Raw genomic sequence first — 131854 nt, 5'->3', positions numbered from 1 at the left:
ATTTTGAGACGGAGTCTCGCTCTGTCGCCCAGGCTGGAGTGCAGTGGCCGGATCTCAGCTCACTGCAAGCTCCGCCTCCCGGTTTACGCCATTCTCCTGCCTGAGCCTCCCGAGTAGCTGGGACTACAGGCGCCCGCCACCTCGCCCGGCTAGTTTTTTGTATTTTTTAGTAGAGACGGGGTTTCACCGTGTTAGCCAGGATGGTCTCCATCTCCTGACCTCGTGATCCGCCCGTCTCGGCCTCCCAAAGTACTGGGATTACAGGCTTGAGCCACCGCGCCCGGCCGAGGGTGGTTTTAAAAATCTTCACCCTCTATCCTCAGAGGCTCATCAGTCATCATTATCTTCCAAGACAGAACAGTCTTTAATCCTATGGGCCAATAGATACAGGGAATTTCAGCCCCACTCCAACCTTAAATCAGTAACCCATACATACATAGTAAAGTACTTAGCATATAGTAGGCGTTTAAAAAAGTTACTTCCCTGTTCCCTCTGGATTGAATGCCTCTCCTCCTCACCTCCATCTCATCTTCCCAGGCTCTTTGTATGATGTGAAAGGCTACCCTTAGCATCTCCTTCTTCCTCAGTCTGGGGGCGCAGGCACTGAGGGCAATCGCTCCTGGTGAACTGACCTCCCAAGCAGGCATGGCCTGCCACATCCCCAATCCTCTCGGAGCATCAGAAGGCCAGATTCTCAGCATCTCTGTCAGCTCAGGGTTCAGATCCCAGGTCTGACTGTGGAGAGATGAACAGAAAGGCCATGGCAGGTAATCCAGAAAAACAAAACGATGAAAGAAATTTAAGGGACGCACCAGTGAGTGTGGAATAGAGGCAAAAAAGATCGAGAGGTTGGGAAGTAGACGTCTGGAGGGAAGATATGTCCAAAACAGTTAATCCCTAAAGTCACTCCTTTCACTCACTGTCAGGAACCTCACCTCACAACCCCGGAAACGCCTTGCCCTAGGGGTGGAAGAGGCTGTCTGAGGGCCCAGGAGGATCACAGGCTCTTGGAGAACCCAGGCAAGGGCAGCAGTTCTGCTTGCTGCTTAGCAACGGCCTGTGTCGGTCACCTAACAGGCTGGCTGGGATTCTTGACTGTCCTGGATGTAATGCGCTATAGAGGGAAGGTGCCCCAGCTGCTCTCCAGAAGTCCCAAGGGGACACCTGCACACATGCTGAGTTCATCAGCTGCTCAGGTTATCAAGGGTTAGCGGGGCATTGTCTTTGCTTCTGCAAAGCCCCGTTGGTCCTTTCCTCTGCATGGGTGGGCACTGTCTCTGGGCACCTTCATTCAGAAAACTCCATTCTGGAGAGTTGGTGCCACATTTTAAGATAAGGATGGTGGCCGGGAGCGATGGCTCACACCTGTAATCCCAGCACTTTGGGAGGCCGAGGTGGGTGGATCACTTGAGGCCATGAATTTGAGACCAGCCTGGCCAACACGGTGAAACCTCATCTCTACTAAAAATACAAAAATTAGCCAGGCATGGTGGCAGGTGCCTGTAATCCCAGCTACTCAGGAGGCTGAGGCAGAAGAATTGCTTGAAGCCAGGAGGCAGAAGTTACAGTGAGCCCAGATCGTGCCACTGCACTCCAGCCTGGGGGACAGAATGAGACTCCATCTCAAAAAAAAAAAAAAAAAAAAAAGCAAGTTCTTAGGCCCCACGTCACATCTACTGAGTCAGAAACTTTGGTGTGGGGCTTAGCAAGCTGGGCTTAAACAAGTCCTCCCGGTGATTTTGACGCATGCTAAACTCTGAGAACAACCCAGAAAGCATGAGTGTAGTGGGCAGAAGTAAAGACTGCAATAATGTGTGAAATTGGAAGAGCTGTTTATGAATAAGATTGTTCTGTGTGCCTTCATAGGGAAGAGTTAGCACAAAGGGACACAAGCTGAAGACAGACAATTTAGTTTCAGTTCAGGAAATGATACTGAATAAATAGAGATTTTGGGGAGTGTGATAGTATGCCTGCTGAAGGCACGCTGTTACGGGGCTAAACATCCTGCATCCTGAGTTAGATGATTGGTTAGGGATGTGGTAGAAATTTCTGCAGAGGTTTAATTAGATGTGTGCAAGAAATCTGCAAGCTCAGAGAAGCCATGATTTCATTCTTCTTGCAAATCCTCTTTTCTTCTTCAGTTGTCGTTTATCAAGAGCCAGGGCAAACTTTTGGTTGTTCTGCCATTCCCGAGAACCTCTTTCAGCTGAGCATTTACAGCTTTTTGTTACAAACAGGCAAATACTGAGGGCAGGTGGCTGTTCTAGCCTGCTGGGCAGGATTTTCTCAGGACTGTTCCATTCTGGACCAGCTGTGCAGCAGCTTAGAGAACAACTTCCTCTACCACCATTCTGGAACTTTCCTTATTTTCTTGCTTATGCTGAATGTCCTATTTCCTTCATCCCATGTCTTTTTTTTTTTTTTTTTGAGACAGGATCTCACTCTGTCACCCAGGCTGGAGTGAGTGGCACAATCTTAGCTCACTGCAGCCTTCATCTCCCAAGCTCAAGTGATCCTCGTGCCTCAGCCTCCCAAGTAGTTGGGACTACAGCCACATGCCACCACTTCCAGCTAATTTTTGTATTTTTAGTAGAGACAGGGTTTTACCATGTTGGCCAGGCTGGTCTTAAACTCCTGACCTCAAGTGACCCGCCTGCCTTAGCCTCCCAAAGTGCTGGGATTATAGGCATGAGCCACTGTGCCCGGCCCATGTCTTTTTATTATTCATTTTGGTGGAGCGCACCCTCAAAGGGACTCTCTAATAGGTTCCGTGGAAGGTCAATCTTTTCAATCTTGCATGTCTGAAAATGACTTTCTTCTATAATACCTTAACAGTTGGTTGAAAGTTTGGCTGGGTACAGAATTCTAGGTTAGACATTATTTTTCTCAGAATTTAGAAAACCTGCTCCATGATCTTCCATCCTCTAGTAGTTCTGTTGACAAATTGAGTGACATTCAATTTCCAATTCTTGTATGCAGCTAGTATTTTTGTCTCTTGCTGGCTCTTGAAGCATTATCTCTGCTGTTCAGAAATTTCATGATGATGTCTCTTCACGCTGGAAATGCATATTTTTTAGTTTGGGAAATTTTCTTGTATTATTTCTTTGATAAACTCCCTTGCTTTGTTTTTTCTGTGTTCTTATTTCTGGAATTCCTGTTAGACTAATCATCTAATTTTCTTGTCTTTCCTGTTTTCCTTTTATCTTTTAATGAATCTATTCTCTTTATCTTTGGACTTTTCATTTACTCCTTGAGTCATGTCAGTTTTCTCTGAGATACTTTGTTCTTATGTTTGTGTTGGTCTATCTCTTCTTTTTTTGAGACAGGGTCTCACTCTTGTTGCTTGGAGTGCGGTGATATGATCATGGCTCACTGCAACCTCCGTCTCCCAGGCTTCGGTGATCTCCCACCCCAGCCTCCTGAGTAGCGTGGATTATAGGCGCGGGACACCACACTTGGGTGATTTTAAATATTTTATTTATTTATTTATTTTTGGAGACAGTATTTTTCCATGTTGCCCAGGCTGGTATCAAACTCCTGGACTCACAAAATCCACCTACCTCAGCTTCCCAAAGTGCTGGGATTACAGGCGTGAGTGATTGTGCCTGGGTGGCCAGACTGTCTATCTTTTTGGAGGTTTTCCTCATCTTTCAGAGTAAGATGCAAACCGGTTAACTGAAAGATTGGAGCTCATGCATGGGGCATATGGGTTGAGGTGTCTCACCATAGAGGGATTGCATGGGAACTGGTCAAATTACTACCGGACCCCTCAAATATCACAATGTAAGTATTTTTTCCTCAAGCCAGTCAGCTTGCCTAGAGAGGGATCCTCAGATTTCTTGCCTGGGGGAATACAGTTCTCTGTATTGGTTATGGTAGACGGCATGGGAAAGAGGCTGGGAATATGCTGATGTCACTGTTCAGTGTTCTGTCCTTCTCTAAATCCACCTAAGTTCATCCTCTCCCCTTGGCAACCTGAAAGAGAGTGGGATAGTTGCTTGCAGGAGCTGGAGGATCTATGGGTCTAACTGCTCCTCTTAGAGAATTTTAGCCAATCATCCTGATGTCACTCTCTGGCCTTTGGAGATCCCAGGAGCTGCTACTGGGGATTCTTTATTGGGCTCTGGGGTGCTAAATGGCATCTCATTGGTTGCCTTCATGGCAGGCAGACATTTCAGCTTTCTCCACACTGTACCTGCTCATCCATTTATTTTACACCTTCCAAGTTTTGTTGATATCCATCATAAGCCATCATCTCATTTCCCATTATCTTTTCCCATATGGCTTAACCCTTCTTTTCAAATGTCACTTTGGTGAGGATTTGAGAGGGAATATAGAGAAATAGTTGTGTTAATTTGCCACATATAACCATTAATCTACTCATTGATTTTACATTTGTTTTGTTTGAAAAGAGAATAAAGCTCTAAGTTGAACTCTAAATGACATTAGCTAGATACCACACATTTTATATTTTGTACGAAAATATTTCTATTTTGTATAAATGCTCACAATTTACTTGCATTTTTCCTTAATAGTTTCTTGATGTTGTAGTTTATTTATGTCTAATTTCATTGCAATGCGAGCAGAGAACAAAGCCTGAAACACTAATACTTTGGAATTTTTTGAAACCTGTTTTGTGGGTTAGTAAATGGTCAATTTTTATAATATAATTCTTTTGTTGTGGTAAAAGACGTGTATCGGTGGGGGGTGGTGGCTCATGCCTCTAATCCTAGCATTTTGGGAGGCCGAGGCGGGTGGATTGCTTGAGATCAGGAGTTCGAGACCAGCCTGGTTAATTTGGTGAAACCCCATCTCTACTGAAATACAAAAATTAGCCAGGTGTGGTGGTGCGTGCCTCTAATCCCACCTACCAGGGAGGCTGAGGCAGGAGAATTGCTTGAACCCAGGAGGCAGAGGTTGCAGTGAGCCGAGATCATGCGACTGCACTCCAGTCTGGGTGACAGAGCCAGACTTCATCTCAAAAAACAAAAACAAGAAAAAAACACATGTATTGCTGGGTGTGGTGGCTTATGCCTGTCATCACAGCACTTCGGGAGGCCGAGGCGGGAACATCACTTCAGGCCAGGAGTTTGAGATCAGCTTGGGCAACATAGCGAGAATCCATCTCTACTAAAAAAAAAAAAAAAAAAAAAAAAAAGGCCGGGCATGGTGGCTCACGCCTGTAATCCCAGCACTTTGGGATGCTGAGGCGGGCGGATCACGAGGTCAGGAGATAGAGACCATCCTGGCTAACACAGTGAAACTCTGTCTCTGCTAAAAATGCAAAAAAATTAGCCGGGTGTGGTGGCACCTGTAGTCCCAGCTACTCGGGAGGCTGAGGCAGGAGAATGGCGTTAACCCGGGAGGCGGAGCTTGCAGTGAGCCGAGATCCGGCCACTGCACTCCAGCCTGGGCGACAGAGCAAGACTCTGTCTCAAAAAAAAAAAAAAAAAAAAAAAAAAAAAAAAATTCGCCAGGCATGGTGAGTGTGCCTGTGTGCCTGTTGTCCCAGCTCCTTGAGAGGCGGAGGAAGGATCGCCTGAGCCCAAGAGACCGAGGCTGCAGTGGGCTGTGATTGCACCACTGCACTCCAGGCTGGGTGACAGGGTGGGACCCTGTCTCAAACAAACAAACAAACAAACAAACAAACAAACAAAACACGTGTCATAAAACTTACCGTCTTAATCATTTTTAAGCGTACAATAGCGCTAAGTGTATTTACATTGTTGTGAAGATCTCCGAAGCGTTTTTTCATCCTGCAGAACTGAAACTCTCTACCCACTAAACGACAACTTCCTGCTTCCCCCTCCCTGCAGTCCCTCCTAACCACCATTCTACCTTCTGTTTCTGTGAAGCTGACGTTAGATACCTTGTCCTATAAGTGGAATAAACAAATACTGTATCTTTTTGTGGCTGTCTTATTTCATTCAGCATGTCCTCAAGGTTCATTCATGTTGTGGCATGTGATAGGATTTCTTTTTCTTCCTTTTTCTTTTCAATACTATTCCATTATCTCTATCTATCTAGCGATCTAGATAATTCTGTTGTATATATATATCACATTTTGCTGTCCATTCATCTGTCAATGGACAGTTGGGTTGTTTCCAGGTTTTAGCTATTATGATTAATGCTGCTATAAACATGAGTGTGCAAATGTTTTTTTGAGCTTCTGCTTTCAACTCTTCTGGATGTTTACCCAGAAGTGGGACTGTTGGATCAAATGGATCAGTCATTTTTTGAGCACGCCCTTAATTTTTGGTCCTCTTCCGTGTACAAAGTGCTGTTGAGCCTCACTGCCCAAAATGTATAGCCCTCCTCTCCAGGTCACTCTTTTGCTCAAAGAGCAGAAAACCTGTGGTCCTTGTGGCATCCACTCTCCTTTGGGCCGTGTGTTTCATTTTGTTTATAGTCCACAGAGGTGTTTTTATTATTTTTAATGGACGTTGTCTTTTAAAAGTTGTGCTAAGTATGCTCTCTGTCTGCTTTGTGTTTGGAGTTGGGACATAGAGAATTTTTATTTGAACCCACCTGGCTATCTTGACTGGAAGACCTTCCTAGAGATCACGATTAAGGTGATTGAATTGCACAAGCCTCACTCTCCATCAGTGGAAAAAGTACTGTGCACTTGTACATCACATGTGTACACGCCTTGACCTCATACTTTATGTGTAGGTGCACATTGATGACAAAGTCAGCTATTCCATCTTAAACAATGCTGCACATAAGAAAATTTAGACAAGAAGAAAGTATGTCCTTTAAATTATACAAACCTAATTGGAACAAAAAAAAAAAAACCGGAACATACCAGGCACGGTGGCTCACGCCTGTAATCACAGCACTTTGGGAGGCCAAGGCAGGTGGATTACTTGAGGTCAGGAGTTCGAGACCAGCCCAGCCAACATGGTGAAACTCTGTCTCTACTAAAAATACAAAAAATTAGCTGGGCGTGGTGGCACATGCCTGTAATCCCATCTACTTGGGAGGCTGAGGCAGGAGAATCGCTTGAACCCAGGAGACAGAGGTTGCAGTGAGTCAAGATTGTGCCATTGCACTCCAATCTGGGCGATAGAGTGAGATTCTGTCTAAAAAAAAAAAAAAAAAAAAAGGAAGCCAAAACAAAGAACATGTGTTGTACGATTCTATTTACATGGAGTTCAAAACCAGGCAATACTAGTATATGGTGTTAGAAGTCAGAAGAATAATTATCCTAGTGGGGGATTGTGAGAGGAAGGGACACACAGCAGGCTTCTTAGGCCCTGGTAATGTTCTATCTCCATCTAGGTGTTCAGTTTATATAATTTTTTTTTTTTTTTTTTGAGACAGAGTCTCACTCTATCACACAGGCTGGAGTGCAGTGGCGCGATCTCGGCTCATTGCAAGCTCCGCCTCCCAGGTTCACGCCATTCTCTTGCCTCAGCCTCCCAAGTAGCTGGGACTACAGGCACCTGCCACCATGCCAGGCTAATTTTTTCGTATTTTTAGTAGAGACGGGGTTTCACCGTGTTAGCCAGGATGGTCTCGATCTCCTGACCTTGTGATCCACCCGCCTCAGCCTCTCAAAGTGCTGGGATTACAGGCGTGAACCATCGCGCCCAGTCCCAGTTTATACACATTTATCGAGCTGTGTACTTAGATCGTGTGCACTTTTTTCTATACCCATTACACTTGAAGTAAAACATTGGAATTAAGAAAAAAGATACATCCCTAATGTCTTACTGAACAAGCAACATGACTCCTTCCTGATACATAGCTTGTCATCCCTTCAAATAGCCTTTTTGGATGTTGCTGATAACCATAATGTTTACCCTCCCTTCCCCGCTAATTATCATGAGGTTTTCTTTCCCTTTCCTCAGTTTTGAGAAGCGCCTTCTCCTCTCATGGCCACAAGGCAATTCTCGGAGAGGGTCTTAGTTTACACCCAGGCGTAAAAGAAGGTCTGTGCTTTTGAAAGTTAAGGAATTAAGATGTAACAGTCAAAATGCCATTTGGTGAGTGCTTAACCTTGCTCTGCATGTGGTCTCAGTACATGACGAAAGCTAATATTAAATTCTGCATCCGTGGTCTTTTGTTTCCTGCCACATTGTAATGTGGTCGTGGCAGGATCTGACACAACACAGCCCCTGAGAGTGGTGGTGGAGGGATGAGGCCCCGGGCGAAACACAAGGTAAGACCTGTTGGAGTCCTACCCTCCAGCTTCCTCACCCCCTCTCTGCTGCCTGGGATGCTGTGGTTCAGCTCCATCCTTGGCACGTTTCAGTTCAGAGCGCTTTACTACATAAAATAGGCATCATAGACTGAGCTACCTCTTTCCCCCTCTTACATTTTTCCTATCCAGTTTTCTAAAGTGATTGAATATCCTGTTTCACCCTAAGGCTAGATCAGGGTTTCTCAAGCTTGCTGCCACGGACATTTTAGGTTGGATAATTCTTTGATGTGGTGGCTGTCCTGTGTATTGGGGGATGTTTGACAGCATTCCTGACCTCTAGATTCCTATAGCACCACGCCACCTGCAAGTTGTAACAACCAAAAATTGTGTCCAAACATTGCCAAATGTCTCCTGGGGGAAGAAATTGCCCCTACTTGAGAACCACTGGGCTGGCTTGACTTGCGGGTTACTTCAGCCCAAGGGTTTGGAAGGGAGGCCTATCCCTGCTCAGATCATAGTAAACCATTATGATGCCCAATCTACTGAATTTATTTAAAGAAGGGATGTCCAAATTGCATCTTGAGTTCCTGTAACCATGATGCCAGATGAAAGCAAGGTCTCTGTGAACAAGTGAGAGTTACAAAAGAAAGGCAAAATCTTTCACTGGTTCCCATGCAGATATTTGGGAGGAGTTACAAAACCATATTTACAGACATAAAGTAAAAACTATAAAGTGCTTCTCAAAGAACAAGCTTGAATCCTCACAACTTAGAAAAGATACCTCCACCAGGCCGGACGCATTGGCTCATGCCTATAATCCCAGCACTTTTGGAGGCCAAGGCGGACGGATCATGAGGTCAGGAGATCAAGAGCATCCTGGCTAACACGGTGAAACCCTGTCTTTACTAAAAATACAAAAAATTAGCTGGATGTGGTGGCGGGTGCCTGTAGTCCCAGCTACTTGGGAGGCTGAGGCAGGGAAATGGTGTGAACCCGGTAAGTGGAACTTGTAGTGAGCCGAGATCGCGCCACTGCACTCCAGCCTGGGTGACAGAGCGAGACTCTGTCTCCAAACAAACAAACAAACAAACAAAAAGATACCTCCACCAGGCCACCACACTGGAGAACATAGAAAGCCTGGCTGCTGTAGATCAGGTGCGGTGGCTCACACCTGTAATCCCAGTACTTCAGGAGGCCAAGGCAGGTGGATCACGAGGTCAGGTGATCGAGACCATCCTGGCTAACATGGGGAAACCCCATCTCTACTAAAAATACAAAAAATTAGCTGGGCAAGGTGGCACGTGCCTGTAGTCCCAGCTACTCAGGAGGCTGAGGAAGGAGAATTGCTTGAACCTGGGAGGTGGAGGTTGCAGTGAGCCGAGATTGTACCACTGCATTCCAGTCTGAGTAACAGAGTGAGACTCCGTCTCAAAAAAAAGAAAGAAAGACAGAAAGAAAGCCTGGATGCTGGAATATTGTAGTTTGAAGAAGTCTCAGCAAGTCCCACATGTGGTGGCTAGTCCTAAAATACCCGTGAAGGAGCCTCCAGATTTCCTCTTCTGTGCACGCTGGGAACCCTTCTGTCAGATGAGTGCAAGATGGGAAGGGGCCGTCAAAGCACTGCCACTGAAGTTTCCTTCCCTTTAGGGCTCAAAATACCCATGGTCCTCCTCAAGAGAAGTTGTTCTCCAGAGGCTCTGATTCCTCAGCAGTAAAGGGATCAAAGACTATCTCCAAGGGAAGTCTATTTTACTGAAATTAACCCCTGCAGTGTCTTGAAACTTGGCATCACTGGGGACTGATTAAAAGACAATAACTCCCTTCAGGGTAAACTTAGACTGCAAAACTTCAGAGGATTTTTTTTTTTTTTTTTTTTTTTTTTTTTTGAGATGGAGTATCACTCTGTCACTAGGCTGGAGTGCAATGGCATGGTCTCAGCTCACTGCAACCTCCGCCTCCCGGGTTCCATCAATTCTCCTGCCTCAGCCTCCTGAGTAGCTGGGACTACAGGCGTGTGCCACCATACCTGGCTAATTTTTGTATTTTTAGTAGAAATGGGATTTCACTATGTTGGGCAGGCTGGTCTTGAACTCCTGACCTCATGATCCGCCCACCTCAGCCTCCCAAAGTGCTGAGATTACAGGCATGCGCCCAGCCCAGAGGATAGTTTAAAAGCAAGAATTCCAATAAAACGAGGCACAGTGGCTCATGCCTGTAATCCCAACACTTTGGGAGGCCAAAGCGGGAGGATCGCTCGAGCACAGGAGTTCTAGACCAGCTTGGGCAACATAGGGAGACCCTGTCTCTACTATAAAATTGAAAAATTAGCTGGGCGTGATAGCGCATGCCTGTGGTCCCAGCTACTCTGGAAACTGAGGCGGGAGGATCGACTGAGCCCAGAAGGTCGGGGCTGTAGTGAGTGGTGATTGCGCCACTGCACTCCAGCCTGGGTAACAGTGGCAGACCTTGTATCCAAAAGAAAAAATTCCAATAAAGCAAGAGGCACTGAGCAGATGATGAAATTTAAATATGCATAATTGTAAGCAACTGTTTTCTGTGTGAAGTGATCTTTTTTTCCCCCTTGAGATGATAAATTAATGCAGAATGTGAAATCAGGAATTTTGGATATTGCATACATGATTTCAATGAGAACTTGAGTTTCATGGCTAGAAATACTCCAAAAGGAAAAAAAGTATTTTGAGTTTCTGCACTAAAGCTAATAGCTAAAGGTTTTTGTAAATGTGATATAAAATGCGGGTTTTGGTAGCAGTATAGGCTATTGCTAAGTTGGAAAAATGTGTGCTTTATCAATCCGTTAATAAAACTCACATAATCTGAAATTACATCAATCAATAGAGAAGTTTCAACAGCTTTCTGGGTGCCATTAAAATAATAAATTATACTTTCTTAACAGTTCCTTATTAATTTTACCTGGTTAGTCTCTGTTTTTTTTTCCTAGGATTTCAGATTGGATTTGGAAGTTTGAACTTAAATAGCTTTAAGGTAATGGATACTTGTTATTCAAAGCCTTCATAAAGTTGGTTATGTAGTTAAAATGAGCCTCTTTGTGTGTTTGCATGTAAATGCGTGTATGTGTGTGTGTGTGTAAAGAGCTCGTATTTATGTGAATATGTTTTGTTACTGCTATCTTTGTGCCCCCCTTAAATAGTCTTTTTTTTTTTTTAGACGGAGTCTCGCTCTGCTACCCAGGCTGGAGTGCAGTGGTGCAATCTCAGCTCATTGCAGCCTCTGCCTCCTGGGTTCAAGTGATCCTCCCACCTCAGCCTCCCAGGTAGCTGGGATTATAGGGTTGCACCACCATGCCCAGGTAATTTTTTTGTATTTTTAGTAGAGACAGGGTTTCACCATGTTGGCCAGGCTGGTCTCGAACTCCTGACCTCAAGTGATCTGCCCACCTTGGCCTCCCAAAGTGCTGGGATTACAGGTGTGAGCCACCATGTGTGGCCAAAAGTCTTACAACTGATACTGAATTTCAAAAAATTCCTAACTAGGAGAATCATCTAACAAACACCTGAAAAACTTAGTGTAGCAATACAAACCATACTTAGTTGCTTAAAGAAGTCACATACTGTAAAAAGAGAAGCTTTTAGGTCATAAAAGGGAACCACATAAATTTTAAAAGGTAGATCAGACTTTAGCCAGGGTGATCAAAGTCAACATCATGAGTAATAGGTCATTTTGATAGTATATACCCTTGATGTGACGTGAGGAAAATGGCAACTGACTTTTATGGTCTTCCTTCTAAAAACTCCTAACACCAACCTAACCACTTAGAAAAACAGCAGATAAATTCCAGTAGAGAGTATTCTATAAAATCTCTGAACAATACTTCTCAAAACTTGTCAAGGTCATCAAAAACAAGGGAAGTCTGAGAGACTGTCACAGTCCACCGGGCCTCAGCAGACATGACGGGTAAATGTAATGTGGTGTCCTGGAGGAGATCCTGGATCAGAAAAGGGACATTACGTAAAAGCTTAGGAAATCTGAATAGGCATGGACTTTAATTAATGATAATGTATCAATATTGGCTCAGATTGTAACAAACGGGCCATGCTAATGTAGGATGTTAATAATAGGGGAGGCCAGGTGTGGAGTAGGTGGAAACTCTGCACTATCTGTGCTACTGTAAATCAGACTTTTCTAAAAAATAGTCAATTTAAAAAAAGCTATACAAGGATAGAATGTGTTGCTTTAAATGTAAGGAAACCTTAAAATATGAAGGATCTAATTTATTCAAACATTTTTAAAGGAGGCAGAACTCCCTTGGCTAGAACTGATATACACACACATTACACTAATAACTGTGCATTCAGTTATTGTAGATGACCAGGTAGTGGTAAAGTGAAAATCAGGTGCACTGGAAATTTGAGATTGGAGTGGAGCTGTAAGCAGACCTTCCTTGCACCCTCTAGGAGTTGACTTGTCATCAAGAAAAGACTTGAGGCCAGGTGCAGTGGGTCATGCCTGTAATCCTAGCACTTTGGGAGGCTGGTGGATCGCCTGAGCCCAGGAGTTTGAGACCAGCCTGGGCAACAAAGGGAAACCCAGTCTCTACACAAAAATACAAAAATTAGCCAGGCGCAGTGGTGTACACCTGTGATCCCAGGTACTCTGGAGGCTGAGGTGGTAGGATCACCTGACCCCGTAGGTCGAGGCCACAGTGAGCTGTAATCGCACCACTGCATTCCAGCCTGGGTGACAGAGCAAGACTCTGTCTCAAAAAATAAATAAATAAAATAAAAAAGAAAAGACTCAAAGCTAAAGCCCAGTGAGAGCTTACAAATGGCAGGAGGTATAGAATTAAGAAAATAAAAGTTTTTAAAGAACTAAGTCCATAGTGTTGAAATTTTTGTATTAAGAGGAAATCTGGGCATAGTTGGTATTTTATTTATTTCTATGAGAAATTTTTGGTCTATTAGAGTGAGCATCTCATAATTAACTTAAAATGTGTAACTTGGCCGGGCGCAGTGGCGCACACCTGTAATCCCAGCACTTTGGGAGGCTGAGGAGGGCAGATCACGAGGTCAGGAGTTCGAGACCAGCCTGGCCAACATGGTGACACCTCATCTCGACTAAAAATTCAAAAACTACCCGGGCGTGGTGGTGGGTGCCTGTAATCCCAGCTACTTGGGAGGTTGAGTCAGGAGAATTGCTTGAACCCAGGAGGCAGAGGTTGCAGTGAGCCAAGATGGCGCCCCTGCACTCCAGGCCGGGTGACAGAGTAAGACTCCGTCTCGAAAAAAGAAAAAATGTGCAACTTAAAACTTATAATTTTAAGTTGAAATATTGTTTATTCTTGGCATCAAAACAACTAATAAAGTGTTAAACTTAGTATATTTATAAGTTTAATTTATTAGATTGGTAATAATTATTTGGTACTCAGGAAAGGTATTTAAAAGGGAAATAGAATTTTAAATGTAGTTGAAAATGTTGCAAGCTGTTTAAGTGGCACCTTAAAAGCAAGTGATAGAGTTTGGTAGGCTTATAGCTTTTAATGGAACAATGAGGTCTACGAGGCAAACTGAAAAAGCTTAGAAAAGCATTCCCAGACCTTCCCCACCCTATGGCATCACCAGGTACTGAGACTCATCAAGCCTCCAAGAGCTGTGTGAAGACACAGGGCTTGTCATGCAAACCCCTAAGTCACCATCCACTGTGGAAGGACCCATCTTCCGCATCTCCTATGATGCCACATCTTGTCTTGCAGCAATGGAAACATTTTTAACTCCTGGACAGGCACAGTAATAGCCCAATGAATGTATAGGTATACAGAAAGTGACCATGTCATTTATTATATAAACCAGGACATGTTTGACAGTGAAAGTGGACACTGTTAATAATTATTCTGGGGCAAGGGACTTAAACCAGGATTGCCCTGAGCAAACCAGGACATCTGGTCCCTCTAGATCTAAATGTATGGTTGTAAATCCACAAGGAAAAGTACATAACTCCGTTTCCATCACAAGACAGTACCCAGTGTCAGCAAAATGCCAGATCCTTTACTGTTCTACTGGGAAAGCACTAAGAGCCCTTTCAAATGTGTGTTGTTACAACACTGTCAAATAGCCTGTTACTAACTTAGGACTCTAAGGTCTACCAGCCCCTACGTATCATGAGGTTTCTTCTTCACACCTGGATGTCATGAGACCCTATGTCCTCCACTGACTACAAAGCAAGTTTTTTTTTTGTTTTTTTTTTTTTGAGACAAAGTCTCACTCTGTCGCCCAGGCTGGAGTGCAGTGGAGCGATCTCACTGCGACACTTGGCTAATTTTGTGTATTTTAGTAGAGATGGGGTTTCACTATGTTGCCCAGGCTGGTCTTGAACTCCTGAGCTCAGGCAATCCTGCCCCTCGGCCTCCCAAAGTGCTAGGATTACAGGCGTGAGCCACTGCGCCTGGCTGACTACAAAGCAATTCTTACTGTTAGTCTATACCAGTATATAGAGGTCAGTCTGTAATTCTGAGTTAGAAAATAGAGGCTGGTGGCTGCCTAGCTGCTGACTGGTGTGGTTTCTCCAAATCCAGATTCTCATAAATGATCAAGGCTTATTTTAAAGTCTGAGTCTGTGGTCTTTTATTTTTCTACAACTACATATGTAAAAAGGCACCCCATGTCCTCCTGGGTATCTTTTATTTTTTCCCTGTAGACTGCCTGATAGATGCCATGTGCCAAATGTGTGGTGATGTTATTTTTTCATCCAAACCCAATGCATTTTTGGCAGTTAATCCAATTCTGGTGTGCTCTCCTGTTGTGGGAAAACAGGGTAACAGACACTTTGCAATACATTGCAGGGACTCAGCATCCATCTCAAGCTGGCAAATCCATCTCAACCTTCAAATTTTAAGGTTAAGAAATAAGTACAGTGACCCCACAGTACTAGAAGCCACAATTTTTTTTTTTTTTTTTAAAGACAGAATTTTGCTCTTGTTGCCCAGGCTGGAGTGCAATGGTGTGATCTCAGCTCACAGCAACCTCCGCCTCCCGGGTTCAAGTGATTCTCCTGCCTCAGCCTCCCGAGTAGTTGGGATTACAGGCGTGCGCTACCATGCCCGGCTAATTCTGTATTTTTTAGTAGAAATGGGGTTTCTCCACGTTGGTCAGGCTGGTCTCAAACTCCTGACCTCAGGTGATCCACCTGCCTTGGCCTCCCAGAGTTCTGGGATTACAGGCATGAGCCACCACGCCCGGCCTTAGAAGCCACAATTTTACCCTTTAGTGAGAAAGAGTTTAATCAGATAATCCTCCCAACATCTGGCGGAGTTCTAGAGAGAAGGTAGAGGGTCTCAACACAATGGATGGGGTTGAGAGTACAGAGGGCCAACCCCAAAGGCGGGGTTCTGGACAGACAGAGAGCAGCTGGAAGGTCTTTCAAAGGCACATTGGCCTTGTGATTTTTTTATGAAGCCATCGTTCCATCAGCCAAGGGTTCTGCCGAGTGGAGAGGTGGCTATGGGCTTCCAAAATGGTAGCCAAAAGAACAGGTAACTACAGGTAGATGGAGCGAGTCTAGTTTTTTCCCTTTTGCATCTAATTCTTCCTCCTAATTATTTCAGATAATTTGGCAACCTTGTCCCTGGAAATCTGGCACCACTGGGGCTTCTGTCTTTCAGAATTAAAAAAAAAATCCAGTCTCTGCACAGGCCACCCACTAGGAGAGACAGATCAAAGCTGCCTTTTCTTAGCAATGGAAGCCTTGCCCAGTCACCGTACAAGAGATCTCTGCCAAACTCCCTCCTCTGAAGAAACACAACAGAGTCCAAGTGAGAAGTAGCTACAGTTTAATACAAACCTGCACCAGAACACAACGTGTCGGGCTGTTTAGTTTTTGCCTCAAACGGTGGCCAAAGCACAGGACCGTGTGTCATCTTGGGGTTGACACAGTCTTAGCACCATGACATTTACAGGGGAGTGGGGAAGTCACCTGGGTGCTGGGGTGCTGGAGGCTCCATCCCGACCCCAGGCTGTGCCTGCGCCTCAGCAGCTGGAGGGGGTTTGGGTTTCCTTGTGGTTCTGTGGCTTCTGGATACTGGAAAAGCCCTCATCACGACATCGGCTCGACAGAGACCTACTGTGGACTCCTAGCACTACACACACGCACGCACACACACACACAGTAGCACAATTTTCTGGCAACTTAACCCCACAAACCTAGAGAGCAGCTAAGGCAAGAACAACAGTATTTATTCAGCAAGTACAAGACCAGTTTGAGCGCTGCATTCAGTGCAACCAGAGACCCTGTCATTCCAACCAGGAGCCAGTGGGGCTGGTGACGAAGCTGGCTGGAGCTCTGCACGGGGCAAGGAGTGCATGGTGGGGGCTGACCGCTTATTCGGCTCCTTGAATCTCTTTCTGATTTCCATCTAGAAGCTCCCGGGCAAAGGGTAGGGCCTATGTAAGGACTGGGGGTGGATGAAGCGGATGGCCTACAGTGGACCACTCCAAGATGTGGTTCCCCGGTACCACGGGTCACGCATCTCTTGGGCAGAGGCACTCAGAGAAGGTAAAGCTTTCCTAGCCCAAGCAAGGATGCTTTGCCCAGCTGGCCACCACCACTGCTGCTGGGCTCTTCAGCATCTGCCCAAGGCCCATGACCCAGTGAGGGCTGACAGGGATACACATGGTGTGCACTGCACCAGGAGGCGGTGCCATGGTTTCCCCCATCCCTGGTGGCTTTCCCAGGCCTGAGTCCTCACCCCTGTTCCAATGGCTGCCACTTGCCATGAGCCCCTTCGACACTTCTGCTCCCTGACTGACCACCTCTGTCCTCTCAGCCCCTGAGTGAGGAAAGGGGGAGTGAAGGGAGAAGTGAGGGTGTGGATGCAGCTCACACTGCACAGTTAGCCCCCAAAGGGTGACTAGTCCTAGCTCAAACACAGAATGTGCATGAGATTGTTTATAAGAAAGATGAGGAAAAAAAAAAAATCTATCTACCTGTGCAAAACAAAGCAGGCTGCCTACCAGGAAAGAAAGTCTTCTTGTTGGTTAAACTCTCAGGTGGGATCTACAATAGATGTCACCCTAGACCTCCTCTCCACAGCTGGGGTAGATAGCCAAGGTTGGAAGGGTGGTCACAGACACTTCTGGAGTCAGAGGGCCTGAACTTTCTGGGCCTCAATTTCCTCATCTGTAAAATGGGAAGAATAGTAAGTGCTCCATTGCCATGAGGACCGACTGAGAGGTCATATATGGAAGTGGTTTGAATACACGAACAGCACTACAGAGATGTGCAGGGGCTGACTTTTTTTTTTTTGAGATGGAGTCTGGCTCTGTCGCCCAGGCTAGAGTGCAGTGGCGTGATCTCAGCTCACCGCAAGCTCCGCCTCCCAGGTTCAAGCCATTCTCCTGCCTCAGCCTCCCGAGTAGCTGGGACTACAGGTGTCCACCACCTTGCCCGGCTAATTTTTATATTTTTAGTAGAGACGGGGTTTCACCATGTTAGCCAGGATGGTCTTGATTTCCTGACCTCGTGATCCACCCGCCTCGGCCTCCCAAAGTGCTGGGATTACAGGCGTGAGCCACCGCGCCCGGCCAGGGACTGACCTTTAACTGAGGGTCCAGAAGCCTCACACAAGCCTCAGGGGCTGAAATCACATGTGCAACATGAAGTCACTTCCCACGGGGCAGACAAGGCTTAATAAGGGCAGGCGGCCGGGTCACTTCCCAGATCACTGGAGGTGGCAGGAGACACTCGGCCTCTAGTGTTTCCATGGGAACTTCTGTAGGGCTTCAGAAGCAGGGAGGGCCCACCTGGACAGACAGGGGAGAAGATGAGGCCATGAGCCGGCGAGGGCCTGGTGCCAACCACGGGAGATCACAGCACCTGAGCAGCAATGTGGGTTCGACAGCCAGGTCCTGTGTGCCTGGGGTCTCCCTCCCTGGTGTCTGGCCAGCCCCTCTCCCACTCCTCCTCTCTCAGCAGGCATGAGGCCTCTTGCCAGTCACACAGGAGGAGCACTGGGTCTCTGTCCAGCAGGAAGAAGTTACAGGAAGCCGTGTTGTGTGTGTGTGTGTGTGTGTGTGGTGGGCGGAGACGGGGGGAAGGCAGGGGGAGTGCCGGGAGTGACCGGGGCAGAGGGGGAAAGGACACCTGCTTCCTGAAGGGCTGGATCTCCGGGGCTAGCATCCCAGGCCCCCTCTTGGAATGTGGGAAACTAGACAAGGAGGGGAGGTGAGGGGGAAAGGGCCTGGGTCTCCGGCAGCCCGGAAGGCCCCAGGCGGGGAGAAGAGAGGCCTGTGAGCCCAGCCCCTCCACCGCCCCCGCCCTGTGCTGTCTGGTTGGTGTCGAGTGCAGCGTCTCCTAAGGACCACATCTATTCCTGTTGCTATTCTATGCTAGTGACACAAGCACCGTTATTTTTCACAGGATGCACAAACAAGTCAAACCAAACTACTGCGCAAACCAAACGTGCAAAACCAAACCATTTACACGCGCCGGGCACCAGCCTCGAGCCCCGCCCTGCTACCCTTCCAGACCTGTGACCCCCCCGAGGGTGTGGGCGGGGCACAAGAGAAGCTGGCGAGGGGCACCGGGTGTCCCAGCCACCCCCATCCCTGCCCCTACACAGGGCCAGAGGTGGGTTGGGGGAGATGGGACGTCCCGGGCATGGCTGGGAAGCTGACACCTGTCTGGCTTGGGAAATGTCACCACAGGGCCTAAGGGGTGAGGGAGGAGGCCTTTACTTTGAAACCACATCTGCTAAAGTGCTCTGGACAACTGGTCAGTCAGCCAGGGGGCAGGGCACTAAAGTCTGGGCTTTCCCAAAGCCAGCGGAGGCAGGAGTGAGAGGAAGGGCTGGCCAGGGCTCTATGCACTGGGCTCTGTGCATAGTGTGGGCTTCCTGGGCCCCAGAAAAGCCCACTGAGGCCAAGGCAGAAAGGACTACAGCAGGAGGAACACATCTCAAAGTGCCTGTTAGAGCTGGCTCGAAGCACAGTGAATCACTTTGCAGACATAGGGAGGGCTCCGCAGGTCCTGGGGCCCCCTTCGGGTGGTGTGCTGCCCAGCCCAGCCTCTCCTGCCCCTGAAGCTGTGGCCGGAGAGTTGCAGACTGGTGGCGGCGGTGTGTCCTCACTCGGGGGGCTGGGCAGTGCCTTTACCAAATGCCACTCGACCTGCCTCCAGGAGGAGCGAGGATCCGAGCTGAAGCTCGCTTTGGAACATGGTCGTCGATCTGAGAGCCTGCAGGGAAGGAAGCACAAAGGGTGAGCTGGGCTCTTGTGCCTGCTAACAAACCACAGTCACCCTCTCCTGGAGGCTCACCGTGTGCAGGGCCTGAATGAATCCTCACAGCCACTCCATCCCATTTTACAGACGAGAAGACCGAGGCTCAGGGAAGTTAAGTGACTTGCCTCGTGTTGCAGTGTGTAGCTGGCAGAGCCTGGACTTGGACCCAGGTTTTCCTGATTCAGAGCCTACATTATTAACTGCCCACTGTGCCAACCTCACTGCCTCACGTCTGGGCATACAGTCTCTTGTGCGTGCAGGCCATCGGCCAGCCTGTTGGCACATGGGCCTTTGTACATATGCCTCAGTGAGTAAGCAAGAGAGAAAAATGAGGGTATGCCATTGTTTCTGGAAAATGAAAGAACCACAGCCCAAAGGCCCTGCATCTTGAAATCCCATGACTTAGTTACAAAGGGAGGGTCTATACAGAAGGAGAAGGATTGAAAAAAAACAAAAACAAACAAAACACAAAGGGAGGGAAAAGGAGGGTCTAGTGCCCCGGAGAGCCCAGTGGGACATTCTTCAGCCTGGCCTGCTTAGAACAGACAAGATTTGGGGTGGAGAGGAGGGGACAGGCTGCCTGATGTTTGCTGTCTGAGCAGGGGTTCTGGCCAGTCTTGGTTCTCGGGCAGAAGAAGAGGAGGCTGCTGGTCAGCAGGGGCCCTGCAGCTCTGGGGTCTTGGTGCCTCTCGGGTCTGGCTGCAGGAGAAAGGACCCTGCCCTGGCAGTGGTGGGAGTCCACGCCTCTCGGACTGGCAAGACCTAAGTGCGCATAAACAAGTCTTCCATGCCAGGGTCCCTTTCTGACTCCATTCATGGCCCATCACTGGTGGGAGTAGCAGTGGCCCTCAGGGTAGTGGAGCTATCATCTCAGCAATGAGACTGGTCCTGAGACCAGTGCCCAAAGCAGGGCACACAGGAGCCAGGGCAGGCAGGCGCTGCCCCCTTGGCATCCCTCTGGTTTAGCTCTCTGCTCTCACAGCAGGATGTTTTGTGTGCGGGGCTTATCTCCCCCAGTAAACTCCAGGCTGTGGGTGGAAGGACCAGGATCTTGCACCTCTCGCTGTGCCCATCCTAGCACAGTCCTCACAGAGTGGATGCTTGGTCTCTCTCTGGGCTTATGCTGAAGGCAGCTCAGCGGTGCTCAGGGAGACCCAGGGTCCTAGCCCCCTGCAAGTGGTGGTGACAGTTCCCACCTAAGCCACCTGGAGGCCCGGGGCATCTTACAGCCTCTGCTTGTTCTCCATTGAGGGTCATCATTTATGAGCCTGTGGCTCGCCTGGTGATGGAGGGGATGGGGAGGAACTGCAGATAGTGGCTTTAAGAACTCGGATGGGACCCCCTAAGAACCTAGAGATTCCGCAGAAGGACTGGGGCCAGGACCCAAGGGACAGAAAGACAAGAGAAAAAATTGGGCATCAAAAGTCAAGAGAAAATATTTTACTTAAAGTTAAAAAAAAAATGTATACAACACAATTCCTGGTTAAAAAAAAAAAAAAAAAAGAAGGGGAAGGTGGGGTAGAGGCGGGGACAGGTATGGGAAGGTCAGAGGAGGAAAGTGGGTAGCAGAAGGAGCAGAGAGGCTGCTGAAGAGTGGACTGGGGCAGGCCAGGGGCCAGTGGGTGCAGCCCCGTGAACCACAGACAGGGCTGACTCTTCTGAGCTCGGGGCATCTTTGGAGCACCCACTGTGTGCAGAGCCCTCAAGATGTTTCAGGGGACAAAAATATCTGAACTTAGAAACCCTAAGGAGAGCCCCAGGTGGGCCATGGCCTATTAGATCGGCTGTGCCCAGGGACCAGGACAGCCCTCCTGTCCCCACTAATGTCTGTGTGAGTCTAATATCCAAACCAGCACTTATCTCTGGAAATAGGCAACGGGAGGGAGGACAGGACACAAAAGAAAAGCAGGTGTAAGTCCCACTGCCTGGGTGGGCCACTCCTCCCAGCCCCCCGCCCTCCTCCCATGGCCCCCTGACTCTTACCAGAGAGGCTGAAGCTGGATTCATGAAGGTCCCGCATGCCCCCATGCCGGGTGACAGGCCGGGTAGGAGTGTCTGCGAGTGGGGTTCCCATCTCTTTTTTCCCAGGGTGCACGACAACAGCGACATCCCCTAGGTAGGGAGTGCGGTCCACTCCTCTAACCTTTAAAGTCTAGGGAAGGATGAGAGAAGAGCAGAAGCACAGGACAACACCATCAGAACTGACACAACCATGGCCTCCCTGGGGGCCGGTGGGACATTTGACACTGCCACTCTGCCCAAGACCCAAATCACTGCAAGCGACCAAGGCTTCTTAAACCTTGAGTCCAGGGGCTGGAGTTTTCTCGTAAACTAAAGAGCATGTGCATATGTGTATGTGTGTGCATGTGTGCATATGTGTGAATGCACATGTGTGTGTGCGTACATGTGTACGGGAGAGATACTGGCTTCCCCCCAACACTGGTGGAAGCCTTACAAAGGTAGCAGGTAGACATCTGAGGAAGTCAACTTTAACCACATTTCTTTTCTTTTCTTTTTTTTGAGACAGAGTCTCACTCTGTCACCCAGGCTGGAGTGTGGTGGCGCGATCTTGGCTCACTGAAACCTCTGCTCCTCTAAAGCGATTCTCCTGCCTCAGCCTCCCGAGTAGCTGGGATTACAGGCGCCTGCCACCGTGTGTGACTTTTTATATTTTTAGTAGAAACGGGGTTTCACCATCTTAGCCAGCTGGTCTTGAACTCCTGACCTCGTGATCCACCCGCCTCGGTCTCCCAAAGTGCTGGGAGTACAGGCGTGAACCACGCGCCCAATCGGAAATCAACTTTAGAGAGTTCCCTCCCACACAGCACGACATTACCCACCACCTTAGGCTCCCACAAAACCACACCCTTTACCAGTCTGACAACTCTGAGAGAACAGAAGCTAAACACAACCCCATCTGGAGACGAGAGGCCCCCAGTAGCAACACTAGCTCATTCTGTACTCACAAAGGCAGTAGAGTTAGGAGTCTATATTCTACAACCAGACTGCCTAGGTTCCAGTCCCAACTCTGTCACTTGTAAACTGTGTGGCTTTGTGCAACTTACTTTTCTGTGCCCACAATACTAGTACCTACATCAGAGAGTTGCAGGACAGCAGATGAATTAGTATGTGTAAAGCTGTTCCAACTGCTTTGGCACATGAGAGGCAACATAGAAGTAGGAGCAGTTATTACTACGAAAGTCATTTATGGTCTTACATCGTATTAAAAAGTGCTATTGGGCCAGGCGCAGTGGCTCACGCCTGTAATCCCAGCACTTTAGGAAGCCGAGGCGGGCAGATTACTTGAGCCCAGGAATTTGAAAGCAACCTGAGCAACACGGTTAAACCCTGTCCGTCTCTACAAAAAAATAAACATTAGCTGAGTGTGATGAGTGAGAGACCCCGAGTTTGCTTTCGGATTTAGCCCTGTGATCACGAAACTCATGCTTTCTTCATTCAGGCAGCCCAAGCCTGCGCCCCCACGGCAGACCTGGCAGTGGATTTCTTCCCTCATTGGCCTCTGGGAGAGAAGGGTCCTTAGTTTCTCTGAAAGCTCTGAGCCCTCTCGTGTGGTCTGTGTGCCAGCAGTGTGGGCCTCCCGTGTTCAGGTGCCTGTTCCTCCTGTGCTTCAGACAATGCTTTGCAAATGCCAGCTCTACCCCCATTTGCTTAATCAAGAGTGGGAGGTGGCCAAACCAAAGCAGTATCTCCAGCCCCCAGCACCTCCTCCAACCCAAGCCTGCTTATCCGGAGGAGCTCAGCGGTCGCACACACTCACATTTCCCATTTGTGCCCTTAGCAACTCAGGACCCCTGCTGCCTGACCACTTAAAATGCCACTTGGTAATCAAAGACGGGGAACAGAAATCAGCATTTTCTGACTCTAGCGTTCCCTGGCCCTGCCACACACTCCCTTCTCAACGCTGGAGAGAGGGCAATGGAATTGGGTCGAAAACTGGAGTGAACATCTCTGAGATTTAAAAGTTATGGAGGATGTTCCCCGGCAGGGGGCGCCAACACCCCTGCATCTTCCCCCTCCCACCTCACCTTCTCTCTCTGGACCAGCTTCTTGTAGACAGTGTCTGGGAAGGACCTCAGGGGACAGAACTTGCCGGTGCCCTCGGCGCACATGAAGACGCCGTTCTCATACACGACGCGCCCCCGGCTGATGGTGACCAGTGGCACGCCGTGGCAGCGCATGTTCTCGTACAGGTTGAAGTCTCCTCCCTGGACCTGCGTGCTGGCTGAGATGGTCCTGGTGGGGAGGCAATGTCGGAAGAGAAAGCACTGAGGACAGGTCAAAATGTCACAGCTCCATGGGAGGGGTGAACCCCAAAGGCTGGTTGTTATGGCTGAATTGGCTCCCTTCAAAATTCTTCCACTGAAGTCCTAACACCCAGAACTTCAGAACATGGCCCTATTTAGGGCCTTTAATGTGATCATTAAGGTAAAGTGAGGTCATATAGGTGGGCCCTAATCCAATCTGACCAGTGTTCTTATAAGAAGAGGAGACACACACACCAGACATGTGTGACACAGAAGAAAGACTGTGTGAAGATGGAGGGAGAAGAGGGCCAACTGCAAGCCAGGGCCATATTTTGTGCTAGAAATAGTGCAAAGTTATATGCTTTTGGAGATCGGTAATGCAAGTCCTCTTCAGCACCCCAAATCCCTCTAGCCCTGGAGATGAGCAACAAACTTTACTTTGTGGCTTCTGGGTCCCACACCACCACATCAGCATCGGCTCCGGGGATGATGCGGCCCTTGCGGGGATACAGGTTCAGAAGCTTGGCCGCGTTGGAACTGGTAACGGCCACAAAACGGTTCTCATCCATCTTTCCTCCAACCTGAAATGTTGCAGAAAGTATCAAGTCAACCAGGCTCTGGGGGTGGGCTTCAAACCCTTGGTTACCTTTGATGCTGGCCCATGGACTTTGGGCTTAGGTGGTCATGACAGTGGTCACAAGGGGACAAAGCCGTGAGCACCATCTCAGATGGGCCAGCCTGCTTGGCTGGGTCCCAGGTGCTCACTTATTCCTTTCTCCCTTCATCCAGCAACTATGTTCAGTGGCTGTGGTTCCATTCAGGCTGCCTGCCCGGGGCAAATCTGCCTCCTGTTTGTAAAACCAACTCTGCTCATGTGCCCACACGGATGAGTCAGGAATCTCCCTTCATCTACTAAGGGTGATATTTTCAAAGGGTTATATACGCTCTTGAAAAACATCTTATTGTCCCACCCATGAGAGTACTATGGAGTCTCTTCACGGGGATTTCCTGAGCCATCTCCTTGGCCTTCCATGAGCTTAGTCTTGAGAACTTCAGATCTCTTTGGGACTCATACTATTTTGAATCTAATCTGAGATAGATCAAGACCAAAAATACTTACTCTTCATGTGCAGAACAGGTGGTATTCAAATGAAGTCCCAGTTCTTATCTTTTTTGAAATCAATTAGACAAAATATATCAAATCAAGAGCCTTAAAAATGTTCATATCCCTTGGCCTAAAAATCCACTTCTAGGATGCTGTCTTAAGGAAATAATCAGAAATAATAATCAGAGGCCTGGCACGGTGGCTCATGCCTGTAATCCCAGCACTTTGGGAGGCTGAGGCGGGCGGATCGCGAGGTCAAGAGATCGAGACCATCCTGACTAACCAACATGGTGAAACCCCATCTCTACAAAAAATACAAAAATTAGCTGGGTGTAGTGGCGCAGGTCTGTAGTCCCAGCTACTCGGGAGGCTCAGGCAGGAGAACCACTTGAACCCGGGAGGCGGAGGTTGCAGTGAGCCGAGATAGCGCCATTGCACTCCAGCCTGGGCGACAGAGCGAGACTCCGTCTCAAAAAAAAAAAAAGAAATAATAATCAGAAATGCTGACACACACACTCATGAACAAAGAGGTTCTCCACAGCATTATTTGTAAGTGCAAAAATTAGAAACAGTGGAAAGTCCCAAACATCAGGGAAGGATTAAATAAAGTATGGTACTTTCATTGGAGAAAATATCATTCAGCCATGAAAAAAGATGATTTTAAAGAATTGTTACTGATATAGGGAGACACTCAGGATATAGTGTTATATGAAGAAAAAAAATCCTGGTTAGTATAGCAGTTGGTAAAAGAAAAAAAATATGAAGCTAGTTATTAAAATCATGTGTAGCTGGGTGTGGTGGCTCACACCTATAATCGCAGCACTTAGGAAGGCAGAGGCGGAAGGATAGCTTGAGCCCAGGAGTTCAAGACCTGCCTGGGCAACGTAGCAAAAAAAAAAAAAAAAAAAGGTACAGTACATGCACAGAACTAGAAAGAAATACACTACAATGTTAATAGTAGTTTAATTTTTAGGCATGGAATTAAAGGGATTTTTTTTTCTTATACTTTTCTGTGTTTTCCAAATTTCCACAATAGATCTTACTACCTTTCTAATCGGGGGAAAGACCTTCTGTGTTTTGTTTTTGAGTGAAACAAAGAGCTGGGATTGAACCAGCCCTTCTAAGAACATTCTTTGACAGGATCTGAGGAGTGAAAACTCTTACTGGGATTAGAGCGGGGATGAAGCAGGGATTAGAGCAGGGATCTGATCAGGGCAGGGCTCTAGCAAACGTACCACTCCTCTCTCCCAGATGACGCTCATGCGGTCCTGCACGCCACTCACTCCATGTGGGATCTTGGTGAAGTCTTCCTTGCCCATAGCTTTCTGTTTTGTGGTGAAAGGCCGGTGATCTGATGCCACGATGTTCAGAGTGTCACTGGGTAGAGAAAAGGAGGTGACCAGTAAGGGGAGGCGAGGGGAGGAACCTAGAGGGTGGGGATAGATATAGGGAAAATCCTCAGTGTGGGAACCAGGCAAAGCTGACTCCAAGTTCAGCTCTGCTGCTTAGGCCATGTGGCCTCTCATGAGTTACTTCATCTATGTGAACCTCAGTTTACCCATCCACAGAATGAGTGTGGCACAGTCTGTCTGTGTCACAGGTGACTTCAGTGAGATCCTTGGGATGGCAATGTTTAAGAGTGAAGAAAGCAGAGAAAAGCCGAACTTAGAGTCTAGCTGAAGTGAGATGGTGGAGGCGGTTCTGCTCTCATGGAATTGTATGCCGATTCCCTCTCATCAGCTCTCCAACCCCACCTGATGACAAGCATTCACAAGGTCAGTGTTAAGCTTTGTTGAATAACTTGGACTCATAGCCTTCCTTGGGTGTGGGGATTCTAATGGACCAGAAGGGGAAGGAGGGATGAGCTAGAAGTCTGACTTAATAGACCGAGAGTGGTATGCAAGTCACTCAGTTCTTCCTCAATGCTGTTCATGACTACGGTCCTCACACACATATTAAGGCCAGGTGCTCATGCCTGTAATCCCAGCACTTTGGGAGGCTGAGGCAGGTGGATCACTGGAGGCCACGAGTTCGAGATCAGCCTGGGCTACATGGTGAAACCCTGTCTCTACTAAAAATACAAAAAAATTAGCTGAGCGTAGTGGCGGGCGCCTGTAATCCCAGCTACTCCGGAGGCTGAGGTCAGAGAATTGCTTCAACCCGGGAGGTAGAGGCTTCAGTGAGCCAAGATCGCCCCACTGCACTCCAGCCTGGGGGACAGAGGGAGACCCTGTCCGAAAAGAAGAAAAAACAAAGCCATCCTCTATCCAAGGCTGTGGGTGGCTAAGGCACAGGCAGGCCTTCGAGGGGCTACTGGGCCAGAGAAGATGTAGGGAAAAACAGGGAGAGAGGGCTCATGGCAGCAGATCCTCTGCCCAGTGAGGGAGGCAGGCAGCTGGCCCAGATTCAGAGATCTCTGCAGGCCAAGGGCTCAGAGGCAATGAGGGGGGGAGGAGAGAGAATGTCCACGCAAACCAGGCCAGGGCAACCTCAGGAGGAAATGGCTTTGGGGGGGCAGGGAAAGGCCTGGCTGGAGCAGGGGGGTCAGGTGGGGGAGGGAGATGACTGCTGGGACCACACTGCGGGTGCCCTGAAGGTCAGGGGCACTGTTCCCATTGTACTCTGTAGGAGGCCCCAGAGCCTTGTGAGTGCCCCTGGGCCATCTAAGATGCCCACTCCAGGAGACTCCGGGGGCAGAAAGCATTATCTGACCTGGTGAGGAAGCATATTCTTAAGGCTCTCAGACAATGGCCAGTTAGCTACAGAGGGCTGTCTCCACAGGGGACTTGGCAGGGCTCATCAGTCTCAGTTCCCACCCAATGACTAATGTCTTTGGCCAAACCTGCGGTGAAGATGGCTCCCTCTTCCTGTCAGTAGGCTGGGCCTTCCCTGGGCCAAAGAGGCTGCTCTGGCCCTTGCAGAGACTCTTTGCAAGAGATTCTCCCGCAGAGCCCCAAGGCTCCCCACACTCTTTGGACCTGCAGAAGCCCCCACAGATGAATGGAATCTTTAGGGTTTCCTTTCTCCTGAGGGGCCCTCTGGATACCTGAGCAGGGCTCAGGGCAGAAGATGCCCATTGCAGTCATGAAGGGCAGGTCAGGGACCCTGAGAGCAACAGGCTCAACTCCTGCTCTTTAACCAGCAAGTCTTCCTGAGCACCCAGCTTTCTGAAAAGGCTCCTACACAAAGGTGCCCACTAGGCAGCCGTGAATGACGGTAGTTACATTCTAGGAGGCCCTCTGAGCTCTCTCAGTGCTGCCCTGAATCTGGGAGACAGGAAGCCCCCATCCAAACCATTAAAAGTTTAAAACACGACTGGCTTTGCCAAGTACTTTACAATTTTATATGATCAAATGAAAAAATTTCTTGTCCCTTTAAGAAGCCAGATTTTAAGCCAGGCACAGTGGCTCACGCCTGTAATCCTAGCATTTTGGGAGGCCGAGGTGGGTGGATCAGTTGAGGTCAGGAGTTTGAGGCCAGCCTGGGTAACATGATGAAAACATACAAAAAATACAAAAATTAGGCTGGGCGCGGTGGTGCAGGGTGGCTCACGCCTGTCATCCCAGCACTTTGGGAGGCTGCACTCCAGCCTGGGAGAAAGAGTGAGACCCTGGCAACAAACAAACAAACAAACGAAAAACTAGCCAGGCGTGGTGGTGCACGTGTAGTCCCAGCTACTCAGGAGGTTGTACCTCTCCTTTCCAGCCTGAGTGACAGAGCCAGACCCTTTCTTAAAAAAAAAAAAAAAAAAAAAAAAAAGCCAGATTTTAAATAAAGGACAAATCGTTATATCTATAGATTGAGATTTTTTTATTCCTATACGGCCTAACAAATCGCATCCTAAAGTAGATAATTATGAAATCGCTCATATTTTCTTATGGGAATAATAATTGGTGTTTGAATTTTCTATCACGTATTTTGCATCATATAAATTATAACCAATAACGTATTACAAAAGCAAAATTACAGTCATCATCAGTTTCTATAAATAATTAAAATATTAAAATTATGCTCCAAATCCTATAAAGCAGCACCCATTTACAATATGCACTGATTAAAAAGGGATTCAGACTATTCTCATAACACAAAAACTACATCTCTACTTAAATAAATAGAATCAATTTAAATAATTAAAATACAGTTGACAAAGTAGGCTAGATGTAAAAACTTAAATTATTCAATGATACTTATTCCCCCCAGTCTATTTGAATTTGTGTGGGTTTGGGCGCTGTAATTTGGGTGGGTTGAGGCACTTATTATCTTTTTTGTTCTTTCAGTAAATTTGCTTGTAGCAAGCAGGGGTGTTTCAAAAGATTCTTGACCTTGGAACCAAGCCCACATTATTATACTGGAGTCTTGGTAATTGTTTCTTTTATTGTATTGCTGCTGATGAAAAGGAGGTTGATTCGTCTCAAAACAAGCTTTTTTTTTTTTTTTAAATGAAGTCTTGCTCTTGTTGCCCACGTCGGACTGCAGTGGCACGATCTCGGCTCACTGCAACCTCCGCCTCCTGGGTTCAAGCGATTCTCCTGCCTCAGCCTCTGGAGTAGCTGGGATTACAGACATAAGCCACCATGCCCAGCTAATTTTTGTATTTTTAGTAGAGATGGGGTTTTACCATGTTGGCCAGGCTGGTCTCAAACTCCTGACCTCAGGTAATCTGCCTGCTTCCGCCTCCCAAAGTGCTGGGATTACAGGAGCGAGCCACCACGCCCAGCCAAAATAAGCATTTTTAAAGAGTAAGAGCTGATCTAGCATTTCTCTCTTCATCTTTATCCTCCGTATTTATTTACATAGTGTAAATACGTAAATATTGTAAGAGCTGCCGCCACCTGGCACCCACCAAGGCTATGGGACAGAATACAATGACCATCCCCATGCCATGGTGTGTACTGTCCTCTGCAGAGGCCACCTTCGCCCACACCCCTATCGACGGCACTCCACTCACACTGGCAAAGCCCCGCACACCCCAACTCTCTATAGGTTGTGAACATAATGGGATGGGAGTGGGAGTTTTCCAGTGGTTGGCAACCAGGACTGAAAGCTAAGGACATGGATGAGATAAGCACCTTATTACCTAAGAGAGCCACCTTCAGTGGGGCTGGTCGCTTCCCTCCACTGCCCCTGCACCATCCTAGAAGAGGCATATCCCCACCCCCCATCCCCCAGGTCTGGAAAGCGGGACCCTCGGAGGGAGACTGAGGGGTTGGCAGGATGAAGAGTCCTGGCATTCCCTCCCCTCCTCTTTCCTGGGTTGAGTGGGGTTTCCATACCCTCTCCCCAGCAGTTCACCCCGAAGACAAGGAGGGCGTACTTCAAGAGGTTCACTTGTGGAGAACAGAGCTGAGAGCAGTGGGCAACTGCCTGGGCTGTGGGCTATGGACCCGCCTCTGAGCCACAGGGAGCAGAAAGGCTGTGTGGGCTTCCTCTGGGCCTCAGATACTATAGAAGGTGGCCAGGCATAAGTTGCGGGTCCTTGTTCACAGAGGCATTGCTAGTGCTGCAAGATGGGAGAGATGCATGCCTGGGTATGGAGAAGAATCCCCTCACCTTTTGTCCTAATCCTCCTACCCCAACCCAAGCTGAGCTGGGGATCAGGAAGGGAGGAGATGGAGTCTAACACTGGATGGAACTTTAATATCCAAAAGTGAAGAGAAAGCAACGTCTTCTCCCCGAGTTGTTTTTTTTTGTTTGTTTGTTTTGTTTTGAGTTGGAGTCTTGCTCTGTCGCTGGACAGGCTGGAGTGCAGTGGCATGATCTCAGCTCGCTGCAACCTCCGCCTCCTGGATTCAAGTGATTCTCCTGCCTCAGCCTCCCAAGTAGCTGGGATTACAGGTGCCCACCACCATGCCCGGCTAATTTTTTGCATTTTCAGGAGAGACAAGGTTTCACCATCTTGGCCAGGCTGGTCTTGAACTCCTGACCTCAAGTGATCCACCCACCTCGGCCTCCCAAAGTGCTGGGATCACAGGCGTGAACCACTGTGCCTGGTCCCCAAAATGTTAATAGGAGAGAGAAAGAAGCTACAAGCAGTTATTGGATAAAACAAAAACCCTTTCATGATTGGGTCCCGCTGAATTCAGACTGTTCATCAAACCATTTCCTTTACATTGGGACTGCATGGGAAAAAGCAGTGTCAGAAAGAGAAGAGCTGGAGAAAGGAGATCTGGAGGAAGGGCGTGGGGGAGGGGGAAGGGGGAGAAAGTGCAGAAGAAAAAGGGAGAGGGGAAGGAAAGGAGGAGAAACCCACAGAAGGAGGGATGTACAGACAAGGGGCACACGGGAGCCAACGAGAAGAGGAGAGGTGAAGAAAAGAAACAGAAAGGACCCCTACATTCTAGGGTAAGTCACAGGCCACATTCTGCAGCTCCCCACTGGGCTTTAGAGTAAGAGATCAATGTCCTTTGAAATTCCGAATAACCACTGTTCACAGTTCTATATGTGCTCTTCACTCTTACACTTCAGAAGCTCTCACTCCACATCAAGCGGTCATAAAGTCTCAATAGGATGGCAATTATCTGATGGGCTCAGAGAAGGTAAGAAAAGCACAATCATCCTGTGGGCACAATGAAATCAAACCTAGCTCAGATTTGTTTCCTGGGCCCTCTATGACGTCTTCCTAAAGATGTACACATCCCTGCAATGTGCTGCTGAAACGCCTTACTTGGCCAGCAGGCTCATGAGGTAGGTGGAGGTGTTGGTGTCCAGTCTCAGCGGAGGCACCGTGACGTAGGCAGCCGCGTGGGACCAGTCCTGGTGGTAGTAGTGTAAGCCTGTCAGCGTGGCATGTGCAGTGGTGGTCTCAGCCAGCACAACCTTCCCTGGAAGAAGAAAGGTCAGAACCATAACCAGGAAGCCACCGAACCCGAGCGATTGCTGGTGTGTGCCTCTCATTTAACAGGTGAAGGAGCTGAGGTCAGAGACAGGAAGGAACCTGCCCAAGCTCACAGGGTTTTTGAGAGCACAGCTGGGTTCAAGCTCAGAGAGCTTCCCTATTCTCCTGATGACTTAGGCGAGGAGAACAGAGGGACATGGGCACCGAGGCCCGGTAGCACCAAGCCGCACTTTGAGGAGTCTGGTTTGGCCAGAGCATGGGTGTGTGCAGGGTGCTGTTGGCAGATGGAGCTTGACAGTGGGTGAACAGGCACGCAGGGCTGTGAATGCCATGCTAAGGAGCAGTCTAGACTGTTTTCTGGACAGGCAGGTGCTGTGAGCAGCTTCAAGAGAATGGTTGGGGTAGGACAGGGAGGGCCGTAGCAGGGCTGGAGGACAGGGAGAAAGGGGGTGGGAGCAGTCACCAGGCTGGGGCGACAGTCTAGGTGAGACCCTCCAAGGGGGTTCAGTGAGGGAAGAGGCAGGCAGCAGGATCTAGAGGGCAATACAGTTGAAGGCCGGGAGGCCCTTGCTTCTAATCTATTATAGTTGAAGGCCAGGAGGCCCTTGCTGCTCATCTATTATAGTTGAAGGCCAGGAGGCCCTTGCTTCTGATCTATATCCCCAGGCCTGTGACTGTGACCTTGTTTCTCCTGCTGCCAGGCCCTCACCAGCACCTGGGGCGGGGCTGGAATCTAAGCATCTGCAAGCCGTTAGGTAATGCCAGGCGATCCACAACAGAAGCCATACAAGTGCCCCTCGGACTCATACACAGGGTTCCGGAGGCTAGAAAGGGAAGCTGGGCCCACACACTGTTCTTTCTTTAGGGACTTCCCAAACAGTCTCTGAAATGCCCACTGAAACTGGTCCAGGATTTTATGTTTGTTGCCAAGGCAAATGCTAGTGAAATCTATGAGTCCAAAAAGACACTAATTAATGAGTAGGTTTAAAACTTGGAAAATTTTACCAAATCCAGAAGTGACAGACACTCCCGTAAAGCTGTTACGCATACAAATTTGCAGAAGAAAAAGCCACGTTCTAGCAGACTAAAGCCAGGCTAGCACAGGGTGGCTCCAAGGAAGACAGTGGCAGATGAAAGGGAAGGGCTGGCTCAGGTCCTGGGCGCAGGAGCCGGGGCCAAGAGTGAGCACGGCTAATGGGCCCCATCCGTCTCCAGTCCCTCCACATGACCTGCTCTGTCCAGCCAAGCCTACTGACTCACCTTGCATCTTAGCAGCTGCGATAACGTCACCAGCCGAGATACTGGACACGTTGACCAGGTAGATTGGACAGTGAGTCTAAACACAAGAAACAGTGGGAAGTAGGGAGGGTTGATCCATAAACTTCACAAACATCAGAACAACCCTAGTAAAGTCAGCCCTGGCCCCCACGCCTCCCCCTGCACCACTCAACCCCACCCTCAAGGTGATGGTCCTTAAGCGGGGAATGCAGGGCTGGCAGTCAAGGCGAGGTTGCAGGAACTGCATGATAGGGGGAGGCGGAGAACAGCCTCCAGCACCAGAGCCCACCGGGGAAGCCCAGCCTGTGAAGTTCAAGACCGTCAAGTCTGAACCTCTCATTTTCTCCCATCTGACAACCATGACTGTAATTTAAAAGAGGGGAACTCTTTTTCCTATTTTAATTTCCTGTTTATAAACGTGATGACCTAGAGTTAGTCGATGCCTGCTGTCTGAAGGCTGCTTATCAGTAGACAGAATGCACCCTGGAGATGAACAAAATACAAGGGGGTTAGGGTTCAGAGTCTAGGCAAGAGAAGGCTGAGCTTGCGAACGGACACCTGGACTGTAATATTAGTTTAGCTTTTTTTCTACTAAGCTGTGCAACCACGGTCCATGGCTTAACTCCTCTGAGCATATGCTTCAGCTGAAAGGCAAGAAACTGCCTTTTTGTTGTTCAGATCTTTCCTTATTCTGGGGTAAGTTCCATCAGGAAGTAATTGATAAAATAACTATTGTTATGACAATAAAACAACGTCCTTGTCCAGCGGCCAGAGCTCTAACGTGCAATTGGGAAATTCTGTTTCCTCAGAAGTTATTCTGATTCTGTTTGCTTATCACATTAGGGAGATGTAGAGTGTAGGAGCTGGACTGAGTTTACATGTGAGCAATGAACTGAGCTTCAGCAGGCTCGGTGGGGTGGAATGGAAAGCTGCTGGTGAGAAGGGTGAATGCAAGGACGGTGGGCATGACAGCGCTCAGTCAGCAGTTTTGGGGTCCTGTGGGCCAGACATGGTGCTGGCACCCAGAGCAGAATGGGGCTGCACTGTAGAGGTTGTTTTCTTTTCTTTTCTTTTCTTTCTTTTTTTTTTGAGACAGAGTCTTGCTCTGCCACCCAGGATGGATTGCAGTTGGTGCAATCTTGGCTCACTGCAACCTCCACCTCCTGGGTTCAAGCAATTCTCCTGCCTCAGCCTCCTGAATAGCTGGAATTACAGGTGCACGCCACCACGCCCAGCTGATTTTTGTATTTTTAGTAGAGATGGGTTTCACCATTGTTGGCCAGGCTGGTCTCAAACTCTTAACTTCAGGTGATCCACCTGCCTTGGCCTCCCAAAGTGCTGGGATTACAGGCATGAGCCACCATGCCTGGCCAAGGTTGGTTTCTAACCCCAGAGTAGAGATCGAGGGACTTACCCTGTTTGCAATGGTGATAACACGATGAGTGGCTTCAGCTTCCAGCTGTTAGAAACAAAGGACAGGAGGAAAACAAACTTCACCATCTCCTCCAAGCACACCCATACCATACTCTCCCACTTATGGAGCAATCGCACCCACAGGGGTTGGCTTGGGGCAAAGCCTGGGCAGAGACACCAACCTCCAACCACCGTGGCTCACAGCGAGGGAGAATTCTAGGTCTTAGAATACCAGGCACGTCCTTGCTGGATGCTACTTGGGGCTTAATTAAAAGACAAGGAAACAACATCTCTCCATAGCCACCTCAGAACTGCAGCAAAGGAGAAATAGTGGCTGATTTGACTCTGGAAATTAGCCTAGATTCGGGTTTCTGTGCATGGTACTATCGGCATTTGAGTTGTATAATACACACACACACACACACACACACACACACATATATATATATATTTTTTTTCTCTCTTTTTTTTGGAGATAGGGTCTCACTCTGTCTCCCAGGCTGGAGTACAGTGGCATGACCACGGCCCACTGCAGCCTTCACCTCTAGGGCTCAAAGGATCCTCCTACCTCAGACTCCTGAGTAGCTGGGACTACAGGCATGCACTACCATGCTTGGAGAATTTTTTTTTTTTTTTTGAGACGGAGTCTCACTCTGTCGCCCAGGCTGGAGTGCAGTGGTGTGATCTCGGCTTACTGCAAGCTCCGCCTCCCGGGTTCACACCATTCTCCTGCCCTAGTCTCCCAAGTAGCTGGGACTACAGGTGCCAGCCACCATGCCTGGCTATTTTTTGTATTTTTAGTAGAGATGGGGTTTCACCATGTTAGCCAGTATGGTCTCGATCTCCTGACCTCGTGATCCGCCTGTCTCGGCCTCCCAAAGTGCTGGGATTACAGGCATAAGCCACCATGCCCGCTTAGCTAATTTAAAAAAAATTTTTTACAGAGATGGGGAGTCTCCCTTTATTGCCCAGGCTGGTCATAAACTCCTGGGCTCAAGCAATCCTCCCGCCACAGACTCCCAGTGCTGGGATTACAGGTGTGAGCCACTGCAGTCAGCCGAGTTGCGTAATTCTTTATGGTGGGGGTGTCTGCGCATCGTAGGATGTTTAGCAGTATCCCTGGCTTCTACTCACTAGATGCCAGTAGCATCCGCCTTGTCCCCCAGGTTGGGACAAGCAAAAATATCTCTAGATATTGCCAAATTTCCCCTGGGGAGCAACATCTCCCCTGGCATAGATCCAGGGCCCCCCCACCTTTAACCAATAGATAGTGGTGGTGATAATTATTGGTATTATGACCACAGCCAAAGCCTTGCTCTTTCCCTTGTATTAAGTAACAAAGTCTAGTGTGTGTGTCCACCCCTTGCTCACTCCTGTTCTCACAGGCACACCACCCTCTGTGTTTCAGTCGAATCTGGTGTGTTTCTCTACCAATTCAGAAGTGCCAAACAGGACCTATATTCAAGGGCTCTGAAAGAAAGGCACAAGTCAGGGCAGTGAGGGGGACTCCTCAGCGGACCCAGTGTGGGCCAACTTGGTTTCTGGGAGTGGCAGTGCCACCACATCCTGTGTCCTGCTCCTTGTCCCTCGAGGCCTCCCCCTCAATCCCTCATGGATATCCAACCACCTATCTGCATTTTAGGCTTTGAAGAAATGAGAAGTTTCTCCCCCTCTTCTAAAATAGTAGAGAATGAGTGAACAGGGTAATAGGGCAGGAAGGCGTTATTCGTCTAATGTGGTCCCTCCAGAGCAGAATTCTCTAGCAGGGGGACTATAGGGGATTTGTGTCAATGCCACGCAAAACTGCACAGGAATAAAGCCAGAGGGCAGGCGGGAAACAGACCTTTGAATGACCATCCCAGCAGGTAACGGGGGGAGGAGCATAGACTTGTCTGTGTCTCCTGTTTCTGGTGGAAAGGGACCAAAGCGGCAGTCCCCAACCATTTTGGCACCAGGGACCGGTTTCGTGGAAGAAAATATTTCCACAGACTGGGACATGGGTGGGGCAGTGGTGGTGGGGAGTGGAGAGGTATGGTTTCAGGATGAAACTGTTCCACCTCAGGGCTGGGCACGGTGGCTCATGTCTGTAATCCCAGCACTTTGGGAGGCCGAGGCAGGTGGATCACTTGAGGTCAGGAGTTCAAAACCAGCCTGACCAACATGGTGAAACCCCATCTCTACTAAATATACAAAATTAGCTGGGCGTGGTGATGCATGCCTGTAATTCCAACTACTTGGGAGGCTGAGGCAGGAGAATCGCTTGAACCTGGGAGGCAGAGGTTGCAGTGAGCTGAGATTGTACAATTGCACTCCAGCCTGGGCAACAAGAGTGAGACTCTGTCTCAAAAAACAAAAGAAAGAAACTGTTCCACCTCAGATTATCAGGCATTAGTTAGATTCTCATAAGGAGGACGCAACCTAGATCCCTCGCATGTGCAGTTCGCAATAGGCTTCACATTTCTGAGAATCTAAGGCCACCACTGATCAGACAGGAGGCGGAGCTCAGGGGGTCTCAGCTTGCCCACTGCTCACCTCCTGCTCTGCGGTCCTCTACCACTGTCCATGACCTGGGGCTTGGTGACCCCTGGTCCAAAGTATTCCTCAGATGCTCAAAGGAATGTCATCCCCCAAAGGCAGAGTTTATAGTTTGAAATTTCTTCTAACACCTGAAGGCCTTTTCAGTCTGTCTTTTGTCTCTTGATTTAGTTTTTGGCACAGCAACCCCAGGTGTGCTGACATTGCCTCCCCCAGATCCTTGAAATCAGAATCAAATGGGAATTTCACCCATGGAGAAAATGATGCAACACATATATATATATATATACATGTATGTATGTGTGTGTGTGTATATATATATGTATGTGTGTGTGTGTGTGTATATATATATATATATATATAGACTCTATCACCTGAGCTGGACTGCAGTGGCATCATCACGGCTCACTGCAGCCTCAACCTCCCGAGCTCAGGTGATCCCCCTGCCTCAGCCTCCCAAGTAGTTAGCTGGGGCTACAGGCATGAACCACTATACCCAGCTAATTTTTTTGTATTTTTAGTAGAGATGGGGTTTCGTCATGTTCCCCAGGCTGATCTTGAATTCCTGGGCTCAAGCCATCCACCCACCTCAGCCTCCCAAATGTTGGGATTACAGACGTGAGCCCTTGTGCCAGGCTAATTTGTATGTTTGATGTCTCCTCCATCCTAGAAGATTCTGTCAATCTACATGAGAGACGCTGACAAAGGCCACAGGAAGTGTTTCTCACCTCCTCTGGACGGCTGATTTCGATCCCTTCTGGACCTGTGATCCCCAAATCTAGTGCCTCCTTAGCACCCTGGATAACAGCAAGAAAAAGAAAATGGAGAGAATCACAGAGATACTGTGTAAGAAAATACTGAACCCAAGGGACAGTGAAATATGCTAGACACAGCCTGTTTCAATAGGCTTGCTTCTTTTCTCACTTCTGCAATGTTCGTCTTCTAAAGAAGGCAGAGCATGCACAGGCCCCCCATGCAGTGGGGCTCTCCTGATTCTCACTTTATAATGACTGAACATATCTTGTTCTCTTAAAAATACAGTTAACTATTACAACTAGCAACAGGCCTGGGACACCAAAGACAAGCACTCTTTACTGATTTCAAACTCAGAATTCCCTCTCTGGAAATCGAGACAAATCTCTAGCTTCCAGCAACTCCTAGGCTAGCCCTTACCCCAAGACCTAGGAGAACGCACCAGAGGCTTGTCCTTCCTGGTGCCATGAATTGATGTCTTTAATGTCTCAGATCCTCTGAAGAGGCCAAATGGAAAGCGGATTCTTATTTATTCTGTATATCAAATCTCATTAAAAATATGTCTGAGAGGTGCTCCAAATTCTCTGCTATAATAGAATGTAAATCTCATATCATTAGAATTAAGACATCATCACCTAAGACTTAGAAGCCTTTTTGAACCATAAAAAGAGATTTGTTTTTTACAGACAGTAGTAAAGTTTGGGATTTTCTGACCAAGATCTGACAGCTGGGGTGTCCACACCTCACACTTTAACAACTGATTTTGTCTGAATCCTGTGGGATCAGTGACGGGTGGTCAGGAATCCCCTGAGAACTGTCTCCACTGGTGTCCCTCCATCCAACATTCTTGGCTGCAGACTTGCCTCGGCCACAAGCTCCCCGTTTTCAGCATGGACGCGGGCGATTGCCCCAATGTCCTTGCAAGCGTGCAACACTTGGTACAGCTCACTGTCTCGAAGCATGTACAGGTCCTTGTAGGTCATGAACATCTGGAATGAGTTGACACCCTTCTCCCTCACCAGTGTCTCCATTTCTGCTTTCACCTGGAGAATAAGTGCAAAGGCAATGCTGTGTGAGGGCAGACACGCAAGAGGCCGACTGGCAGGCACCGGCCCAGCATGGGGGAGATGCGGGGCCTGCCTCAGCTCAGTCTGTTGACCCCCGCACACCTCTCTATCTCACTTTCCTCCCACCCCACAGGCTGCCGTGAGGTCACCTGAGCAGATGGATGCAGAAGTACTGTGAAAATTGTCAACATGACACAATTTAGGAGCCACATTGTTACTACCTTATGGGCACGTTTCTCCTATCACTTAGGCCTGTCCCCTATGTCTGTCTCCAAACCAGCCTAATGGTAAACATAGGAATAATAATTTTAATTTCTGTGGGCTGTTCCCTGGTGTTACAAAGAAGGCACACTAATGCTAAAAATCCAGAGGCCCTGGGAAAACTGAATTTAGGAACCAAGCCAAACGTGAACAAAGCGATGAGAGTTAGGATATTCCTAACAACATGATTTGTATTAGGAAAAGCATGGAAGCAACCTTGGCCTGACAACAGGAAAATAAGTTCAGTTTCATCCATTTGGTAGAATATTAGGTGGCCGTTATATTGCTGGTCATGAACTTTGCAGCAAAATAGAAAATGCTCACACCTATGCAAAATAGCTACTCTGTGAAAGCATGGATGAAAAAAGACAGGAAAGAAAGAAATTTAACAACAGGTATTGTGTTGGGGGTTATTGGATTATGTGCTTCCTTTCTTTTCTATTTTTAACATCTATAATTATAAACATTTATTTGATTATTATAAAACAGAATTTTAAATTCCTGATGCATGAAAGTCACCATAAGCTCTTGGAAATTAGGGAGGGTTGGCCTGGCTTCTGTGCTGCAGGGAACCTGAGCAGACCCTCTATTCCAGGCCAGCTCCAGGGGAAGTAGAGAGTGGCTTGGAGGTAGAGGCCCCTCACCCAGGAGGGTGTCCAAAAAGTAGACCCCGTTTGAGATAAGGATTGGCTGACATCCAGCGTGATTTGCACCTCTGGCCCAGAACCAAGAGGAGGTCTTCTATAAGTGCCAGGTCAGAAATAATGAAGAAACCGGATGAGCCCCCAAATCAAGGCTAAGACCGGAGGGCAGGAATATACTGAGGCTTTAGATAATCATCTCAGTAGGGTGTTAGGCCCTTTATACCAGGGCCTACACCTGAAGAACTTTGTAAAACTTCTTTTTTTTTTTTTATGATTAAGAACAGAGTTTATTCGAGCTGAAAGCTTGAGGATGGCCACCTGGGAGCACAGATTCAAGCTGCCCTGAATATACACTCTGATTAGCAGCAGTTACAAGTGGGGTTTTAACGGAAAATGAAGAGGCAGTTCCTAAGTTGGTAAAACTAATAATGCTTATTATTTTTATGATTCTGGGGCACCCACCAAAGTACTAGTACATGGAGCTTAATAAATAATTGTGAAAGAATGACTATCCAGACTGCTACCCTGGGCAAATAAGCAGAAAAACCCCAGAAACAAAGCCAAATCCAAATGCCTGTAGATCAGGAAGAGCAAGAAAGTGGGAATCCAGGGAAAGGACACTGGACTGACACTGGGGCCTGGGCAGGGGGAGGACAGGAAAGCCAGAGGCCTGGGACACAGACACAAAGGAGGCACAGAGGCTGAAGTGAAAAAGGTTCAGGGGGTGCCAGCCTCAGTCACAGGCCAGGACAGCCTCCATGCTTCTCGGAACAGGAGCTGGGCCCCCAGTAGGAAAAAAGCGTGACACTGTCCATTCATTCCAGGCAGTGCTGAGGCAGGACGGGAGCCTCAGTTGGGAGACCTCAGCTCAGTGCTGTGGACTGTCAGTACACATGGGATATGGACTGTCAGTACACATGGGATATGGCATATGACCCTCTGCACGTGAGCCCTGCTCAGGCCACTGCTCAGCAGCACCGCCCATGACCTGTCGGTGGCGCCCTACGTTCACACGACGTAATAAGAGCCTCATGGTCTGAGCAAGGAAACTGCGTCCCCAAGGCCTGGGCTCTGGCCTTGGTCTCTCTGTGCCTGCCGGAAAACGGCTCATTAAGTTAAGCAGGACAGGCCCACCCGCTCGCCTTATGGAATCCCAAGTGTGTTTTCTTTCTTTTTTTTTTTTTTTGAGACGGAGTCTCGCTCTGTGGCCCAGGCTGGAGTGCAGTGGCCGGATCTCAGCTCACTGCAAGCTCCGCCTCCCGGGTTCACGCCATTCTCCTGCCTCAGCCTCCCAAGTGGCTGGGATTACAGGCGCCCGCTACCTCGCCCGGCTAGTTTTTTTGTATTTTTTAGTAGAGACGGGGTTTCACCGTGTTCGCCAGGATGGTCTCGATCTCCTGACCTCGTGATCCACCCGTCTCGGCCTCCCAAAGTGCTGGGATTACAGGCGTGAGCCACCGCGCCCGGCCCCAAGTGTGTTTTCTTTTGGTATTGTGGGGAGCTAGGATGGTAGTGGGAGGGGTGCCCCACACAAACAGGAGGCACTGCATCCCAACCCGCCCCGCTGCCTACAAGACCACTCGTGCCTTCTTCTGGGATCCCACCAGCACTGTTACCTTGGGTGCCCACCAGGTGATCCCCACATGGAGGGCGTAGTCACAGCAGACCTTGGGGTCGGCCAGACCCCGGCACTTCTCATAAGCGTCCACGAGGGAGGTCTCCTTGTCGGGCAGGACATGGCCGATGATCATGGTGGTGCCTCCGACGAGCGCTGCCTAGGAAGATGGGAAAAGGCAGTCTCGTCACAGCCCTGCCTGCCCCCAAGTCCATGATGTGGTGAGACATGGTCCTCATGGTCCATTCAAAGACAGGCCCTGCCTCACAAGAGGCTGTGAGGACCAAGGGCAGCGAGATTTGGGAAACTGTAAAGAGCTGTGTGGAGGCGCAGGAGCCAGTGTGACCTTCATCATGACCAGGGGTCCCCAGACCTGCTTCTTCCTCAGCCAGGGTTTCAGCTTGGTGCGCTGGAAAAACCCACGCGGTGGGTCACCAGGCCTAAGGCCTATCTTCCCAATGAGAGATTCTCTCCCTAAACGATTTTTAGCCAATTGACTCTATAGATGTCATGACCAAATGTCTGTATGTAATAGATAACATAATATAGTGCCGTATCATATAATAACATATTGATGCCATAATCAAATGCCTGTTTATATCATTTACTTAGTTGCACACGTATACTTGAACCATGATATATAAAATGCTAATTTGGATATACTGTTTTGTTTTATTCTCTCAAATTTATTTATTTTTTTTTTTGAGACGGAGTCTCGCTCTGTCGCCGGGGCTGGAGTGCAGTGACCGGATCTCAGCTCACTGCAAGCTCCACCTCCCGGGTTTATGCTATTCTCCTGCCTCAGCCTCCCGAGTAGCTGGGACTACAGGCGCCCGCCACCTCGCCTGGCTAGTTTTTTGTATTTTTTAGTAGAGACGGGGTTTCACTGTGTTAGCCAGGATGGTCTCGATCTCCTGACCTCGTGATCAGCCCGTCTCGGCCTCCCAAAGTGCTGGGATTATAGGCTTGAGCCACCGCGCCCGGCCTATTCTCTCAAATTTCATGAAGCAAGTTTGTTCAAACATTTTGTACACATCTTCAACCTCAGGGTCTTTGTCTTCAGTTTTTCTAAGCACAGGGGCTTCATTTTCATCTCTCTTGTTTGAGACAGGCAGTTTTTCGATGCAGTGTGATTTATCAGTGAAAACTGATCCTATTCACAACTCCACAAGATACCACTTTAAAAAGAAATTGTTAAAAAGCCTCACTCACAATCATAGAGTGAACCCCCAGGAAAAATGACTAAATCTGTATTAGAGATTCCTCCCTCTCAACTTTGTAAAAGTGAATTTTACCAGGGGACTTCTGTGAACTTCCAAAACTAGCATTGATCAAAAGCTATTTCAGGCTAATGTGTTGTTCCCAAACAAAACTTAAAATAAAATTAAAATAAGTGAGAGTGGGCGCGGTGGTTCACACCTGTAATCCTGGCACTTTGGGAGGCTGAGGCGGATGAATCACCCGAGGTCAAGAGTTCAAGATGAGCCTGGCCAATGTGGTGAAACTCTGTCTCTACAAAAATACAAAAATTAGCCAGGTGTGATGGTGGGTGCCTGTAATCACAGCTACTTGGGAGGCTGAGGCAGGAGAATTGCTTGAACTTGGGAGGCAGAGGTTGCAGTGAGCCAAGACTGCCTCATTGCACTCCAGCCTGGGCGACAAGTGTGAAACTCTGTCGCAAATAAATAAATAAATAAATAAATAATTGAGAGAGAGCCCCATAACATGACAGTCTTTGTGAGGGCTCCAACACAAAGTAACACAAAGTGACTCAAAATGGTTTGAGTCTTTACAGTGCTTCACAGCTCCAAGTTCAAGTCCCTGCTCTGTTCCCTTGTGGTTGGAATAACCCCAGCCAGGTTACTTAACTTCTCTGGATGCAGAGTCTTTACCTACACAAAGGGTGGCTTCCTTGTTGGGCAGTTGTGAAGGTTAAGTAAAACATCACTATGGAACAGATGTGGTAAAATGTTGTCCTAATATGTGTGTTTAGTTACTCAGAACTTCGGTTTTGGTTTTTGTTTGAGACTGGGTCTCATTCTGTTGCCCAGGCTGGAGTATAGTGGTGCAATCATAGCACACTGCAGCCTCAAACTCCTGGGCTCAAGCGATCCTCCCGCCTTGGCCTCCTGAGTAGCCAGCATCGCAGTTGTGTGCCACCTTGTCCGGCTAATTAAAAAAAAACTGTGTGTATATAGATATATATTTTGTAGAAACAGGGTTTCCCTACGTTGCCCAGGCTGGTCTTGGAACTCCTTGCCTCAAGTGATCCTCCCACCTTGGCCTCGAAAAGTGCTGGGACTGCAGGCATGAGCCCCTGCACCCAGTCGGAATTTAGGTGTTTATCCCTGTTTTCTGTAGGGGAGAAAAAGAGCTCCATGAAATTGTCTTAATGGTTTCATGCTTCTCTATTCAGTTAAATCCTTGATCACAAATCAAAAATATTGCTGGGGGATAAGGGACTGAAAAAAATTAGCTCAGCAGCCCAACAGCAATTAAAATGAAAACTCTCACAACCTTGATGTTCCATGATGCAGGCTGGGCCAGTGAGAAAGTTCCTAGTTGTCCCGTGGTTTGACTTCTTGCATAGCTTAAAGCAACCAACAGAGGGTGGTAGTTCTGTGGTACCTGCAAGAGCTGCGATGGGGGCGGCAGAGGAACCGGGAGAAAGAGGAGAGCAGTGCAGATTGTAGCTTTACTAGCAGGCTTCTATTTCTGATTTTGCTGGATCGTGCCAGGCTGATTCATCCTCACAGCAGGTGGTTGTACTCTATTTTGTCCTGAAATGCATCTCTTGCTTTTATACGTGCACATGGGGGTGTATATTGGGGTTTTACACACTAACTTGTTTCATTTTTCTGTGGCTCTAGATTGCGTTCCTTTGCACCCCCCCAGTACCTCTGCAGGCTTGGATAGGAGAAGAGGAACCTGGAAACGGCACAGTGAGATGAAAGAGCCAGGACCAGTCCTCACAGTGAAGGTCCCAGGGCAAGAGGAGAAAAGGAGGATCATGTGCTGATTCTGTAAATACTCGAAAGCTAGATCAAGCTAAAAAACCATTACATAGAATGTACTCTATCCTCCTACTCTGTCAAATATATCTTCATAAAGGCCAAAAGGGCCAGGACCTTAGAGTCCTCAAGGTCCTTAAAATTCTGAACTATACTTCAGGGATAGTTGGCCTGAGCCTCTGTGCCTGCCCCCAGCCCACACTCCCCTATCCTGAATCGATCCTGCAGCCTGCAGACCTAAGCTCTGTCCAACTCCTGCAAAATGCTGTTCTTGGGCCCGGTATGCACACAATGGTGGTCTGTCCCCCAGGAGGAGATATTCGGGGTTTTGTAGGCTCTGGAATGCTCAGGGCTGTTTCTCAGGGAATTCCAGGGACCCAGAGTGTAGTTTAGGAATGGGTGAGTGGGGTCTAGGTAGACACAATCCCCAGCCCTATGGGGCAGGGGTACAAGTTGTTGGAGGGCCCAAGCAGAACCCTGAAGTCCAGAGCCCTGGGAAGAGGCTCCTTTCGCCTGGGTCTAAGGACAGGAACTGAAAAGAGTTTGGGAAGGAGTTGGAAGCATAGGAGGTGGTCTTGACTTTCCCATATATTGGCTGTAATCTAGGAGCAGCCATGTGCCCCCTGACATGCACCTTACTTCTCAGGGGTCCCAGAGGGTCAGGTGGCAATGGATGTGAGAGCATCTACAAGCTGGGAGGGGCATGCACATAAGTGTCTGGAATAATTACTACCGTTGCTACCCCAGGCCTCAAAACAAGAGTTTCATTGGATCAGCAAACTCTCCCCCAGCTGCAGGCTCGCAAGCCCACACCACACACTGATGTTCAAGCACTTGTTTCCTCTTAGGCAAGACATACATAGAGTTGGCTTTTTGAATATGTACCATTCCGACCCAAGGATGAGTGCTGACAAGCTCTGTTTTCACAGGAAAGTGATATCACAGATGTGACAGACCTTTTTAGCGTCATCCTCCGCAAAACAGCCTTGTAGAAATCGGCAGCAGTGCCCAGCTCAGTCCTGTTCTCGAGGCTTTCAAAAGGATGATGTTTAAGAACATGTGATTGTTGAATGCTCATGACTGTTTTTATGCAAAAAATGGTGTTGGTTAAGTACGTTTCAGAAGATCTTTAATGGAAGTCAATAAAAATGATGTTCATGAAGGCTGTCATAACATGGAAAAAGTTTTATACTACAATGAGTGAAAAAGGCTTGATTCAAAATGCTTGGAACCATGTTCAAACACACATACTCCCCACACAAGGAAGAAAAATGCAAGGAAATAGACCAAAATATTAACAATGGTTTGTTTGTTTGTTTGTTTGAGACAGAGTCTTGCTCTGTGGCCCAAGCTGGAGTGCAGTGGTGCAATCTCAGCTAACTGCAACTTCCGCCTCCTGAGTTCAAGCGATTCTCCTGCCTCAGCCTCCTGAGTAGCTGAGATTACAGGCACCTGCCATAATGCCCAGCTAATTTTGTATTTTTAGTAGAGATGGTGTTTAACCATGTTAGCCAGACTGGTCTTGAGCTCTTGACCTCAAGTGATCTGCCTGCCTTGGTCTCCCCAAATGCTGCGGTTATGGATGTGAGCCACCACGCCCGGCCAACAATGGTTATTTTTGAGTGATGAGATTCTGAGGAATTTATTTTTTTCAACTTTTCCAAAATTTAACAGAATATAAGTTTTATAATGTACACTTAAAAATAAATTTGGAGGAAGTTAAAACTGCAGTATTTAAAATTTTAGTTAGCCATTCTTAATGTGTTTATTTTAAAGTTATGAAATATTTCAGAGTAAAAATATAGAAAATAACAAAACATATACTCATATATCCACTACTCAAAATTAACATATGTTAACATTTTTGCCATGTTTACCTCAGATGCTCTTTTTAAAGAAAATGAAATGAAATATTTCTGATACAACTAAAGCCCTCCATCCTATTCCCATCCCTCTCTTCCCTGAAGATGGCATACATTCCTCCCATCTGTGTTTTTATGCTTTTACTACGTAAACACATAACATTTACAAATTTATACAAAATGTATACAATAAAAAATTATACAAATAGTATCTATCGTACTGTCTATATTCTTTTGCAACTTGCTTTCATGTACTCGATATTATCTTTAAGATTTATTTATGTAGATTTATTTCATTCCTTTTAATTGATTTATTATATAAACATGCCTCCGTATATGAATGCATTTCCAAATTCATGGACATTTACAGCTTCACACAGTGCTTGAGCATTCTTGCACGCATGTGAGCAGAGACCACATTGCAGGTAGACACTGCCAGGAAGCAGAATTGCAGCTTTGTAGAACATCCTCATCTCCAATTACTCCAGACCTGATCATGGAACAGCTGATCGCACGACAGCCTCCTTGAGCCTAGTGGCTGACCAAAAGTGCCCATTTATCAACCCAAACCCTTATTTTTAAAAATATAAACGTTTAAAAAATATCTGCCCAGCCAAGCATTTCCCATTGTGTAGGTGGAAATTTGTTTTTATCCTGACATCTCTCACTATTAAATTAACAGAGACATTAGGATCATTTGTTTAACCAACAGACACTGCACCATTATATATATTTGGAAGAATACGAAACATCATTTTACTATTTCAAAGGGTCACTATTATTTTGTTTTTGACATTTATAACATACCGCTGGGTAAAGTTGGATTTATTTGATGTTCATTTGTTCCCTAAGAAAACGCAATATATTTAATGGTAATCCATTTCATGACACAGTTTCCAGGCATACACTTGACAAGGTGCAGGAACCTGTACTAGAACTCAGCCTAAACCTTTTATGAACGCCATCTTTATACTTCAGAAGTTCATCAGACCACCGCGGGGCACATGGGGGGGTCTCCATATTGACTAGGGAACTGCTCAGCAAGTTGGAAAGACATTTCAGATACTTGTGGCCCTTCAGATAAGATTCATTTGTTGACATTACAGCGTTGTAGAGAATGATGTGTTGGTCACGTCCAGCTTTATCAGGAGAAAGACGTTTTAAGAGTCACTCTCTTACCATTTTCTACAGGACTGCCCTGCCGCTCCAGTGTGTTTTGCTGAATTTCCTGCAGCAATTGCTTCCCAGCAACCCTGCCCACAAGATTTGGTCCTCTTGCTTCAAGGCCAAGAACCAGTCGGTCAAGTTACAAACTTTGTGCTCTGCTATTGAGAAGGCACTTGGGCTGCAGCCAATTCACGGAGTTTTTCATTGAGGAAAGGGGAGAGACTTCCTAGAGCATATCCTCATATGAAAATATGCATGGAAAAAGGGTGTATGTTTGAGGAGGTGACTGGAATCAGAAAAGCAGGATCTGCTACTACTGGGATGTATATAGATTAAGGCCAACTCGATCTTTATAGAGGGAACAACACTGCACTGAGAATCAGACGATGAGTGGATGTGCTCTGCAAACTGGTAAGTGCAACGCAAACATGTCTGCAGCTCTTAATGCTGCTGGAAAAGCTATCATTTGTTCAGATGGATCTGCCTCTCTTGGAATTGCTGAACCACTTCCTTTTCTTTTCACATTAAAATTATCTTCCATCTTTTATTCACATCCTCCCGAAGTACAAGAGAAACAAAAAAATAACCAGCTCAATAGTTTCTATATTGCTCATGGTAACTTCCTTCACCTTCAGCATTCTCTTGGCTACTTATTGGCCATCTGGAAAGCAAGCTTTGAACATCACCATGGGATATGAGCAACCCCATAACGGGTCCAAGCATTTCATCAAGTGAGATGATGCATGTATGGTACCTGGAACCATGCCTGGCATACAGGAAACACCTTTCCCATTCTGAATCACAAGCCCACCATCCAGGCCCAGCTCCATGGGCATGTCGCCCATGCAGCTGCACAAAGCCCTATATTTAGAAGGGCTCTGCGCTTGTTTTTTTTTTTTTTTTTTTTTGAGACAGACTCTCACTCTGTCTCCCAGGCTGCTGGAGTACAGTGGCGTGATCTTGGCTACTGAAACCTCTGCCTCTCGGGTTCAAGCGATTCTCGTGCCCCAGCCTCCCCAATAGCTGGAACTACAGGTGTGTGCCACCATTCCTGGCTAATTTTTTTGTATTTGTAGTAAAGACGAGATTTCACCATGTTGGCCAGGCTGGTCTCGAACTCCTGACCTCAGGTGATCTGCCTGCCTCGGCCTCTCAAAGTGCTGGGATTACAGGCGTGAGCCACTGAGCCCGGCCATTCTGTGCTTGTTTTAATGTTCAGCTGTCACCATCTGGAAATTCTTAACAATTCTTAAACAAGGAGTCTCATATTTTCCTTTTGCACCGGGCCCCGCAAATTATGTGGCCAGTCCAGCCATCAGCTTATCACCTACGCTGGCCCGATGTAGGGGAATCAGGCTCTTAATGGCCTTACACTGGGCTTCACTGTCAACTCAGCTAATTCACATGGGTTGGGGTTTGCTGAGGACACTTGACCACTTGACCGTTTCTCTGATGATCCCCTTCCAGGCAGCTTGCATGCTGACCACCACTCCATCCTCTTTGTGCCACTCCCCAACCCCACACCCAACCCCAGCACCTTCTGTCAGATACTCCTTAAGAAAACAGCCTCTTCCAGGGCATCTGAGAGATGCATAATTTGTTCTCTGAGGCCCCACTCTCTGTCCCTTTGGCTACACACAGCCCTCAGGCCTTATCTTGACTGATAATTTGCAGCCTGTTGAGCTCATCCTGAAGCTGACAGGTTTTCCCTAAATTGCACATTTGTAATTGATTGCACTCCTAAACTTCCTTTTACTTTCCACTCCTACCTTCTGGGTCTACAGCCTTTACCACATCATCCAGGGCATGGTCCCACTTCCTGACCTTACTTTGCTGTCACTCTAAATGTTATCGTATGTAAAACTCACACTTCGTTCTTTCAACTTTCTACAGAGGAAACAGGCAACATTCGATCCACAATATATTTTGAAAAAAAACATTCTCATACTGAATCTGCCTGCCACTTAAAGCACATTAATACTATAGTATCCTGACAAGAATCAGACATTCAGGCAGGCAGATCTAGGTTTAAATTCCAGCTCCATCACTTATTAGTCGTAAGATCTTCAGCAAGTTACTTAATCTCCTTGAGCTCCATTTCTCCCTTTGTAAAACAGAGATAGTAATACTTCTCTCATGGAGTTACTATGAGAATTAAACGACATACAGCATATAAGGCACCTAGCCCAGTGCCTGCACATAGCAGGAGCCCAGTTATTCCTGAGGAACAAGAAGCATGATTTGTAGGTAGCACTAATGTGCACACTATGTGCCCTCTATTATGTGTATCAGACGCTCCAGAAGAAGAAATGTAAGCATCTGAAGGAGCTTAGTGTCCAACTGGCAAACAGGAAAGGAGAAAAGTTCAGTTTTAATAGGAATGACTTCAAAATACTATGAGACTACAAGGCAGCAAGAGATAGTATTCCTTGATGATGATGGAGAGCAGCAAGTGCAAAAGCAGCCCAGTGGAAGGAAAGGTCATGTTAGGATAGGAAGGCTGTGAGCAGTGGGTAGGCATGATTTGACCAGGACCAGGCCAGGATGCTCCAGGGTAGCAAACGGCATAGCAAAGTCAGAGGCACAGCAGGAAGACAGAGAACAGGCTGAGGTTCCGGCTGAGGCAGGTCTGATTAGGACCAAACTGGGGACTTTGATTAAACTGATTCCATCGCGTCGGCAAAGTTTGTCACCTTGTGTGACAAGTGGAGGTGGTGGTAGTGAGGGAGTTTAGGGAGTGTGGGGTTTAGGAGCACATTTACAGAGAGGAGTCAGGCCACACTGCCATCCCTGGACATGTCTGGCCCAGGATGGGAGGCTGTCGGGGGAGCTGGGATGCACTTGATCTCTGCTGTAAGCCACGTGCAGCCACAAGCAGGCTCTGGGCAGAGGAAGAGCATGAACAGCAGACTTCGCAACATTACTCTGGCTGTAGTGTGCAAGCTCAAGGGCAGTGTTGGGATGATGGACCTGACTGGAGGCTGGGTTGGAAAAGACATATGTGATTCATGTTTCTTGGAAGAAGCAGCAAGCTTTGATGACAGACGAGGAGGTGAAAATAAATAACGGGGGAGGTTTTATGCTTGGGTGGCTGAAAAAATGGCATCAGGAGAGGGAAAATCAAATTTAGGGGGAAGGGAATTTTTAGACACATAGAGATAGAGCTGATTAAGAGACATTCAAGTGTTGATAAAAATTGCTAATAATTAACATCATGAAGCACTTCCCTTGCCAGTTTAATTCTCCCCCAAATAGGGGCCATTATTATTCTCATTGTACAGATGAGGAAACTGAGGGCTGATATTCTCATCTATTAGGCTAGAGGGACCTTCTTCCCATTCATTCAGGAGAGGGGTGGCTAAAGATGGAGGTGATCAGAGGAGACTGGGAGGAGAGCGGAGGAAGTGCAGGCCCTTTGTCCCAGACTTCTTAGTAGAACAGGAAATAAAGCCAAAATCCCAGATGGAAGGTTTTGGGGGAAATCATGAGTGTTGGTCTGAGCCAAGGTGAGGCTTAGGAAAACCATTTGGAAAATGCACTGCAGAGTCAACCAGACAGGCAGTGACAGGGCTTGGCTGAAGTTTCCATGCCGCTGTAATGGACCCACTCTGAACTGGGAGCTGGGGCAGAGAAAGCAATCTGGAAGAGCTGAGGGGCTGGGAGCCCAGGGGTTAGGGATGGTCGACAAAGGGGTCCAGGCAGAAGTCCAGCACAGTCACAAAATGGGAAGGGGTCCCAGGGCATGCTGAGTTTGGTTTGGGGCTCAGAGTGACATTTGCATTATTCAGTTGGTTAGAAATGCAGTTCAATTCTCCGATGGTGCATGGAGGCAGGGGCAATGGTGGGAGAAGCCTGAACTCTGGAGCCTGACAGACCTGGATTTGGGTTCTGGCTGTATCCCTTAGGAGTCCCTGGTCTTTAGCAAGTAGGCCTGGCTTGGGTGGATGGGTTACCTGCAGGAGGTATCCCTGGAAGAGAAGTGGGGTTGTATGGAGGACAAGGAGCATGTTAGGTTGGCCTTTTGGGGCATCCAATGCACAATGTCCAGTAGGGAGGTGCACAGAGGTGGCTGGTGGATGGGCTGCAGGTCTAAATGGGAGTCGTCAGTAACAGATTATGTAGGGGGAGAGGATGGGTAAGAGGAAGAGACACTCTGGAATAGGACCCTGAGAGGCCACAGCATAGGAGAGCATCAAGATGAAGACAAGACCAGGAAGGAGACTGGGAAGGAATTGCAAAGAAGTAGGAGGAAGCCCAGGGGGTATGGGGTTATGGAAGCCAAGCAAAGCCTCTTACCAAGGCACCGAAACTCCCTAGGGCTCACTGGCTTCAAGAAGAGGTAAGCTCCCCTTAGTGGTTAAGATGCAGGCCCTCCCTGGGAGTCCTCAATTCCTGCTCCCCATAGGTGAGTAGCCTAGGGACCTTTCTTGTCCCAGAGACAAAGAACACATCAGTTCAGGAAGCCCTGATTTCAGCCTGCCCTGGCTCCTGCTCAACAGGTGGACAGATCCCAGGCACATCCCACACTGCCAGCAACCACTGCTGAGAAGTGAGAGAAAGGTCTGTGATTCTGTGTGAAATCCCTGCTTTCCCTCCTCCCTTCAGCCCCATCAATAAAGAACAGGCCAGGCCTGATTGGTAAGCTGTAGGGAGCAGCTGGGTCATGCATGGGTCAGGAGGCCGTGCAAAAGCCCCTGCCCCTCCTTCCATTCTGTCACAAATTCCTAAGTACAAAGGGGAGCTGACTCCAGGGCTGCCCCAGCAACGCCTGGGAAGACCAGAGGACCCCCCAGGGAAAGACGATTCCAAGGTCTGCGATTCTCACCCCGGAGGGCTTCAAAGCAGCAAGGGGGTGCTCCCTCACAGAAGGCTCTCGGATGAAACTAGACCCAGAGAGAATCTACTGCAAGGGTGCAGACCAGCCCAAAGACCTGGCCCCTTTCTGCCTCCTGCATCAGCACAATGAGGTACTCTCCCATCTAATCTTCACAGCCATGTGAAACAGACATGGTCATCTTCTCAGGTTTTGGGAGACCAGCCAAGGTTGCGATCCAGGTATTTTTACTCCAAATCCCACATTCTTCTGTAATACTGAAAACTGGTCTGAGGCTGCTGCTAAAATAGTAACTCGGCACAGAACCTCCCAGCCTGGGCGATCCCACCCCAGCTTCAGGGTCTCCCAGAGGGTGTTCTTAAAATAGAACACTGATAAGTTAGTATCTATATCAGCTCTAACACTTTTTTTTTTACATTTTGGAACTAGAATTACATGAACACCCACTGGTGGGAGAAATGTAGAAGCAGGCATGGTTTTTATGGTGAGACGTGAGGCACATTTCCATGCTGAAGACATTTCCTTTAAGCCCTGGAATGAATTGGGCGAATTCCCAGACATGGCAGATCAGCGAGTCCCAGGGATACAGAAGCAGCTTGCTAGAAAAAGTGGTATCACTCTCACTGAAGTCATCAGGCCACTGTGGCATTAGCTCCTGGGTTTAACACACTTTCAGGAAAGAAATTAACATTTACTGACAGCCTACTATGTGCAATGTTCTTAATATTTATTATCTGATTTGATTCTCAAAATGACTCTGTAATGGAAAGTAGGAACTCAAACAGGTATTTGTACACCCATGTTCATAGCATTCACAACAGCCAAAAGGTGGTAGCAACCTAAGTATCCATAGACAGATGAATGGAGAAGCAAAATGTGGTATCTATGTACAATGGAGTATTATTCAGCCTTAAAAAGGAAGGACATTCGGACACCCGCTGCAACATGGATGAGTCTTGAGGACCTTATGTTAAGTGAAACAAGCCAGTCACAAAACAACAAATACAGTATGATTCCATTTATGTGAGGGACCTGGAGTAGTCAAAATCAGAGAGAGAAAATAAGATGGTGTTGCCAGGGACTAGGGGAGGGAGGAATGGGGAATCAATGTTTAATGGGAACTTCTCATTCGTTCAGCCTCATCGACAGAGAGCCAGTGGGGAAGATGAAAACGTTTTGGAGGTGGACAGTGATGATGGCTGCACAATAATGCGAATGTACTTCATGCCACAGAACTGTACACTTACAAACAGTCAAACGGTAAATTTTATGTTGCATGTAGTTTACCACAATAAATACTTTTTAAAAATGCCTCTGTAGGGTAGGGATTACTCTTCTCATTTCACAGATAAAAAAACCAGGGCCTAAGAAAATCACACAGCCAGACTCTAGAGCCCCCTGGTTTCCTTTACACAAGGCTAGAGTAGCCCTGGCCTGACACAGGGGCTCCCCAGCTCCAAGATTCCTCGAAGAATGGAGAAAAACCCAAGTGAAATCGGACCTAACTGCAGCTTAGAAACAGAGGGGTAGGTGTGACTTGGGCTTGAATTACAGGGTGAAAACTGAGAATTGTGCCAACATAAAATGATGAAATGAGGAGCTCCAGGCTTCTCTCTAATCCAGAATGATTATCTTCAGTGCCGAGCATCCAATTTAAATTCATTGTGTTTAATACAAAGCCACAGTACGGAGCCGGCTGGCTCCCGACATGCGGTTTCCATGGAGACTGGAGAGGCTCCTCAGAGGAGCTGTGTGGTACAGGGAATGTGGCTGCCAGCTTCCGGAGAGCCGCTCTGAAACAGAGCCACAGCGAGAGGCCCTTTGTCACCCACATCCTTAGCAAAGCCCCTTCTAACCCCAAAAAAGGATGTTTACAGGCCAGCAGGCCGTGATGATGTTTATTAAACATCCAGGCTACCCCGGATGCCAGAGAGCAATAAGACACATGTAACTCTGCTTTCTCCATCCCCGAGCTGCCTCAACGTGGCAAGACCCTCATTTTAGTCCCAAAGCTATGAGGGGGGACAGTGCCATAGAGCTGCCAAGAGGCCGCCCTGGAAACGTGGTTTCCAGGAACGGGGGCTGCGAGGCAATGGGTGGCAGACAGGCCTGCCCTGCCTTTATTAGCTTGGCAAGTTATTTCACCTCTCTGGGACCCTGCTTTCCGTCTGCAAAGGAAGGATAAGATCTGCCTCAGGGGGATTCAAAGATCAAAATAAGTGATGAATGGGTGTGGATGTGCTCTGATGGGTGGGCCTGAGGTCCAGGCCTGACAGCTCAGGTGCATCCCGATTGCAGAGGGGTTGGGGGATGGACGCCTAACCTCAGGTCCTGTGACAGCCATGTGCTGCCATGCGCCAGCTCAGGGTCTGAGGTCCCAGATCCCCTTGGGGGCTGAACACACCCCATTTTGAGGACTGTATTTTCCATCTGGTGGGAAAAATATACTCTTTGATGGCCACTAAGTCTAGGGCTTCTAGATTGGGGGCCAAAGTGCTCTCCTAAACCTAAGTCCTGGAGTGTGTTTTGCCTGGCAGTGTGAGAATCAAGGCAATAAACCAGAAAAGAGAAGTTCCAGCCCAGGCCTGAAGGTAACAAAGGATACTGTAAAGAACGGAAAACTGACTGAGGGAAAGGGGGGCGGGGCGGTGGCTTAGTGGTTAGATTCAGTCCAGGAAAAGTTTAATCCCAATCTAGTCCTCTCAGGAGCCCCCAGCCTACCCCTCTTCTCCACCAACTCTAAATCTGAGGCAAGAGGAAGCATGAGTTCTTCCCCATGATGTCATTGTAATTTACTTTAAATTAGACATGGGTGATATGAAGACAATACATTTACATCAATATTTATAATCATGTCATAGATTTTTCCCTCCAAATAACTTGAGAAAATTTTAAAGAAAATTCCTAACCTTTAGCCAACAGAAAGGGGCCATGTTAAGGACTGAGAATGTTTATCAAGTGCTTGGTTAACGCATTCATTTCTCTATGTTTTTGATTTGCAGCCTGCCCTAAACTATTTGCTTCCAAGGACATAAAATAGCCATACAACTTTGAAAAACAACAGAGTTGGAACACCTACACTGCCTGATTTCAAGACTTACTGTAAAGTTACAATAATTAAGAGACTGTAGTATTGGTGTAAAAATAGACAAACAGATCAAAAGAAGAGAAGAGTCCAAAAATGGGCTGGCACATGTATGGTCAATTGACTTTTGACAAGGGATAATCTTTTCAACAAATGGCTCTGGAACAATTAGATAGCCATTTGCAAAAAAAAAAAAGTAGATGTTTACCACATACCGTATATAAAAATTAACTTAAAATAGGTCACAGACTGAACTGTAAAAGCTAAAATTACAAAATTCTAAAAGAAAACATAGGTGAAAATCTTAGAGACCTTGGATTCTGCAAAAATTTATTGATTACAGCACGAAAAGCATAGAGTAGAAAAAAAAATCGATAAATTGGACTTCAGAATTAAAAACTACTGCTCTTCAAAAAACACTTAAGAAAATGAAAAAGTAAGTAACAGACTGGGAGAAAAATTTGCAAAACATATATCTAATAAATGACCTGTAATTAGACTATAAACAACTCTTGGGCTGGGTGTGGTGGCTCATGCCTGTAATCCCAGCACTTTGGGAGGCTGAAGCCAGCAGATCACCTGAGGTCAATAGTTCAAGACCAGCCTGGCCAACATGGTGAAACCCCGTCTCTACCAAAAAACAAAAAACAAACAAAAAAACCCCATCTCAAAAAAAAAAAAAAAAAAGAAGAAGAAAGAAAAAAGAAAACAACTCTTATATTCAGATATTTAAAAGTCAACAACTTATTAAAAGATGGGTAAAATGTATGAGCAGACACTTCACCAAAAACATATAGAAGGTATATAGACACATGTAAAGACATTCAACACTGGTCACGAAGGAAATGCACATTGTAACCACACTGAGATACCACTACACACCTATTAGAATGGCTAAAATTAAAAATTCTGACCACAACAAGTGGTGGGAATGATATGGAGTGATTACTGATGGGAAATTGTTACAACCACTTTGAAAACCAGGTGGCAATTTCTTAAAAAGCTAAACGTAGACCTACCATATGACAAATTCCACTTCTGGGCAAAGAAATAAAAGCCTATGTCCAGACAAATATGTGTATATGAATGTTTACAGTAGCTTTATCTGTAACAGCCAAAAACTTAATACTACTGAGGGAAAGAAGCCAGACAAAAAAAGGAATGCATATTGCATTATTTCATTTGTATAGAAATGGTAGAAAATGCAAACTATAGCGACATAAAACAATGGTAACCTGGGGTGACAGCTGGGAGAAAATTACAGGAACACAAAGAGACTTTCAGGAATGATGAATATGTTTATTATACGGTGATGGCTTCATGATGTATGTATATGTCAAAATGTATCAAACTGTGTACTTTAAAATGTGCAGCTTATCAAACATTAATTATACCTTTTTTTTTTTTTTAAAGGTGGCTTCCCAGGTTACCTAATCATCTTCTCCTTCTTTCTATACATACTCTTCCCAAGAGTAGAGTCCACTAACATTTACCAATTTTTTTTTCTGTTTTTAGACAGAGTCTTGCTCTGTCACTGGAGTGCAGTGGCATGATCATAGCTCACTGCAGCCTCAAACTCCTGAGCTCAAGTGAGCTCAAACTCCTCCTGCCTCAGCCTCCCTAGTAGCTAGGACTACAGGTACACACCATCATGCTTGGCTAATTTTTGTATTTTTTGTAGAGATGGGGTTTTACTATGTTGCCCAGGCTGATCTTAAACTCCTGGCCTCAAGTGATCCTCTTGCCTTGGCCTCCCAAAGCTTTGGGATTACAGGCGTGAGCCACCGAGCCACTGAGCACCACTTTGTTTAGTTTTATTTTAAAATATTAATTGAGAATACTGTGGATCGTTTAAGTCTAACAGGAAAATTATTTATGAATTAGGGGTGGTATTTATTAATCTCTAATGGTACTTCCAGCTCTAAAACTGTGTGTGAGAGAGCAAGTGTGAGTGTGAGATGGTGTGTGTGATGTGTGTGCAGCATGAGTGAGAAACAATTGTCAGTGAGAATGTTCTTACAATAGTTGGCCCACAGTTATATATTTATTTAGTCACCAATTAAAGATCCTTACAGGGCTTCAGTTTTAGTCAACAAGAAACAAAAAAGCATCAGAAGGAGAGAAAAATGTGGCTGGCTGCAGTGATAAGACAAGGGAACAATGAGGCTGAAACTACCCAGGGGAGAGGATCCAACACCTACGCACATTTCTACCTGTAAATGAACCAAGATATGTCCTGTATTTTCTTTCTTTCTTTTTTTTTTTTTGAGACGGAGTCTTACTCTGTCACCCAGGCTGGAGTGCAGTGGCGTGATCTCGGCTCACTGCAAGCTCTGCCTCCCAGGTTCACGCCATTCTCCTGCCTCAGCCTCCCGAGTAGCTGGGATTACTGGCGCCCACCACCACGCCTGGCTAATTTTTTGTATTTTTAGTAGAGATGGGGTTTTGCCGTGTTAGCCAGGATGGTCTCGATCTCCCGACCTCATAATCTGCCCGCCTTGGCCTCCCAAAGTGCTGGGATTACAGGTGTGAGCCACCGCGCCCGGCTGATATGTCCCTTATTTTCAACACAGGAATATGGCAACTTCAAAGGTAACCTCTGTGAGGTTTGGGAGAACAGATATTTCCAATTAAGAAAAGGCTATATTCAAATATTTCTTGAAATATTAAAAAAGATACGAGCTTAATTTAAGAAAAGTAAAAGAAGAAGAAGGGAGAAAAATGTCATTCATGTGTAATATGTATCATTGAAGTGCACATACAGTATATATTTTTCTTCTTCCTTTTTTCCTTTTATAAATTCCAGTGGATGAAAGCATAAAGCAAAGCTTCTTGTACTAAGCATGAAAGATTTCCAGGACACTTGGCCTCAATCACAGAGGGTGTATTTATTTTATTCTGAATCAAAGGTTTTAAAAATGCAATAATCTGCATTGATAAATTCTTTGCAAACACTATTCTAGAAGTTGAGGAGCTGCTTGGTCACCATAGGAGGTTTTTTTCAATGCTAGAGATACAAATTTATAAGAAACGATAGATCTCCTCATTCACATCAGTTCTAAGAAGGATCAACCTGGCCTACATTTTGGCCTACCAATTAATGTACACGTAGAATGAAAGTTGCCAGCAAGGTTTTGAAAGTAGCTGGTTTGAAGCAGGACATCTTTAAATAGCTCCTGATGCCTGCAGAGTTTATTACTGGTTATTTCTGCCTTTAAGAGAAAGAGAGAAGAGAGAAAATTATCTAGAATTTATCACTATTACTATCGGACTCCATTCAAAATCTAAAACACACACAGAAATTCTAACGGTAGGAACAAAATCCAGTTCTTTTACTTCCTATTTGATTCTTAACTGTTTAATATGTATGCTTATGAGGAAACTATAGTACAAATGGAGTTTTAAGGGGTCTGACTTTGATCAACATGATATATTTATTTATTTAACAAACACTCACACAATGCTTAATAAGCACCAAGTATTCTTTTTAAGTTCTTTACAAATAATAGCTCAACTAGCACTTATAAAGAACCATTATAATCTCCATTTTCCATATATGAAAATGAAGGAAAAGACAGATTAACTTGCCCACATTACATAGCAAGTGAATATGGAGCTGAAATCCAAACTCCAGCATTCACAGCCCCAGTCTGTGCTGATAACTCCCACTCCGTGATGACATCCATTTCTTGGATGTCGACTACACCATTAGGGCTATCTGGATTCTGTGGCGAGTCACAAGTTAAATAGTGGTCTCTCCTCCTCAAAGGGTCTCCAATCTTGTTGAGAAACAAACTTAATATGGGAAACAATTTGAAAGCCCCAGGATGACAAGTTATTTCAGCTGAGGAGAAGAAAGTGACATCCTGGAGCTGGGTTAGCTGGAGAAGGAGTGAGACGAGAGGGTGTTTGCCTTGAAGGAGGGGCTCTGTGCAGGGGTGGAGAGAGCCGGCAACAGGCAGCATAGGATGTCCATGGAGGGCATCTTCCTGATGGATGGGTGCATGTGGGGAGCAGCTGGCCATGAGGGATCGATGGGAGGGCAAGGTCAGATCAGGGGTTGCCCAGGGGGAAGATCCATACATCCAAACTTGATGTCTTAGACAACAGGGAGCCATTGCAGGGACACCACATCAGGCAGAGAGAGAGCTGTGAGGTGAAGCGGGGCTAAGGTGATTTTTGATTTAAAAAATGTAAATGTGGGCTGGGCGCAGTGGCTCACGCCTACAATCCCACCCCTTAAGAGGCTGAGGCTGGTGGATCACCTGAGATCAGGAGTTCCAGACCAGCCGGACCAACATGAAGAAACCCCATCTCTACTAAAAATACAAAAATTAACCAAGCATGGTGGTGGGTGCCTGTATTCCCAGTTACTCGGGAGGCTGAGACAGGGGAGTTGCTTGAACCCAGGAGGCGGTGGTTGTAGTGAGCTGAGATTGCACCACTACACTCCAGCCTGGGTGACAGAGCAAGACTCCATCTCAAATAAATAAATTAAATAAATATATAAATAAAAATGTAAATGTGGAGTCTTAATTTAAGTAGGCCGAGCATGATGGCTGATGCCTGTAATCCTAATACTTTGGGAGGCCGAGGTAGGAGGATTGCTTGAAGCTAAGAATTCAAGACCAGCCTGGGCAACGTAGCCAGATCCAGTCTCTACAAAAAATAAAAATAAAAAACTTAGCTGGGCACGGTGGCATGTGCCTGCAGTCCCAGCTACTCAGGAGGCTGAGGTGGGAGGATGGCTTGAGCCCAGGTGGTTGACTCTGCAGTGAGATATGATCATGCCACTACACTCCAGCCTGGGCAACAGGGCCAGACTCTATCTCTAAAATAAATAAATAATAAATAAATTATGATTTAAGTAGTTTAAGCAAGATAGTTGGAGTGGAGATGTACTAGGGCAAAATGTCTATAGGATAACCATGTTTTTGCATGTGACTCCCTGGGGTAGGCAGAATTCTAAGATAACTTCCAGTGACCTACATCCCTGTATGACTGCCTCTCACTGAGTGTGGCAAGGATCTTGTGAATAAGATGGGAAAACATACTCATGATTAGGTTATATTCCATGGCACAGCTGACTTTGAAAAAAAGGAGATTATCCTCAGTGGGTCTGGACTAATCAGGTAAGCTCATAAAAGCTATAGTTTGGCTGGGCACGGTGGCTCATGCCTGTAATCCCAGCCCTTTGGGAGGCCGAGGTGGGCGGATCACAAGGTCAAGAGATAGAGACCATTCTGGCCAACACAGCGAAACCTCGGCTCTACTAAAAATACAAAAATTAGCTGGGCATGGAGGCGGGCGCCTGTAGTTCCAGCTACTTGGGAGGCTGATGCAGGAGAATCGCTTGAACCCGCGAGGTGGAGGTTGCAGTGAGCTGAGATTGCGCCACTGCAGTCCAGCCTGGGTGACAGAGCGAGACTGTCTCGAAACAAACAAACAAACAAACAAAAAACGGTATGGAATCCTGCCTGGTCGCCTGGTGAAAGAGATTCTAGTCAGAGATCTGAAACAGGAGAGGGACCTGAGGTGAATATGTTGCTGGCTTTGAAGATGGAAGGGACAGTTGGCAAGGGGTGCTGGCAGCCTCCAGGCGCTGAGATCCGCTTGCAGGCTGAAAGCCAGCAAGGAAACAGGGACCTCAGTCCTTGAACTCCAAGAAATGGAACTCTACCACAACTACACGAGCTTGGCAGAGAACCCTGGAGTCCAGATGAGAATGCAGCTCACTGACACCTCGATGGCAGCTTGAGAGGCTCTGAGCTGAAGATTTAGTCATGCCGTGCCCAGATTTCTACCTTCAGAACTGTGAGTTAATAAATGGATGTTTTAAGTTGCTGAATTTGAGGCAATTAGTTACACAGCAGAAAACTAACATACCCTCTACAAGCAGACTAGGTACCGATGGAGGGGGTAGAGGGATGTCCTCCAGGTGGCAGGGGAGGGGAAATCACTTCATGAAGCCTTCACAGGGCTCTTTACAGCCTGTGGGTGAGTCACAGAAGAAAATGGAGAGAGGAGCCAGCTATGCTAATCCCAACTCCCACAATTAGGCCAGAGGGGTGGTGGGGCAGCAGGAAGAATGGGCATGGAAAACGAGCTGGGAGGTGAGGGCCGATTCCCAGAGAAGGCCTGCCAGGGTGCCTGCTAGCCAAGCCCAGGGACACAGGTAGCATGGGCACTCGGTGCCCAGTGGAGCAATTTCATCGTGAAGCCAAAGTGAGTGGATCTTTTCTCAAGGAACTGAAAGAAAAGAGCCTGGGGTGGAAGCAGGTAGTCCCAGTCGGGGGGCTAACATTTATTTCATGTGTATTCTGCATCAGGCGCTTCGTGAAGCATTTGTTATGCATCATCTCATCTAATCCTTACAACCACCTTTTATACATAGTAAAAACTATTCAGCTCTAAGGCACTGACATCAGTTATTCCTGCAGGGAGGAGCGGCGTTTCATAAAGCTACCATCTTGGGCAGGCAGAGAGCTCATTCAACTGCCTGCCTGATGAGTGTCCATTCTGAGATACCCTCATCTGGTCCAGGGAAATTTGGGGCCACAGAGTAGCAAGAGACATTTTGCATGCAGCCACAGGCTGAAAGGGGTTCAGTCCTCTTTGAACTGGGGTCTCAGGAGGCCCCAAATGGGGTGGTGAAAAGGCTGAGAAACCTGACTTCTGGTCCAACTGGCCCTGGGATGTGGGTTACTCATGCATCCTCAAACTTCTGTTTTTGTCTTTGTTTTGAGACAGGGTCTCACTCTGTCACCCAGGCTGGAGTGCAGTGGTACAATCACAGCTCACTGCAGCCTCAACTTTCCTGGGCTCAGGTGATCCTCCCCACTCAGCCTACTGAGTAGCTGGGACTACAAGCGCACACCACCACACCTGGCTAATTTTCTATTTTTTGTCGAGATGGTGTTTTGCCATGTTGCCCAGGCTGCTCTCAAACTCCTGGGCTCAAGCGAACTTCCCCACTTGGCCTCCCAAAGTGCTGGGATTACAGGCATGAGCCACAGCGCCTGGCAGGTTCATGCATCCTCTCTGGGTCTCCTATCAATGGGTGGGTGGGACTAGATGATTTCTAAGGTGCCATCCAACTTCTTGCAGGGATGGAGAGATAAGTAAACTTGAGAACATAAATTAATAAGCAAGACCATAGGAGTCTGGATCCCCATGAGCAGGAAGTGTCATTGCAGAGCTTAAAGACGGGAAAGAAATTTTGGCCAGAATTTAACAGAAACAGAATACTGGAGTTGAAGCAAAAGAAGAAAGGAAGTGAGGCATATTTATAGGCTTCATTCCACGAGAGCACATTTTGAAGACAAAAGTAGCAAAAGCAACCTGCCAAGCAGACAAATGGGATCCTTGGTAAGGAAGCTGGCAGGGCTGGGTACCAAAGGGAATTCATTTATGTCCTAGCAGGGCATACCTCAGGGCCCTACCAGATGGGGTCCAGTCCTCTGCAGTGGGAGGGCAGGAAGGGGCAGGATCCTCCATGGGGGTGAGGGGTGGCAGGTCACCCTAGCCTGCACTACCGGCTGTCCCCTAGGCAGATCCCATGCTGCACAAGCACTCTTGATTAGGATTTGGCTTCCCCCACAGGTTAGCATCAGATTCCCTGATGCTAATTTTGTGTTGGTGGGAAGCTGTCTTTGGGACCAGAGAGCCTCTGGCACAGACAAGAGCAAGTTTCTGGACCCTCACGGAAGAGGGCCAGCCCCAAGTGGATTTCTGTTTGATGGCATCTCTGTCACTGCCAACTTCTCTCTCACTGATGATTGCCATAGGTACAGACAGGAGGGCAGGACACCGGGTTAGGGAACTTAACAAGCACAGAAGCTCTGGGCCCCGGGGCTGGGGTTTGGGAGCCCAACTAGGAGGCATTGCAATGTGAATAGAAAGAGAGAAGCAAATAAGAAGGACCAGCAAGGTCAAAACAAGACAGGCCCAAGCTTCCCCAAGGCAGACCCAGGGGATTCGGATGTCAGCCCTGGCTCACAAGGTGAGGGTCGGAGGGGCAACAGGAGTACAGACTGTGCCACTCAACGCCCTCCCCAAAGTTCCTCAGAATTACCAGGGATGATGGGGAGAACACAGACCTGGAGTTAATTGGGCTGGGCTGGGGACTGGACACTGGATCTTTCAAAAATTCCCCAAGTGGTTCTGTTCCAGGAAAGGGGTCCTTATCCAGGCCCCAAGAGAGGGTTTTTGGATTTCGTGCAAGAAAGAATTCAGGGCCAGTTTACAGTACAAAGCAAAAGCAAGTTTATTAAGAACATAGAGGAATATTTGGGAGGCCAAAGTGGGTGGATCACAGGTCAGGAGTTTGAGACCAGTCTGGTCAACAGAGTGAAACCCCTTCTCTGCTAAAAATACAAAAATTAGCCAGGTGTGGTGGTGTGCACCTGTAATCTCAGCTACTCGGAAGGCTGAGGCATGAGAATCGTGTGAACCCAGGAGACGGAGGTTGCAGTGAGCTGAGATCTTGCCATTGCTCTCCAGCCTGGGTGACGGTGTGAGACTTTGTCTCAAAAAAGAAAAAAAAAGAAAGTAGAGGAATAAAAGAATGGCTACTCCATAGACAGAGAAGCTCCAGGGCTGCTGGTTGCCCATTTTTATGGTCATTTCTCAATGATATGCTAAACAACGGGTGGATTATTTGTGCCTCCCTTTTTTAGACCATCTAGGGTAACTTCCTGATGTTGCCATGGTATTTGTTAACTGTCGTGGCACTGGTGGGAGTGTAGCAGTGAGGACAACAAGAGGTCACTTCTTGTGGTCCTCTTGGTTTGGGTGGGACGTGGCGGCTTCTTTACTGCAAGCTATTTTATCAGCAAGGTCTTTATGACCTGTATCTCGTGACTTAGAATGCCTGAACCATCTGGGAATGCAGCCCAGTAGGTCTTAGCCTCATTTTACCCAGCCCCTGTTTAAGATGGAGCTGCTCTCACAGTTCTGATGTAATTTGCTTCGAAAGGGTGAAAATCACTGGCCTACACAGCGGTTCTTAAAATATTTTTGTGGGGAGAGGAAGACAGAAAAGGTACATAGGAAGCTTGTTCAGTTGCACGTGACTGTCCTCTCTATCAATATCTTAGTGAGGGGCTGGTACCTATATTTATTTTTATTTTGCCACATACCTGGTTTGCTTGTGAATGACTGTAGTTTTAAAAATCTGATTCTGATATTTTCACCTGATCCTGGAGAGCCATTGGTGGGTGGAGCTCAAGAGCCTGTAAGAACATTCTTTACTCTGTAATACTAGATACGTATGAAAGAGACTAAATGCAACATCTACTTAAGCAGAATAATAATACGAGACCCCGCAACCAGACTAAAATTCTGGCCCTTCTGAACGCAGTTGGTGTCACTGGCTCTCCCTCTTCACTCCCTCTCCCCCTGCCACCCCACAGAGATAACCTCTTTTTGGAATGAGGTCTGTATTGTTAGCCAGCAGGTGGTCCTGGCACCATCCGGAAACCCTAGTTCTCAGCCTGGGGAGGGCGGGGCCTGCAGGTGGTAGGGTGTTGGGGAGGTGCTGCCTGGGGCAGGGAGGAGGGTCAAGTGACCAGGCTGTGAGTAGGGGAGCCAGGCAGAGCCTGCCACAGCCTCTTTCAGAGGCTGGGGCCAGCGAGGCGTGGGCTAAAGAAGTACTGGAGAGAAATCCCTGGAGACCAAGTACAATGGAGGCCCAGATGTTCTCGGAAAGGCCAGGCTTTCAACTGTTTTGTTTTCCTAGTCCCGGCTGCTGCTGCTGCCAAATCAACAAGCAGACGCTAGCTGGGGTGGGGCGGGGCGGGGGTGGGGTGTTGTTTGCAGGGTTCAGGGCCCCACGATCTGTCTGACAAGAACAAAAAGATGCAACTTGATCTCTGCTTCTTTCTTGGCTAATCGTTCGGGTGAGATTTTCCTTGGGATTACTGTTCTATTATAAACCCAGATGCTTAAAGTGAATCAACCTTTCTTAGAGCATGCTAAGTAGGTCAGCGGCGGTCCATCAGGGTGCACAGCCTCTGCACGGGTGCCACAGGCGGTGTGAATGATTAAATCCACCCATCTCCATCAGTGTTTCAGTAGGAGAGCATTTTCTCTCCCCGGGAGATTTTCAGGAACAGGAGAAACTGGGAAGCCACACTATTCGGCTGCAGGAGCCACAACGTAAAGGGGAAATCCTGGTGTGGAGTGGAGGGGTTGGGGCAGGAATTTCAGGACTCTGGGCAGGATCTACTAATGGAGTCCAGGCAGAATGAGGCCACCACACAGAGGCTTAATGTGAGGGCTGGGTGGGGCACAAGGACAATTATGATCTTGCTTGGCACATGGATATAACGAAGTGTCAGTTTAAGTGACACCAGCTGCCAGGGTGGCTTGGAGTCTGTGGTCTCTTAAATTCCCTACAACCAGGGCCTGACATGGACTGGGGCTCCTGAGGCAGCCTAAACCTGCAGAAATGGGAGATCTAGGGCCTTTCATCACCAGAGGCCTTTAGATGTTTTTTGGAGGCAGCTACTTGCGTGAATGAGAAGCAGAAAAGATCAAGAGTTACCCACCACCTTGCATAAAGACATGTGTGCAGAGCTCTTCATCAGCTGTAAAGAGCTGATGGCTCTCAGGGGAAAACCAGTCACTCTTGGCTAATGAGGCCCTAGCAGATGACAATGTGGAAAATGAGACAAAGGAGGCCAGTCTGCCCTCCGCGAGGCTGGTAGACAGCATAGTGACAGCGTGGCATCTGACCCTGGCCTAAAGGACTCCTCGAAACAGGGACAGTAACTAGGAAGGTGCATTTTTAGTGCAAGGCCTGAGCATACTACAGAATGGACCCCAGCATGGACTGGTGATGTCAATGTTAAATGCCTCTCTTACACTACTGCTGGGAGCATAAATTGTTACAAACAGTCTGGAAAACTATTTGGCATTACTTATTAAAGCTGAACTTAAGTGCACCCTATGGGCCCTGCAATTCTATTCCTAGGAGTATGTGCCCAACAGAATGTGTACAGACATGTTTGCTGAAGATATGTACAAGAACATGTTCATAGTGACAATGTTTAGCTTCAAACAAGCAATGACCTAAATGACCACTGACAGATAATTGCTATGTGCTGTATTACACAGTGGAATAGTATTAAGCAATGAAAGTGAATGAATTTATTAATTTTTGAGCAAAAGAAGCCAATACGAAGGTACATACTGCTTCATTTCATCTACATAGACAAAACCAAGCTGTGATAAATATACCAAAACCACTGACTTACACACTTTAAATACGTGAATTGTATGATATGTGAATTACATCTCAATTAAGCTGTTATTTTAAAAAACCTATTAGAAGTCAGGATAGTGGTTATCCCTGGTGGGGACCTGTGACTGGAGGAGCTTCTGGGTGCTGTTAAAGTTTGGTGTCTTGACTTGGGAGCTGGTTACAAGTGCATTCAACGGTGGCAATTCTGTGTACTTATAATTTCTGCACTTCTCTGTATATATGCTATACTTCAGTGAAAATGACAACAATAACCGCCTGGCCTGGCTTGGTGCATGAGGGTGGTGAGCTGGATATGCTCACTTGCTTCAGAAAGGTCCCGACTGTCACCAGGCACCCTGCAAGAGGATCTTGAGTTTATGAGGATGGGGCTCCCCATTTCATAATCGAAATATCACTTGCAGGGCCTGGAGGAATTCTCAGAGGAGAAAGCAAGGAGGGTCGGCCTACTACCTCTCTTCCCTGGACTTGGCTAGAGCGAGCAGGTGTAGCTCTGGTGCCAGAGAGTTAGGCCAGGGAGCATCCTTGCGTGGGCACAGCCGGCACTGTGACTCCTCATAGCCCAGCCTTCCCAGGGTCTGGTCTGCAGCCCCTGGATTGGGAAGGGGGCCTGTCCTCAAGGAGACCTTAAAGGCCATCTGCTTGAGGTGGGGCTGGTCCATCAAGCAGTGTCCCCAGGCCTGGCCTCTGCCTGCACACTTACAGGACAGCTATTCTAGTTCCAGGTCAGTCCAGCTTCTGGGAAAGCAGAGGAAAATGGCCAGGCCTTGCCCTCAAGGAGCCCACAGTCTGATATCCGGGGAGAGGCCAGCATGAGATAGAAAATCACAAGGAAGAGGGATGATAGCAGTGACAGAGGTGTCTGGAACATATGGGAAGGATAAAAAAAAAAAAAAGCCCATTCATGACTCTTTTTGAAGAGTGTAGTTTCCTCCTAATTTTTCTTCTAAATTTTTGTTTTTGGCCTCCAGGAACTTACAGTAGCTCAGGTCCAGCTCAGTAACTGTTAAATATTGTCCATGGTAACTCACTCTGAAAAGAGAACCCACTACCAGCAATTTTCCAGTTATTTTTAAAGATAACAAGCAAGCCAGGAGAGGTAATAGAAGCTGTCTCATCATCTGGAAGAAGCAAATTTGTCTTTCAGTCTTTGGGAATTTAATTCAGTTTATAAACATAAGGAAGTCCATCAGACCAACCCACTCGCCTATGCAATAACAAACACCAGCTTATTCTCTTCTTCCTCTAGGTTTGCATTACATGACATAAAAATATAAAAATAAAATCGGTTCTCAGCCTGGGTACTTGGGTAAATGATATGATTAGTAAAACAGGCCTAAATGCCTCCTTTTCTGTAATCATGGAAACCTGTGACATTAAGCTGGAAATCCCTATTGTAGTTGCCATAGTGGCCCTGACACACCCTTCTCCTGCCAGCAATACGCTGGGAGCACCTGGCTCACCTGGGTCTAGTCTGGAGCAGCCCCAGAAGCAGAATAAAAAAGCCAAAGAAGAAGCCACCTTTGACAAACAGGAGCATTACCTTGGTCCCATGGTAGAAGTCGTCCACGCACGTGGCATTCATGAAGGTCTGGTGGAAGTGGGTGCTGGTGTCGATGCCACCAGGGATCACCAGTTTCCCTGTGGCATCAATCACCTTGGCCCCGCCAGGGATCATGAGCTCGCGGCCCACCTGCTGGATGATGCCATTCTCGATGTAGACGTCAGCCTCGTGGGTGCAGTCATCGTTCACCACTTTGCCTCCCTTGATGAGGATCCTCACGCTGGCTGAGTTGGCAAGCATGTTCCTACAAGAAGGTGAGCATGGTCAAGGTTAAAATCCCTTCTCACTGTTTCCAGGGTCCCATCCCTCCTATCAGAGCCCAAACTCCATGGTCAGGGTAAGTGAACAGAGAAGAGGAGGAAGTTTCCCCTACAGCCAGCGGGAATCACAAGCCTCCCACTGGTTTCCCAGAGGGACTTATTAGGAATCAGGACATGGTGGCAGTAAAGGAGAAGCTGAGGCCTACAGAAACATCATGTTTTACTTTCTCAAAATGCTATGTGAGTTCCAAAGCATTTTCACATCTACTATCTCATTTTCTATGTCTTATATCTCATTTCTCATATCTCTACTATCCCCAAAACAACCCAAGGCATTTTACAGATGAGAAAGCTGAAATTGCTAAGGAATTTATGGTTATCAAGTAGCCAAGTCGAACCCACATGTCTTTTTTTTTTTTTTTTTTTTTTTTTGAGATGGAGTCTCGCTCCGTCGCCCAGGCTGGAGTGCAGTGGCGTGATCTCAGCTCACTGCAAGCTCCGCCTCCCGGGTTCACGCCATTCTCCTGCCCTGCCTCAGCCTCCCGAGTAGCTGGGACTACAGGTGCTCACCACCACACCCGGCTAATTTTTGTTTTGTATTTTTAGTAGAGATGGGTTTCACCATGTTAGCCAGGATGGTCTCGATCTCCTGACTTCGTGATCTGCCTGCCTTGGCCTCCCAAAGTGCTGGGATTACAGGCGTGAGCCACTGCGCCCGGCTGCACATATCTTATACAACTAACGTCTCCCTTACACTGCACCGTATCCTGAAAACACCAGAGCCTCCGGGGGTGTGTCTCAGAGCTGAACTCTCCAAATTTCACATCCGTTTAATTCATGACATTCCTCAGATGGATTCTGCTTCCTTCATACTCCTATTGTGGCTTCAATAAGTCCACAACCAACACTGAGCTCCGCAGCTAGTTGCACATTAAGCTCACCTGAGTAGCTTTGGACAACTACGTGTGTCCAAGCCCCACCCCCTGAGATTCAGATTTATTTGGGCCAGATTGGGTCCCCAGCATCAACAGTTTTCAAAAGCTGGAGAACTTTTTCAAACATTTAAAGAAGAATTAATACCGATCTCATCCAGAAAACAGAAGAGAAGGAAACCCTTCCCAATTCATTTTATGAAGCCAGTATTAGCCTTATACTGAAAACCAGACAAAGACACTACAAAAAGAAAACTACAGAGCAATATCTCTCGTGAATATAGATAAAAAAATTCTTGACAAAATATTTGCAAACAGAATTCAGCAACACGTAAACAGAATTAGACACCACACAAATGGGGTTTATTCAAAAAATGCAAGGTTGGTTCAATATTTGAAAAAACAATCAATGTAATCCACCATCTTAATAAGCTAAGGAAGAAAAATCACAAAATCATATCAACTGATGCAGAAAAAGCATTTGACAAAATTCAACACCCATTCATGATAAAAACTCTCAGAAAAGTAGGGAGAGAGGGTAGCTTCCTCAACGTGATAAAGAATACCTACCAAAAAACCTACAGCTAGCATCAGACTTAATGGTGAAAGGCTACAATTCAGAGGCAAAGATGTCTACTTTTGCCATTGCTAGGCAACATAGGTTATTCTAGCCAGCACTATAAGGAAAGAAAAATGAAATAAATGGCATATAGATTGAAAAGGAAAAAACAAAACTGTCCCCAGTTGCAGATGACATGATGATCCACATAAAGAATTTCAAGGAATCTACCAAAAAAAATCTCCTAGAACACATAAGCAAGGCCACAAGTTAAAAGATCAGTATACAAAAGGCTACTTTTTTCTGTGCACTAGCAATGAACACACGAATACTCAGAACAATTGAAATAGGCATAAATCCAAGAAAATATGTATAGGCATAGACGACAAAAGCAAAGACAGACAAGTGATATTGCATCAAACTAAAAAGTTTCTGCACAGCAAAGGAAACAACAGAGTGAAGAGAAAACCTACAGAATGGGAGAAAATATTTGCAAACTATACATCTGACAAGAGGTTATATCCAAAATAAATAAGGAATTGAAAAAGCCCAACAGCAAGAAAACAACTCAACTTAAAAATGGGCAAAGAACCTGAATAGACATTTCTCAGAAGACACACAAATGGCCAATAGATTTATCAAAAAGTGCTCAACATCACTAGTCATCAGAAAAGTACAAGTTAAAACCACAATGAGATTATCACCACACACCTGTTAGAATGACTATTATCAAAAAGATGAAAGATAACAAGTGTTGGCAAGGATGTGGAGAAAAGGGCACTCTTGTACACTGTTGGTGGGAATGTAAATTAGAACAGTCATTATGGAAAACAGTATAGAGATTCCTTAAAAACTTAACAATAGAACTACCATATGATCCAGCTATCCCACTGCTGGGTATATATCCAAGGGAAATGAAATCAGGATGTTGAAGGGATATCTGCATTTTCTTGTTTGCTGCAGCATTATTCACAATAGCCAATATATGGAATCAACTCTAGTGTCCATCAATGGATGAATGGATGAAAAAGATGTATATATACACAATAGAATACTGCTCAGCCATAAAAAAGGGGGAAGTCCTGTCATGTGCAACAACTTGGACAAATCTAGAGAATATTAGGTTAAAATAAGCCAAGCACAGAAAGACAAATACCACATGCTCTCACTCCTGTGTGGAACCTAAAAAAGTTGATCCATAGAAATAGATAACAGAGGCCGGGTGTGGTGGCTCATGCTTGTAATCCCAGCACTTTGGGAGGCCAAGGTGGGTGGATCACGAGGTCAGGAGTTCAAGACCAGCCTGGCCAACATAGTGAAACCCCATCTCTAATAAAAATACAAAACCCAGCCAGGCGTGGTGGTGGATGCCTGTAATCCCAGCTACTTGGGAAGTTGAGGCAGAGAATTGCTTGAACCAAGGAGGTGGAGGTTGCAGTGAGCTGAGATCACGTCACTGCCATTCAGCCTGGGCGACAGAGCGAGACTCCATCTCAAAAAAAAAAAAAAAGAAAGAAATAGAGAACAGAATGGTGGTTACCAGCGGCTGGAGTGGTTGGTGTAAATGGAAGTTGGGGAACTGTTGTTCAAAGGATACAAAATTTCAGTTAAGTAAGTTCAAGAGATCAATTGTACAACATGGTGACTATAGTTAATAATAACATTGTATTCTTGAAAAATACTTTGAGCGTGGCTATTGTGTTCTAACCTGTCATTATATGAGGTAATTCATCTGTTAATTAACTGGATTTAGTAATTCCACAATGCGTATGTGCTTCAAAACATCATGTTGCACACAACAAATACATATAATTTTATCTGTCAATATAAAAAAAGAAAAAACACACATAGGACTTGTATGCTGAAAACTATGAAATGCCAACGAAAGAAATCAAAGACAATCTAAGTAAGTGGAGAGATACACCATGTTCACGGATTGGAAGACTCAACATAGTGTCAATTCTCCCCAGATTGACATACATGTTTAACGCAATTCCTGTTAAAATCTCAGCACAAATCTTTTGAATATTATTGTCAAAATGTATGTGGATTGGCAAAGGAACTGGGACAGCAAAAGCAACTTCTACAAAGAAGAATAAAGTCAGAGGAATCAGTCTACTTGATTCCAAGACATATTACATAGCTCTAGTAATCAAGACTGCGTGATCTTGACAACTGTGGTCAACTGATTTTTGACAAAGGTGCAAAAGCAATTCAGTGAAGGGAGGACAGTCTTTTCAACAAATGGTGTTGGATATCCACAGGCCAAAAACCCAGTCTCAATTTAAACCTAAAATCTTATCTAAAAATTAACTCAAAATGGATCATGCATCAGGTAGCCACATTTGACATCACTGACTACTCCCTCCTCTGTAGAGCTCCCTTCCCTTAGCATTAAATGTAGCCATGCAGTGAAGTGGGGGCAAGGACCACAGAAGATCTTGACCTCTGCTTTGGAAATCAGTGAGTCTTTGACGAACTCTGAGTGAAGGCGAGTTTGTGGAGACTGCATATACAGCCATCAAGATCTCTGTGAGTAAAGCAAGTCTAGAAACGGCTCAAGGAGCATGGCTGAGAGAAAGTATCAATTTTAGGACCAATATTTTTCAGGGCGTGAAGAAGAAGCCAAGGGAGAGATTAAAGATCTAAGAGATCAAGGAACTATTTATGATGCGAGCTCCCGAAGGAGGTAGCATAGAATAATGGTGACCATCATTAACAGAAGGCCTCAACAAAAGAGGCCCTCACTTGTCAATTTACATGGCTTGCTTGATTAGATCCCTCCAACAATCCTGCGGGGAAGGCATTATTATGCCCACCTCACCAAAGAGGAAAGAGATACAGAGAGGTTAAGGTCAAAGGCTTGTAGGAGGAGGTGATGTGCAGATGCAGAAGAGACAGGCATATAAGCGAGTTTGCATTCTCTCTGCTCTGCAAAGCTGGGGGCTGATAGCTCGTGGGAGTGGTACAGAGTGAGTGGATTTGAGGAGAGTGTGGAGATGTGGGGGAGCCACTGCAGGGACCTGAGAAGTGAAATAGGGTGCACATAGGAAATGGGGCCAGTGCTGAGGGCAGCTCAGATAGCTGTGGTCATAGTGAGTTGCAATTCCATCCAAGGGGCACACTTTGGTTAATATCCAAAATAAATAAGGAATTATCTACAATAATAAGGATTTACATTTATAATATAAATTATAATTATATAATTATAAGTATATAACATTGTTATATTTATATTTATAATATAAATTCTCATAAGGATTTATAATAATAATAAGGATATGCAACTCTCTTGACCCTTAGGTATCTGAACAGAAAATATTTACATTTAGGTTTAGAAAATATAGGACAAACTCTGACCAGCAGGAAGGAGATTACGCCATTGCAGTGTGTCCTTGAGGTAAAATAAAGCCCACTTTTATATGCAGTAAATTTCTCATTCTTTAGGGCCCAATTGTCCCCTCTTCTGAAAAAGTTTTCTCTGATTCTCTTTGTGCCTTCACTAGATCCATTGCCTTCATGGCACTAGATTCTCTCTCCACCTATGGAGTAGGGTCCTCAAAGGCAGTCCTATCAGTCATCTTTGTCTCTGCCCACTCCTCATCCTCAGCATCCAGTACAGAATACTCAAAACTGGTGAATAAACGAATAAATAGCCCCATCTACTTGTTGCACTCTAACACAATCAAAATGGTTTAAAGCACTGAGTAGTAGACCAATTCCATGTTTGTTTTCAGGTACATTTGGCAACTCTATGTCCAGGATAAGGCTCAATTTTCCTAACACAGCTAACTACGGTAAATAGAACAAAGGAAGCAACATATTTTCTCTCATCCTCATCATTTAACTTTGTCTGCCACCAGGGAAGTTCTGGGAAGGCTATGTCCCAGGATGAAAAGGCCTTGGGGATCTATTAAAGGAGTACCTCTTGTAAGGGGACATATCAGATATTTGGAGATCATAGCCTGTTCTTCTGGACAGAGTTGGTTTATTTTTTGCCAAGTTGGCCAGGCTGGAGTGCATGGAATCTCAACAACGAACAAGAAAGCTCATATGGAGCCTTAACCACCAGGTTCTGCTGTAAGGAAAGCATGGCCCCTGCTGCCTGAGGGAGTGCTGGGAAACAAGGCAGGTGGCTGGGAGTGACAACTGTACTCCAGGAACATCTGCTCCCTGCAGGGTATCATTCTGACCTCTGGGGAGAAGAGGTCCTGCTTTCCTAGAGTGGAAGATGCCAGGGCAGAGAGAGTGGGGAGCCAACTGGAGAGACTAGGGAAGAGGGGACAGTCACAGCCACAAGCCTATTGTCTGGAGCTGGGGTGAAGCCAAACACATTTCAAGGGATCTTTTGTCCTAAAATCTAAAATCTGGAGTTTTAATTTCATATGCAATAATAAGAAAATGGGTTTGGTTCTTGGGTGGTGGACAGAGCCCCTCTGGCCAAAGGAAGCCCAGAAGTCTGAGATGCAGTCTCTCCCTCTCGCACTTATTACAAAGCCAAGCCCAAGTGTGACTAGGAAAGGAGAGATCCAGGTTCTCAGTTTGCTTTAAAAGAGGGAAATGGGCCAGGTGCAGTGGTTCATGCCTGTAATCCCAGCACTTTGGGAGGTCAAGGTAGGAGGATCGCTTGAGTCCAGGAGTTTGAGACAAGCCTGGGCAACAAGGTGAAATCCCGTTTCTACAAAAAATACAAAAATTAGCCAGGCGTGGTGGCATGTGCCTGTAGTCTCAGCTACTGGGGGGTGGGTGGGAGGACGGCTTGAGCCCAGGAGGTTCAGGCTGCAGTGAGCTGAGATCACATCCCTGCATTCCAGCCTGGGTGATACAGCAAGACTGTCTCAAAAAAAAAAAAAAAAAAAAGAAAAGAAAAGAAGAGAGAAGTGATGGTGACAGTAGAGTTTTCTGGAGGAAGAAACAAACCCAATCCTCCATGCACCTGTAGTCCCAGCTACGCAGGAGGCTGAGGCAGAATGGTGTGAACCCGGAAGGCGGAGCTTGCAGTGAGCCAAGATTGCACCACTGCACTCCAGCCTGGGCGACAGAGCGAGACTCTGTCTCAAAAAAAAAAAAAAAAAAAAAAGATATAATCCTCACCTTAAATTGTTTGTTTGCCTGTTTGTTTTTTAGTTTTCTACTTCATTGCCCAGGCTGAACTTGAACTCCTGGGCTCAAGCGATCCTCCAGCTTCAGCCTCTTGAGTAGCTGAGACTACAGGTGCATGCCAGCATGTCTGGCTTAATCCTCGCCTTTTAAAGCAGCTTTAAGGTAAGAGGAAAACTAGGAATACTTATGCTGGAAAAATTGCTGCATAATCATTATGTCAATGTTGTAAATGACAAGATGGGTTTGCTTACGTGTTCATAGCACATGCCTGGAGGTTGGAGAATCTGAAAGAGCAGGGTGATAATAGCTTACTGAGAATTCTTGTCTGAGCTTTGATGCTAGAATCAAAAGCCAAGGACGTTGTCTTCAATAGAAATAAGAGCTCTCAGTAAATAAACACCCTGTGCCTGGCACTTTACCTGCATTCACACAGCAACCCCCACAAAGTGGGAACAAGGCAGGAAGTATTAGCCTCACTTTAAGAGGAATAAACAGAGGTTTTGAAAATAACAAGCAGCCCATTAAAGGTCACACAACTCCAGGGGGAGGGATGGGCTTCAGATTTAGGTCTATCTGACTTAAGGGAATTAACTCTGGGTAGAAGGTTTCCAGGTGAGTTTTATGTCCTTCATAGGTTTCTGTATTTTTCAAATTTTGTATAATAAACTGGAGGAGGAACATATAATCTGAAAATATATGTTCAAAAGGCTTTTTTTTAGGCCAGGCTCGGTGGCTCATGCCGGTAATCCCAGCACTTTGGGAGGCTGAGGCCGGCGGATCACTTGAGGTCGGGAGTTCGAGACCAGCTTGGCCAACATGATAAAACTCCGTCTCTACTAAAATTATAAAAATTAGCTGGTCGTGGTGGTGCATGCCTGAGGTTCCAGCTACTCAGGAAATTGAGGCAGGAGAATCACTTGAACCCAGGAGGCAAAGGTTGCAGTGAGCCAAGTTCATGCCACTGCACTCCAGCCTGGGCAACAGAGCGAGACTCCGTCTCAAAAAAAAAAAAAAAGTTATTTATTTATTAACTAAAAAGAAGCCAGAAAGAATCCAATGTGACCCTTCATGCAGACTCAGCTGGCTCAGTTCCTCCCTCTGCCATCCTTTTTGAAAGGAGATGGGTGAGGGAGGAGTAGATGACGCTGACTACTCCCCTTCTCTAGAACCCTTGGGCTGCCACCACCTCTCGGCCTATTTTTTTCCACTTCCTAATTGGAAGTCTGTGGAGGCTAATGAGGCTCTGAAGAGGTTTGGCTCCCTTGCAGAAACTGGGGAGCCCTGGAACCTCTCTGACCCAGGAATCTCATTCATGCAGGCCTGGGCTGGTCCTAGAAATCCAGGATAGACTGCACTCCTAGGACTACCGTCTAGGAAACTCATTCTCAGAACTTAGAGGACCCTATTAATAATACTAACTAGTAATAACTAGATAGCTACTATATACTGGGCCCTTCGCTAGGCCCATTGTGTACATCATCTGATTTAATTCTTACAATGCCTGGAGATAGGTACCATCATTGCCCCCATTTTTACCAAGAAGAACCTGAGGCTTAGAAAAGTTAAAGGAAGGCCGGGCACGGTGGCTCAAGCCTGTAATCCCAGCACTTTGGGAGGCCAAGACAGGCGGATCACGAAGTCAGGAGATCGAGACCATCCTGGCTAACACGGTGAAACCCCGTCTCTACTAAAAACTACAAAAAACTAGCTGGGTGAGGTGGCGGCGCCTGTAGTCCCAGCTACCCGGGAGGCTGAGGCAGGAGAATGGCGAGAACCCGGGAGGCGGAGCTTGCAGTGAGCTGAGATCCGGCCACAGCACTCCAGCCTGGGCGACAGAGCCAGACTCCGTCTCAAAAAAAAAAAAAAAAAAAAGAAAGAAAAGTTAAAGGAAAGTCCCCAAGGTCCCACAACTAGTTTGTAACAGAGGAGAGATTGAAAGCCAGACAGTTTGTCTCTAGAGTTATTATGGACTAGATGTACGTGTCCCCTCTAATTCATATGCTGAAGTCTTAACCCCAGCGTGGCTGTATTTGAATATGGGGCCTCTTAGAAAGTTTTAAGGGTTAAATGAGGTCATAGGGCAAGGACCTGATCTGCTAAGATTAGTGTCCTGGTTAGGAGATGCCAGAAAGCTTGCTTTCTCTCTTCAGGCACAGGAACAGAAGAAAGGCCATGTGAGGACACAGTGAGAAGGCAGCTATCGACCAACTATTGACCAGGGAGGAGAGATCTCACCACAATCCGACCCGGCTGCACCCTGATCTTGGACTTCCAGCCTCCAGAACTGTGAGAAAATAAATTTCTGTAGTTTAAGTCACCCAGTCTGTGGTATTTTGTTATGACAGCCTGAGCAGACTAATACAAGTATCTAGCCTTGAGCCATACAGAAGCGGGGGTGAGCTGGACCCCAGATCTGAAGCAGCTCAGTGGAGACACCGCAGTGTGAGTGATGGCCCAGCCTCCAGGTCCAATTGTGCCAAATTCCAGCTTTCCACATGGGTTGCTGTCAGAGTGGCCTGCAGGGCTTCAGCCTTGGGGTTTCCAAGGTCTTGGGACCTCTAGGCCCACACTGGCTTGTTTGGATAATATCGTAGCACAGTTGCCTAACACATTCCCCAACCAGGGTGCTTTTGGAGAATATCTTTTTAAATTTTTAAAATCTTAAAAGTTTAGAACATTTGTATGCACTAAAGTGTTCTGTAACTTCACTCCTTTCCACTGGAGACAACTCTGAAAAAAACCACAGGCCCTGCTCTTAAAAAACTCAGTCTATGGAGCAAAAGAGATGCAAATAATTGCTTTAATAAGTGACTGAAGTGTAAAGGGGGCACTTCTTGCCTAAAGACCTAAAAGTGAACTTGACAGATACTGGTGTAAACTGGGTATCTTTCCCCATGTTACAGAGACCAGAGCTGGAATGGGTAAGACTAGCCGCATGGTGATGGTAGGAAGCCTATTGCATCAGTATCCTCCCCACACATTCCTACCTTTCCAAGTAGCCTAAGTCCCCAGGATGCTAACCCCTTCCAATCCTGCCTCACTGTGGACTGTGGACATTCATCATGCTGCTGACCTTCCCCAGTAACCTCATTAGCACCTTATTCTTACAGTTTTCCCTGCTAGTCTTTGCTGAACTCAACAAAGGGAGGACGTTGCTGGTCTCTCTCTGCAGCACGGGCTGTCTGTGTGTGCCCACATTTATGAACATAGTGATGGAGTCAGTCAGAGGGTGGGTGAGTAGGGTGGATACTCTGGACCTCTCAGGAAAGTCCCCCTAGAAGGGAAGAGATTTGAAGGCAATTGTTGTGATGCAGGTTTTTTTTTTTTCTACACTATGCAGGCTCTTAAGCACCATAAAGGGACTCTCTTCCCTCTGCTCCAATTGAGGCAGCAAATCCAGGCAACATTCTTGTCAGAGGTTGTGGTCAGAAAGAAGTATAAGCTCTCCAGAAGGTCAGTATTAGTTTTACCAATTGATGATGCTTCAAGTCACCCAGTTTATTCCAAAACACAATAATATTGTGTAGACAGAGTCAATATCTGGCCCTCTGGTTCACTACATAACAATGAATGGAATGTTTGTGTCCCATTCATATGTTGAAGCCTAATCCCTGGTGTGATAGTATTTGGAGGTGGGGCATTTGGGAGGCCTTTGTGAGCCCTCATGAATGGGATTAGTGTCCTTAGAAGAAGAGACAGCAGAGAGATAACTCTCTCTGACATGTGAGAGCATAGCAAGAAGGCATCCGTCTGTAAGCCAGGAAGAGAGCCCTCAACAGGAACCCTCAGATTCAACTTGATCTTGGACTTCCCAGCCTTCAGAACTGTGAGGAATAAATTTCTGTTGTTTAAACCACCCAGTCAATGGTAGTTTTGTTAAAGCAGCCCAAACTCAGACATCACACTAGACAGAAATGAGCAACATAAGTAACAACTGGGCCTTAAAATAAATGTCACCTCCTTTAAAGACTTCTGGCTATATCCCATATGCCCATATGTTTCACCAAAAACTTTGATCATCCAGTTATTTTATCTATGCAAACAACAGAATTAAAAAACACATGTCTGTCATCCCAGGCAGAATGGGAAAAATTCCAGACAGTTAAATGCCATTAGAAAGAATAAATCGTGGCTGAGCATGGTGGCTCACACCTGTAATCCCAGCACTTTGGGAGGTCGAGGTGGGTGGATCACCTGAGGTCAGAAGTTCGAGACTAGCCTGGCCAAATAGCGAAACCCCCGTCTCTACTAAAAATACAAAAATTAGCCAGGCATGGTGCTGCACACCTGTAGTCCCAGCTACTCGGGAGGCTGAGGCAGGAGAATCACTTGAACCTGGGGGGCAGAGATTGCAGTGGGCCCAGATTGCGCCACTGCACTACAGCCTGTGTGACAGAGCGAGACTCCATCTCAATAAAAGAAAAAAGAATAAATCAGAAGTATGGAATTCTTGAGCTGCATAGACTATTAAGTTTACCTCCAATTTTCGCTCCAGTCCCTGGACTTTGTCAACAGTGACCTTGAACTGAAGGGAACCAGCCCAGGACTAATGGGAAGGTGTCACACTGCAAGTATAGGGATCTTATGATTTTTACAATTTATTCAGGGAAGTAATGATTCCTTCCACAGCAAGATGGTGGCTATCTTTGGATATCCAGAATCCTAGATTTATCCAGTTATACACAGCTTGTCTCCTCCAGTTTTCTGATTCTGTGGCATTATGTTTCTGAACCGTTTATGGGTTTGCATTAAGGTGATGTGCAAGCTGGGAATAGGGAACTTGGGGTGGAAGTGGGGTGGTGGGGAGGGGACAATACTGTAACTAGGGAGTGCAGTATTTCATGAGAAAGCCTCTTCATGTTTAACATAGTAACAGTTATTGCTATCCAACCACTGTCTTGTGGGAAAACAGAAAATCCTTTCTTCCATGACCCCCATTTTTACTTCTGTGGAGTAGTTCCAGTGCAGAACTGCACAGGAAGCATCTTGCTGAGTGGACAAAGTTAGAGCAGCTGCTGCTTCTTGATCGTGAAATGCACACACCCTACACTCCTAGAAGGTACACAGTTTTAGTCCTGCCAAAGAAATGCCAAGCCCAACACTGTGTTTTGGAATTGTCTGCTTCTGTCATCGCCTTCCCCAGCTCCCCTGGGCCTGCAGGGAGGTGTGAGACAAGGAGAGCCTGCACAGTCTGGCCCACATGGCTGCCCCTGCCAACAACTCAGCTGGAGAACGCTGGGGGCCTCTGGCACAGGCACTTGGGGCCAGGATGGTGCAAGGGGGACCCTTCCTGCATAAAGACCTTAAAGAGAACTTGGAAGGTATTTAAGATATGCATTTCCTGTTTTTAGAAAGCATTGGTTTAAGACTCACATTTCCTCTTTTGATAGAATCCACAGAAAAACGTATGATTTTACAGATAACTGGTCACTGTGATATCAAAAACGCACAAGACTGTTATATCAAAAACACTGTCGTGTGACATGAAGGATCTGTGGCATCTACACCAAGCCTAATGGCAACCTGGGTAGCACCTCAAGGGGCAGGTGAGCTCAGCTCAGGTCACAGAGGACACAGGTGGGCTGACATGGTTTCCCTTGCTCCAAGCAGGTAACATTTGCTAAAGGATCAAAAGGCAACACAGGACAGTTGTGTGGAAAGGAAAATGGAAACCTACAGCTATTTTTCTTCTGATCAGCACAAAGGAGAGAGAAACAGTAGGCTGGCATTTTGCAGCCTTCTCAATGGGAGAGCCATTCTTAAAATGGGGTTGTGGGGGACGCTGGCACATAAGGCACCCTGGGGTCACTCAGGGAAGGGATTCTCTTTGAGTTGAAACATGACAAATCAAAGGTTCAACAGAACACAAAAGTCAAAGGGGAGTTTGAGATGAGTGGGAAATGCTGAGGGTTTAAGTTAATAAATTTAGCTTTAAAAAAGTAAATGGCTTTCTAAGTAGTAAACAGTAAAAACTTAACTAATATTAAAGCACAGTATAATTTTATGATTAATTCATAATTGATTTATCAACTATTGAGTAGATTTAAAATAATATTTATTAGTTTGCAAAATTTTATAATAGTAGTTATTTCAGAGGCGATATTTTGTTCCTTTTCAGGTAAGTAGCTGCAGCTTAATAGCATTAAGTGCATTTTTTATAATTTATTTAGATAGAAATAAAATATTTGTGACCTACATGTAAGGTAGGTTATAATGACACAGAGACCTGTAAACTCAGCATGTCATTACTGTTTAAGTCTCCACACCTTATTCATATCCTACTTCTCGAAGGTATCCACTTTCCTAACCCATTTATATGAACTAATGACTAATAGCAATTAGGTGACAAGCAAAAAAGAAAAGGTCACAGCTGTTTCCACTCCATGACTGCCTCTCCTGACATCCAATCAAACTTCACCTGCTCAGTGACTGAGCTCTTCACAATCCCCAGTTTTCTGAAGCAAGCAGGAACCTGAAAGCCTAGCTAATGAGGGAGTGGGAGCATTTTAATACCATCCAAATGCCCACTGGACCATTCTACTGGGTTCCACAGGCAGCACACGCTCAACCTGTCCAAAACCAACTCCCCTGTCCCCAGTCACCCCCTCCAGAAATCTTCCCAGATTCCTATCCAGCCCAGGCCAGGGTCGACATCCAGGAAGACTGCTCTGAGAGGTGGTCCTGATTTGGGTCACCTGGGAGTTTTGTGCAAAATGTTTTTTTTTTTTGTGAGACGGAGTCTGGCTCTGTCCACCAGGCTGGAGTGCAGTGGTGTGATCTCGGCTCACTGCAAGCTCTGCCTCCTGGGTTCACGCCATTCTCCTGCCTCAGCCTCCCGAGTAGCTGGGAATATAGGCACCCGCCACCATGCGCAGCTAATTTTTTTTGTATTTTTAGTAGAGATGGGGTTTCACCGTGTTAGCCAGGATAGTCTCGATCTCCTGACCTTGTGCTCCACCCGCCTTGGCCTCCCAAACTGCTGGGATTACAGGCGTGAGCCACTGCGCCCGGCGCAAAATGTTTTGAGGAATTCTGAAAGTAGAACCCAACCCTGGGGCAAGGAACTGAGGAGAGCAAAAGGGTAGGTCCCCGTCTTCCATCTGGTCCTCAGGCATCTCCAAAGACTAGTGGAGGACCTGAATGCTTGGGATTGGCACAGGAAAGGAGGACTGGTCAGGCAGAGCAGTCAGAGGCTAGAGAGAGAGTCTCTGTCTAATGTTACATCCACCATGAGACACCCTGGGTCCTTGTCCACAGCCACAAACATATTTCCATACCAGATTGGCTAGTCAGGAGGTCTCTGAATGTCCCACCAGGCCCTATTTCCATTAACCCAGGGGCGGGACAGGATCAAGCCTATGGATGGAGGTGCCATTTTTGGGGAGGGCTGGACTGGGGCGTTTGTACCTGGGGACCATCTGCACCAGATCATGAAGCATCCACATCTGGAAAACTTCTACCAACTTTGTCACTGCACTGGAGAGAAGGTAAAAGGTAGAATCGGAACAAGTAGGTCAGGGGTAGGCAAGACTATAGGTAAGAGCCCAGCACCAGAACAGCCTCTTCAGAGTGCAGGAGTGGGTAAGGGATGGGACCTACCATCCCCATTGGCCAGTGTCATGGGTGTGAATACGGTGAACAAGGGCTTGCTCCTGAGACATGTTTTTTTTTTTTTTTTTTTTTTTGAGACTGAGTCTTGCTCTGTCACCCATGGAATGCAATGGCATGATCTCAGCTCACTGAAACCTCCACCTCCCAGGTTCCAGTGATTCCCTTGCCTCAGCCTCCCGAGTAGCTGGGATTACAGGTGCCCGCCACCACGCCCAGCTAATTTTGTATTTTTAGTAGAGAGGGGGTTTCACCATGTGGGTCAGGCTGGTCTCTAACTCCTGACTTCAGGTGATCTGCCTGCCTCGGCCTCCCAAAGTGCTGGGATTACAGGTATGAGCCACCACACCTGGACTCCTGAGACAGTTTTTAAAAGGAACTGCCACAAGTACAGATCAAGAGCCACCTATCTCTTGGGCCCCAAGCAAGGAGGAGTTGAATGAAACAGATTCTGGGAAGGTGTATATAAATCCACAAGGATGATTCCTTAACAGGCTGAGATCAAGTAAGAGGTTTTAATCCCATGGGTTCATCTGAGTTGGCCCGGCCCCACGTGGCTGGACTTAATGAACAAGGACCATCAGTGTGCGGAGGGTAAAAGCTACATTGCAAAGGATTAGCTGTGAGAGGGTGGTAAGAAATGGGAGTTGCCGACCACTTGTTCAGTGAGATTAGTTCAAAGGCACAGAAGAGGAATGGGGCAGTTGTCAGAAGCCAGAGCTGAGTGAGTGAGTGTGTGTGTGTGTGTGTGTGTGTGTGTGTTTAGGGTAGGACAAGCTTAGCTGTGTGTTGATGTGTGTTCACGTGCACCTCCCAGCCCAAGTGTGCACAGCACCAGTCTTGCGTGTTTGGGGTGAAGCCTGGCTCCTTGTAAGTGTTGGCTGACTCCCTGAGGCCAGGAGTCTTCATCATTTGAGGCCTAGACAGGCTGAGGACCCTTAAAAGTAAGTGTGAGTAAATCCCACTTTCAAAAGCCCAGCTCCCACAGGTTTGCCTGGAAGAAGGGCAAACAGGTGTACACATGGGAGACAAGGGGCTGACTGGGGCTTTAGCTGGGGAAGGCCAAGTGTCTGTGACCAGAGAAGGCACCACCACCAGCACCTCGCCTGCCCGGCACCGACTCCTGGCAGATAACTCAGCCCTGCTGTGCTTCCCATGCTCTCGCCAGCTGTCTCCAGGCCCCAGAAATAATTCCATCAGCTCCCTTGAAAGGATGGCAGCTGCAGCTCAAGGGCCTCCAGCAGCTCCTGGAGTGGCTGCTTCCTAGAACAAGGGCCAAATGCTGGAAGAGGGCTCGCACCTACTGCCAGGGAACAGGGCAGGGGGCTCTTCTCAGCTGGAGACCTCAGGTGTGGGCTGGGGAAAGCTGGAGGAAAGAATGTATTTTCTTAACCATGAAAGGACCACAAACCCAGGCTACCCGATGAAACCTAGATTCAGGGTAGAAATTGAATGAGAATATAAAACTACTTTATTCTCTTTTAAGCTGAAGATTAGTATGAACTGACTACAGCCATATACAGCATCTTGCAAACAACAGTTGAGGGAAAGGAGCAGACATAAGAGTAAATATGAGGTCAGGCGCAGTGGCTCACGCCTGTAATCCCAGCACTTTGGAAGGCTAAAGTGGGTGGATCACTTGAGGTTAGGAGTTCAAGACCAGCCTGGCCAACATGGTGAAACCCCATCTCTACTAAAAATACAAAAATTAGCTGGGCATGGTGGCTCATGCCTGTAATCCTAGCTATTCGGAAAGCTGAGATGGGAGAATTGCTTGTACCCGGGGGTTGGAGGTTGCAGTGAGCCAAGATCGTGCCACTGCACTCCAGCCTGAATGACAGAGTGAGACTCTGCCTCAAAAACAAACAAAACAAAACAAACCAACAAACCAAACAAAAAGAGCAAATATGGTATGATTCCATTCTCATAACCATCCAAAACAGGCAAATGGGAATTATAGTATGTAGGCATCTAGTGCTAAAACCATGACCAAAAAAACAAGGACATGATCATCAGAAAACTCAAGATAGTGGTTATTACTCTGGCAGTGGTTATCTATCTGGCAGGGAGGGAGGGGCCCATGGTGGGGGAGCTTCTTACATGGGTGGGAATTATGCAGGTATTTGCTATGAATTATTCTTTACACTGAACATATATTTTCTGCATGTTTCTGTACATATCTCATCAAACATTTAAAACTTTAAAAAAATACAAATACATGTCAAATACCCTTATGACCAAAATGTGGACTCAAAGCAGATCAGAAGAGAATAAACAATAGTTTCTGTTGTGGGATAACAGGGGATTTCCACCCCCCTAATTTTCCAGACTTTCTATATGTTACATTGCCTTTTTTTTTTTTTTTTTTTTTTTTTTTTGGTCTTGTTCTTTCACCTAGGCTGGAGTGCAGTGGCCCGATCTTGGCTCACTGCAACCTCTGCCTCCTGGGTTCAAGTGAGTCTCCCACCTCAGCCTCCCGAGTAGCTGGAATTACAGGTGTGCCCCACCACGCCCGGCTAATTTACAAAATAATTTTTGTATTTTTAGTAGAGATGGAAGTTTTACCATGTTGCCCAGTCTAGTCTTGAACTCCAGACCTCAAGTGATCCACCCGCCTTGGCCTCCCAAAGTGCTGGGATTATAGGTGTAAGCCACCACTCTCTGCCCACATTGCTCTTAAAATTAAAAATTAATATTGTGCTGGGCGTGGTGGCTAATGCCTGTAATCTCAGCACTTTGGGAGGCTGAGGCAAGAGTATTGCTTGAGCAATTGCCCAGGAGTTTGAGAAGAGCCTGGGCAACATAGTGACACCCTGTCTACACACACACACAGAAACACACACATACACACACACAAAATTAGCTGGGCATGGTGGCATGCGCCTGTAGTCCCAGCTACTCAGAAGGCTAAGGCAGGAGGATTGCTTGAGCCAGGGAGGTCGGGGCTGCAGTGAGCTGTGATCATGCCACTGAACTCCAGCCTGGGTGACAGAGTGAGACCTTGTCTCAATGAATAAATAAGTAAATATTGCACTTTAAAATCATGCAAGTACTTTTATATTATTTGAAAAAAAATTGAAATAAGGTGAAAAACTTTCCCTTTTATTTTCAGGAAGTCCTGCCCTTGTCTGGGACAAACCAATTTCCTTTATTTCAACTCCTGAAATTACACAAGATTTCAAAAGGGTACAAGGCATTCCCTTTTTTTTCGAGTCATAAAACCTCTTCAAAGAGGCACCGGATACTTGTACTTAAAATGTGTTCCCAGGCTCTCTCTCCCAAATAAAGTTGCTTTTACCTGCCTCTGACTTTAAGTCAATAACGCTTCTGTCCAATCAAAGGCAGCCTTTCTCCTGTGCCTGCTCCCGCCAGCTGCCTTTCTTATGGACCTGACACCTCCATCACTGAGACAGACATTTTGACACCAGTCCAGAATTTCTAAGCCTGAGAAGCAGATCTCATCAGTACCCATGGAAATTTGTGACTAATGGAACCCAGCTTTGAGGAGATGAGAAGTGAGGTGGGTGAGCCACTGTGATCTTGATCCTGAGACGCCTGGGCGCAGGCAGGAAGCACCGTGCCACCAGGGGTGGCAGGCCAGTGGGCACTCTCAGGAGGCTTACAGAAACGTCTGGGGGTGAAAATGACCAACTTCCCTTCTTCCGGGGCAATGATACCACTAGGCTGACCGCGTCTGGATTTCAGGGCCCTGTTTTAAAGGGAAATGAATGGGAGGGAGTGCGGATGCGACGGACACAGAGGGGAGGTGAGGAGGAAATGGGGTGAGGAGGAAATGGGGTGGTCCGCAGAGTGAGCACAGGTGAGGGCAGTGACCTCGGCTATGCCATGCAACTCTGGGCATGTCCTCCCAGGCCCGTTTTCCCAGCTGTCAAGTGGGTGTCAACACCATCAGCACCACATCATCTCAAGAGCTCACACACAATTTCCTAGCAATCTTACAGCAGCCCTGTGAGGAAGTGAAACATTATTATCCCCACGTTATGGCTGAGAAAACTGTGGGTGGGAATTCACGCCCAATAGACTGAAGCTTTTTGAAAGCCAAGCCTATGCCTTTTGTCCTCTGAGGGTTTGGCACATAAGAGGGGACTCATTCAATGTTGGCTGAAAGAAGGCTTGGGTTGGGGAAGTTGTAAGAACCACGGAGCTTGCACTTACAGTGTCAGCCACAGGAACGGACTATGAGCTGCGAGTGATAGAAAGGAAGTCTTCTCAAAAGAGAGCTGTGCACTGGTTGTGGGTGTTTGGTCAAGCGCTGGGGCAGAGGAGCGAAGAAGGTGTTCTTTGGGATGGAGAAAAGAGGGGAGGCAGAGGTAGGCAAGTGTGGGCTGAGAATGGCAGACAGACTGGCTACATGGGGGCTGAGAGGTAGGGTGGGATGAGGATGCAGCTCGGAGAGATGGCATAAATCAGGGGTGCAGACCAAGAGGTCGAGGCTCTGAATGAGACACACAGCTCCCAGGGTGCCCTGGCACAGCGGGAGCAGGATCCAAGTGTGGTTACAGGATGCAACTGTGAGTTGGGGACTGGCCTTTCTGCTTCCTTACCCTGGCCTGGGTTGACTGGAGGCAGGGAGGGCAGTGACTGTGGTAAGCCAGGTATGGGGGTACAGTGGGTTAATTGGGTGGTGCCCACGGAACAGAAACGGAAGGAGCAGAGCTGAGAAAGGGCTGAATGCTGAGAGGTTCCCTGGGAGTTTCCCTGGAGGGAAAGGAAAACAGACTGGGAATGATACTAACAGTGGCAGCATGAGCCTGGCGCAGTAGTGGCTCTGCCTGTAATCCCAGCACTTGGGGAGGCCAAGGCAGGAGTACTGCTTGAAACCAGAAGTTTGAGACCAGCCTGGGCAGCACAGTGAGACTCTGTCTCTACAAAAAAATCAAAAGTTAGCTGGGTGTAGTGGCGTGTGCCTGTGGACCCAGCTGCTCGGGAGGCTGAGGCAGGAGGATCACTTGAGCCTAGGATGTCGAGGCTGCAGTGAGTCACGATCATACCACTGCACTCTGGGTAACAGAGTGACTCTGTTTCAACAACAACAACAACAACAAATGAGTGGTGGCATAGGTGAGCAGAGCAGAAAGCAGGTGTGGACAGGTGTTCAGGCAGGGACTAGCTGTCCAGGGCACGTCTGGGGTTTGTGGAAACACAATAATAAGAGCTGATTTCATCATCTCTCTCTAGAAATACTTTAGATCAGTTGGAATATGGCAACTGACCGCACCACCCAAGGTAACGAGGTAGAAGAGAGCGGAGAACCAGCACTCACTGACTGCATGTGTCAGGGGCTGGGAGAGCTCGTCACACATGACACATCCTGGAAATCACTGCACAGTTGGCCTTGTAGGTCCATATGCTAACTTCACTTGATAGATGATGACGTGGAGGTGATAACTAGGCCAAGTTACAAGTTACACAGTTCATGGAAGAGAAGAGAAGCAGGCGTAATTCCAAAGAATCAAAAGGTCTGGACCATGCTAATGGGCGTTTTTTTTTTTTTAATAGAGATAGGGTTTTGCCATGTTTGCCAGGCTGGTCTCAAACTCCTGGCCTCAAGTTATCTGCCCACCTCAGGCTCCCAAAGTGCTGGGATTACAGGCACGGGTCACCAAGCACTGGGCTAACGTTTTTATTTTCTCATGTATTGAATGTCCAGGAAACATCTCAAACAAAACACTGTTGGTTCTACTAAATCAGTTTCTCCTCTGTCCTCTTTCTCCAAACCCACTGCCGAAGTCAGGCGCTTATCATTTACTGACTATGACCTCACCATTACATGGATACTTCTGGTGGTTGCTGGCCTCCACACTTATCTCCACACTAAGCAGTTTGAGCTTGCTAAAATGCAAATCAGATCATGGAGGCAGGGTTACTGTACTGAGCGCCAGATACTCAACCAACTCTCAAGGAGCTCACAAGTTGGTAGTGGAAGGAAAAGCATCAGCCAACATTTCAACAGGAGACAAGGAGCTGGAAGGGCTATCGGTACCGGGAAGGGTGGGGAAGCACTTCATACCGACTGGGCTGGAGGACTGCTTCTCACAAGTGCCTTGGAGGTGAATCTGGACGGTTGCTTAGGAATTCACCAGGGGTTGGGGGAGAAGTCAGGCAAGGATGTTCCAGACAGAAGCCGTGTGGTGCAAGCTAGCTTGGTGCACTCAGGATGGCTGGTGTATTGGATGCATGAGGGTGGAAAGTGGACAGGGGCTGAATCTTTCAAGGCCTGGTGGGACACGGCATGCCAAGAGTATAGACAAGAGGCTGAGTGCAGTGGCAAGGCTGGCTGGCATGGCAAGCAAAGAAGTAGTATCAGTAGATTTGCATTTTACATTAGAAAAGGAGAGAAAAGTCTAAAGTGCTAGAAAAAAACAGAGACGGATATGTTTATAAACTTTGATTGAGTTAGGCTTTTTGTTAGTATAATGCAAAGCCAGAAACCATAAAAAATCAAATTAATTTAGACTATATAATAGTGAAAAATTATGATACAGCAAAAGATACCACCAATTACTTTTAATAAAGAAAAACAAAAACTGGTATGACAGGTGTGTATCATCTAACCAAGGATTAATATTCATATGTAATAGCGCTTCTAAATCCTAAAAGGCAAAAAAATACTGCAATAAAAAAATAGGCAAAGGATAAGAATAGGCAACCCACAAGGGGAGGGGGAACATAAATAGCTAATAGGCAAATGAAAAGATGTTCACCTTTATTAATAATTAAATAAATGCAAATGAAAACAATGAGATTACATTTTTCACCATTCATAATAGCACACAGAACAATGTCCAAAGGAAATGTAAAAAGCATGCATTCTTACATGCTGTTAACAGAGTTCAAATTAGTATGTTCTCACCAGAAGGAAATCTAAACATCTGCATGAAAACTTAAAATGTGCATTTCATGTCTAAGAATTCCTCCTAAGGAAATAGTGGAACAGTTGTACAAAGATGCATTACGAGGGTATTTGGTAACACTGCTGTTTATAATAACAAATATTTTGAGACCCAGCTTAAAGTCTGACCATAGGAGGACTGTTTAAATAAATAATGGTATATTCACACAATAGAGGGCTGTGCAGCCATTGAAAAGGATTCTGTAGATCTCTAAGTATTGACATGGGAGGTTATAAGTGAAGAAAGTAGTTTACAGGACAAAACCAGAACCCAAGGTATGTTTATCTACATGTGTATTTATATACGTGAGATTTCATATATACATGAAACTATTAACTGTGGTTTCCCCACAGAAAGAGAATTACAGTGGGACTCAATCTGTTGGGTACTATATAATTTTTGAAATACTGTTATAATAAAGTGGCTGTGGGCGAGGCGCGGTGACTCATGCCTGTAATCCCAGCACTTTGGGAGGCCGAGGTGGGCGGATCACCTGAGGTCAAGAGTTCGAGACCAGCCTGGCCAACATGGTGAAACCCTGTTTCTACTAAAAATACAAAAATTAGCCAGGCGTGGTGGCAGTCGCCTATAATCCCAGCTACTGGCTTGAACCTGGGAGGCAGAGGTTGCAGTGAGCCGAGATCGCACCATTGTACTCCAGCCTGGGGGACACGAGCCAGACTTCCTCTCAAAAAAAAAAAAAAAAAAAGGCTGTGGAATCAGTAACAGCCCTGGTGAATCTGGTGAATGGGATAGTTACACCAGACTACAGTCTGAGGATGTTTGTGCCAGGTCAGGCAAAGCCACTAGCAAGCTAACATCTCCTGTATATTTCTTTAACAACCATTAATCTGGACATCTTGGCTGGGCGTGGCGGCTCACGCCTGTAATCCCAGCACGTTGGGAGGCTGAGGTGGGCAGATCACCTGAGGTCAGGAGTTTGAGACCAGCCTGGCCAACATGGTGAAACCCTGTCTCCACTAAAAATACAAAAGTTAGCCAGGCGTGGTGAGAGGCACCTGTACTCCTAGCTACTTGGGAGGCGGAGGCAGGAGAATCTCTGGAACCCAGGAGGCGGAGGTTGCAGTGAGCCGAGATCACACCATTGCACTCCAGCCTGGGCGGCGAGCAAAACTCCGTCTCAAAAAACAAAAACAAAAACAAACCCCAAAGCCATTCACCTGGACATCTAACAGCCAATTGGATCTCTCTACTTTGATACCTTGCTGGCCCTTCAAACCCATCCCATCTAAAACCAAGCTTATCATGCTCTGTCTCCACCTGGTTCCTCCTCCAGTTGCCTCCATCTCAGTGAGAGGCACCCCCACTCCACCGTGCACTGGGACCCACCCAGTGAGGGCATCGCCTTCACTGAAGAGTGCAAGTGATGGGGCCACCCCTAGGAGGAGTAGTCAATTGCCCCCTTCCTCCATTCTGTTCACCAGGGCCCTGGACAACGCAGCCTCTTCTCAAATGGCTACAAAATGGGAGCAGAACACCCTCTGTAACCTGGCCTACTTGGCTGCTACCTCCTTTGATGAATGAATGGAAATATGAAGCAAATGATTATTTGGGGTTCAAAAGGCTTTTCCTGATGGTTGAGTCTGAAAAAGTGCAGATAAATTCATTCACCTAAAGAAAAAGAGGAGATGGGCCTTTCCTCTGAGATCGATGCTGGGCTGTGGAGCACCTGCTGCATACCTACTGATAAAAGAGATGAATACGTCTGCATCTCTTGAAAGCAAGTAAATGGGAGTAATAGAATTTGGGTTGCCTGCCCGTCTAATTCATCCGGAATGCCAGCATATTCTCTTTTTCATGTTTAGCTGCTCCTGCTAGGAGAGGTGGAATTGGAACTGATGACAGACACCCAAATTATTTTTATAAGGACTTACAATTTCTCCCCCATCTATTCCCTGAAAGGCTGTCCAGATCTCCTTGGTTCCTAGTCCCTGGTAGCCTCCTTCCCACCCCCAGCCACCACCAGCTGAGGTCAAGAACCAAACCCAGAAGGCAGGTTTAGAGTTCAACATGCTGAGCCTCCAGGTTGGGATGCCTGACACTGGGCAAGCCCTGACTCTGAGCTCCAACTCCTCTGTTGCTGAGGGCAGGGCCAGGACTCCACGCCAGATACTGACTCCCTGAGCCCAAGCCTGTGTGCAAAGGGCCTCATATCTCCTTCCCAGTAGGCGGACACACCCTTCTTTGTGGTTGCCCATCACCTTCCTCAGGGAGTCAAGGCCTGCCCACCTGTGGTCCCCCACCTGTTGGCACACTCTCCTGACACCAGCTGCTTGCCTCTCTGCACTATCTGTGCCTGCACTCCCGCCGCCGTGCTCTCCTGCCTGTTTTCACCCCACATGCCCACTTGGGTTACCCAGTGGCGGCTGTCTCTGCCGTCACGGGTATTTTGCCCACTGGAATGCAGGTTCTCCAGCGTCTGTGATGAGCTGTCCCTTCACCACCCTCAACCCACTCCAGTCCTAGCTCCTTCCCAATCTGCCTTATTCTGTTGCAGTTAATCAAGTGATCCATTACTTTTCTGAGAACTGGAGGAATGAAGCAGCTTATAATATTAAAACATATTTATCTCATTTATAATGGGATTAGAAAACAGGACGAATTTAACAAAATATGTGTGAAACTTGTACAATGAAAACTATACAACATTGTTGAAAGAAATTGGTGAAGAACTAAATAAATGTAATATACCATGTTTCTAGATTGCAAGAGTAGATATTGTTAAGATGTCCATTCTTTCCAATCTGATCTATAGATTTAACACACCCTCAATCAAAATCCTAATAGGCCTTTTTGTAGATATTGATAAGCTCATATTAAATTTATCTAAAATATGTAGGACCTAGAATAGGCAAATCAATTTTGGTAAAGAACAAAGGTGGAAGCAAGCCCAGAGATCAACAGCCACACCTCTCACCACCTCCCAGAACGCAGGTCTCCCTGCAAAGGCTGGGCCTCCTGGGACACCTGGAAAATGCCACATGAAGTGAGACACCTCTTGCTTTTTTAAAACCTTATTTCAAGACATACGGTAAAGCTACAGTTATCAAGACAGTGTGGTATTGGTGTAAGAATAGAAAAATATGTGGATGATACAGAATGGAGATTCTAGAAATAGACCTACATATATATGATCACTTGATTTTTGACAAAGGTACCAAGGTAATTCAATGGGAGAAAGAGTAGTCTTTCAACAAATGATGCTAGAACAAATGGATATCCATGTGGGAAAAAACGTGGACTTAAAATGGATCATAGACCTAATCATAGATGCTAACCTATGAACTCCTAGGAAAAAATATAGGAGAAAGTCTTTAGGATCTTGGGTTAGGACATAAAAAAGCATGAACCCTAACAGATAAAATTGATAAATGAAACTTTCACCAAAATTTAAAACTTGTGTTCTTCATAAGATCCTGTTAAGAAAATGAAAAAGCAAGCCATAGACTGGGATAAAACATTTGCAAAACATAGATCTGATAAAGGACTTATATCCAGAATATAAAGAGAATTCTTACAACTCAATAAGACAATGCAATAAAAAAATGAGCAAAAGATTTGAAGAGACACTTGAAGAGACACTATTTTTATCTACAAAAAAGATACAAGTAGTAAATAAGCACATGAAAAAAATGCTCAACATAATTGGTTATTAGGGAAATGCAAATTAAAACCACAATGAAATACCACTCTATGCCCAGTAGAATGGTATAACGGTTCATTTTATGTGTCAATTTGACTGGGCTAAGGGATGCCCAGATAGCTAGTAAGACACATTTTTTCTTTTTCTTTTTTTTTTTTTTTTTGAGATGGAGTCTCGCTCTGTCGCCCAGGCTGGAGTGCAGTGGCCGGATCTCAGCTCACTGCAAGCTCCGCCCCCTGGGTTTACGCCATTCTCCTGCCTCAGCCTCCCAAGTAGCTGGGACTACAGGCGCCCGCCACCTCGCCCGGCTAGTTTTTTGTATCTTTTAGTAGAGACGGGGTTTCACCGTATTAGCCAGGATGGTCTCGATCTCCTGACCTTGTGATCCGCCCGTCTCGGCCTCCCAAAGTGCTGGGATTACAGGCTTGAGCCACCGCGCCCGGCCGACACATTTTTTTCTGAGTGTGTCTGTGAGGGTGTTTCTGGAAGAGATTAGCATTTGAGTCAGTAGACTGAGTAAAGAAGATCCACCTCTCACCAGTGTGGGTGGACATTGTCTAATCCATTTATAGATGGAACAGAATATTTGTCATGACATATTATTTTTCTTTGATTTGTTCAACCATTTAAACATGTGAAAACCATGGTAGCTTATGGGCCATACAAAAACAGGTGACAAGCCTCGATTTGGCCTGCAGAGCATCATTTGCATACCCCATCTGTTTCTATAGCAGGGTTCCTCAATCTTGGCACTATTGAAGTTTTTGGCCAGTTAATATTTTGTCCTGGGAGCTATCCCGTGCACTGTAGATGTTTAACAGCATTCCTGGCCTCCCCCCACTAGATACTAGTAGTACCTGCCCAACTGTGACAACCAAAAATGTCTCCAGACATTGCTATATGTCCCTGAGAGGCACTGATCTATAGGAACAGTAGATCACTGATTGCCAGCGGGGTGAGGGGGAGCACGAGGGGAGGTGGTGGTGGAGAGGAAGGTGGATTGACTACAAAGAGGCACTTTTTGGGATAATAGAAATATTTCATATCTTGATTGTGGTAGTGATTACATAGGCACATAAAAATGTCAAAACTCTGAAATACACACCAAAAAATTGTTGTGTTTATTGTATATAAATTATACCTCAACAATGTTGATTTGAAAACAACAAAAATGCATTTAAAAGTGGATTGTTGAAAAGAAGTAAAAAAACATATAATTTAGTAGGAATTACCTTTAGCACTAAGCTTCCTAGCAGTTCAAACAAAAGGGGAAATGGTTTGGGAAAGGGAAACCCTTATTGTTGGATTAAAGGAAGGCTCTGATTCACCCACTGGGAAACATTAAAAAGAGGTTTCAGTGTAAATATTTTAGAGAAAGTAAGTCTGTTCTAAATGTAAATAAAAATTCTAGAAGGAATTTATGGAATCACTATTTAAGGAAAATAAATATATATTTGACTGCAGTTTTGCAGAAGGTGCGGAAATATTTTTCCGATGGCCTTTTTTTTTTTTTTTTTGAGATAGAGTCTTGCTCTGTTGCCCAGGCTGGAGTGCAGTGGTGCGATCTTGGCTCACGCCATTTTTAATATAGAGCAAATATCAATAAAAGCTGAGAAAATATTATTAATTTTTTTTTTTTTGAGACAGAGTCACGCTCTGTCATCAGGCTGGAGTGCAGTGGCACGATCTCGGCTCACTGCAACCTCCGCCTCCTGGGTTCAAGCAATTCTTGTGCCTCAGCCTCCCGAGTAGCTGGGACTACAGGCAGGCGCCACCACACCCAGCTAAATTTTGCATTTTTAGTAGAGACGGGGTTTCACCATGTTGGCCAAGCTGGTCTTGAACTTCTGCCCTCGTGATCCGCCCACCTCGGCCTCCCAAAGTGCTGGGATTACAGCCATGAGCCACCGCTCCTGGTCCATTAACTTTTTAACTTAGTGATGACACTTCTGTGGAGTGTTCTGTGGAATGATAGAGTCCACTTATAAATTTACATCTGGTGCTCTAACCTTCGCAACAAAGAGACTACAAATGATGTCTTGTGTATTCTTTAGCTGGCAGTGGTAAGGAAGGCGTCAAACTACTGCTGCCCTAGTTAGGCCACCCCAACCCCAGACATCATCTGAGCCAGACTCATGCTTCCTGCTCTCCTCTCTCCTCAGCCCAGTGCTCCAAAATTGAGAACACGTGTACAAGTGATTTCAGGAGGTACACGTGCCTGGACTTAAATGACACTGAATTACGAGTGAGGAGGCAGTTAGTTCCCTTTCGAATTCTCTTTCTACATGTCCGATTACATCAAGGAAAATATCTCAGCTGGTGGGTGTGTATCTTCTAACACTTTATACTCACTAATCTCTCTTTTTAGCAAAGGGAAGAGCAAGGTCTAGTTTGTAATTGGAATTTAATAATTCCATTGGCTTTCATTGTATTTATTTTTCTAGTTATTTATGGCAAATGTTTCTATTTATGATGTTGATATAATGTTTCTTTCAAAAACTTAAGTAAAATAAATTTAAGTAAATTTCAAAACTTCAAGTAAAAATATAAGAAATAATGTTTCTTTCTTTCTTTTTTTTTTTTTGAGACGGAGTCTCGCTCTGTCGCGGCCCAGGCTGGAGCGCAGTGGCCGGATCTCAGCTCACTGCAAGCTCCGCCTCCCGGGTTTATGCCATTTTCCTGCCTCAGCCTCCTGAGTAGCTGGGACTAAAGGCGCCCACCGCCTCGCCCGGCTAGTTTTTTGTATTTTTTTTTAGCAGAGACGGGGTTTCACCGTGTTAGCCAGGATGGTCTCGAACTCTTGACCTCGTGATCCGCCCGTCTCGGCATCCCAGGCTTGAGCCACTGCGCCCCGCCAGAAATAATGTTTCTTTCAAAAAATTAAGTAATGTTTCTGGCTGGGTGCGGTGGCTCACACCTGTAATCCCAGCACTTTGGAAGGCTAAGGCGGGTGGATCACTTGTTCAAGACCAACCTGGCCAACATGGTGAAACCCGTCTCTACTAAAAATACAAAAATTAGCTGGGTGTGGTGGTCTGCAACTGTAGTCCCAGCTACTCGGGAAGCTGAGGCAGAGAATCGCTTGAACCTGAGATCCAGAGGCTGCAGTGAGCCAAGATGGCACCACTGCACTCCAACCTGGGTGACAGAGCAAGACTCCATTTCAAATTAAAAAAAAAAAAATGTAATGTTTCTTTCAAAAATTTAAGTAAAAAAATGTAAGTAAATATTTCTATTTATGATGTTGATATAATGCTTCTTTCAAAAATTTAAGTAAATCTATTTAAAGAAAAATATTAAGTAAATAGTCATATAGATGGTGTTCCATTATAAAAATGATGGGAAGGGGCAGGCAAGCAACTCAAGGTAGAAGACAATATTCTCAATTAGGGACCACCAGATTTTTTCTGTAGAAGGCCAGAGACTGAATAGGTTAAGCACTGGGGGCCACAGTCACAGGCTCTGTCACATATTCTTTTTTAAGTAATCTCTTAATATGGTAACAACCATTCTTAGCACACCAGGCCGTACAAAAACTCCACTGAACATGGTCTGCTGACCCCTGATTTGCTGTTTAGTGTGGCAGCCACTAGCTACATGTGGCTACTAGGCACTTGAAAGGTGGTTCGTATGACTGAGGGACTGAATTTTAAATTTTATTTCATTTTAATTTAAATAAGCATATGTGGCCAGTGGTTAAGGCAATGTGCAGAGCAGCTCTAGCCAATACTTAAGGAAATGTATTAACTATTAACTACTACACAGCAGGCTTAAAAGACAAACAGAATGGAAAGATAACTCCCTCTCAATCTTGTTGTTTTGACTTTCCCTGCCTCTACCAGTCCATCAAGAGTTGTCAAAAAATGACAGTTTGATGACAAGCTTCTGAACTCATTTTAATTTTTTTTTTTTTTGAGACAGAGTCTTACTCTGTCGCCCAGGCTGGAGTGCAGTGGCACGATCATAGCTCACTGCAGCCTCAACCTCCTGGGCTCCAAGCAATCCGTCAGCTTCCCAAAGTGCTGGGATTACAGCCATGCGCCCGGCCAACTCATTTTATAAAATCAATATAACCTTAATATCAAAGCCTAATAATGACAGTACTAAAATTATAAGCCCTTGGACAAATCTCATGAACATAGATACAAAAGATACAAACTACAGTTGTAAACAATTTGCAGTGTACCAAAAGGATAATACAGTTTATTCCATAAGCCAAGGACAATTCATCATGGCAGTTAGCAGCATCATTCTTTACATCCACAAATCAATGGAGAAAAACCAATCAAAATATATAAAAATTGGAAGACATCTGATGAAATGCCGTTCCCAATAAAAATTCTAAGAACCATGGAACAGAACAAAACGACTCAAGTGTAATAAAGACACGTTACCAAAAACCAACAGCAAATATCATTCTAATGAGTAAAGCACTAAAGTCAGTCATTATAATTAGGAATAAAACATGGATGCCTCCCCTGACCACTATTATTAAACAATGTTTACAAGTTGCCAGAAAATGCAATAAGATAGAAAATTAATCCTCAGAATAAACATGGAAAAAAAGAGATACATTACGTTACAGTTGTCTAAGAAAACCTAAGTGGCAAAATAATGGATTATAAGATAAATATAATAAAATCAGTATTTTTGATAGCAAGCAGCTAGCAAGAAATAGGAGGAAAAAAATGTTCTATTCACAACGGTGAAAAACATTGTAAAGAATAAAACACTAAGAATGACGCAGAAAGGGCAAATCTATATATAGAGTATTTTCTCTATTTTGATCTATTTTGAGCAGCGGCTGCCTAGGGCTGGGGGTGGGAATGGGAAGTGTCTGCAAATGTCCTCAAAGTGTCTGTGTGGGGTGATGGACATTTTCTAAAATTAGACTATATGATGGTTACACAACTCTGTAAAAATCTAATCTTCGGCAAATTATACACTTAAAGTGGGTAAATGTTATAGTATGTAAATTACACCTCAATACAGCTTTACAAACAAAAAAGAAAGAAAACTAAGAAAGGCTGACCATGCATAGTGGTTCACCCCTGTAATCCCAACACTTTGGGAGGCCAAGGTGGGTGGATTGCTTGAGCCCAGGAGCTCGAAATCAGCCTGGGTAACATGGTGAAACCCTGTCTCTTCAAAAATTACAAAAATTAGCCAGGCATGGTGGTGTGCACCCGTAGTCCCAGCTACTCAGGAGGCTGCTGAGGTGGCAGGATCGCTTGAGCCCAGGAGATTGAGGCTGCAGTGAGCTGTGACTGCGCTACTACACTTTGGCCTGGGCAAGACAGCAAGACCCTGTCTCAAAAAACAAACAAACAAACAAAGGCATAGAATCCTAAAGAACTTCTCAAAGTATAAAAAGTAGGATCCAAACAAAATGAAACAAATATATGCTTAGATGGGAAGACATATTGTAAAATGTCAATTTTCCCCAAATTAATATATATGTGAACTCCCAATGTGTTTATTTTGAAATAGATAATAATGGAATTGAGAGGAGTTGAGAAAATTATAAAAAGGAAAAAAGGAATAGTGTGGGGAAGACGAAGGGCTCCCTTAGTAGATATTATAATATGCTCTATGAAATCACTGTAGTTAAAACTGTATGGTATCAACAGATAAGGAGAGCAGAATAGAGTGCTTGGTAGCAGATTTCAATTAAATCCAACAGAAGTGATATTTCAACTCAGTGGGGAAAATGACTTATGCAATGAATGATGTGGGCACAACTGGTTATTCATCTGGAAGAAAATTAAATTGGCTCCCTACCTTACAGCGTACATCAAAATCTGTAATCCATCTGGAATTTATTTAAATGTAAAACATAAAACAATAAAAAGACTAAAAGACAAGCTGGGAAACTACGCGTACCACCAAGGAGTAGGGGAGCGCTTTTAACTGAGTCTGCAAACTCAGAGGCCACACACACACACAAAGACACAATTCTGACTTGATAAAAAATTTAAAATTTGGTAAAATGAAAGATACTATAGAAATAAATCAATAGATAAATGATAAAGAGTCTGAGAAAACACGTGCAGTGCATATGACAGAAAGGAGCTCTTAACATATTGGTTGGAAAAAGACAAATAACCAAGAGAAAGATGGGCATAGGACATCAGTAAGTGATACACAGAAGAACAAATCTAAATGACCAACAACATATGAGATGATGTTCAGCCTCTGCAGTAGTCAAGAAATGCAAAAACAGAAAGTAACAATGAGGTATCACTTTACATCCATCAGATGGCAAAGATTCAAGTGTGATACCTGACATTGGCAGGTCTTGTGGGAGGAGGGGTGCAAATTGGGAGTGGTGGTGAGGAGAATCCATACATGGCTGATGGAAATGTGACATTATTGCACCCTTCTGAAAAAGTCTGAAAAGGCCTCTATTAACATTTTAAAAGGACCTCTGACCCAGCACCTCACCCCTAGTACTCTCTCCATAGAAATAAAAGCAACAGAATATAAGGAGACAGGCACCAAGCTGTCCACTGCAGCACTGTTGGCAGGGCAAAAACAAACAATTGGAAACAAACCAAATGTCCATCAATAGAGAATGGCAGACTAAACTGTAGCATTATCTGTGCCATGGGATATTATGCAATTTTAAAAAGATCTACATCAGTGGGCCTACAGTCTCTTCCAAGATGTAGTGATAAGGCAAATTGCAGAGATGATGTATTTTACCAAAATGTAAATCCAATACATGTATCCAAGACACCCACACGCAGACATAAATCAGGTCCCATTTAGCGAAAATGAACAAGGACAAAAGATATTTACCTATGTACATATATTCATATACATTGATGTGTATGGGGTAAACTGTGGGTGGAAACACTCAGTTTATGTTGGTTACCTCTGTAATTCCAGCATTTTGGGAGGCTGAGGCAGGCGAATCATTTAAGGTCAGGAGTTCGAGATCAGCCTGGCCAACATGGTGAAACCCCATCTCTACTAAAAATACAAAAAAATTAGCTGGGTGTGGTGGTGCACACCTATAATCTCAGCTGCTGAGGAGGCTGAGGCAGGAGAATTGCTTGAACCCGGGAGACGGAGGTTGCAGTGAGCCGAGATCATGCCACTGCTTTCCAGCCTGGGCAACAGAGCGAGATTCTGTCTCAAAAAAAAAAAAAGAATTTTTAAATTTATTATTACTTTTATGGATATATCATAGTTGTACATATTTGGGGGAGTTCATGCGATATTTTGATGTATGTATATAATGTGTAATGATCAAATCAGGGTAATTGGGATATCCATCACCTCAAACTTTATCTTTTTTTTTGCATTGGCAACATTACAATTCTTCTAAGCCTCATTTTTTTTTTTTTTTTTTGAGACGGAGTCTTGCTCTGTCACCCAGGCTGGAGTGCAGTGGCGCAATCTCAGCTCACTGCAAGCTCCGCCTCCCGGGTTCACGCCATTCTCCTGCCTCAGCCTCCTGAGTAGCTGGGACTACAGGCGCCTGCCACCATGCCCGGCTAATTTTTTTTTTTGTATTTTTAGTAGAGACGGGGTTTCACCGTGTTAGCCAGGATGGTCTCGTGATCCGCCCGCCTCAGCCTCCCAAAGTGCTAGGATTACATACTTGAGCCCCCGTGCCTGGCCCTAAGCCTCATTTTTTTAACAAAGAAAGAAAAAATAACAATTACAATGAACGTTGTGTGTGTGTGTGTGCATGTGTGTGTGTCTGCATAATGAGATGCATGAAAGGTGGTCACCAAACTACTAATGGTGGCTATTTCAGGGCTGTGGGATTTCAGGTGCTTTGTTTTCTTCCTTACAATATCATTTACATTTTTCACAGTGAATACGTATTGTTAATAAAATCAGGGGAAAACTATACTCACCCAGTCAAATTTACTGAGCCCCTATTGTGTGCCATGCACAGAACTATATGTTTTATATATTTCATTTCTTATCCTCACAGCAACCCTGCAGTGAATGAGGCCAGTGGAGTTCAGAAGCATTAGGTAATTTGCTTGATACCACACAGATTATCAGTAAGTGTGGAAAGGCAAGCTCTAAACCCAGGCTTAACACCTAGACATTCTCCTTCCTGCCTTTACTCTGAATTCTCATTTAGGGACTATGCTGTTCACAGGGCATTTATCCTTCATCTGGCCAACTCATATGTCCCTTCACTCACCATGCAGATAAACACCCACCGTGTCCTCTCACGGTCCCTGATGGTGGGGTTCAAAATGAGTGTTACAGAATCCTTGCCTTCAAGAATTGCAAGTCTCTATCTGTTAGCATTTTAGTCTGTAATTGCTGGCGGCGGCAAGGGCTGTGTGTTACGGATATCTCTGTGTTGACATCTGTGTTGATACTTGGCACAGGTCTCTGTAAATGTCCAATTCGTTGCTTACAACTGAGGAGTTTAAAGTACACACAAAAAAGCCATGAGCTATGTTTTCCAGCCTTTTGACTCTCTCTTTACCCATAAGGTCTTTCTAATGGGCCACACCTATTATGATAAAACTTTTATACAATAAAGTATGCTCTGATGACTTCAAGCTCACCATGCATTTAAAAATGAACACAGGCTGGGTGTGGTGGCTCATGCCTGTGATACTAGCACCTTGGGAGGCTGAGGCGGGAGGATCACGAGGTCAAGAGATGGAGACCATCCTGGCCAATATGGTGAAACCCCATCTCTACACAAAAAAATTAGCTGGGCGTGGTAGTGCATGCCTGTAGTCCCAGCTACTTGGGAGGCTGAGGCAGGAGAATTACTTGAACCTGGGAGGCGGAGGTTGCAGTAAGTCAAGATCACGCCACTGCACTCCAGCCTGGGCAACACAGCAAGACTTCATCTCAAAAAAAAAGCACAAAAACCTATCCCCACATCTTAACAAAGAACAGAGGACTCTACAGTTAGGAGGAAAGACCATGTTTTCTGTGCTATTTATTTGTTGGCTATTTGGAGCATGAAGGATGTGAACAAAGGTTTCCAAAGAAGAAGGAACAATAGATGTTATTTTAATACAAAATCAGAAGGAGGAAAAAAACACATTGCATTTATACACACAGTTTTCTTATTTAAATATACACAGACACTGAACTAAATATATTTTCAAAACTCATCATTGTATTGTCACTGATTTTAATTAGGAAAGAAAAATTGCTGAGGGTGGTCTGGAGGCTCAGGGCAATGAGGGGGTCTGTGAACAGATGTAGATGAAGACAAGGTCTCCTTATTTCCGACCCTTTTGGGCCCCCTTCTTCAGACCAGCAGCCTTGGACTACCCTCAGCACATAGACCCCAAAAGGCAAAGAGTCAGGAAGAGGTGGAAACAGGGGAGCACGGATATGCTCAGTTAACCCCAGCCACCTTGGGCATCTGTCCGCCTTCTCCCCTGCTGCCCGAGCCTCCCTGCTCCCACAGGCCAGCCAGCCAAGTAGGTCCCTCTCCAAGTGCTTGGCCCTTCCTGCAGCTTCACACTCATCCCTCTGCCTGGCGTCCTTTTCCCAAATCTAGCCCAACATTCATCAGTGAAGACTTTTGCTGCATCCCAATGGCCAGGATGGTTCACATTAGTCATTCTCTGTCACTTTACTGACAGTTGCACAATCTGCACCCAGAGAGTGAGAGAGACTTCTTCAAGACTGGCACTTCCATCCATCTTTTCCTTTCTGTGGTACTCAGATGATGCCTGGCTAGTGGCAGATGCTTAGAGAATGTTAATCATCTTCTCCACCTTTCCCATCATCCACTCAAATAATCCTACTTTGGGATCTGCACCTGCTCTGGATGGAAAGCCATCTGGATGCTGTCAGCATTGTTGAGGCCAGCCCCTTTCAGACTGGGGCCCAAGGGGTGTGGCATGAGTAAGGCGCTTCTTCCTGGAGCACTCTTGTAGGGCTAAACATTTAAACTGTGTGTAATTTCTTTTGTGAGACAGGGTCTGGATTCATTGCCCAGGCTGGAGTGCAGTGGAGCGACCTGGGCCCACTGAAACTTCCACCTCCAGGCCTCAAGTGATCCTCCCACCTTAGCCTCCCAAGTAACTGGGACTACAGGTGTGCACCACTGCACCTGGCTAATTTTTGTATTTTTTTTGGTAGAGATGGGGTTTTGTCATGTTGCCCAGGCTGGTCTCAAACTCCTGGGCTCTAATGATCCACCCACCTTGGCCTCTCAAAGTGCTGTGATTACAGGCGTGAGCCACCGCACACGGTCTAACTATGTGTAATTTCTGAAATTCCTTGTATCTATTAAAACAAAAAGGGAATACTGTGAACTAGAGTGCAGACAGTGCATCAATTTTCTTAAGATTAAAAAATGTGACTTCAGCAGTCACAAAAGACCACATATTGTATGATCATATTTATATGAAATGTTTAGAATCATCAAATCCATAAAGACAACAAATAGATTAGTGGTTGCCAGGGATTAGAGGGTTGGGGAAGAGATGGTAGTGGAAGAAACAGAGAGTGACTGCTAATGGATATGGGGTTTCTTTTGGGGTGGCAAAAATGTTCTAAATTTAGACTATGGTGATGACTACACAACTCTGTGAACACACTAGAAACCATTGCATTGCACACTTAGTATGGGTGAACTCTATGGTATGAAAGTTGTATCTCAATAAAACTGTTCAGACAGGCTTCAAAGATATTTCCAACTTGTATCAGGGTGCTACAGGCCCAGCCCACAAGCTCCCAGGGGTATGAGCTCCTTTTCCTTTACCATTCCAGGCAAGATTTGAGAAGCAGTGATAGGAAAGGAATGGAAACTCCAGCCTGGTCCACAAGTCAAGAAAATAGGTACAGGCCTGGGGGGCAGGTCAAGACTGTCCCGCACTCCTGGTCAGCAGCTGAAACTGAGCCAGTATAAAGGGGGAGGATGCCAACATCCTGGGGCCCGTGTCAGAGCTGTGGCCAAGAGTACCAGGGCTACTATGGTTTCATGCAGTTGAACATTGGAGAAGAGGTGAGACAGGGGCAATGCAAGTGGTTGGCTCGGTGAAAAAGTGAAGGGACATTCTGGTGACGTGGAAAGTGGCTGGGCTCCCCATATGGATTCTGAGGAAGACAATTATGGAGGTGGGTGGTGGGGAAAGGGGAGCCTCTCCTCCTGCTGTGTTGGAGAGAGGCCCTCAGAGTGCATGTGTCAGATGCTACAGGGTCTATTCCAAAAAGGGGATTCCAAGGGGAGGGCACCTCAACAAGTCCCCTCCCCTCCACCTGAACAAAACCCAACAAAAACACCAGGGGCAGGCAGAAACAGCTTCTGGAATAGGCTGTACACTTTGAAAATGGCCATGTAATGGGGTGTTGATCACTCCTGCAACTGCTTCTAGTAAATTCCTCTGCACAGCTCCATCCCAGGCTCCCTTCCCACCAACTTGGTCAATACAGGTGCCCCACTCTGCTGGACCTCCACACAGAGGCTGGATGTGCCTGGCATCCCAGTGAATTCCACCAGCCTTGTCACAGTCAGGCACACAGCGGTTCTCTGCCAACATCCAGGCAGAAGCCAGGGAGCAGGTAGGGATAGGGAGGGGGAAGGAAGAGTGCAGACCCAGAAGAAAAATAATCAACAAATATGCAATGTCTTCATAGGGCAAAATGAGCCAGAAAACATGGACGATAGATGATGAGATTATCATAGCTTGGAGGACCGTACCTCCCAGTATGCCTGGCATAGACCCAGTTTATCCCTATAGACCTAAGTAGATTATTAATAGCAAATAATTATCACTCTCCAAAGTGTTCTGCTTTGAAATATAAATTATATGACCACCCAAGTCAGAGCACTTCAGGCAATTATTGTGAGATACATTCACGAAAAGAAAGAGAAATAAATTCAGCTCAACACATTCATTGATAACCAACTTGCTGAGGGGCCTTGTGCCAAGTGCCACAAGAGAGCCCTGTGTTAGTTTTCTATGCTGTGTAACAAATTATCACAAATTTGGTGGCTTAAAACAACACAAGCTTATTTCCTCACACCCTGTGGGACAGGAGCCCTGGGTCCTCTGCTTAGAGCCTCACAAGGCTGCAATCAAGATGCTGGATGAGCTGTGTTTTCATCTGGAGACCTGTCTGGGGAAGAACTTGCTTCCACACTCACTCACATTGTTGGCAGAATTCATTTCCACATGGCTGCAGGCTCTCCGCTAGAGGCCACCCTCAGCTCCTAGAAGTCACCTATTTCTTGCCAAGTGGGCTTTCCCAGAATAGCCACTTACTTCATCAAGCAAAAAGAGTCTCCAAAAGGAGTTTGCTAGCAAGATAAGGTGTCATATAACATAATAAGGGAAAGGACATTCCCATCACCCCTGTTGTATCCTATTAGTTAGAAGCAGGTCACAGGTCCTGCCCACATTCAAAGGTAGAGGATTACATGAGTGTGAACACCAGGAGTTAGAGATCATGGCTGGGGGATGGCATGAATCTGTCTTCACATCTTGAGAGAGAAAACATGTCCACAAGTAGTTGAAACACAAGGCAAAATGAAATGAATGCTCTACATGAGGAAGCCAACTCTATAGGAGGATCCAGAGGCTTCCTAATCCATCATCCGAGACCAAAGAGGGCAAAAATCACCAGACATTCTCTCTGCACCGATACCACTCACTGGAAGCTAAAGCGCCCTGTGGGTTCCTCCTCTGTGAAATGACTAAAATGTTCTCCAAATTTCTTTTAGCCCCAATATCCTGTGATGACACCTGGCCCAGTGCAGGTGTTCATCAAGCACTTGCTGCCTGGAGGAAGGGAAGTGGGGATGAGCAGACACACACATTACTGTGGGAAGGTTCACAATGCCCAGTTAGTGCTTCTCATCTTCTGTGTCCTACAGTTCCAACCAAGTTTTCCTCTTAATAAAAAAGACTCAAAGGGGAAATATTGGAAATGCTATTTGATAGTCAGCAATAATGGGTCTTTCCTACTTCTTGATCCCAGAGCCTTTCTTATTTGAATGGGCAGTCGAAAAAACACAGTCTGTCTGTTCAGTAAGCCTAAAAGCCCAACTCTGTATGCTTGTGTCTTATTTTGGAGGCCTGCATCTAGGGGTCTGTTTGGGAACATAAGCCATCCACATGGGCCCAAGAACTTCACCCTCCTCAAGTCTTCTTGAGTCTCTGACGGGGTGAGCCAGAGCCAGCCAAGGGTGCCAAATTATTATTATTGTTTAGACAGGTAAAACACACACATGATAAACACTTAAAGCCATGTAAATTGTGAGTTTTCCCAGCTCCTCCCTGACCCCTCCAGAGATAAGCAACATCAAAGGTTTTGTTGCATTTCCTTCCATGGACAGTCTATGCATATTTAAGCATATATGTATTTTTCACATTACATAATGTATTACAGAAAGGGTGGCACACATTAAATATTGTTCTGCACTGTTTTCCTCCCATTCAGTGATATATATTGGAGATTGTTCTACATTAGAACAGAAATACCTGCCTTATTCTTTGTAAGGGCTGTATGGTATTCCTTTGTAAGGACATGTCATAGTGCATTTCATTCATTCTCCAATGATAGGTCTTTTGTCTAATTTTTTGCTAGTACAAATAATGCTGCAATAACAGCCCTTCCCATTCTTCATCAAGCACATGTGCTTGTATTTTTTTTTTTTTTTTTTTTTTGAGAGACGGAGTCTTGCTCAGTTACCCAGGCTGGAGTGCAGTGGCGCGATCTTGGCCCACTGCAAGCTCTGCCTCCCGGGTTCACGCCATTCTCCTACCTCAGCCTCCCGAGTAGCTGGGACTACAGGCGCCTGCCACCACAGCCAGCTAATTTCTTTTTGTATTTTTAGTAGAGACGGGGTTTCACCATGTTAGCCAGGATGGTCTTGATCTCCTGACCTGGTGATCCATCCGCCTCGGCCTCCCAAAGTGCTGGGATTACAGGCATGAGCCACCGCGCCCGGCCATGTGCTTGTATATCTTTAGGAAAAATTGCTAGCAGTGGTACTGCTGGGTTAAAAGGAATGTGCAATTTTAATTTTGATAGATAGTGTCAAACTGCAAATCTGCCAGTTTTCACCAATGAAGCACTGTGACAGCTCAGCAGCAACACAGGGTGTCTGTCACAGGACATCAAGGCAGTCAGGACAGCATCCAGTCTGCATCTTCTCATTTGACAGACACAGGAAGGGAGAGGTGTTGTGCTAAACTTCTCCTTATGTGAGGGAGAAGTTTACATTCTCCAACTGTCATATTGTCCAGCCTGTTTCCATTTGACAATCATATCCCTTTGATTGTTTTTGTATACATTTATATATCACAAAGCACCTAATTTAGCATCTGGACAATACCATTAGCTCCACTTAGCACTTACCACATGCCCACCAGACTCAGTGCACGTTATCACTTTAATCCTCTAGAAGCCTGTGAGAACGATATTAGCATCCCTTTAGTTTGCTAGGAAACTGAGGCTTGGGGAGATAAAACGACTTTGGCCAAGATTTCTTGTGCCTAGGAAGTAGCAGTCAGGATTCCAACCCCATATCTCTCAAATGCGCTAGCTCCTTTCTGGAAATCGCACTGCCTGTTGCAGGCACTCACGAAATAGGTGCAGGTCTGAGAGGAGGTTCAAGCTCATCTCAAACAACAGCTCAAGGCAAATTAAGTGCACAGTTATCAGACAGTAAACCTCTCTCTCCCTTGCCAGGAAGCACTAACATTCAATTCATTTCCATTTCTGGCTATTTGCACTCTGTTCCCAGATATTCAGAACTTAGCAATGGGTGCGCCTCATAACCCAATCATCTCTCTGCAACACCAAGACCATTTAATTTCTGTCATAATGGCCAACTTCAGGTGCTATCTGCTACTGAGATAGCACAATTTTATAGAATTAATTGATAAAAATCAGCTTCACTTGGAATCTTTCATCCTCCAAATTATTCCTGTTAATGATAGAGTATCTCACACAATTTTATTCCTATTTTCACAAAAATTCTTCAATGACCAACTTGCCCACTAAGGCTGATTAGAAAGTATTTGCTGATCAGGAAACTTTGTGAAGTTGGTCCTGAAATAAAGAAATTAACATGTATTTATACACTTATTTTAATGTGAAAACTATCAGGTACTATAGATAGAATTGTACCCCCTGTGCCAAAAACATTTCTTTAAAAAAACACAATCTCTATTCTCAAAAACATATTATCAGCTAGGTATGAAAATGATGTATGTGATGTTCACAAAGATATGAATAAGGATTTTTGTGGTTGTACTATCTAAAATAATTAAAAACTGGGACATAACCTTAATGTTCATCAATAAGTAAATGCATAAATAGAATCTAATAACATATAAAAACAAAATAAATTTTAAAAATGGAATCTAGTATTCCAATGGAACTGAAGACTGTCATTTAAAAGCTTCCATTTGTAAATTAGGTAGAGACATGGAAAAGTTTTGATGAAGGAACAGAATACGAAATAGTTTCCATGCCATGGTAACAACTCTGTAAAAATTTATGTAAACATATGGACAAGGGCTTGAATGGAATCAGCCACAATTACACTAGCTAAGCAAGCAAAATTGTCTATGGGTAGTTTATAATTGATTAAATATTGGAGCATTAGATTCATATATTTTAAAGTACAAAATTAGGCCAGGTGTGGTGGCAGATGTCTGTAATCCCAGCACTTTAGGAGGCCAAGGCGGGGGGGATTGCTTGAGCCCAGCAGTTCAAGGCCAGCCTGGGCAACATAGGGAGAATCTATCTCAATGAAAAAAAAAAAAAAAAAAAAATAGCTGGGTGTGGTGGGATCCACCTGTACCTGTGGCCCCAGCAACTTGGGAGGGTGAGGTGAGAGGATTGCTCAAGCCTGGGAAATGGAGGCTGCCCCGATCGTGCCACTTATACTCTAGCCTGGGTGATGGAGTGAGACCTTGTCTAAAAAAAATAAATAAATAAAAAATCATATCCTATATTATAAAAGATACGAAATATGAAATATCTAAGTGCTTAAGGGACTCAGAGTTTAAGCAGTAAGTGGAGGGTTTAAAGATATGTTAAGTCTGGGCTGATCGCGGTGGCTCACGCCTGTAATCCCAACACTTTGGGAGGCCCAGGTGGGTGGATCACGAGGTCAGGAGATCCAGACCATCCTGGCTAACACGGTGAAACCCCATCTTTACTAAAACTACAAAAAACTAGCCGGGCATGGTAGCAGGTGCCTGTTGTCCCAGCTACTCGGGAGGCTGAGACAGGGCAATGGGGTGAACCCGGGAGGCGGAGCTTGTAGTGAGCCCAGATCGCGCCACTGCACTCCAGCCTGGGCGACAGAGCGAGACTCTGTCTCAAAAAAAAAAAAAAAGATATGTTAAGTCTGATCTCATTCACTTGTTTGTATAAAGACAAATACCAAACATGGTAGACCACATGCTAACAAAATCTTTCTCAGGAACAATTTGGGCTGTGAATGGATCGCACAAGGAAAAACTGGCCAAGTTAGGAGTTCATGACTGCCTTGGCAGGTTCCTCTGGCTGCTCATGTTTCATTACCACCATCCTATAATTATGCCTCAACTTTATCCACATTTATGCTTGTCCTTTATCCACACTGGTCATGACCATCACTGCCATCACTCCTAAGCCACACGATGATACTGGCCATGAACATGAGATGCCACAGGCCAAAGGTTGGTGCTCGTATCTTTGTGCCTCATCTTTTTTTTTTTTTCATTAGTTGCAGAGGTTCTTTCCATTATAATCCAAATGTAAAAATCGCATCTATTTTAAGTTTTTCCAGAAACCTACAGAAAATAAGATATATGTCATAATTCTGTTCCTAAATTTTAAAAAGGCAGTGTCCTGTCTGGTCATTATAAGAAATCTGAAATTATTATAAGAAATAAGAAACGGCCGGGCGCGGTGGCTCAAGCCTGTAATCCCAGCACTTTGGGAGGCCGAGACGGGTGGATCACGAGGTCAGGAGATCGAGACCATCCTGGCGAGCATGGTGAAACCCCGTCTCTACTAAAAAAATACAAAAAACTAGCCGGGCGAGGTGGCGGGCGCCTGTAGTCCCAGCTACTCTGGAGGCTGAGGCAGGAGAATGGCGGGAACCCGGGAGGCGGAGCTTGCAGTGAGCTGAGATCTGGCCACTGCACTCCAGCCTGGGCGACAGAGCGAGACTCCGTCTCAAAAAAAAAAAAAGAAATAAGAAACATAGCCATTATTAGAAATCAATGTCCTGTCTGGCCAAATAAGAAATGTGAACTCTGTGATTCCAAGCTGACCCTTTTGCAGGATTTTTTTTTTTTTTTTTTTTTTTTTTTTAAAGGGCTTCCTCTTTCGCCCAGCCTGAAGGGTGATGGAGCAATCTCAGCTCACTGCAACCTCCACCTCCCAGGTTCAAGCGATTCTCCTGCCTCAGCCTTCCCAAGTAGCTGGGACTATAGGTGTGCACCACCACGCCCAGCTAATTTTTGTATTTTTTAGTAGAGACGGGGTTTCACTATATGTTGGCCAGGCTGGTCTCGAACTCCTGACCTCAGGTGATCTGTCCATCTTGGGCCCAAAAAGTGTTGGGATTACAGGTGTGAGCCACCACGCCCAGCTGAGACTTTTTTTAAGCCACAGAAATCACACAATTCGAAATTGCTATTTGACCCAATATAAGAAATATAAATTAGTTAACCATAAAAATCACTTGTTAATCTTGCCCAAGGCTGTCAGGACACCTCTGGAATGATCTTTGGACCAATGTTGCATTTATAATCTGATTTTCATCTTTTCTGTAAGAAAAACTGCAGCAGCAAGACTAAGGTAGATGTACACTGTTTAGTTTAAAATGTTCATTTCAGCCAATCAACTAGTTGTTTGTGGACAATTCTTAAAAACTAGTATAATATATATATTATATACACATATATAATATTTATTACATATAATATATGTATATATTATATATATAATTTCTTTAACTGGTAGGTTACTGTGGAGTCAGAGATACAGCTTAAAGTTCTACTTTTTGCTGAAGAATAGGAGTTGGAAGCCAACCTCTGATCAAGCCATAATATTGTGCCAGTCTTTAGGATTTCGGTTTAATCAGCTGCATTGCATACCTCAGAGGATTTTTTTTTTTTTAATTTCACCGTTAATCTTAGCATTTGGCACAATTCACGAAAACAGAACATGTGTGTACCCTTGACCTGCTAATTTCACTCCTAGATATACATATACCCAACAGAAACACACGCGTTCACCAAGACACCTACTAGAATGTTCACAACAGCACTGTCCATGAGACCCCCAAACCGGAAACTATCCAACCATTAGCAGCAGCATAACTGACACATTTGGTACATACATACAATGGGACGCTATATAGTAATGAAAATGAGCAAATTAGATACAACAGTAAGAGAAATCTCGCAAATATAACCTTGGGCACAAGAAGCCACTGGTGAGAGAATTTCGCCTACATGATTCCATTTCTAAAAAGTTCAAAAATAGGCAAAGCTGATTGATCTATGTGTAAGGAGTCAGGATATGGAGGAAGAATACTAAGTAACTGGAGATTCCCCTTGAGTACTGATAATTTTCTGTTTCTTTTTTTCCTTTTTTTAAATAATAAGATTTTGAATCAGGCAGGCTTCTGAGCCATAGTAGGCTCAGAGACTCCAATTTTCTGTTTCTTAATTTGGTGCAGATTACATGGGTATGTCTCATCAAGCTATACACTTATGGTTTGTATACTTCTCAGTTTATCTGTTTTAGTTCACCACTCTCAGCCACTGTACCTTCCAAAAGTGACTGTTTCATGTATGTGTATTGCCACTTGACAATACGGCAAACTTAAAACAATTTAAATAACTTCATTAATGTTGAAAGTGTTTCACATATGCTGGAAACAGGAGCAAAAAGACATTAAATGAAAAAATTGGGGGTTGTTTTTGAATTTTATAACAGAACAAACATAGCAATCTACAAGGTCAGAAATCTGAAGTAAAAAATTAGAAAGGAGGCGACTTCTGTATCAATAGTGGATCTTGCTCTGCAGAAGGACAAAGGGAAGGACAGGACCAGACAAAAGAAGGGAGAATAAAGACCCAAGGCCTGAGAATTTCGAGCCGGCCCATGGCGGATTTGAAATCAACAAAGGGGCAGCTTAGAAGTAGACACTGGAGTGACACAAAGATGGTGTGATTGAGTACCAGGCACAACTAATGGGTGGGAGACACACATTCACAGGGAGTCCAGGCAGCAGCAGACCCCAAACCCTTTGCCGAACCAATGAAAGTGGACAGATGTTAGGTAGTGGGGAGTGACACATGCACAACTGAGAATGCAGAAGTTCTCCTTTCTTCCTAAAAGAATCTAGTCATTCACAAAAATTCAATCTTATTTGGGCCAGATGATTTTTTTTTTTTTTTTTTTTTTTGAGACAGAGTCTGGCTCTGTCACCCAGGCTGGAGTGCAGTGGTGTGATCTCAGTTCACTGCAACCTCCGCCTCCCAGGTTCAAGTGATTCTTCTACCTCAGCCTCCTGAGTAGCTGGGACTACAGGTGCATGCCACCATGCCCAGCTAAATTTTTGTATTTTTAGTAGAGACAGGGTTTCACCATATTGGCCAGGTTGGTCTCAAACTCCTGACTTTGTGACCCACCAGCCTCAGCCTCCCAAAGTGCTGGGATTTCAGGCATGAGCCAGATTATTTTTAATTTAAAAGGGAGGCCAGGCACGGTGGGTCACACCTGTAATCTCAGCACTTTGGGAGGCTGAGGCAGGCGGATCACCTGAGACGAGGAGTTCCAGACCAGCCTGGCCAACATGTTGAAACCTTGTCTCTACTAAAAATACAAAAATTAGGCGGGCATGGTGGTGCACGCCTGTAGTCCCAGCTACTCGGGAAGTTGAGGCAGGAGAATCGCTTGAACCCAGGAGGCAGAGGTTGCAGTGAGCTGAGATCACACCACTGAACTCCAGCATGGGTGACAGACTTCATCTCAAAAAAAAAGAAAAGAAAAAGAAAAAAATGTAAATGGGGAGCCAGAGGTCTCAGTAGCTGGAAAATCCTGTAAAATATTATCAAAAACCATTCCGTCAGTCACTCTTTCAATATTATCTGTTGAATGGTTACTCTGAGCAATATTTTGGGCTAGAAGCCACATGAGTGAGAAAAGAGGTCCAAATTCTATTTTAAACAAGGTGAGGTGCACCATTTTGTAATGGGATAGCCTCTTGCTAAATTATTTAGTTCACTGTGAATCTCACACCCAACTCATAAGGTTCTCAGCTTAAGGTAGTGTTTAAAGGCATGGATCCTTTTATGGTTAGGGTTTCTTTCTTTTTGTTGTTGCTGTCGTCGTTTTTTTGAGACAGTCTTACTCTGTCACCCAGGCTAGAGTGCAATGGTGTGATCTTGGCTCACGGCAACCTCCACCTCCCCAGTTCAAGTGATTCTTGTGCTTCAGCCTCCTGAGTAGCTGGGGCTACAGGTTGTGCCACCATGCCTGGCTAATTTTTGTATTTTTAGTAGAAACAGGGTTTCATCATATTGACCAGGCTGCTCTCGAACTCCTGACCTCAAGTGATTTTCCTGCCTAGACCTCCCAAAATGCTGGGATTACAGGTGTGAGCCACCGTGCCTGGCCTAGTTAGTTCTTTGTGTCAACTTTGCTACGCTATAGTACCATTATCCAATAAAAGATTCATCTAAGTGTTGCTGTTAAGGTATTTTGTAGATGTGGTTAACATCTATAATCAGTTGACTTTATTTTTTTTTAATTTTTTAATTTTTGAGATAGTCTTGCTCTGTTGCCCAGGCTGAAGTGCAGTGGTGTAATCACAGCTCACTGCAGCCTCAACCTCCAAGGCCCAAGCAATCCTCCGATGTCACCCTCTCAGGTAGCTGTGCTAATTTTTTTTAACTTTTGTAAAGATGAGGTTTCCCTATGTTGCCCAAGCTGGATGGTTGACTTTAAGGAAAGGAGATTTTCCTTGATAATGTGGGTGGACCTCATATGATTAATTAAAGGGTCTTTTTTTTTTTTTGGTATTTTTTAGTAGAGACGGGGTTTCACCATCTTAGCCAGGATGGTCTCGATCTCCTGACCTCGTGATCCGCCCGTCTCGGCCTCCCAAAATGCTGGGATTACAGGCTTGAGCCACCGCGCCCGGCCTAGTTAAAAGGTCTTAAGAGAAAAACTGAGTTTTCCCTGAGAAAGAAGAAATTCTAAGTAAAGAGTGTACCATGAGCTCCTGCCTAGTTTCCAGTCTGCCAGCATTCCCCACAGATATGGGACTTGCCAGCCTCTCCAATTGCATAAACCACTCCTATTGGTTTTGTTTTTCTGGGCAACTGATTTTCTGTTTTTCTGGAGAACTCTAGTTATACTGGAGAACTGATACAGACAGTATTCAAACGCCTTGGGTTCAAGGTCTGGCTCTGCTAAAAGTAAGGCTAAAATTAGCCTTACTTTTGTTGCCTCATTTGCAAAATGGGGATAATAACAGCAACCTAATGCATAGGAATCAGAACCACTCCTGGCACACAGTGCTTTGAAAGTGTTCGTGAAACAAATAATTCTGTGGTTCCAAGTTGCACAAAATTCCATATATCTTAGCTGGAAAACCTGAGTTATCTGTATTCCCAACAATTTGCCATCAACCGAACACGATGACTCTTCTCCACACCAAGAACTAAATAGCCTCGGGACAACAGACCCTCACCAGCCATGCCAGCCTAACCCCACTCAAAGGAATGATGCAGCAAAGCTGAGGTCACAGCACTTCTGGAACACTCTTAATTCTCCAAGTTCTCAGCTGCTAAAAACAGCTGAGCTTAAAGAGGCTGCCAGGAAACAGACTCCACAGAGAGCTATTCCTACTATTTGCAAGGGTGGGAGTTTTAGAAAGGAGTCCTAATCATTCTCTCTGTTCCCACTGTTAATCCCTACGGCAACTTGCCATGGCCCCTTGGGATGAACGATTAAATGGGGAATCAAAGTGTTGTTTTTGTGGACACACATTTTAGGGGCAGAATATGATGCTGCTGCTGATGGTGATGATAACTTTTACTGAGCACTTACGAGATGCCAGATGCTGCTCTCAGTGCTAACCATTAACTCATGTAAACCTCAGAACAACCCCTTACGTAGATACTGTTAGGTTGGCACAGAAGTCACTGCAGTTTTTGTCTTTAAAAGTAATAGCAAAAACAGCAATTACTTCTGCACCAACCTAATACAATCATCCTCATTGCACGGATAAACAGAAAGTGACCAAGGTGAAATCTGAACCCAGGTTTTCTGGCTCTCCCTCCTGTGCACACTACCGCTGAGCCTGGATTGTGACGAGGGAGGAGGGAGGCGAGGGAACAAGTACAGAACAGGGCTGTGATTGATGGGAGTGCTTGGCAAGCTCGGGTTCAATCAATGATTAAATCAGCTTATTTTAAATGAAACAAGTTTCAAAGACTGAAGTAGAACAAATCATATACCATGTTCCTCCCTGAATTTCCTTTGTGCCCACTTTTATACATAAATACCAAAGCTCACAAAAGATTCATGCTATGGTATTTCAATCTTTCATCTTCATATAAAAAACAAGTAAGGCAAAGCGATTTTGAAATTATTTCTCATTTATCCACTAGCAGTGCAATGAAATCAAACACCTGGTTACTTGAAAAATGATAAAACACATTTCTTATTTGCTCCCATATTATACCAAGTTTTCCCTACAGGACTTCACGTTGACAAAGATATCCTGTTTTACAGGATTCCTGTGAATTAAGTCTTAGAAGACTTTTCTGGAATATGTTTTTATACCTCAGAAAACAAAAAAGATACACAGGACCAGATTCTATCAGAAACTGGTAAATTTTCACATCAGGAAGATAGACTGGGTCTCAGACACTCTTGTCCAACTTCTCCAGCTCTCAATATTTTTCTATGCCCTAAGAAAAGGATCTGAACACAAAATTTACATTTTTTTTTTTTTTTTTTCTTTTTGAGATAGAGTATCACTCTGTTGCCCAGGCTGGAGTGCAGGGGCGTGATCTCAGCTCACTGCAACCTCTGCCTCCCGGATTCAAGCGATTCTCCAGCCTCAGCCTCCCAAGTAGCTGGGACTACAGGTGTGTGCCACCGTGTCAGGCTAATTTTTTTGTATTTTCAGTAGAGATGGAGTTTCAACATGTTGGCCAGGCTAGTCTCGAACTCCTGACCTCAAGCAATCCTCCCGTCTCAGTTTCCCAAACTGTTGGGATTACAGGCATGATCCACTGTGCCCGGCCACAATTTACTTTTACCCCAGAGAACTGCCTATAGTCATTCCATCCTTTGGCTTATAGTCCCTTGGAGCTAATGCAAGATCATACAGAAGCCTGGACCAGAGAAGCTATTAAGAAGGGGAAATTCTCGGATAGCTATGGCAGGAGAAGAGACGTGGAAGTGCCACAAATGAAGTTTACGCCAAGTCCTGAGACCTGATTTTGTCAACTGTGTAAACTTGCCTTGCTGTGGAATTCTTTCCAGAGACAGAAGCATTGAGAATAATGCAACAACCCTGCTAATGTTTGCACCTAGAGAGGTTATGCTGACAACAGCCAGGTCTTCATGTCCCAAGAACATCTTTGTGTACCTAGCCGAGGTCCCCAAGCTCAAGAATGGCACCCCGGAATTCTGGGGACATAAAGTCCTTCTCTGGGGCCACCTGCCTCTCCCCTTTCTGGGTTCTGTCTTCCAGGTGTTTTACTGGAGCAGCACCAGCAGAAGGTGGGAGAGGGAGGCTGCTTTCTCTCCATCATCCCTGTAAAAACCGGCTGGTCATACCGGCATTCCTCATCTATGAATTCCCTGCCATGAGGAACAGACTGGGATGGATGTTCAGAGTGCTTTAAGAGGATTGCATCCTTTTAAAAATCCATAAAATTATTACAAAAAAAGAAGCCAACAAAACACTCCTTTCTGAAATTGTTCCCTTGGGTAATATTATGAAAACATGTTTCCCATTGGAGCTCTCTTACAAGAAAAAAACCTTCATTGTCAGATTTCTGAGTTTCTAATATTGAGATTCCTAGTTTTTATGTACTCTGAATGCATGTTTGTGTGTATGCGTAAATACATATATATATAGTTAAAATATAGTATGTGTATATATGTGTGTGTATGTGTGTATATACATATTAATATATACATATAATTAGGTTAAAATATAGTTAAAAACAACCAGTGAGCAATGTTTCAGATAGTTCTTCCAGACCAGTTTTGTAAATTCTGTGAGGCACCTCCTCAAAACACCATCCTTTAAAACCAGCAAGACATAGCCTACTGCTGACTCCCTATGGCCAGAAAGGACACTCAGACAAGAAGCCTTCACGTTGGCAGCTATCATCTGTCCTCGGCAACAGTCAACAGTCATAGCACAGTCCTTCACCTTACGCACCAACCTTGTTAAGAAAGAAAATCCTGAGATTTCAAGGCTGGGTTAAGAGAGCCAACAGGCTCTCAGTTAACTTAGTGGCAAATGTAAGTGGCATCAATGAGTTCTACAATGCCAAGTATCGCCCAGTCTGGGAACAAAAACATTTCTGCTTTATACTAAAGATTCACCTTTAACTTGTCATCTAACCAATTATCAAAGCAACAGTGCAACACAGAATTCTGGCTTTGGCTATCACTTCAAATGTCAAGGCGCTGCAGCGGTGACTTGCAAGGTATTTAGACTGCGAGCAAGAGGCCGAGTGCATGGAAAGCCCTGCTGAAAGCCTGTTTTAGGCTTCCATTCGGTTCATCTGCTTTCCCATGGGCAAGCAACCACCGCCTATCACAGAGCCACCCCAGTCTTAGGTCAGCAGACAATATGGGCGAAGTCTGCAAGAGGCGCACTGGCTTGGGTGTGGTCACTGGCAAAGAAAAGCACTGGTCCCCTAGCAGCAGCTCCCAAACCAAGAGCCTCACCCTTGGCGGATCATTTCCACCCGCTTCTCAGCAATTTGACCACAATCCGCACCAGCCCTTACGGCTCCCCCTGAGAAAGCATAGCGGCAGCCCCTAGACTCGGGCCTTCTCGGCAGACAAAGCCGCTGCTCGGGGGAACCCGCGCTGCACCGAGGCGACCTCCAGTCACTGGCACCTGCGTCGCCGCCCGGCAGCTCCGCGCAGCTAACCACGCCGCGTCTCGGCAGCGGGTGGACAGCGCGGTGCGGGCGGCGGCGCTGCACCGGAAGGCACCCGAGCCGGAGTGAGGGGGTGGCTGTCTGCAGGCTCCCAGGCCGGGGGAGCCCCTCCCACCCGGGATTCCCGGCGGGGCCGGGCCCCCATACAGCCTCAAAGACAGCACGTGCCCGGAGGTTCCCCAGGCAGTATTCCCGGCACGCGAAAACTGCACCCTTGCGTCCTGGGGGGACCTGGTTCGTCGTCGGGTGGACACCAGGGTCGGTTATTGTTCTCTGGGTTTCCCCGAAGGGGGACGTCCCCCATGCCGCCTCCCTGGCAGCACCTGCCGCTGGGCAAAGCCTTTCAGCTTCTCGATTAAAGGGCGTGCCGGGGGGCGCCGCGGAAGATCACAGAACCCTAAGCGAGTCACTACCGGCTGGTTTCAAGCCTGGAGACAAAGCTCCTCACCAAGCCAGCCCAGCCCCGTCCCGGATCTGCCATCCGGGGTCCCTAGCCCGGGTCCGAGGGCCACGCCCAGCCGGCCACCTGGGCCGCCGAGTCCCGCGCCCGCAGCTGAGGATCGTCTGGCCTGAGACAGCCTCTTAGCTGCTTGCCCCTCCCTCCTCGGGAGGCTCTCCTTCCCAGGAGGCGCCCCTCCCTCGCACAGCGCGGGTCTCCTCCTCGCTCTCGTCCTCCCTCCTCAAACCCAGGCGGTCTCCACCCGCCTGCATCCCTCCTCCCCTCCCCATTCTTCAGCAGATCCAGCCTCGCCGGGCGCCACCTGCACCGAGCTCCTTCCTTCGCTCTTCGGACCCGCCCCCGCCTCCGCCCCTTCTCTTTCCTCCTCAAACCCTAGTTCCCACTCCCTGCTCCCCGAGACCCACTACCTGTTCCAAGCCAGCTCCCCAGCCTTCCCCATCCCCATCTTTTCTTAACCCAGGCCTCCCCTCGCCCTCTCCCGGCTTCTCTCCAGCTCAGACTCCAGCCCCGTCCCCAGGCCCGGGGCGTCGACGTCGGTGCCCGCTGAGATCGATGCTGCAAGGCGGGCTCCCGCGCTGGGCTCCAGCCGAGGGACCCAGCTCGGCGCCCGCTCTGGGCTGGGCAGCCGCAGGAGGCCTTTGTGGCTCAGGCAGGAGGCTCGGAGGCGGCGGGCGAGTCCTCTGCAGGCGTCCGCTCCGTTAGCCGGGCGGGTGGAACAGACCGCCGGGTCGGGTCCAGGCTGGGCAGATCCCAACTCGGAGGCGAGAAGGACGGAGGGTGTGTATCTGGGTGGTGTGTGGGACCGGGGACAGCGCAGATCCTGGGACCGGCAGGACTGGCCCCAGGCCAGAGGCACCCCCGCCCAGCCCTCCAGCGGTCCACTGCACCGCGCCTGGCGAGGGGAGCGGCCCACTGCGTGCTAGGCGCGAAACCCCTCCGCCCAGGCGCCTCCTTACCCCAGGGCTTTGCAACCCCGCGAGCACACATTAAACGCTTACTGTGAGCAGGGCCCGGCACGGCGCTTCATGGGCGTACAAAGAGGACCCCAAGAGCGCCCTGGCTTACCCCCGATGGCCATCTCCCAACCCCAAACCACACCTCCCGCCGCGTCCCCTGCGGCCGGGCCCCAGGCGCACCCGGCTCCCCGCCCTTTTGTGCGCCTCACGCAGAAACAGAAGGGGGAGAGGAGGATGTTCTAGCCCGGGGCGGATAAGCCCACCGACCCCCCTGCCATCACCCACTCCTCCGGGATGCTGCGGCCGCGGGGGCCCGTGGCTCGGTCCGTCTCCGTCTCGCCGCGGCGCCGGAGCTGCGGGTGCTCGGGGCGGCGGCGGCTGCACGCGCGCTCGCTCGGGGGCCGCCTCAGCGCGCCCAGCGCCGGAGTCCAGAGTGGGGAGCGGGGGAGGGGCGCGTGTGGGGGCTGGGAGCGGCCTCCGCCAATCACCGCGCGGCCGGCTCCTCCCGCCGCTCCCCACCTCCGCTAGCAGGTTAAGGGGAGGCGGGGACAGGCGGCGCCCCGCAACCTCGGCGCCGCGCGCGGCCGCCGCCTGGGGACTACAACTCCCGGCAGGCCCTGCTGCAGGGCCGGGGTCCGAGAGAGGACGGAGGGCGCGGCCGGAGAACTCACCGACCCCCCTAGCACCCGGCTCAGTGTTCCCTCGGGTTTCCATGGAGACTCAGGACATCACAAAGCCTGGACGCGCCGAGGCACGGGTCCCCGGGGAGGGCGAGGGGGGCGGCTCCGGAGGACACCCGGCCTCCCCTCCCCCAGCTGGATCCCACCCCAGGGGCTGAAACAATGCCGCGACCGCCTCTCCCGGGCTGCGGCCGCGCTGCCCTCCGCGGCGGGACCCCGCCGAGGCCTCCTGGTTCGCGCCAAGACCCGCTCTGACGCCCGCGGGATTGCAGGATGCAAAGGGCGGGGTGGATGTTATAGGAAAACTGTTCTCATGATCAAAGTGACGGCCACTTGGGGCCACCGCAGTTCGCATCTGCACCCTGTGAGGTCTCGAACCCGGAGTGCATTCTCTCCACCGAGAAGATTTTGCCCAGCGCCACGCGGGGGCTTCCCTGTCCAGAGCGCTCAGGCCCAGTGCCTGTCTTATTTCTGGCTTCTGTCAAGGGACAGCGAAGCCTTTGGAAATTATTCATAACCCAATTTACATTCGCTTCACCTGTTTCTTCATGTTTAAATACATACATGATTTACCAAAATCAACAAATCTAAAAAAGAAGAGGAAGGCTCATCCCCGGTTTGTCCCACCTTCCTAGCTAATCCCGGTTCAAGCCTTTGCCATTGATTTGTGTTATTTTCTGCAGTTATAATAATAGTTTGGATTAGTCATTTGCCTCTTTGCACTTAATGTCACTCCAAAGGCGTTGCGATGCGCGTTAAAATGCAGCATCGAGGACCCCCAAGCTGCATCTGCAGAATCCCTCCCTCTCCGGGCTCCCCCGGTATCCGGTGGGGATGAGGAGTCCCCTGGCAGCCATGGCCTCGTGAAGGGGTTCTCTTTGCAGGATACTTTCAAACAAAATGGTGTTCACTACTCCGGGGGCGTGGAGGGGGTCCCCTCTCCCCATCTCAGCAAAATCTACCCGGGCGCAGGACCCACAGAGCCCGCCAAGGCGGGGTTCCCTGCTGTCCTTCCCCGGAGAGCTTAGGGCCTGGACCAGGCCAGGCTGGCCTTCGAGGGATGCATTTCTGGATTACCCAATACTGAGTCTGCACTTCTCCCTTTCCCAACTCCCCTCTGCTTGGTGAGCAGAGAGCAGGGAGCCCCCAGGGGAACCTCAAAGCATCCCCAACCCAGCGCAGCCCGGGATGTGGCTGTGAAAACTGCTCCAGCTTGGGGCACTGCCCTGTGAATTCTCCAGGGCTTTGCCCGAACAGGGATGTAGGCAAAATGGACTGGGCGTCAGGGAGGTGGCGTGGAACTCCCAGCGGCCTCCCGGCGGCGGAGTCCAGAGGCTACCGCGTGCAGGCGGTGCTGCGCTTTTTGCTTAAGGGAGAGGGAGCCCCCTAGTGACTATAAATGTTTTCTGCGGCGTTTCGTAGACCTTAAATTTGGACTCCAGCGTCTTAGCTTTCTTGGGCTACCTTCCCTAGTCAGAGAAACGGCTGCCTCTACGTCATCTGTCAGTATAGGACATTGATAAAGGTTGCACCCAAACCAGGGGTTGCATATGTCCTCAGTACTTGACTTCGGTTTGTCGTTGTTAACTTAGGCTCCATTTCCTGGGAAGTAGAAAGAGCTGGGAGTCCCACATTGCTGGGTTGGAATCCTTGCTCCTTCAGTTTCTATCTACTTGACCTTGAGAAAGTGACTTACTCCAGCTGACCCTTAGCTCCCTCCAGAATATTGGGGTCATATACATTTCTTAACCTTGTCGTGGAAATTACATGAACAAATGTATATAAAGGCCATAGCATATTGCCTGGCATATAGTGTGCATGCAACAAATGCAGCTATTATTATTTATCCCACAGAAAGTGGTTATTGAACAGTGCGAGGGATATAAGAATATGTGACACTCCCCACAATAACAGCCACAAAAGACAATATATTGTGATTTTTATTATAAAGCTCATATTACTACTTGGTCAGATAAAGTAGAATAAGAATTCGGATGGGAAAGAAATCAGTTCTGCATAACACTGGGAAATGGAGGAGCTAGAATTTGGATTTCACCTGGATATTGATTTGATGGACATTTCTAAGCAGAGGTCTGAGATTCCAGGGTGAAGGAGCAAAAGCTTGTGGGTGGGGAACCCGAGGGGATATTTGGAAGACAGCAGAAGAACCCACCAGGTCTTGAAAGTCAAGTCCCTGAATGAGGGTGATGGGAAGAGAATGGGGATAGTGAGTTAGGCAGGGGTTGGGGGTCAGACCTCACAAAGCCCAGGGCTACTGGTTTTTATGAGTAAATGTGTTCTGAGTTCCCAACAGTCTTAAGAAACTTCAGAATAAAGGCAAGTTAAAGACTACCATGAAAGGAGGAGGGAGAAAAATCACACTTTCTGAACTCCTACTATGAGCCCGGGTCTATTTGGTGTTTTACAACACATCATTTAATCCTTGCTACCCCACACAGCAGGTAGCATTGCTCCTTACAAATGAGGCTATCTGGACTTAGAGAGGTTAAATGATTTTGCCTGGGAAGTCACACTGCTGTAAGCAACAGAGCCAGGATTCCAAAGGACATCTGCCTGGTGCAAAGCGGAGCCCTTCCTGCTCCAGCACGTCCTCCTGCCAGCCTCCAGAAGGCCAGATCTCCAGTGCAGAGAGAGCCTGTGACGGTGAGTGACTCTCAAGAAGAGCCCGTTGCCAAGCCATGGGACCCAGACGTTCCTTCCTCTGCAGCTGCAACCTGTTCCTCCTTGAAGTGCCCGCTGGGAAAGGGGCTCTCCAGTATTCCCAGGAGCTTTGTATAATATTAAGTTTCCTCCTCATCCTTCTCTTTTCACTTTTTTTTGCTCCTTATACTTCTCAGTGACAACCCTAGTGTGGGGAACAAATTGTGAAGTCTAGTTAGCCATTAAAAAAAAAAAAAAATAGTGAGGCCAGGTGCAGTGGTTCATGCCTATAATCCCAGCACTTTGGGTGGTCAAGGTGGGACCATCACAAAGCCCAGGAGTTTGAGATCAGCCTGGGCAATATAATGAGTCCTTGTCTCTGCAAAAACATTTAAGAAATTAGTTGAGTACGGTGGCAAGCGCTTGTAGTCCCAGCTATTCAGGAACCAGGGGTGAAAGCATCACTTAAACCCAAGAGGCGGAGGTTGCAGTGATCCCAGATTGCTCCAGTGCACTCCAGCCTGGGTGACAAAGGGAGACTCTGTCTCAAAAAGAAAAAATAGCCTGGGCGTGGTGGCACACGCCTGTAGTCCCAGCACTTTGGGAGGCCGAGGCAGGCGGATCACCTGAGTTCGAGACCAGCCTGACCAATATGGAGAAACCTCTTCTCTACTAAAAATACAGAATTAGCCAGCCATGGTGGCACATGCCTGTAATCCTAGCTACTCGGGAGGCTGAGGCAGGAGAATCGCTTGAAGCCGGGAGACGGAGGTTGCAGTGAGCTGAGGTCATGCCATTGCACTCCAGTCTAGGCAACAAGAGTGAAACTCCGTGTCAAAAAAAAAAAAGAAAGAAAAGAAAAGAAAAAATAGACCAAGTGCGGTGGCTCAGGCCTGTAATCCCAGCACTTTGGGGGACCAAGGCAGGTGGATCACCTGAGGTCAGGAGTTCGAGACCAGCCTGAACAACATGGCAAAACCCTATCTCTACTAAAGATACAAAATATTAGCTGGGCATGGCGGCATACGCCTGTAGTCCCAGCTACTCAGGAGGCTGAGGCATGAGAATCACTCGAACCCGGGTGGCAGAGGTTGCAGTGAGCCGAGATCGGGCCACTGCACTCCAGCCTAGGCAACAGAGCAAAACTCCGTCTCACTAAAAAAAGAAAAAAAGAAGAAAAAAATTTGGCCGGGGGTGGTGGCACAGGCCTGTAATCCCAGCTACTCCAGAGGCTGAGGCCATAGAATCGCTTGCGCCCGGGAGGCAAAGGCTGCAGTGAACTGAGAGCTTGCCATTGCACTCCAGCCTGGGTGACAGAGCAAGACTCCATCTCAAAATAAATAAACAAATAATAAATAAATAAATAAATAAATAATTGTCAACCAGCAGTCAAACCTGTGTATTCAAGACAGTGCCACAAAGCAGGAGCCAAATTTAAAAAGCGCAGGGCCAGGGGGGCAACAAGACAGACAGACTTTGGGAGAGGGAGGCAGGACAACAGAGAAAGCGTGAAGAAGATCTAAAGACATAGAGATACTCAGATACACAAACAGGGGAATGAGACTGGGAGGGTTCCAGGCCCCAGAGCAGTGACTACCGTCAGACAGGGGATGGAGGAGGAGGCCTGGGGAGGAGGAGGCTGAGGGGGTGCTGTGCTAGAGCTGAAACATCAAAATAAATTCCGATGGTTTATCACTACCCTTGAAACTCCGAGGAACTCTCCAAAAATTTAAATCATTCCTTCTGGCCTAGGGAAGTTGTTTTTTTTTTTTTTCTTTTTTCTTTTTTTTCTTCTACTTTTATTTTTAAATTTCAAAGTTTAATTTTGAAATGCAAGTTTGCCTTCTCTTGGAACGAGAATGGCCACAAACCAGCATAAAGGAGGAATTGCTGGATGATTCCAGCTGCCCCAGCCTTGTAGCAGAAATCTACAATGTTAAATTGGCATTTATTTCACGCACATGTAGAGGTTCTTTAAGCCAAACGAAGCTAGAAATTGCATAGTCTCACAATGCCAACATTATCCAGATGAAGATAATGAGGCTTTGTTTTAAGCCTTTTTCTCCCTTAACAAATAAAATTTGAGTATTAGAAAGAATAATAATGAGGACAAGAAACACAAGTCAAATATAAACAATCACCTTCAGGGAACAAAAGAATTACTCTAAGAATTAGATCTTTAATCACCTTTTGGTTCCCTACCTGTCATGTTCCACAGCACGGGGCTTTACTGAGCCCCCACTGGTGAAGGAGCTGAGAATATAGGAAAGAATCCTCTCACCTATGCCCCCAAATTGAATTTTTATTTATTAAGTGAATCCAAAGGAGTAAGACAGTAGGGTCAGGTGTGGTGGCTCATGCCTGTAATCCCAGCACTCAGGAGGCCAAGGTGGGTGGATCACCTGAGGTCAGGAGTTTGAGACTAGCCTGGCCAATGTGGTGAAACCCTGTCTCTACTAAAAATACAAAAATTAGCCGGTGTGACGGTGTGCGCCTGTAGTCCCAGCTACTCGTGAGGCTGAAGCAGAATTGTTTGAACCCCGGAGGTGGAGCCAAGATCGTGCCACTAAATTCCAGCCTGGGTGACAGAGTAAGATTCCATCAGGAAAAAAAAAAAAAAAAAAAAAAAAGACAGTACTTTTCCCTTACTACCTTTCGCTGATATTCTTTTTATGAAGCCAGTTCCTCCATTGAGCTTTCTTTTGTTTTTGTTTTTTAGAGATGGAGTCTCACTCTGTCACCCAGGCTGGAGTGCAGTGGCATAATCATAGCTCATTGCAGCCCAGCTCATTTTTAAAATCTTTCTGGGGAGATGGGGTCTCACTACTTTGCCCAGGCTAGTCTCAAACTCCTGTCTTTAAGTAATCCTCCTGCATCAGCCTGGGATTACAGGTTTGAGCCACTGTGCTTGGCCCTAATTTTTGTTTTTTAGTTGCATTAATCAGAACTTATCTAAATAAGAATCAAAGCTAGTTTGGGTGCTGTGGCTCACACCTGTAATTCCAGCATTTTGGGAGGTTGAGGCGAGTTGATCACTTGATGCCAGGAGTTTGAGACCAGCCTGGCCAACATGGTGAAACCCCTTCTCTACTAAAAGTACAAGAATTAGCCAGGCATGGTGATGGGCACCTGTAATCCCAGCTACTCAGGAGGCTGAAGCAGAGGAATTGCTTGAACGTGGGAGGTGGAGATGGCGGTGAGGCGAGATTGTACCACTGCACTCCAGCTGGGAGGTGGAAGTTGCGGTGAGCCGATATTGCACCACTGCACTCCAGTCTAGGCTACAGAGCAAGACTCTGTCTCAAAAAAAAAAAAAAAAAAAAAACTAATATTTATTGAGGATTTCCTGTATACTTTAAGTGCATTATTTATTTAATCCCACAGCACACCTGTGAGAAAGATATCATGACATTCACTTTATGGAAGAGGGAAACAGGACCTTGAAGTAACTTCCCCAACATCAAACAGCTCAAAGGGGCAGAGCTAAGATCAAAGTCCCAGTTTGACTCCAGATTCCATGTCTATTCCATTAGACCACTCCATTAGTTCAGTACCTGTTACTGAACATTATTCCACTTACAGTTTCCCTTTTCTCAAATCTGTTATGGTTACTTTGAGTTTTTGTTGTTGTTGCTGTTGTTTTTTAAGTTGGTGGTATTTTTTGTCTTGTTGGATTGTATGGATGGGAAGTTATTTAGAATTATAATTTTCAGGGAGGCATCCACTGTGTGATGGGGTAGAATTTGGTGATTTGTAGAATTAGATTCATTTGCTTCCCCAGTTTCAGGTAAAAAACCCTGTAAGGCACCCAGGGGACCAGGCGTCCTGCTGTTCAAACCTCCAGTGTCTCAGAGGGCTTGGCCTGTGTGGCCAAGTGGGGCAAGTGCTTGTGTGACCTGGGAGAAGTCACCTCCATCAGGGGATGTTCTCTTCCCCTCTGTAGTGCAGTAGTCACCAGTTCTGTTATTTTGAGGATCAAAAAAGGCTGGATAAAGTCCCAGAGTGTGGAGATGGTGGGCCACCTTTTGACAACCCACCGAATCACTCTCTCGGCTGTGGAACCTGGTTGGGTTATGCAGTCTCTCTATGTCTCGGTTTCTTCCTCTGTGCAAGTAGGGTAGTTCAGTTCCTACCCACAGGGTGGCTGTAGGGAGTGCATGAGGAAATGTACATCAGGTGCCTGTGTATGAGGCACATGCTCAGTGTTTGGTCAATGGTTTATAATGAATAGGCTTAAAATTTGACAATGTAAACACCGTGCAATTGAAGTGTACTATTAGAACAGAGCACCTACCTTTGGAAGTGTAATGAGGATTAAATAAGTCACATGTACGGCAATTAAAACTGTTAGCAATTACAATTGTTATTATCTGTTCTGTGAAACAAATGTCCATGAAGCGTGAAATTACAGTAGACAAATCATAGTCCTGGTAGAAATAAAACTCTTCTTGGCTTTATCATACACCAAGTGGAAATCGTTCTTGAGATCTTTGCCATTCCTCTCCTGGGAATCTTGACCCACCAAGCTTGCCAGATGTTTAGCCAGATTCCTAACAAGATCTGGGTACCTGATCTTATTACCAGGTACCAGGGTACCAGGAGTTGTAGTTGGACTGAGGTCCCTCAAATGAGCTTTGGATGTTTTGTTCTGTGTGTCCAGAATCCAAAACTAGAGCCCACCTGTCTCCCTCTCCCATCCCTTTCTGGCATGGACACAGTACACCAGGACTGTGTGCCTGTAATTCAGCGCCCCACTCCCTGAAGAGGGCCAGGCTACCTGCAGCCAGGGAGTCTCCGCTCAACAGTGGGTGTTTTACCGCACACACCTAGTGTGCCAGAACCAGAAGGTGAATAAATACATCATCCCCCCAACTCACCTCAGCTTTTTTCTCTTAGGGAGGAGAGCCTGTGCTCAGACCGGCTACAATTTAGTTGTTCTTCGAAATGTGTCAGCAAATGTTTGTGCTGGGAATTGAACTCATCTGAGTCGAGGCAAAGTGCCTGAGGATCAGACAATGCCTTAGGGCACCTGATCAAATGAGCTAACATTTCAGAAATTGTCCAGCCTGGGCAGCATAGTGATCCCCCATCTCTACAAAAATTTTTAAAATTAGCTGGGCATAGTGGTGTGCGCCTGTAGTCCAAGCTACTTGCGGGGCTGAGGTGGGAGGATCTCCTGAGCCCAGAGGGTTGAGGCTGCAGTGAACCCATGATTTATGCCACTGCATTCCAGGCTGGGTCACAGAGTAAGACCCTGTAAAAGAAAAAGAAAGAAAGAAAAGAAAGAAAGAAAGAAAAGAAAGAAAGGAAAGAGAGAGAGAAGGAAGGAAGGAAGGAAGGAAGGAAAGAAAGAAAGAAAGAAAGAAAGAAAGAAAGAAAGAAAGAAAGAAAGAAACGAAAGAAAGAAAGGAAGGAAGGAAGGAAGGGAGGGAGGGAGGGAAAGAAAGAAAGGAGAGAGGGAGAGAGGGAAGGAGGGAAGGAGGGAGGGAAAAAAGAGAGAAAGAAAGAGATACTGCTTAGCTTTTTGTTGAATTGCATATAAAGCATTATGTCGATGTGAATTACTTTTGTTATTATTATTTGATCTGAGGTTTAAAGAGTCGTCAGGTTTTGCTCTTTTTTTTGTGTGTATGGTAGTTCTCAGTAGCTCTTAGCCTTGAAATTGCACATCACCTGGATTAATGGAAACATAATAGTTGTGATGTGTAAAATCTGCCATTTCTCTGGATAACAGTTATAGAAAAGATGAGTTAAAGAATTAAGAAGTTTAGGCCGGGTTCAGTGGCTCACGCCTATAATCCCAGCACTTTGGGAGGCCAAGGTGGGCAGATCATTTGAGGTCAGGAGTTCAAAACCAGCCTGGCCAACATGGTGAAACCCTATCTCTACTAAAAATAGAAAAAGTAGCCAGGCTTGGTGGTGGGTGCCTGTAATCCCAGCTACTCAGGAGGCTGAAGCAGGAGAATTGCTTGATCCCAGGAGGCAGGGGTTTCAAGGAGCAGACATCATGCCATTGCACTCCAGCCTGGGCAACAGAGTGAGACTCCGTCTCAGAAGGAAGGAAGGAAGGAAGGAAGGAAGGAAGGAAGGAAGGAAGGAAGGAAGGGAGGGAGGGAGGGAGGGAGGGAAGGAAGGAAAGAGAAAGAAAGAAAATAATTAAGAAGTATATTGAAAACCCTTCCAGACAAATACTGGCATAACTTCATCTGGAAATACAGTTTTCAATTGCAAGCTGGTGTAAGATGGAGAAGGAGTTTCATTGCTTGTTTGAGAATCCTTCCTCTTGAGTATGGAGGGAAGAAAATGGCCAATAAAAGTAGAACTCTGCAATTCAATGACCTGGGTAGAGGGAAGACATTATACTGATCCAAAGTCTTTGAGAATGACCAGGAGGGTCTGGCAGTAGAGTCTGGTTGTAAAATTACGTATGCAACTTTGTAGTTGTGGTTCAGAGAGCCAGCGATTTGCCTTACTCCTTACAGAGATGGAAGTTCCAGAGTTTCTGACTTTTGTTTTCTCAAAAGCCCTCATGAGGCAGAACAAAGAAAAGCATAGAACTATCCAAACCTCTAGTGCTGAAACTTATAATACGTATAGTTCTTACAGTAAACGAGGAAAATTAAAGTAGAATTTACCATAATATGAAGAGAATGCCAAACAACAAAGAGAAGTTCTGTGAAATAAAGATATTTATTTGGGAGTAGAGCATTGCAATGGAAATACGCGCGCCATAGTGAACTATGTGCATATTCTGGGAGATAATGGAAGACGAAGGTTTTTAAAGGGAAAAATAAAGATCACATGATTAGTTTGAAATAATTTTCCTTGGCTACAAAGATCAATAACAGTATGAAGTTAGACAGGCCGTTTCTGAGCAGACGTCCTTTGTGAAAGGTTGTGGTTTTGCAGTCTTTGTGATAGTTTTTATCAGGCATACAAGTATGAGAGCCCTGTCTTCATGGCCTCTCTTTAAACCCAGCTCTATTTGTCAGGGTATTTTTTTTTTTTTTTTAATTAGTGACTCCATTTTGCTTCTGACAACTTTCACAAGAAACAGACCTAAGGGTGAGGACTAATCTTGTGTCTGGAGTTCTTTATTCACCTAATAAATCTTGTGATCTTATTTAACTCTTTAGGTAGATTCCTGCAGAAGAATAGGACCCCTTGCCTAACAGTCAGCATGGACAGGTGGTATTCACACTATAAAGTGCCATCTGTGGCTTGCTCTGTTGAGGAAATGTACTCACATTAGGCTCTGTAGACCCACCCTGGGAGAATAGCCCACATGCTCTGTGCGGGCCTCTCAGCCTAGTTCCTGGACTAGCCTGGCCAAAGATTTAGCCCTCTGAGCAATGTGATGACCAGGAGGTACCAGCCATGCAGCCCTCAGGTAAATTTAGTACTTCTTTGTCCTTGGTCTTGTTTTGTTAAGGTCTTCAGCCCATTCCTATCATCTTTATCTCATGTAAACTCTTTAAAATAAGTTTCTCATAATGCATATTTTTTTCTTAATCATTCTGTGATTTTTTTTTCTCCAGCAGATACAGATTTGATATGGAGAAGATACTTCTTTATTCAGCACTGTCAAATAAACACTCATTGAGAACCTAGTAAGTCAACATGGCAAGACCTCATCTGTATGTTTTTTTAAATCCGACAGGTGTGGTGGTGCATGCCTGTGGTCCCAGCTACTCCGGAGGCTGAGGTAGGAAAATGGCCTGAGCCCAGGAGGTCAAGGCTGCAGTGACCCGTGATTGTACCGCTGCATTCCAGCCTGGGGTGACACAGCAAGACACTGTCTTAAAAAAAAAAAAAGACAAGGTCACATATCAAGCAGTTGTCCAAAACGTTGTGACCCGAGACTCACAGAAACCTAGCCCTGTGTTTCCCCTAGGAGCAATGGTTCAGCATTCAATAATTCAGGGTTCACAGTGACGTTATAGAGCCTAACTTTCAAGAATAACAAGAACCAACTCTACATGTGTATGTATACTCACGCTTTTATTTTATTTTATTTTATTTTTGTGACAGAGTCTCACTCACCCAGGTTGGAGTAAAATGGCACGACCTTGACTCACTGCAACCTCTGCCTCCCAGGTTCAAGTGATTCTCAGCCTCCCAAGTAGCTGGGATTATAGGCGTGTGCCCCACAACCGGCTAATTTCTGTATTTTTAGTAGAGATGGAGTTTCGCCTTGTTGGCCAGGCTGGTCTCAAACTCCTAACCTCAAGTGATCCACCCACCTCGGCCTCCCAAAGTGCTGAGATTACAGGCATGAGCCGCCGAGCCCAGCCTACATACACTGTTATACACACATGCAAGTATGACTACTTCTCCATTTCTGTGCATGTGTGCATGGCAGTACCTGCAGTTTCAGTCACGTGTCTGGGTACTGTCTAGTCCACGTTTATAAGCACCTTCTCCAAAGTGCAAAGCCTGGCTTGTGTTACTGTCCATATGTTTACTTATTTGCTCAATCAATTTGCTTATTGGCTCCATTGGCCAGCTTCCCATCTGCTCCAGTAGCCTCTGCTGTCAGTCACCTCTGCACCCTACCCCACCTTGCCTCTGGATGTTGGGTGCCAATCACCCCCGACACCTTTACATAGCACTCCCCTTGACACCCTGCTTCTTTATTTTGTATGTTTGTATGTATGTATATATACATGTATGTATGTATATCTGTATATATGTATTTGAGATGGAGTCTTATTCTGTTGCCCAGGCTAGAGTGCAGTGTCATGATCCAGGCTCACTGCAACCTCCACCTCCCAGGTTCAAGTGATTCTCCTGCCTCAGCCTCTCAAGTAGCTGGGATTACAGGTGCCCACCACCAACGCCTGGCTAATTTTTGTATTTTTAGTAGAGATGGAGTTTCACCATGTTGGCCCGGCTGGTCTCGAACTCCTGACCTCGAGTGATCCACTCGCCTTGGTCTATTTTTCTGACTTCCAAGTAAAACAATCTACCTGTATTACTTTTT

At 46.3% G+C, this 131854-nt stretch overlaps 1 protein-coding gene across 2 annotated transcripts; it reads right to left on the bottom strand.

Annotated features, from left to right (window-relative positions):
* Window positions 1–15930: 15930 nt before the first annotated feature.
* On the bottom strand, window positions 15931–119969 carry DPYSL5 (dihydropyrimidinase like 5). Of its 2 annotated transcripts, none has more exons than XM_023230056.1 (13): window positions 119816–119969; window positions 67930–68194; window positions 41166–41324; window positions 38441–38620; window positions 37553–37621; window positions 34291–34335; window positions 32859–32934; window positions 31428–31584; window positions 25999–26140; window positions 24097–24239; window positions 23440–23647; window positions 21377–21545; window positions 15931–19348 (listed from the first exon to the last, which is right to left on the bottom strand). In XM_023230056.1, the coding sequence occupies exons 2-13, from the start codon at window positions 68188–68190 to the stop codon at window positions 19263–19265; spliced, it is 1695 nt and encodes a 564-aa protein (XP_023085824.1). In that variant the 5' UTR covers window positions 68191–68194; window positions 119816–119969; the 3' UTR covers window positions 15931–19262. The 2 variants fall into 2 exon arrangements, with proteins under 2 accessions (XP_023085824.1, XP_023085825.1); XM_023230057.1 differs by lacking the exon at window positions 119816–119969 and adding an exon at window positions 119711–119779.
* Between the last annotated feature and the right edge of the window lie 11885 nt (window positions 119970–131854).

The sequence above is a fragment of the Piliocolobus tephrosceles genome, chromosome 15, assembly GCF_002776525.5.
Source record: "Piliocolobus tephrosceles isolate RC106 chromosome 15, ASM277652v3, whole genome shotgun sequence".
Taxonomy (NCBI): domain Eukaryota; kingdom Metazoa; phylum Chordata; class Mammalia; order Primates; family Cercopithecidae; genus Piliocolobus; species Piliocolobus tephrosceles.
The sequence above is the reverse complement of the archived record's forward strand: the minus strand, read 5'-3'. Positions and strand labels throughout refer to the sequence as shown.

What these genes read in the sequence shown, in the direction of transcription:
- DPYSL5 (XM_023230056.1), bottom strand. Translation starts at nt 68,190, where the DNA reads ATGCTTGCCAACTCAGCCAGCGTGAGGATCCTCATCAAGGGAGGCAAA. An exon ending in TTATCACCATTGCAAACAGG is followed by an intron (nt 32,935 to 34,290) that starts GTAAGTCCCTCG and finishes TCTTGTGTTTAG; the next exon opens with ACTCACTGTCCAATCTACCT. An exon ending in AGCTGGTCCAGAGAGAGAAG is followed by an intron (nt 21,546 to 23,439) that starts GTGAGGTGGGAG and finishes ATCCTTCCCTAG; the next exon opens with ACTTTAAAGGTTAGAGGAGT.